At 34.8% G+C, this 144,179-nt stretch overlaps 2 protein-coding genes and 4 non-coding genes across 6 annotated transcripts in view; 4 read left to right on the forward strand and 2 right to left on the reverse strand.

The window, feature by feature from the left end:
- Positions 1 to 32,996: 32,996 nt before the first annotated feature.
- On the forward strand, positions 32,997 to 87,053 carry LOC129223292 (synaptotagmin-15-like). The gene is made up of 9 exons (XM_054857857.1): positions 32,997 to 33,030; positions 48,007 to 48,193; positions 65,762 to 65,898; positions 67,128 to 67,353; positions 73,617 to 73,710; positions 75,584 to 75,763; positions 75,855 to 75,975; positions 79,401 to 79,589; positions 86,929 to 87,053. The coding sequence occupies exons 1-9, from the start codon at positions 32,997 to 32,999 to the stop codon at positions 87,051 to 87,053; spliced, it is 1,293 nt and encodes a 430-aa protein (XP_054713832.1).
- Positions 87,054 to 100,831: 13,778 nt separating this feature from the next.
- Trnaw-cca (transfer RNA tryptophan (anticodon CCA)) lies at positions 100,832 to 100,921 on the forward strand. The gene is given in 2 exon segments: positions 100,832 to 100,867; positions 100,886 to 100,921. It is a non-coding gene; the product is annotated as a tRNA-Trp (tRNA).
- Positions 100,922 to 108,015: 7,094 nt separating this feature from the next.
- Positions 108,016 to 108,105, reverse strand: Trnaw-cca (transfer RNA tryptophan (anticodon CCA)). Its single transcript is given in 2 exon segments — positions 108,016 to 108,051; positions 108,070 to 108,105. It is a non-coding gene; the product is annotated as a tRNA-Trp (tRNA).
- A 3,671-nt stretch (positions 108,106 to 111,776) lies between these two features.
- On the reverse strand, positions 111,777 to 111,866 carry Trnaw-cca (transfer RNA tryptophan (anticodon CCA)). The gene is given in 2 exon segments: positions 111,777 to 111,812; positions 111,831 to 111,866. It is a non-coding gene; the product is annotated as a tRNA-Trp (tRNA).
- A 770-nt stretch (positions 111,867 to 112,636) lies between these two features.
- Trnak-uuu (transfer RNA lysine (anticodon UUU)) lies at positions 112,637 to 112,709 on the forward strand. Its single transcript has one exon. It is a non-coding gene; the product is annotated as a tRNA-Lys (tRNA).
- A 30,348-nt stretch (positions 112,710 to 143,057) lies between these two features.
- LOC129222090 (uncharacterized) overlaps positions 143,058 to 144,179 on the forward strand; it is a 50,919-nt gene continuing 49,797 nt past the window's right edge. The window contains exon 1 of the mRNA XM_054856524.1: positions 143,058 to 143,183. Coding sequence (XP_054712499.1) covers positions 143,123 to 143,183 — 61 coding nt within the window. The 5' untranslated portion in view covers positions 143,058 to 143,122. The remainder of the gene's footprint in view (positions 143,184 to 144,179) is intronic.

The following is a 144,179-nucleotide window of genomic DNA, read 5'->3' on the forward strand; positions in this document are numbered from 1 at the left end:
AACGCGAAATTTTCATAAAAAAGAATTAATATTTCAACCTCTGTTTAGAGTTTTTCCCTTCTTCCCCTGAAGGGAGAAAGGGAATTGAAAAAGTACAATTAAAAAAATAATAAATTAAAAAATCAGGAGTCAGAGTCGGGCGTTTCAAAATCCAGGAGTCGGAGTCGGGGTCGGCCATTTTCCTCCCGACTCGGCAGCCCTAGTCAAAACAATGGAATTTATTTTCTGTCTTTTTTTTTTTCAGACGATGTTTAGGTTTCTTTTTCTGTTTCTTCTTATATGTTTTCCTTTTCGTTTCTCCTTAGCTTTTCTCTGAGCACAAATGAATTGTTAATTGTCCTCACTTGATTGAAGTTGGTGCTCCGGGTTACTTTTAAGGTCCTGTGGCATACACGCGCGGGAATTCTTCCCGGGTCGTGTTGGCCTGATCGGTAAGGTATTGAACTTGTGACCGGAGGGTTCCGGGTTCGATCCTAGCCGGTCAAAGATCCACCGTCTTCATTAATGGTGACTGGGGGACTTTAAATATGTTCGTGGTCACTAAGTCCTCCAAGTGAAACGATACCTCTGGGGGTGCTGGACCAGGGTTTGCTCGGTTTCTGGTCTGGATCAAAAAATCAGAGCTGTCTTCAGGGTCCCATCTGGTTGAACCACAAATAGTGGTAGGTACGGGGGACTCTGGAGTGAAAAGGGAACTCTTTCTGGGCGGTGGCGTCCATGTCCCCCGGAATCAACTTTATTTGTACCCGACCGTCTCGACTTGACACTATCCTCAATAGACAAAAACAGCATCCAGCACACAACATCTAGTATCCTGTCCTTGACATTCATTTGAATTTTCACTTTTTGAATTGAAATTATGTTTTTTTGCAATTATGATTGCGATATGAGTCATTTGTAGAAACAAGAATATCACAATTCGTGATTGCGAAAAAAAATTTGAGTTCAAGATGTCAAAATTAAAATTCATGCTGGATGCTTCGTGTTTTTTTTTTTTTTTTTTTTGAGCAATCACGATTGTTTATTGCTTTTATTTGTCTGTTTTGGCGTCCTATCATTTTATTTTCCCACTAGCACCCTCTGCAGCACCACCGTCGACCGGCCTCACGATGCTGCTCCTATAGCGAAAACCGTCTCCAGGTTGCGCCCATATCCTACACTCACACGCATACATACACACACCTGCAAACACACATACATACACACACACAGACACTCATGCCTGCACACAGGCACAACACACACGCATACATACACACATGCACACACACTCATGCCTGCATACAGATACAAACACACACGCATACATACATACAAATTCCTATACACACACACACATAGCCACACTCATGCCTAGGCACAAACACACACCCCAACAAACACACACACTCGTGATTGTGAAAAACATAATTTGAATTCAAGAAGCCAAAATTTAAATTAATTTATCCTTTTTCTTTCTTTTTTTTTTTTCCTTCTTTCTTTCTCTTTTTTTCGCACAATACAATTAGCTTATTGCACCAAGTTAAACCTTTACTTACTCAATATCCACGTACTTCTCAGCAAATTCTGAAATATTTTCCTCCATCACTTATTTGCTATTTTTTATCATCAAAATCTTACTTGGTGTTAAATGGGGTCGTTCCCGAAACTTTAAAAGTATTTTCTCCTGAAAGAGCATTCTTAAAAAACATTTGACCATTTAAAAAATAATTTGACAAAGTTTAATATTTTTTAGCAATTCCTTTAATCAGTGTGCAAATCTAATTTCATTTTTTACGCTTCTGCACGTGACATCACATGTGATGAAATGCCGTTCACTGATGACATTAGCGCAGAGCGCAATATTTAATTCGCGTCTGAAACGCGGTAGACAACAAGCGTTAACATTCAGCGCGCCAGTGGAGAACGTGTCTAAGTACAATTATTTGTGACGGCATAAAGACCACGCCTTGTTTGAAAAATCGGACATTTAAAAAAAATTATCACACATTAAATGTTGTGAAAATAAAAGTATTTTCTGGGTCAATGTTTTTTTTTTTTTTTTTTGCTCATTCTATCAACTTTAGTGACTAAAAGTAGTACTTTTGACTAAGGGAAACAACCGCATTTTTGGACCGTTTGCATAAAGTTTTAAGAACTTCAGTTTCTTGTCAAAAGTTATGAATGCTTTTTCATCTTTAACCTTGTGTTTTTTTTAAATAAAAGAAAAAAAATTAAAGGGCTCAGACAATCAAAATTGTTATAAAACGAGAAGCAATTCAGAAACTTTAGATCAACTGTCAAACTAACATGTTTTCCGATAACACAAAATATTATTTTATCTTTGATGCTTTTAAATGGAGAACAGCTCTCCCATGAAAACGGCGCCAAAACCAGAACTTCTCCAATTTCGACCTTTCAAGTTTCTTTTCAGAAGAGATGACAAACCAAGCTGAAAAATTTTTGCTTTTTTTCGAAAAGCTAAAAATGACCCCATTACCGGAGCTCAAAAAGGTACTCTGAGATTTATGTGTAGTCGAATTGAATGCCCGAAAAGAAGTAGCCAATAGTTTTCTTTTCATTTTCAAAATCGATGCTTTTTGCTTTAATAAAAGAATGTTTGCTACGCGATAGATTTGAATCGTTTCAAAAGTCTTGCATTCACTTGTGTTGCTAAAAGTGCTTTAAAATTAAAGAGAGAATATGCCGATGAAAAAATTTTTGTGCGGATTACAAATCTGTTTTTACTTTATTTATTTAATAGTGGTACCCGCACGCTTTGCCCGTAATAGAAAATTAAAAGGTCTTTTGGTTCGCCTGTATATTTGCAAATAATGTATGGTGAATTTTCTCGCCAATTGGCTTGTGCCCATGTTACGGTTCCACGTTATGATAATTTCGTAATTTACTCGCCCACCTTATGATATTTTTGTTCCTAAAATTGGAATAGAAAAAAAACCACATCGAATTTTCGAAAAATCGCTTCGAGGTGCACACCCTCATGCTACAAACTAACTTTGTGCCAAATTTCATGAAAATCGGCCGAACGGTCTAGGCGCTATGCGCGTCACAGAGATCCTGACAGACAGAGGGACATTCAGCTTTATTATTAGTAAAGATTTATTTGCAAAATGATAAATGTCAGAAAAATATAAAAAAAAATTTTAATTCAAAAGACTGCATATTTCCATAAGTTTGGATCGCACTAAGAAGTATGAAATAAACTAAGTAGTGTTGTATTCAGTAAGTTACCGCCCTATAGCCAGGGCTAAGGCAGAAATACATGAAATACACAGCCAGCTCAGTCAATTCCAGCCGAGGACTGCAGTTTTGTGCTTATTAGCTACCAGTTTGTTTGGCTCTCTAAGCTTCCTTAAGTGATTTTCCACCTCCAGTTCAGTCAATTCCTATGCCGGACTGATGAGTGCTAATAAGCACGAAACCGCAGTCCTCAACTGGAATTGACTGAGCTGGCGGTGTATTTCATGTAAATAGGGTTGGTTATGTTTTCATAGCTATTCAAAAATAAATGCATATGTTATGCCATGACACGCAAAAACACACTATAAAATCTCGAACAGTTTTAAAAACCACACTTTATGTACACATGTTATTTTAAACCCTTGTTAACCGCTATATCTTCCCCCAAAAGGTGTTATTTATGGCGAGTGTAAAGTGGTATGAGTCACAAAACGCTGCATTTCGTATCTCGGTGAATATTGGTTGTTACTAATGGTCAAACTTTTTGTGTTGGAATTGTTTTTCGATGGAGATTATTTCCCTAAACGTAAGTTAGGGGATCTAGAGCTCGCGTAAAAAGTTATTTTTTTTTTCTTTTTAATGTTTTTTTTTTTTTTGAGCAATCCCGATTGCTTATTGCTTTCATTTGACTGTTTTGATGTGCTATCATTTTATTTTCCCGCCAGCACTCTCTGCAGCACCACCGTCGACCGGCCGCCTCACGATGCTGCTCCTCTAGCGAAAACCATCCCCAGGTTGCGTCAATATCTTACACTTACACTTATACATACACGCACGTACACACACACATATACATACATCTATACATACATACACTAACACACACCCACACACCCACACTCAAACACATACACACACACATACATACAGACACATCATACACATACACACACACCTACACACAACTACCCACACTCATGCCTGCACACACACAAAAACACATTCCTACACACACATACACATACCCCCTACACACAAACACACATACCCCCACACACACATAAACACACACGCCTACATACACACACACACACTCGCGATTGCGAAAAACAATTTGAATTCAAGAGGTCAAAATTCAAATTAATTTTTTTTTTCAAATTTTAAATATTTTAACTCTGCAACGCCGGTTGCTGGCGTGATGGTTAGGCGCTGGCCTTCTACGCCTGGGGATCCAGATTCTGACCTGGGTGGCCAGTCGGTGGATTTTCGAGATGCAGAAAATCTTCAGCGCCCATGTCGTATGATTATGCGGCACGTAAAAGATCCCTTGGGTTTTCGTTTGGCTTAGAATATTCCTCGGCTAAATTAAATTCCTAGTGCAATTTCGAATCAAATGAGAGCCCAGGTGCCTCCATCTGGTGGCGTCAAAATCACTTCTGTGTCATGCATCAGCGCCTTAATGGTGACACACGAAAGACTGATGCATTGTTGGGGAGCGCACTAGGTCTGGTTATGGCCGAGACGCCTCTTGAGGTGGGTCTCTTATACAGCCCCAATGGAAAAAAAAACAAAACCTCCGCATCTGAGTTTGAATATTTTTGCAATTGCAAGTATGCATCTAGAACTAACGGTTGCGAAAATACAGGTTGTGCAGGTTAAACCGGAACACCCTGTATATATATTTTGGCGTTTTTAATCCTAACTGTTTTTTAAATTGAAAAGTGACTTTTTCATCACAAAATGATAAGATGATGCGTGAAAAATCTCTGAGACACGCTACGTCATGTGTAACGGTCAAAAAAATTTGCCTTGCTCCTAAGATCTTACAAGTTTTGGCAGACTATGCACATGTATAACCATTCTATGATTTTGAATTTTCAACACCAACCAAGAAAAAAAAACCCAAGGGTTCAGGCAGGGGTGCCCACAGGGAAGGGGGGATTATGGCGCAAGTTGCGCCATAACAATGGGGGGGGGGGATTTTTAAAATGTATTCATTGATTTATTTTTAATTTAAATTATTTACTTTATTTTATTTTACTGCATTCTGTTTATACTTCATTTCATTTATTTATTTAGTTTGTATGTGTGCAGGTCATTGGCGTTGCACTGGACTTTTCTAATAAAATAATAATAATAATAATAACCATAATAATAACAATAAAAAAAATTAAAAAAATATTTTAAAACGTAAATTTAAAAAAAGAGAGCTAAAAATAAAAAAATAAATAACTAACATTTAAGAAAAGTAAACAAAATTTTTAAAAAAGCTAAAAATAAAAAAGTAAAAAAAGAAAGAGTTTTGAGAAAATGGGGGGGGGGGGTGGATGTGCGCTACTGAACTGGGGGGGGGGAGGGGATGGGCATCCCATGGTTCAGGACCGTTTTGACACTTCTCCCTTCACTCACTAAGCCTCTAAAACAAGTAGGTATTAAATAAATATGAATTAAACATATAACACGTGAGGTAATCCTAAGTCAAATTTCAATGTGTTCCATAGAATTTCAATGCAACGGTCACTGCTTTCTGCCAAAGTCTACAAGAAAATCGGAAGAGGATTATACATGTATTACAATCTTACTCTTCTTCCCACGCCTTCCGTTCTTCGCGCGCGTTCAAACCTAGTTCTTATTCTTTTTTCGAATCTCGAAACTTCTCCAGGATTCTTCTCCAGGCGGAAAAACAAACAGTGAAGCTTCTTTCTTGAATGCACCCATTAAAAATTGAACCCGTAGACAGATCTTCTTAAGGATCTTTCAGAAAATGACTATTTTGGTTCCATTTAATTTTTAATCAGTACTTTCTACTTTTGGAATCGAAGATTTCGCTTCTTTCGGCTTATGGGGAGTTCTGTATGAATTTGGTACTTTAAATTTTAAAGACTGAAAGAGAGAGACAGAGAGAGAGAAAGGAAGAATAGAAGCCAAATAGCAAGTGGATAAAGCAAATAGGTACTTAGCTCTCAGTTCCATCTAATACATCAAGCAACTTAGAGAGAAATAAATAAAAAATACATACAACGTTAAAAACCTTAAATTTGCGAAACATTGCACTCACGTGTTTCGAGTATTAAAACGAACCCTGTTTCCAACTTGAAAACAAGTGATCTGAAGGATGTAAAAACATTCTATAAACCAATGGGGCAGAAAAATGAAGTTTTAATAGTAAAAGTAGGGGCTACCCAAGCTCCAATTAGAAAGTTAAAGTTTCTATTATAAACTTCTTAGTTATAAAAATGCTACTAGTAGAGGATTGAACTACTTTTTAAGAACGCTAGCTACTGAATTTCTGAACTAGTCCCACCCCCCCTTTTTACGGTCCTTAAAATTTGAGCGAAATTTGAAAAAAAAAACTTTTTTTTTAAATTTTTAATTTAAATATTCATGTTTTCCAAACAGACGAAACAAACGAAAAGGACTTCCAGATGAAAATAAAAGTTTTTAAAAAAGTGGAACTATATTTTATTACCTCCAGTACTTTTCTAGGCATTCGGGCATTCCCTACTGAAAGTCTGGCCACCCTAGAATAAAAGCAAGAATAACTGTAATTGGGTGAGGAAAAAACGACAAAAGAGTCTTATAAACGGAAAAACGAAACCAATAATACATCGAAAAGCTCAAGTAGCATCGTTTTGAATTAATTAAGGGATTCTTTTACCTTTAAATATGTATCTGCAATTATTTGAATATTTCTATCTTTTTTAAACGCAGTAGGCGAATGTGGAGCAAAGTGAAATGGGGAAATATTTACTCTGTTTTTAGAACCACCATATCTGGTTTAACTAGTAATACTTGTAGTTCATTTAAGTCAGGATAGCGTTACCTCTGAATATCAAAGTATACGATAATACAAGCAACGTTAAAAAATTGATAGGGGAGACCGGGGCAAGATGACTATGCAAACAATTTTTGTTGCTTATTAATGTATTTTTAAGGATAATAAAATGAACTGTTAGAATAGTCCTTTGTAGTATTAAATGTAATACCATTCAATTTTTCAAATAAAATAGATGAAGAATATTTTTATTTTTTCATAACCTTAACAAATCGTCATCTTGCCCCAGTACTGGGGCAAGATGACTTTGGCCTTGGGGCAAAAGGACAACACTGAAAAAGGTTGAACACATTTTATCCTTTGAATATATTACATAGTTTAACAAGTAATAACTGTATTCAGTAAATTATCGCCCAATTAGCCAGGGCTAAAGCAGAAATACGTGAAATACACCGCCAGCTCAGTCATTTCCAGCCGAGGACTGCAGTTTCGTGCTTATTAGCACTCATCAGCCCGGCATAGGAAAGTAACTGAGCTGGAGATGTAAAACCTCTTAAGGAAGCCAAGAGTGCGAAACAGAAAGTGTTGAACCGAACCATTGCTTCGGTCTCTCGTCTGGTCTGCTAATTCTATATTAGCTACCAGTTTGTTTCGCACTCTATGCTTCCTTAAGAGGTTTTCCATCTCCAGCTCAGTTACTTTCCTATGCCGGGTTGATGAGTGCTAATAAGCACGAAACTGCTGTCCTCGGCTGGAAATGACTGAGCTGGCGGTGTATTTCACGTAAATAATAACTGTTTTTTTTACATCTTACAAAGCATCAAATTAAGCGTAATGAATTGCAACGTAATATCGAAGTGTTTAGTTGTGCAGCTAACAATAGTCACAAATAAAAATGCCATTTTCACAATTAGAATGGCACCACTCTTGTCATTTTGCAGCACTAAACCATCCTTCTCTGTTGAAGGGTCACAATATTCTTCTTCACAAGCAGGACTTGTAAAGAGGAAGTATTGTCATTTTGCCCCGTGTTTCGGCCCGTCATCATGCCCCGGATTGCCTATTTGAAAGAATTCATCTTCATTGCCATCAAGGAAGGCGATTAATTGACGTTTATTCATGGTAATAGGCAGTATATTAACTTAGTTACTCATACATACTAAAAAGAAACGATCTATCATTCCTGTATTTTTAGCAGAGCTTACTTACACTTGCATAAAAGTTATAACTTGGCAGCGGTAAACAATCAGAGCTTCAGAGCTAACACAAATATGACGATTTCAAAGTCTTTATACTATTGCTGAACGAACAGACGATAGGAGAGCCAGTAGTATCCAGTTGATGCTGCTTCCTAGTAGAAAACGGAAAAATTAAGACATTCGTCATCTTGCCCGGCTCGTCATCTTGCCCCGGTCTCCCCTACTCATCTCATATATATATAATAGCCAATGATCGAGTAACGCTGACGTCACTAACAATGAAACTCGCGCCACGCATGATAATTTTATATGTTTTTGGTATTTTTTAACAAGCAGGGAAAGGTTTTATTGTGACAAAGCTGAAATGGAACTTATATTTACTGTTTTACTGGTAAGACTGTCATTTCAGGGGAATGAAGAAACGAAAAAGTGGTTCGGCAATGAAAGCTATGTACTGGAGTTTAGGGTTCATAAACTGGAGTTAGGGTTAAAATTTCAACTATCAAAATATCACCAAACAGGCAATGGCTTCGCTCAAATGGAGAAACAATTTTCACACGTCATACCTTGACGGGCGATTTTCAACTATTGTAATATTCTGTTGTGAATCATAAATTATTTTTGTTATTATAAAGTGATAAAGTTCTTGCTATTAACATTCTTAATATTGATTGAGGCGAACTAACATTCGGTGCAATATTTATTTGTCCACTATTATGCATATTTTTATTTAAAATGTTTTTTATAATTAGTCCAATGCATACAGGGCAAAGTGGATAGGACAGAGTGAAATAGCTTATTTTATTTCCTTATTCAATCATTTATTAAATCACCTACGGATTTATTCATCAATTAATTTATTTACATTCCTTCATTCGTTTGTTTTCTTATTCATTCACTATATTATTCGCTTATTTATTTTGACTCATACATTAATTAATAAGTTTTCTTATTTATTCGTTTATTGTTTCATTCTTTATTCAATTTTTTTATTTACTCATTCGTTTGATCAAAAATAAGAAAAAGTTTTCATTTTTCACTTTGCCCCATGAAAAAAATAAATGAATTTTTTTTGAAGTACAAATTTACTGCCAAAGACAAAAAATATTTTAATGCAAGTTTTTAAATCAAGTGCATTGTTCTTTCTTGATATGCAGTAATTTTCAAAACAATATCTAATTTGTTCATTTTGAAATAGGTACGTAATCATAACTATTTCACTTTGCCCCGTATTCCTCTATAGGGTAACGGCACCAGTAACAGACAAGGGTCCAGTAACAAGCAGTCGTAAGTTCGGATTTAAATAATATGAATTTTAGGCGGGTAAAACGGATGTTGCTGCGACCCATGAATACGGTCCAACCATCTAGTGTGCATTTTATTTCAAAGTGCATTTTATGAGACAGTTGGTACAGTAGGCGCCGCTTAATGTGATGACGGTTAATGTTATCATTCGCTTAATGTTATCAGAGTCACGAAGTCCCGGAACACTTGTATGTTAACACACGTTAAAAAAGTCGGATATTGTAATCAGCGTCTTCGTTTACTGTTATCACTTTTTCATAAACTTTCAATTTTTTCCCCGTTCTTGTTCCTCAATTAACAGAAATACATAGGCAAACCCTGACGAGACAAACTTTCTGTGTATCATTTTGTGGTTCTCAATAGCAGTTCAAACTTTTTCCAGGAATGAAGCTACAGAAAGTTCACCCCCCAGTGACCACAGACTATCCCTAAGAAAACTTTCTTTTGCACCTAAAAAAAATCAGTCGCTGGACATGTTGCAGGCATTGATGTAGGACTTCCATTGTTGCCACTACTTTGTAAACTATTAAAGAATTGTGTCGAGATAGAAAACAAAGCGAAGTTAAATTAAAATTTAAACAACAAGCAAAACCATGCTGGAAAAGATAGAAAAGCGGAATGTGCTTTGAAACTGGTTTACGAAGGTTAGGGAAAACGGTCATATTTTACTTCACCTATCACTATGTGATTAAAAATTGCATAATTTAGCTTTAACTTTTTATAATTCAGATATTTCCAGTCTGTTAACTTAATAACTTATAATTTGAAACTGCGTTCAGTTGAGTCATTGGGATTTTAATTTGGGGTTGCCAAAATAAACGCACCTTAATTGGAAAAAAAAATCATTATTTTGTGTCTCCTGGGTTCTTTTCGGTTATTGTTATCACTCTGTTATTGTTATCAAATTATATTTGTCCCAATGTGATCATATTAAGCGGCGCCAACTGTATTTACAAGGGGGTGGTGGAAAGTCATGAACAGCCACCACGAGGTCTGCCGGTGTTTCATGTTAATTTGAATTTAATAAGGTTTTAGATCTAAAAATAAAGAACTTTTGCACACTTTGAAGGGAAAAGGGGAATTCTGTCCATTACTCATCCTTTCCTCATCCTATCTGTTACTGAGTATCATCAGAATTTTGGGTGTCTGTTACTGGGGATCGGACCTTTTTTCGAAATTGAGCAAATGAAACTAGAATTAACTCATTCAGAGGATCCAGAAGCAGCCAAACGTTAGATGAGATGTAGTTGCACGAGAGATAAATAGTTTTAAAATTCTAAATACTGTTACAAATTCTGTAGATAGTAATTATTTTTGTGATTAATTTGTCGTAATCTAGCTAAATTAAGCGTTTACTAAATTATCTTTCATCTAAAATTATTGCAGTAACGTAACCTGTAAATAGTTTCCTGTAATGAATATACAGCCCCTATACATTCGATTGAAGTATACGGTCCCCCTATTTTTCATTGATAAGATTCGTGAATGAATAAAAAGAAGATATAGAAATGCGTAGAACTTAGTAGTATTTTCTAGAGATTTCTTAGCTCGGTATAAAGCGCCGGGCGCCTTGTGAATTAGTCAGTTTCGATTGAGAATTTGTACTGAGATTGTATTAGCTCTGTTTATTGCGAGGCATTTCGCGGTGTTGTTTTTCGTATCTGGAAGTAAATACGTGTGTAACCGTTGAGTTTACGTTGTTGTGTGATATTTGATTAATTCCTGATGATTAATTTAGCAGTTGTTGACGATCTTTCCTGTACATAGTGTAAATAAATTTCCTGTGTTTTGAATCAAGAACTGTGTCGTCCTTTCAAGAAAGTTGGAAGTCGCACCGGATCCGTTACAATACATTAAAAGGCTCAGAAAATTGAGCTAACCCGAGAGCGATGTCTTAAGCATTTCTGTTACCGGTGCCGTTACCTTATGTATTTTTACCTTTTTTTAGCGTAAACATATTTATTTATTTCTCAACTTTGGAGGGTTACTAACTCCATCTTTTTTAACAGAATAAAATGCTTTTTCCTCGTCTGATACCACTGAAATCCAAACTGGTACATAATTATTCGAAAAACATTTGATTATCAAGATCTGTCATTCAGTTGGGTTATTGGATTTAGAAAAACTTCAATATCGCTTAACTTCGATCGACAATCTTCATTTCCCACAGGACGTTTCGTTCCGAGCGATGGATATGGAAGAACGACAAATATGTAGCAGCATAGAATATCGAAGGTTGAAAAATACATAGCAGTAACTAATTTAATAAAAAAATGTAGAAAATTTGAATGAAAAAAAAAACTTCAACAAACAAAAGAGAGATTAACAAACACATTTATTTGTTTTAAGGATTGAGAAATTTCGACATTTTTTCTTCTTAAGGGGATCCGAGAAACAAAAATCGTCAAATTTTTCATTTTTTTTATCATTTTAAAAACTTCTCCGTTTTGTTCTACTTAAAAGGACTTTTGAATCTTGTTTCTATCTCAGTTAAAACGAAAGACATAATTATTTTTGTTGCATACATTTAACTAATATTACATTTAACTTTAAAACTTCAAACGTGTTTTTCTCCATGATGCAATTTTTTCTGATATTTTTCATTCAAACTCTTATAAGTCAAAAACTGATACAGATAAAGTAATGAAACTTGGAGCATATATTTTTCAAACAGTTTACTTTAATTTTTGTTCGGCAAATTTAAAAAAACGTTTACTGCAAAAAATGTGATTAAAAAAAAGTGTTTTTGAATTTTTCCTTCAAATATTTTCTATTTTCTATTGAATTAATACTTTTTAAATCGCCGAATAAAAATCGAGGCTTTGATATTTATGCATATTTTCTTGAGAAAAATTAAAAATTGAAAAAGAATATTTTGAGTTTTAGTGATTTAAAGCAACATTATTTTTTAAAAAGTTTATTAAATTTAAAATAAAAACCTAAAAAATATATATTTATGTTATGATTTTGCTTATTAAACAGCTAATGAATCTGTGCAAAAAATTTCAAAACTCTAAACTGTTCAATAAATTTCTTTTCAAAATTTGTCCTTGACACCCTTAAAGCACACAATTTTCAATTTGTGACACATTCTCTCAGTTCATGTCAATGAAGAAATTTTGTTGTTATAGCTATGTATGAGACCGTTTACATTGACCAAAAAGGCCACTGCTTTCAGGTACTTTCAAACCGGAATACGAAAATTTCCTATGATTACAAATTTTTCATTTATGTTATGACTACAATTAAAGAAGGGAAAAAATAATAATTATAGCAATTTATGACCGATATGAAATAATTACTACGCAATATTGGTGTGTAATATTTCGATCCCCAAAAAAATCAATAAAAATATTTAAAATTGTTTAAAACTTTTCGTCAAAAATCGAAGATTAGAAAAATAAAGTATTAAATTAGGAGATTACTCAGTCAAATACAATATCAATAAACTAGAAAAACCTCAAACATCATCGTAAAGAAAAACATCTCATTACATCTTTTTCTACCAAATATAAATAAAAATAGAGCGTATGTATCTATGTCCGACTTACTTCTCCCGAACGAACCAGACCAACCGGACCATCGAACCAGGTATCGATAGATTCCTAATTTTCTCGTCTTTATGTTTGGCTATTTAACATAATCGTCCAATACGAATTAGCGGAGATATCAATTAAAAACTATAAATTATTAGAAAATAGAGTTTCATTGTTGAAACTCGCGAGTTACTCGGTCATTGATTATTATATATATGAAGATGCTACTTGGATTTTGGAAACAAAATCCCTATTTTTCGAAGGCTTTTCTGCATTCAAATTATTATTCAGTGTTTTATCTCAACTTTCCCTAAGAATGCTTTTATTAAAATTTGTAGCTTGAAAAAAATCATTGAAAAAAAACAAAACATCTGTTGCCACTTTTTTTTCTCGAATATGAAAAAATAAAATTCTGGCATTTGTTTTGAGGCTGTTCCTGTAATCGGTGGATTTAAAATGTTTCCTTTTTGGTTATTTTTCCGCAATTTGCTGCAAAATTTTACTTTTTTTTTTTTTTAAGTTCAAGCCTAATTGTTGAACACGCGTCATTTGACATAACTTTTATTTTCGAGATGGATCGTGCAAAGCCGGGCGACGCAGCTAGTTTAACGTGAAAACTTTACCAACAGGAGAGCATCATAAGAATCAATATTGGAAAGTTGATTTTCTTGGCGATCGACCGAGATTTGGCTTTCAAATTCAGCGCCAACGAAGTAAGTTCCCATTGTATAAGCTTTCCCTTTATCCCTTATTTAATACTTGCCTGTTGAGTACGCTTCACCGAGAAATTTTTGAAGCGTCAACTGCGAGTCGAGTTATTTTAGAGAACTTTCTCTAAAATCGGAAACTTCTACCACGTATAGAAAGTGTGTGACGGCCTTTCGAAGTGGCAGATGTTAATTGATAAAAATACGAGTATGTAATTATTGCACTCGTGTTTGAAGATATTCGAGCCTGGAAAATTCATAAAATTAAAAGTTGTTAGAATATCAAAAATATCGTCCGAAATTGTACAAGAGTAAAATATCGTAGACGACTTGGAAGTAAGTCGGAAAATAGTAAAATGAGCTTTTTGATAAATGGTTAATAATTTTAAAATATAATATTTTATCATAAAAATTAGTAAAGAGAGATATATGTGCGCCATTCTTCAGTATATAATTTAGGCACTAAGGAAAAACTTTTGCATACTTTTTTTAAATTTCGTATAATTATTTATAAAGAACTAGTAGCATAAACTTTCATTTGTACGTTTCAAACAACGAGCAAACTTCTACATTAGCAACCAAAATTAAAAATCAAGTAGGAAACTATGAAAATTATAAATTAAAACAAAGAAAAGATTTATTGTAGAAAAAGTATTTTTAAAAACCATGGAATATGAGGCCATGTTAGACAGACAAATAGAACTTTATGCAAACGATAAAAATGGTGCACCGTTTACAGAAAACGTGTTTCCGATAGAAAACAATGCTGATAAAAGGGGTAACGCTACTCGTGCCGAATTTTTGAGAGCTGAGGAGACGGCAGAAGCAACATCAACTTCATTCTGGGCTCAACTACAAGGTAAGTGACGAAAATATATTTCTGATCAAATTCCATATCGCTCTTAAACAAATTAGCTTGATCTTTATTGTTGCAACAAAATTATTTTAAGCATACTAGTTGATCCTTGCAAAGCATTCCAAGCTGATTTGTTTACTTTATTGTTGTAAAAATGACTTTAATAACACTATTTGACCCGTCCGAAGTATTCGCGCGGATCGGAAAAAGAGTCCGAGACACATTTTGAAAAAAAAAAAAAAAAAAACAGTTCAGAGTTTTGAAATTTTTTGCACTGATTCACCATTTTTTCAATAGGCAAAATCACAACATAAATATAATTTTTTAAAATTAATTTTTTTTAATGAGGTTGCTTTAAATCTCTAAAACTCAAAATATTCTTAGTCAATTTTCAAATTATTTTCAAAAAATTATGCACAAATGTCTAAGCATTAATTTTTATTCGGCGATTTAAAAAATATTAATTCAATAAAAAATAGAAAATATTTGAAGAAAAAATTCGAAAAATTCGAACATAAAAATCGTATTTTTTTCAGTAGGTAAACTTTTTTTTTTTTTCAAATTTGCCGAATCAGAATTAAAGTTAACTATTTGAAAAAGATATGCTCCAAATTTCATCACTTTATCAGTTTTTGACTTCTAAGAGTTGGAATGCTAAAAATCGGGAAATATTGCATCCTGGAGAAAAAAAGCGTTTTAAGTTTGAAAGTTATATGTAATATTAGTCATAAGTGCATGCAACAAAAGTAATTATATCTTTCGTTCTAATTAATATAGAAATAAGATTTTAAGCAGGAAAAAACAGAGAATGTTTTTAAATGATTTTTAAAAAAATTGCAAAATTTGACGATTTTTGTGTCCCGGACCCCCATATATCCAATTTTTTAAATGGAGATTTTTTGAAATAGGGCAGCAATGTGAATTGTTTGTTTACATTCTGCCAAAAGCAGAGACAAAGAAAATGAAATGCTTTACTTTTGTAGTTTTATGAAGTATTAAGGAAGATTACCCCCCCCCCCAGGGGCGGATCTAGAGGGGGGCCATGGGGGCCATGGCCCCTTCCAAAGCCTTGTGATTGTAGGAATTTTTTTAAGAAAATAAAAGAAAAAAAAATATTATGAGAACATAGCAAAATTTAACACCTATGTTTTACAGTAAAAGAAGTATGGGCCTTAATTGGGAAATAAATTATATCTCTATCCTCAAAACAAAACTTTTATTTCCAAAATTTTTCTCCATCATTTACATAATTTCTTGATTCCAACTACAGACACTTGGACGATCTCTAAATGCTGTTGTTCTCAGGGTATACCTATTGTTCACAAAACCAAAGAGAGTCTACATTTTCGTTTTTATGGCTTTAATTTCGAAACTAGGGGGAGAACCCCCTTTTTCCATGCCCTTTCACAAATGCCTTGATGTGTAGCAAAAAATTGCATTTTAAGTCTTTTTTTTTTTGGAAAAAATGTCAACGGAAACTAACTTATCCAGCCCTTATCACTTAACTTGCTTAAAAGAAACTGAAATGAAATTTTTTGGGACTTCAATTACAAACGATTTTTGATAAGCCTCCTCCCTCCCTAGTTTATATCGTGATGATGGCTTTAAAAGGAGGTTTTTGGAGGAGCTCACGAATCTTCCATCCTTTTCTAAAATATGTATAAATATAGTTAAAAATCGAATTTTTAAAGCCTCAAAGGCAAAATTTTTCCAGGAAGGAAGGATTCTAATCACCTTTACACTTCATTTAATGTAAGCAAACATTACCTAAAGATGCATTTTTAGGCTGGACAGTTGTAGAGCTAGAAGAGCACCTCCCCTCTTCTATACTTCTCAATGTATGACAGAATATTTTGGTTTTTAAGCTTTATTTTCAAAAAGTATTTTGGGGCTAGCGCCCGAAACCTGAACTTTTTCCGTACTTCTTAAAAAATAGACAAAATGGGTTTTTAGTTTCCCAATTTTCAAAAATTACCCGGAAATTTAAGTTTTGAAACATTTTCGAGGGAGATTCCTAAATCCACCAACTCACCTAATGTCTCGATACCCCGAAAATTGAGTTTTTAAAACTTCATTTTAGTAAAATGTCTGGGGAGTTCGGAGTTTGTTCAAAAATTTCTTATGGCCCCTCCCAAAACAATCGGTTGGATCCGCCACTGCCCCCCCCTCCCTCAAAAAAAAAGAAAATTAATTTGAATTCTGAAATTCTGAATTCTAATTATGTTTTTCGCAATCACGAACTGCGACAGGACTCTACTCATTGGCGTTATTGTTTCAAGAAACAGCTTCTGCCCCCCCCCCAAGCCTGCCCCTCCTCCTGGGCGATTACGTGTGCATAGTTGTGTGTGTGTGTGTAGGCTTGGGTGTGTGCGTAGACCTGTGTGTATGCACGTAGGCGTGTGTGTGTACATGTGTGAGTGTGTGTAGGACATGGACGCCTCCGACCAGGAGAAGCGGATAGCTCTGGACCAGAGGAGCTGCGCCGGCAGAGGACGGTGGGCGGTGGTGCTGCTGGTCCAAGCTGAAAAAGGAACCAGACGCCAAAAACGGTCAAGTGAGGACAATAAGCAATCGTGATATCTCAAAAAACTTAAGAAATATTATTCATTATACTGTGGTTTTTGTCCTGATTTTAATGCAACAGTACAACTGCGGTTCAGAATCTTGCAATGACATTTAGATATAGATTCTTGGTAATATGGATCGAAACTACCTATTGCGAGGAAAAAGACATTTAAAAGTGGCAAAACCCATGGTGGGATAGAATCCACAATCTTCTCGTTTTTGCACGATACTCTAAGCAAGTGAGCTATGAGGCTTCACTCGTGGTTCGTTATACATTAAAGCAATGCGTATTTAAAAAAGAACAGGATGATCCTTTTTTTTTTTTTGAAAAATCGAAAATCCTTTCTTTTTCGGTGAAAGCGAAGGAAAAAAAATCTTTAAAATGATGCATTTCTTATGAAACTAGAAAGTCGCCCGTCAAGGTATGACGGGTGAAAATTGCTTCTACATTTGAACGAAGTCATTGTATGTTTGGTGATATTTTGATGGTTGACATTTTAACCCTAACTACAGTGGATTAGCCCTAAAATTCAGAAGGTAGCGTTCACTGTTGACCACTTCTTCGTTTCTTCATTCCCCTGAAATGACACAGTCTTACTAGTAAAACAGTTGAGTGACGGATCGAGTTCAGCCTTGTCACAATAAAGCCTTTCCCTGCATGTTAAACTCTACCAATATTAGCAAATTATCATGCCGTGGCGGGAGTTTCATTGTTGAAACACGCGGGTTACTCGATCATCGGCTATCATTTATATGAGGATTTGACGAATTATTCATGAAGTTACGGCATTGTCATAAAAACACACCTTTACCCATATACATGGTTCATACCCGGGCCCGCCATTTCAAAATTTTCCAGAAGGGGAGGGGGAGGGGCTGCAAAGGATATACACTTAATTTATATTAATATCAAGTAAGAGTCTGTGTCCCCTACTATCTGTGCAGGTTATCTCCATATTTTTAATTTTGCCACTTGCATCCCTTTGCTTCTCACTACCTCATATATATGGGAAATGCATCGATTTCTCAAAGTTAGGTAAGCAATTTCTCCCTCCTGACTACTCTAAATAATGGACCTGTTTATACATTTGTTTGCAGTTCTTATTTTAGTCACTTCGAATATCATGCATAGCAAGGCCATTCCACCGTCGCGTACAGACAATCAGACTCTATAATGGGGTCGTTTCCCAAATTTTAAAAGTATTTTTTTCTGAAAGAGCATGCTTAAAAACATAGCGTCTGACCATTTTTTAAGTAATTTGTTCAAGTTTAATATTTTTAAAAAATTACTTAATGTGTGCGCTTTTATTGTTTACGCTTCTGCCGGTGACATTACACATGATGAAATGCCACTCTGTGTCGCCATTTTCAAAGAGCAAAATATTCCATTCGCATCTTTACTCACGTGTATTGGCAACGATAGGGTTGATAGCAAGCGGAGAGCGCAATTTTAACTCGCTTCTTAATTATCATTACGTGGAAACGCGGTACAAAGATGCGCCAAAGGACTTCATATGTGATGTCATAAAGATCACGCCTTTTTTTTTCAAAATTGGACGTTTTAAAAAACTAATATAAAATCAAGCGTTGGAAAAATGAAAGCGTTGGAAAAGTTTTTTTCCACGCTGCATTTTTTTTTTTTTTTTTTTTGCTTATTCTATCAATTTCAGTGACAAAAAGATAGTACTTTTGACTGAAGACACCATTTTATCAAAATTTTGTTATAGACCGCAGTATTTTAATTTAATCAGGAAGCACTTTTTAAATCTTTACATTTGTCACAGAAAATAGTTTTAACATAGCTATATTTTATTAACTAATTTTGTAATTTAAAATTTAATTCATTTGCATGTGTCAGATGCGAAACATCTAAATCAATCTCTTATCATTTGCTGTATGAATTGGTTAATTGGTTGTAATTGTGCGACCAAGTTCTAGGTTTTGGAAGCTAGGGTTCCAATGTAAAGGAAACTTATCTACAGTTTGCTGAGAAATGATAATTTAAACCGTTGAAAAATATCCCCCCTCCCCCCCAAAAAAAGCCGATAGTTTATTCCGCACGTGACAGCTATCATATATTTCATTACAAAGTAATAGTTTTAAAAGGTAATTAACAACTTGTTTAAAGAAAAGTTTGTGACTTCTTGGATGAAAAAATTCCGTTCATTACCTTTTTAAATTATAATTTTTACTAATTAAATAAGAATATTTCTTAACTTGCATTCTCTATCATAATGCTTGCGTTTTACACCCGGTTGCCAAATTCAACTAAGAATAATAGCTATTATGAAGTGAAAATGCTTTCGCTTTTTAACTGTCGCCAAAAACAATGAAAGAAAATAGTAATTTTAAAAATATTTAAGTTAATAAATTTTACACTTTAATCTCAAGACTAAGCTTAAAGAAGTATATATTTTGATTTTGGGCGTTTTAAACTTTTCAAAATAAGGAGGTTTTTGAGCTTTTTTACTTCTTTTATAAAAAAAAAGGAAGTATTGTATTCGCGAAAAAAAATTCACTCAAAAATCGACCTTAATTTCCATTTTACTCACGCCCGAATGAATGTCGAGTTTTGTTTTCCGACTTGACCACACGTGGATAAGTGCCTAAGAATGTATAGACACGCGAAATAACCATTTTTTGAGTTAATTACAACGAGTTTTCTCGTGACGTCTGTATTTACGTATGTTATGCATGTGCGTATGTATGTCGCATAACTCAAGAGCGGTATGTCCTAGAAAATTGAAATTCGGTACATAGACTCCTAGTGGGGTCTAGTTGTGCACCTCCCCTTTTGGTTGCATTCGGCTGTTTCTAAAGGGGTGTTTTCCTCCTTTTTGGGGGGAAATCATTTTTAATTTCGATGTAAACTCAAGTGGTGTTATAATTTGGCGGACACTTGGCGATATATCGCCATTCATTTATTTATTTATTTTTTAATCTGGTTTCAATTTGGCCACTGTTGTTGATATTTAGAGAGTAAACTATTGAATCACATTCAAATTGCCAATAATGAGAAAAATGACATTAAATTGGAGTAAAAGGAAGTCATGTGATGCACACATCAGCTCGTTTTTTTAATTGAAGTCAAGTAAGTCTTCAGTTTAAATGCGTTTTTAAAAGTTTTCTTTCTTTCTTTTTTTTTTCACTACGCTTCTTCAAATTGCTTTTACATTCGATCAAACGAACTTGAAATCTTTACTAATAATAAAGCAGAAAGTCTCTCTGTCCGGAGGATGTCTGGATGTCTGTAGGATGTCTGTAGGATGTCTGTGACGCGCATAGCGCCTAGACCGTTTGGCCGATTATCATGAAATTTGGCACAAAGTTAGTATGTAGCATGGGGGTGTGCACCTCGAAGCGATTTTTCGAAAATTCGATTTTGTTCTTTTTCTATTCCAATTTTAAGAAAAAAACTATCATAAGATGGACGAATAAATTACGAAATTATCATAACGTGGAACCGTAACATGGGCACAAGCCAATTGGCGAGATACGAAATTATCATAACGTGGAACCGTAACGTGGGCACAAGCCAATTGGCGAGAAAATTCACTACACATCATTTGTAAATATACAGGCGAACCAAAAGACCTTTTAATTTGCTATTACGGGCGAAGCCGTGCGGGTACCACTAGTAAGAAATAAACTAATACCTTTGTGCAGAAAAGTAAAATTTAAAAAAAAAAAAAAAAAAAAAAAAACACATATCTAAAAGTTTCGCGCAATAAAACGTTATTTTAAAATTTCCCAAGCTTGAAATATTTAAAGCAGATAATTGTAAATATAAGTTATACTCTCGTTTTGCGCAATACATTTATGTATAGGAAAACGAAATTCATTTTTTTTTTTTTTTTAATACAGATAGGTAACAGGTTAATGTTCTAAATTTCCAAAAGTTTTACCTCAAATAAGTTTCAAAACGAAAAATCTTAAAATATATATCAAAAAATTATTTTTATATCTAAAGACTATTCCTATAAACTTGGTTCGCACTAAGAACTATGAAATAAAATAAGTAATATGATTTCTTGATTACTGTGCTCAAAAATTGAAGCTGATCTTAATATCTTTGTATTTAGGTAAATTTTAAAGCAGCCAGAAAAAAATTGAATGTAAAGGAACTACTGTAGTTTGCTGCGTTTTTTGACTTTAATACATTTTTTACGGCAAAAATGATCGAAACGACATTATAAGCGCAAACGTATTGCAGACACGTGTTTCGGGGCTGGTAAGGACAGTTTTACCAAAGCATAAAAGTTGTGAATTTCAGAACGAAAAGTATCTGAGTACAGTCAAAGAGTTTCAATTTATTTCCGACAGATATTAATAATAGCCGGATAATTCTTTTGGAACATTTTTAATTCAAAAATTGAGTTTGGAATGAATTATCTCATGTTGTTCACATTATTTCCCCGAGAGCTAAAGTTTTAAGTTAAAAATAAGAAAATGATTACAATCGTTAAAAGATAAATTTTAAAAGCTATTTCCTTAAAAAAATAGAAAAATATTTCCAAACGACAAAATATTAAACGTCACATTCATAATAAATTACAATTTCATTAAAAAACTAATTTTTTTTCAAAATAAAAAAATCGTTTGCAACTCTAAAATTGATCGTTAAATTTCTTTCGAATTTCATGAACTATTTAGGCTTAACGTAATTAAATCGATTTTTTATTAAAAAGTATTTTAGCGGATTTCATCTCTGCAACTTATTCATTAATTTCATGAATCGCCAAGTGCGGAGAAAACTTCTACTGCTTCCATCCAGTTTTCAGCGAATAGAATAACTGGATTAAATAGAATTTGTTCAAAAAAACTGAAACAGGCAATTTGCTTACAGGAAGGAGTTTATGAAGTACCATTAACTAAAGAATTACTTGGAGCTTTCGGTTGCTTTTAAATTGCTTGTAAAGCACAAGCTATTTTCGCATTAGATTCTGCTAACAATTAATCTAAAGTTTTTTTTTTCTTTTTGCTGATCGTGTCAAAAATAAAACTGATTAATGCAAAGAGATCTACGTAGAAAAGTAGTTCATTAACTCAGATAGATTTTATGAATAACATATACGTAAAATATATTCGCTAATATGTGTTTTTAAAAAGCATATTACTGTTCGCACAGAAACTTAACGAGCCAACTTTTCCCGTGTATAACTTTTTAACGTGAGCTAGATCTCTCAACTGGCTTAGGTTCCAAAATAGTTTAAATACACTTTTTTTAGCACTAGAAATAAATACATCTCTTAAGGTGGTCCGGGACACATTTTGAAAAAATTTTAATTAAAAACTTCGGAGTTTTGAAATTTTTTGCACTGATTCACCATTCAAATAGATGAACAAAATCATGTCAAAAATACTTTTAAAAAAAATTAAAATTTAATTTTTTTAATAAGTTTGCTTTAAATCGCTAAAACTCAAAATATTCTTGGTCAGTTTTCAAATTTTTTTCAAAAGAATATGTACAAATATCTAAGTTTTCATTTTTATTCGGCGATTTGAAAAATACTAACTCAATAAAAAATAGAAAATATTTGAAGAAAAACTTCGAAGACATTTTTTTTAATCATATTTTTTGCAGAAAACGTTTTTTTTCCTTCAAATTCACCGAAACATAGAAAATTGGCGAGAAATTCATCATCCATTATTTGTAAATATACAGGCGAACCAAATAACCTTTTAACTTTCTTCTTTCAAATGAAATGGTTTCCAGGTCTTCCTTTTAGATTAAAAAGAAAGTGCTATGAAATCTCAATTAAATCAAAAAATCAATCCCTTACTTTTGTCAATATCAAAACAAGGGAGAAATGTACTTCAAATTTCATTTAAGACGTCATTTTTTTTTTACATTTCTTGGCAGAAGAAAAAAAAATACAGTGGCTGATTTAAAAAAAAAATAATAATAAATAAAATTAAGTTAATTTGAATTTTGTCATCTTGAATTCAAATGATGTTTTTCGCAATCACGAGTGTGTGCGTGTATGTAGGCGTGTGTGTTTGTGTGTGTGTGGGGGGCAGACCCGTGTCCAGGATTTCACAAAGGGAGGGGTTTCAAAGATCTTTTAAAAATCATTTCTCGCAGTGGCATGAAAACACCTCTTGTACCAAATAATTCATTCCTGTTTTACGGTTATAATCAAGCAATGGAGTACTTTAGGGGCCAGAGCCATTGATTTTAAAGCGCATTACTATTCCTAGGAAGAGATAACAAGTATAGTATTATATACATGTAGGGATGTTTGTGACCCCTCCCCTATTTCCCCAAATTCCGGCTGCGCTAGTGGATAGAATGTTGTTTTACAGCTTCTTCAGAAACAAGCCTTTTTATCTGTTAACTACACTGCATATTGCAAAAGGTATTAAAAATTTCGCACAAATATATATATTTTTTAACATGCTGTATACCAAAAAATATTCCCATTGGATGTTTTGTATTGTCAGTCTATTCAGTGGTTCTTTTGCAACTGGTTTTCTAAAATATAATTTCAGTTGGTGAAGAGTGGGCACTCGTAAATTGCTGAAAAAAAATCAAAGAAAATGACTTAAAAAAAGAGCACTGGCATAAACATTAACACTATAACTAAGTTAAATATCATTTTCTTCATATTGCTTTTATCATTATTCTCCCCCAATGGGAGGGGTTTAACCCCTAAAACCCTCCCCTTGGACACGGCCCTGGTGGGGGGTATGTGTTTGTGTGTAGGGGGTATGTGTAGGCATGTGTGCTTATGTCTGTGTGCATGCATGAATGTTGATAGTTGTGTGTATGAGTGTTTGTGTGTGTGTGGGGGGGTATGTGTATGTGTGTGTAGGCATGTGTGTTTGTGTCTGTGTGCAGGCATGAATGTGTGGGTAGTTATGTGTGTGTATGTGGTGGTGTGAATGTGTTTGTGAGTGTATGTGTGTGTAGCTGCGTATGTATGCGCGTGTGTGTAGCACATGGATGCAACCTGGAGACGGCTTTCGCTATAGGAGCAGCATCGTGAGGAGCCGGTTGACGGTGATGCTGCAGAGGGTGATGGCGGGAAAATAAAATGATAGCACGCCAAAACAGTCAATTGAAAGCAATAAGCAATCGTGATTGCTCAAAAACTGCAACACTTATAAAAAGTTACATTTTTACAAATTTCTCGAGAAATAAGAGACTAATTGATCTGTAACTTTTGTCACATTAAAGGCATGCTTTAGATGACAAGTTTGAATAAAAATTCGATCACCCATGCATTTTTAGGGAACACCAACAAATTAAAGAAACGAAAAACATTTTTTAATAACCTTCATCGTTAAGAGCATGGGATAAGCGGGAATTTTTTTGCATTTTGTTTACTTAATAGGGTCTGGTGGGGGAAAGTGGTCAATGGGGTAAAGTGGTCATACTTCAAATAAATGGCTATAGCTTGGAAATAAATGTTCGAATGAATGTGAAAATTTTATTTTACGATAGGGCAGTTAAAAACTACATTTTGAATACAAAATTTCACAACTAGCAAAATTTTATTTGGTAAAATAAAATATTTTGTGTGAATATGAAAAATTTCAAAATCTAAACACCTCTTTTAACTTTCTTGGAAAACTTTGTTTGTTAGAATTATGAACAGATTGACTGCACAGGAAGCTTTCTACATGTCTCAAGAACTCTTACTCATTAGCAGTTAGCTGAATCTATTTTGGTTAATTTTTTAGAACAATTTAAGTAAGATGGGGTAAAGTGGTCATAATATTAGGCTTAACGAATATTGTCCTTTTAACGTCACTTAAACTTTAAGTATGAGGTAGACATAAATGAAATATTAATTTGACTCAATATGTATTGTTTTTACAGTAAACAGGGTTAAATATACGAGTATATGCGTATGCATACTCATATACTCGTGTAGGCTCGTATATATACGTATTAACATAAATGCACCAATAAACGCGTAGTATATGGGTAACTGCAAGTATTTTTTGTCTGTAAAGATATACATTCGACTATCGATACACGTATATACCCGCTTATACTCGTACATATACGAACACTTATATACTCAGGTAGACGTATGTACGCGTACGTACTCGAAACTCGAGCAGACACTTACACACAAGCACATGATATACATGTATATAGGGTGAGTTTAAACTCTTGGGCAAATTCTTAAAAGATGTAAGAGGGGAGTAGAAGAAGCAAAAATCATAAGAAACATATATTCACAAACTCAACGCTGACGCGCTACATGCACACAAAATCAGAACCTAAAGGAAGAAAAACAGGTCACAAATTTATTACACAAAGACAATTTTACACAAAATTTTAGGTCTTAAGAAAGTGTTAAAGTGATTGATGAAATTTGTGGCCGACTGCTGTAATACGAGTACATGCGTCGCAATAACAAAGCATTCTCTGCTGCAATAATGAGACTTTTGAAAATTGTTTCAACAGTCGTTGTGCCTTTGTTGCGATGCGTGTATTAGAGCTACTACGGGCCGTAACTTTAACATCTGCTCTAAATAATTCTTAAAAACTAAAATGTTGGTTAAAATCATCTTTTTTTCCCCAGTGGGGCTGTATAAGAGTCCTACCTGAAGAGGCGTCTGGGCCATAACCAGACCTAGTGCGCTGCCCTACAATGCATCAGTCTTTCATGTGTCACCATTAAGACGCTGATGTATGACACAGTTTTTTTGACGCCCAGTTTCCACCAGGGGGAGGCACCTGGGCTCTCTTTGATGCGAAATTGCAGTAGGAATTTGATTTTGCCAAAGAAATTCTAATCAAAACGAATATCATACAGATCTTTTACATGCCGCATAATCATACTACATGAGAGCTGATGAGTTTCTGCATCTCGAAAATCCACCGACCGGCATCCCCAGGTCAGAACCCGATTCCACAGACGTACAAGGCCAGCGCCTAACCATCACGCCACCAGCTGGTCAGGTAAAATCATCTTTGTGTAACAAATTTGTGACCTGTTTTGCATCCATCAGTTTCTGGCTTAGTGTGCATGTAGCGCGTCAGCGACCATAAGTTCATTATGATTCTTTGCTTCGTATCCTCCCTTCTCACACCCCTTTGATCTTTGCCCCAGAGCTTGGATTCACTCTGTAAGCATACATGTGTATTAGGAGATATACTCGAGTATACTTACATGTACTGATATACACGTAAATGTACGTATATACGTCTATACTGGTACATAATCGTGTTTACACGTAAACATACGTGTATGCTCGTTGCTTCCATATGTATGTACGTGAGTAGGCATGTACAAACACGCACTGGATGTATCCTCGAAATAACTCGTGTATACCCGTATATGTATGTATGTATACCTATATATTCGTATATATGTCTACTGTACACGCATATACTCAGATATGCATGTATATACTCGAGATACAAGTGCATACACGCATATGATGTTCGTTTATACGCGTATATACTCTTGTAGACACGTATACTGTAGGTAATCACGTATGCATTCTTATGTATACCCACATATACTCGTGCATATACTTGTAACTATAAAAATAACCGAAATATTCAAATATTACGGTTATTTGTAACGGTTTTGCATCTATTCTTAACTATGACCACTTTACCCCATGCTATGACCACTTTCCCCCACCCCATGGGGTAAAGTGGTCATAAATACATAGGGAAATGAAACTGTTATAAAACTACTTAAATCAGTATTTTTTTCCCTGAAATTCTATGTATTGTGTTCTTTAATAATGCAATGTAAAATAACAACAAAAATAGTTTAAGTGTTTAAAGAATTTATTTTATTTAATATCCACTTAAGTTGAAAACCTACGATTTTATGACCACTTTACCCCACCAGACCCTATGTAAAATAATTTTAACGATTTTCGTGAAAGTTTCACTTATGTTCACAAAGCTATAAACATTCCTTTCACAAATATCAATGGGGTCGTTTCCAAAATTTTAAAAGTATGTTTTTCTGAAAGAGCATGCTTAAAAACATGAGATTTAACAATTTTTTAAATAACTGTACGAAGTTTAATATTTTAAAAAAATTACTTTAATCGGTGCGATTTCATAGTTTACGCTTCTGACGATGACATCATGATGAACTGCTATTCACTGTTGCCATTCGCAGAGCGCAGTATTTAATTCGCATCTTTACTCACGTGTACTGGCAACGATATGGTTGATAGAAGTTTTGTCACACACTTGGCGACAAAGTTGGCGATTTTTTTTTTAAATCTGATTTTAATATAGCCACTGTTGTTGATATTTAGAGAGTAAACTATGGAATCACATTAAAATTGTCAATAATGGAGAAATGACATGAAATTGGAGTAAAAGGAACTCATGTGAGGCACACATCAGCTCGTTTAGATTGTATTTACCATTTACCTTTTTAAAGCTTTATTTACACCTTGGAAAACATATTGCGTTAAAACTTTTTTTAAGAGCCATTCAATTTAACTTTCACACCAGAAGACGAATACACGGAAGTACGCAACTGCGTAATCCAGTTTCATGTTTTTCTTTTCACTTAAGTAAACCAGAATAGAAATTAATTAACATCACGAATAATTATTTTTTTCACACGGAAAAGCTTTTCAAAACGTGCATCATCTGAAGAATGGCAAAGAAATTTAATAGGAGTTGGAATTACGGAGTTCTTTTTAAAATTCACGCGAAATAAAAAGCGACACCTTTTAAAGAAAAGGTGATTGTTTACATAATGCAATTAGGAAGTAATTAAACGAAGAAGAGCAGTTTTTTGCAAAAGAATTTCCAGTTATGATTTTACTAAAAAAAATCTGCGTTGAAAAATTTTAGTTGTCGTTTTTCTTTTGTTCCAATGTCTTAAATGCGACAGTTGATAGACTTAAAATTTAGACACATTTTTAATTTTACACTTCTATACTTCACACTTCTCGTTGTTCCTCCCATACCAAGTGATGGTGAGTATTACTTCCTTTTACAAAAAATGAAGTATTGTATCCGCGAAAAAAATTTCACTCAAAAATCGACCTTCATTTCCATTTTACTCACCTCACACGTGGATAAGTGCTTAAGAACGTATAGACACGCAAAATATCCATTTTGACGATTGCCGGGTTAATTACAACGAGTTTTCTCGTGACGTCTGTATGTACGTATGTATGTATATATGTGCGGATGTGGGGATGTGCGTATGTATGTCGCATAATTCAAGAACGGTAAGTCCTAGAAAGTTGAAATTTGGTACGTAGACTGCTAGTGGGGTCTAGTTGTGCACCTCTTATTTTGGTTGCGTTCGGGTGTTTCTAAAGGGATCTTTTTCCCCTTTTTGGAGGGACATCATTGTAAATTTCGATGTAAACTCAAGTGGTGTTATAATTTGGCGGACACTTGGCGAATTATCGTCATTCTTTTGGTCGCCAAGTTTTGTCACCGACCTGGCGACAAATTTGGCAATTTTTTTTAAAATCTGGTTTCAATTTGGCCATTGTTGGTGATATTTAGAGAGTTAGCTACTGAATCCCATTAAAATTGCCAGTAATGGAGAAATGACATTAAATTGGAGTAAAAGGAAGTCATGTGATGCACACATCACTTCGTTAATTTTACACTTTTCTACTTCACACTTCTGGTTGTTATTCCCATACCAGTGATGGTGAATAGATTTTTTGAGCTTTTGTTATTAAACCTTTTAGGTACAAGTCAGCGGAAAGAGAGAAGGTACCAATAATTTGGAACACACCGAAACGTTGTTAACAGAAAAACTTGACAGTTGGTTCAATGAAAAAAGCATCGTAAAGAAAGCACAAACTGTCAAGAAAAACTATTTTATTGTGCTTTTATTTTTTTATTTTTTCAATCTATTCTATACTAATAATATAAAGCTGAAGAGTTTGTTTGTTTGAACGCGCCAATCTCAGGAACTACTGGATCGAATTAAAAAATTCTTTTTCCATTTTTCTATTTATTGAGGAAAGCTATATAGGCTATAACTTACATTGATATTTTAATTAGAAAAAATAAGAATGTTATAAAAAAATATTTAATGTTTTATGTGATTTTTAGCAGTTTTTAGTGCTTTTTACCCCACAGACCCCGAACCAATTACACCAGAAAAATATTTTCTGTACTAAAATGTAGGAAAATTATTTTTAAGTATGATGAAAAAGAAGTTTTTGCAGATAGAGTAATTTTTGTGTTCTTTATGAATTTTTGAAAAAAAAAAAACCTTTATTTCGCATTTTTTCCTGGGTTTAATTTTTTCTAAACTCATCCCGCAAAAAGTATAAAGCCCTCTTTTCTGAAATTTAGCTATGTAATAGTAAACTCATTTCACCTTTTTCAGAAGGAAAAATTTTTCAAAAATTCAAAAACAACACAATAATTATTTTTTTACGATTGTTTTAATGCGGAGCACGGCACGACTTCCAAGCATAGCCAAAGTTATTTTCAATCTCCAATTTAGGATGGTCATTACGTCACGAAAATGACGTCATGGTCACGTGATCCAACTTCTGCGCTTGCTTTCGAGCTTCTTCTTTTATTTCAATTTAGGAATTTTATTCATTTCTCCCCCCCGCCCCCTCCGACGTATTACTGTTGTTATTTAACGTTACATACTTGTGTGAATTTGATTCAATAAAAGCAGTAAGTTTTTTTTTTAAATCTTTTGAACACTACGGGGAACAGAGAGGTTTTTTTTTGGGGGGGGGGAGGGAGCTGTTTTAATCAAATAAATAAAACGCGCGGTTTTTAGCATGATTTTTGTTTTATATCCGTAGAAAAAGATTGTTAATTACCATCAAAGGAAGATATGGATAGATCGTATAGATAGAAGGATAGATAAATAGGGGTCGATATAGGTAGATGGTCAGTAAAATAGGCCTGCATTTACGGAACTACAACGGGTGATCAATGCCCCCCCCCCCGACTTAGAGAAAACAATGCATTCACATGAAAGTGGACGTGCTTTTTGTTATTTTCCGACAAAATGGGCATTGAGGGTACACTCCCCCCCCCCCTCCTTTGGAGCAGCTTGCATAGAAAGGCGAACCAGCTGGTCGCCGCAGGCGGCTATCCTTTTATAAGTTATGCCGAACAGTTTTAAATTCCAAAGAGACTTTATGGGGTTTTTTGAAAAGGTGTGTATGCATTTTAGTTGAATCAAAATGAACATTTCACATCAGAGAGGGGCGTGAGGGGGGGCGTGGATTTTTTTTTTTTTTTTTTTTTTTTGTTCAAAGGACTTTTTTTAAATTTTTAGCACGGGCATCGCCGCGCGGGTACTGATACTTACCTCATATTTAACACAAAGCGCATTTTTGATCATTTTTCATTTAGTAGATTCATCTTTTAAAAGTTTAATTAAATTTATTTTCCATTTATTCATGCATTTGATTATTTTTTGCTCTCTCTTTTATGCTTGATATCAGATAAATCGGATGTTTAAAAAACCTTGCACTGAAGAAAATTTATTTTTACAAAAAACCTAAAAGATTTATGCATGATTAGTTTATTTTAATTCTCATTTCATCAAGTTTTTAAGGCATGGTGGTGACGCCAATATCGGAAACTTAAAATGACGTGTGTGAAAAGAAATACCCCTAGGGTTGTCGTAAGAAGGTTTTTGAGGGTCAACCTCCCCCTCCCTCTCACCAAAATAACTTTAGTTTTAACACACAAAACTTTAGTTTTAACACACACACACACACATATATTGCCAATTCTTGTATAATAGTTTTCTCCATATGAGGACTGTAACGACCAAACTCTCAACCCCCTATGTTAAATTCTGACTGCGCTAGTGGAGCGTAATAAACAAATATAGTATATTAAGCTGGCGTGGTATTGTTTTAACCGGTTTTTTTTTTTTTTTTTTTTGAGCAATCACGATTGCTTATTGTTCTCACTTGACCGTCCTTGATGTTCCGGTTCTTTTTTCAGCTTGGACCAGGGCCTCTGCAGCACCACCGCCGGCCGTCCTCCAGGCGCGGCTGTCCCCCGGTCCTGAGCTTTTCCTAGTCGGAGGCGTCCATGTCCTACACACACGCACGCTCACACACAAGCACACGACTTCACACATTCCTACACACACTCATGCCTGCACACAGACACAAACACACATGCCTACATACACACACACACACACGAACGCCTACACACACACACAAACGCCTACACGCACACGCGCGTACACAACACTCACTCACACACATGCATACATACACTTACGCACCCACACACATGCGCCTACACAAACACACACATGCGACTACACAAACACACACGCTCGTGATTGCAAAAAACATAATTTGAATTCCAAGATGCCAAAAATTCAAATTAATTTTTTTTTTTTTTGATCGCTGTCCAATGAAGTAAGGGAAGAAATACTTGATGGGACAAGGATCAAAACAAAAATACATTTTTTTAAAAAAACCTGGAAGTGTTTTGTTTTAAAATGAGTTTTCTTTGTCAGTACTGGACTTTATTTATGAAAACTAACAGTTTTTATGATTTTACTGAAGAGAATCTGCGTCGAAAATGTTTACTATCGGATAACTTTTTTTTTCAAATGTCTTTAATTTGGCAGTTAATGGAGTTAGAGTTTACAAGTTATTAAGTTGATTGTTTCCTCCACAGTCTTGAAGATGTTTTAACGTGAGAATTGCATTTCCTTATATAAATTTCGTTTCTCAAAAATGTTCGTCGTAGTTGCAGTAATAACTCACATTAACAAAATAGTGCAGCAAGAAAGTTGCTTACCTTGCATCGGCGCTTAGGTAGCGGAAAAACAACTTTTACAGAATTGATGAATGTTGATTGAAGTATAACCGCACGAAATGATTGCAGCACTCAAGTTCACAATTTTTTGCACTGATGAAGGAGTTCCATGAGAGCGCAAAACATGTCTGTTATGTTTTTGTGCAGGCATGCATACTTTTACGTCCAATTTCGATTATTTTCTGTTTTATTATTGTTTTTACAAAGATAAACGTCTTATGTAGAAATAACGTTTCCGGCCTTATTGGCCGTCTTTTCCCTTAAGATCACGGCCAATAATACCGGAGACGTTATTTCTTCATATTGACGCCGGCCGTGAAAGCCTCAAGCAATTTTTACAAACGTTTTAGTTACATTTTTCGTCAGTATATGTATATAAAAAAAGAATAGTACAGTTTTTAATTGAAGCGAGATTTTTCTTTGAAACATTGTTTTTTATTTTTGGTAACGTTCTTTTCTTACTTCCTTTTACAAAAAGGGAAGTATTGTATTCGCGAAAAAATTTTCACTCAAAAATCGACCTTCATTTCCATTTTGCTCACCCCCGAATGAATGTTGAGTTTTTTTTTTCGACTCGACAACACCTGGATAAGTGCCTAAGAACGTGTAGACGCTCGAAATATCCATTTTAACGTTTCCCGAGTTAATTACAACGAGTTTTCTCGTGACGTCTGTACGTACGTATGTGCGTATGTGCAGATGAGCGTATGTCGCATAACTCAAGAACGGTATGCCCTAGAAAGTTGAAATTTGGTACGTAGACTCCTAGTGGGGTCTAGTTGTGCACCTTTCTTTTTGGTTGCATTCGGGTGTTTCTGAAGGGGTCTTTTGTCCTTTTTTTTGGGGGGGGGGGGAGAAGCTCCTCCGACCTAGAGACGAAGCTTCTACCATAGAGCCACGGAGGTCCCTGGAGTTCAACTGTACCACTAAATATTTTTCAGTGCAAGCTACAGTCACAGTGAAACTTACCTTCGGCTGTTTTAAGTACAAAGTTCACGGTCCTGGTTTTGGCTCGCAACTGTTCTCCGGTTCCGTCGATCCACACGTACATCACCTGGATCTGGTCGTCGGGCTGGGGTAGGCTCAAGTATTTCTGAGTCGTCTGCTTGTTCAACAGGCAGTTAGAAGACATGGTGGAGTTAGCCATTTCGCGCAGCGTTACCTGTAAATGAACTCCAATTACTATCGATAGATGGCAATACCGAAACCTGAAATTCCAAAACACAGACTAGAGCTACAATCTCTTTAGCCTGTGGTCTCAATTTATGTATGCTAGAAAAATGTAATTTTGATTTGCAAGGTTTTCTAAAGGCGTTGCAAGCACGGAAAAATTAGAAGCACAAATATAATTATTTAGAATCTGACAGGGAGAAGATAGAAAGTCACAAATTTCAAGTTTTTTATTTTTTGTTTTACGGAAAAAAAAAAACAGTAAACGCTCAAGCGAATGACTTGGATTAAACAGTAAGCCAATCGGCAAAATGGTTTAGTTCAGTCGTTCCCAACCTTTTTGATCCCATCGCCCCCTCTAGACGTTGACGGAACCTATCGCTCCTCGCCCCCTTTCTTCCTTTAAAAAAAAAAAAAAAAACATAAGTTGGCGCCAGTGAGTATCGATATTATTGAAAGAAAAAAAAATTACTTTTTAATATTTATTACTTTTACTTATATTATTACACATATTATTGAAAAAAAAAATTACTTTTTAATATTTATTACTTTTACTTATATTATTACACAAATAAGAAAGACATTTTATCTAACCACCTTTAAACTTTAAAAAGAATTAACTAATTAATAAAAATGCATTTTTTACGCCCCCCCCCCCACACATTTCTTTTTCAAAACGAACGAATAGGTATTTGAAGAGAAATACTTAACCAAGATCATTGACGTATTTTCAAAAACAAACGTACATTTTTCATGAAATTCTTTTTTTTTCAATTGTAATCTGGGAGAAAGAAAAACACACTGACACTTAAAATTAAAAAAAAAAAAAAAAGAATACTGGAACATGCATAAACTTGGCGATGAGTGGTGTAATAATGCTTCCTTAAGGTTCAATCGGGGTAAGAGGAGGAAACTCCTGAATTTTTGTTGATTCTTTAACCTTGTAATGTTGTCGTTTCCAAAATTTTAAAAGCATTTTTTTCTGAAAGAACATGCTTAAAGACGTAAGATCTAACTATTTTTAAAATGATTTGTTTTCGTTTAATATTTTAAAAAAATTACTTAAATCGGCGCGCTTTCTATGTTTATGCTTCTGTCCGATGACATCACAAATGATGAAATGCCATTCTGTGTTGCCATTCACAGAGCAAAGTATTTAATTCGCATCTTTTCTCACGTGTAGTGGCAACGATATGGTTGGTAGCAAGCGTAGAGCGTAATTTTAATTCGCTTCTTGATTATCATAGCGTGGAAATGCTGTGGAAAGATGCGCCAAAGAGCATCATTTGTGACGTCATCAAGACCACGCCTTGATAGAAAAAGCGGACATTTAAAAAAATTAATTTAAAAATAACTGTTGGGAAAATAAAAGTATTTTCTTGGTCCATGTTATTTTTTTTCGCTTATTCCATCAATTTCACCGACTAAAAGTATTACTTTTGACTGAAGGAAACAACCCCATTATGCTTAGTACAGGTGTCCCTCGTCTAACACGCTAAATTCGCACCGTGCTATATCGAAACCGTGTTACACGAAACTATTTAATTTATTTATTTACATTATTATTTTATTTATTTTTACGCATTGCACATTACATAAGCTAGGACAATATGTACCGTGTTGTATCGAAACCATGTTTGAAACCGTGTTCTACAAACTTTAAATTATTTTAAATCAAAGAAATGTTATACCGTGTTACATCAACGTCAAGTCTTCGAGGTATAACAATTTTATAATAACTGAAACTTCGTTTCAATTAAAAAAAAAAAAAAAATTACGAAACACGCTACCTACTTTCATGAAAATAAATAACTAAAGGTAAAAGCAACAAGAAAAACTTGATCAACTTCCTTTACAGAGAATAAAACGTAACTGTCAAAAAGGAAATCAGAAATTTTCTTGCAGCAGTAAAAGTAAGTCCGCCTGAGCAACAACAGCGAATATATTGCAATGGGGTTGTTTCCTTTAGTCAAAAGTACTACTTTTAGTCATTAAAATGGATAGAATGAGCAAAAAAAAAAAAAACATGGACCAAGAAAATACTTTTATTTTCCCCAACAATTTTTTTTAATTAATTTTTTTAAATGTCCGATTTTTCAAATAAGGCGTGGTCTTGATGACGTCACAAATGATGCACTTTGCCACTTCTTTCTACTACGTTTCCACATTATGATAATCGAGCAGTGAATTAAAATTGCGCTCTACGCTTGCTATCAACCCTATCGTTGCCAATACACGTGAGTAAAGATGCGAATTAAATATTTTGGTCTGTGAATGGCAACATTGAATGGCATTTCATCATTTGTGATGTCATCGGGCTGAAACATAAACTTTGAAAGCGCACCGATTTAAGTAATTTTTTAAAAATATTAAACTTAAAAAAAATATTTAAAGAATGGTCAGGTCCAATGTTTTTAAGCATGCTCTTTCAGAAAAAATACATTTAAAATTTTGGAAACGACCCCATTTTATTGCTGCATTTTTTTATTTATTGTTTGACAAATTTCATCTTTTAAAAATCACGATGCATCAGAGCCGTGTAGTATTCAATTCATCTTTTATACCTCACCACATCACCGCGTAATTTAGGAAATGTGATGTGCAAGTTCCTTGTTTATACGAGGGATGCCTACATACTTTCTACTAGATGAAGTTCTCGATGCGAATACTTCGGCTATAAATTTGTGCATTTTGAAAGATTAGACTTTCAGTTCCGGAAAAACTCTAGTTAAAAAAGAAAACAACAACCGGGTTTGCAAAAATGGCACCAATACCTCCCATTACTAGCACTATATAGCTTTATACCTTTTAATGAACTTTATTTATGTGGAAAGCGTTCGCAAAAAATGCGTAGGTTGGTTACGCAGAATCGAATATCAAATGCGGACATAACTATAAAACGTAGCTTTAAAACTTAAAACCCTCTTAAGACAGTGAGCTTTAAAATCCGGAATGCAAAAGCACTCTGGGGAAGTCGAATGACGCTCATGCGTGCTAACTGTTGCCACCGTTGCCGTGGAAATAGATTACTTAAAACTCTGTTCGTGAGTTCTGATGAAAGAGCCTCCTGGGATCTTATGCGTGATCCCGAATTTTCTTAATTCATCAACTGTGTTTTAACTTTCTTTGCTTGAGCTGACTTTGAATAAATTTTAAAATGGCATCGAATTATGTTGCAACCGATTTCGGGGGATTTCGTGAATAATCCGCTAATTTTAATTGTTAGTTAATGCGGAAAGATGTAATGGGAGATTCCAGAATGAATGTTTAAAATGACAAATGGATTTTACGAGATGGTGTGCTTGAAGAATGAATATTTCGGTTGCAAGTATTGGGGGGGGGGGATATTTTTGAATCGAGTTTTGAGAGTAAGTCTAATGCATTCTTTCCAGAAAAAGAAATGGTGTTGAATAATTAACAATCAGTTATTTCCAATATGATTTTTGTTAACTTTCTCTCCTTCTATCTCGATAACGGATCCAGCTTCGATGGGGTGGTTCAAAAATAAATGTAAAAAAAAAAAAACGTTTCTCCTAGATAACAGGACACCCCTCAATATTTTTAGACTTGTGGATAGCAATAAACTGGAAGAATTTTAACTTCCTATTTCAACTAAAAGAGGGTGCTCAGCCCCCTCCCCCAAACTTCAAACGTATGGTGAGGGATGTTAAAAAGATACATTGAACTGAAAAACAATGCTACACATTTTATATGTGCGAGTAATAAGCATATACATTGCAATGAAATAATTATTTACAAAGAAACAACTGGAGAAATTAAATGTTTCTAAATTTGTGGCATTTTCTATGCTAAGGGTAATGTTAAATGAAGGGGCCATTGAACGCCCTCTTAAAATTTGAGTACGAAGCTAGACCTTTTACAGCATAATACTAGTAGTAAGTCTAAAAAAAAAATAGGGGGTGTGCTAGACTCTAGCTGAAAAAAGGTTGCTTGGAACAAACTTTAGGTTTTGGAGGGAGTCATTTTCGGAAGAGGGCGGGGATCGAAGAGCAATTTTTGAAATTCTTTGACGATTGTTTCAAAAGGAAGGAAGAAAATCCGAACAATGCAGTTTTATGCTATATTAAGCCACGTAAGGAGGCTCATGAACCTCCCAGGACCTATCCGTCTGGATACACTCCTGTCCTACCGATATTTTAGTTTAATACAATCCGAATATGGTCTAATACAACACGAATATGGTCGGAAAAAGTTCACATTAACCTTTTTTTTTTTATTAGGTACGATTTAATAAATTATATAACTTGACACTTTCTCCTACAATTTCCCACATTCCAGCTTAAAGTATAGGAGTAACCGTGTATAACTACATGCCGTGGGAGAAGTGGTTAAGTACTTCCCATGCTAGGGATCATACTTGGGTTACTTGACTCGATACTTTAATTAAATACAACTCGAATATGGTCGGAAAATTTTCACATTTAACTTTTTACTTCCTTTTACAAAAAAGGAAACATTGTATTCGCGAAAAATTTTCACCCAAAAATCAGCCTTAATTTCCCTTTTACTCACTCCCAAATGAATGTTGAGTTTTTTTTTTTTTTTTTTTTTCAACCACACGTGGATATGTGCCTAGGAACGTACAGACACCCGAAATATCCATTTGGACGATCCCCGAGTTAATTACGTAGACTGTTTTCTCGTGACGTCTGTATGTACGACACGTATGTATGTGTGTATGTATGTCGCATAACTCAAGAACGGAATGTCCTAGAAAGTTGAAATTTGGTACGTGGACTCCTAGTGGGGTCTAGTTGTGCACCTTCTCTTTTGGTTGCGTTCGTATGCTCCAAAGGGGGTCTTTTGCCCCCTTTTGGAGGGGAGGGGAATCATTGTTAATTTCGATGTAAACTCAAGTGGTGCTATAATTTGGCGGATACTTGACAATATATCGCCATTCTTTTGGTCTTGGCGACAAATTTGGCGATTTTTTTTTTTTTAAATTTGGTTTCAATTTGGCCACTTTTGGTGATATTTAGAGTAAACTATTGAATCATATTAAAACTACCAATAATAGGAAAATGACAGTAAATTGGAGTAAAAGGAAGTCATGTGATGCACACATCAGCTCGTTTAAAAAAAAATAGGTACGATTTAATAAATTATAACTTAACACTTTTCCCCCGAATTTCCCATCTTCCAGCTTAAAGTATATTAGTAACCGTGCATAACTACATGCCGCGGGAGAAGTGGTTAAGTACTTCCCATGCTAGGGATCATACTTGGGTTACACGACTGAAAGGCAGCAAGGGATCCCTGAAATAAAGCTTCATACTGCAAGTTAGTTTATTTTGTGAAGCGAAAATCAGGATTTTAGTAATTATCAAAACGAGCTCAATCCATGATTTTTCTAAAACATTACCCATTTCCGTGCCCGCCTTGTCTCGTGGTCAGAGAAGCGATGGTGAGGTCCCGGGTTCGAATCCCAGCTCGGGCAAGGCGTATACTTTCTCTCTATTGTTCTTGTCCTTTCTTTGTGTGCATGTGTTGCTGTTCTATGAATAGTTGCCTACCCTACACTGTAAAAAATCTGGGAAAACTCTGCTGAATATACAAAAATGTTTTCCGTAATACACAGATTCGTACGCCCTCCGCAGTTTTCTGCTATAATCAAAAACGTTTCCCGTTTAGCAAGAAAGTAATAGTCGACGCATGCGCAGCTCACACGGCAATTTTATAGTCCAGCAGCAAATCTAAACTGAAACTTTCGAAAGCACGCAATGAAAACAAGTGCTGACTCATGTATGCGAAGTAACACTTATCAAGGGGATTAGTAGAAGTTTTGTTCCTCGCATGAATTCACTGAAGATAATTTTAAAGTCTTATATTTTCTTGCATATGTATCGTCATGAGATTAAATTTGAAGCTATGTCACTTATTTTTAAGTACGCAGTGCGAATTCTCGACGCATGCTCGCGGAAGGAATACAAACTGAAATTAAAAACCAAATAACTGCCGAGAGGACGCCATCTAAATTCATTGCGTCGCATAACTTGTGTAGGTAATTTACTTTTTTTTGGATACTTTTCTTCTTTCTATACCAAATGGGTAATTTTTGTTGGCAGAATTTTATTCTGTCATAAAAATCACCTTTTTGGTGACCAAAGCCTGCAAAAGACCACCACCGACGAATAGGTAAGTCACTTTGCAACTCTATTACTTTAAAGAGATTTAGTTCATATAAATCTCGTTAAAAAAAAAAAACTATTTTCTTCAGTATCATTTTTTCGTTGTGAACTATTGCAATTTGAAAATATTTTACATTACATAGAACACATATTTAAAGTGCAAGTGTGTCTAGTTTTATTCTGTAAAATTTATGAATTGAAGATTATAAAAAAATTTAAATATGTGTTATTGTGTACTTTGTTTTTATGTGTCAATCTCAGTTAATATTTGGCTGAACATTTATGTATCAAGCATTATGAATTAAATGTTATAATATGCAAATTGTCAGGTTTGATAGTTCGTCTTTAAGGTTGCATGTTTTCATTTTCTTGTAAACAGTGTAGCTAGATTGTATGAAGTAAAAAAAAAAAACTATCTCTTGTAATTAGGAACATAGTGCTTCAGTATTATCTAAATGACGATATCTCTTTAAATATTTGTATTAGCGAAACGCTTTAAATTAGTTAAATGTGTATTAATTTATTTAACAAATAGATACATATATGTATTTAAAAGTGTCTTCATTTTTTTTCGTTTTACGAGCCTCAATTTTACCAAAAGCAAAAAAAAGACTTAATAGAATAATTTTGTATTTTTACACCATATTAAAGTATTTGACTTATAATTTATATGATACTTTGATTTATAATGTATATGATGTTACTTTTTCAAGGGGGGTGGGCGCTTCATAGCATTTTATGGGTGCACCATCACTCTTATGTTGGGGGGGGGGGGTATTCTCGTATATATAAAATGGAATAATCATGTAATAGAGTTCAATGTTTTAATAAATAAAATATATAATGCATTTTGCGCACACTGTAAAAATAAAATCAGTAACCTATTTTGAATAAGTATTTATATTTGTGATGAGCTGGAAAAGGGCAAGAACAGAAGAATCAACCCGAATGGTTCCAGCAGGGGGACTTGGTGTCATATTTAAATTCATCAATTTCTCCGTTGGTACTTTTCGGTACACTTTGTTCGTCAGAGAAATTGACTTGAGGTGAACGAATTTAGAAACGCGAAGGGTAGGTAAGTCCTGTCAAATTTTATCTGAAGATAAAAGCTATCAAGTTTGATACAAGATATGTTTTTAAGTTCTGCATTAAAAATACAATATGTTGATAGTTTTGTCTTGAAAATATTGAGAGAAAAACTGAAGTTTAAGATTGTTTAACAAACAATCCCCACTTTTCAGAAGGTACCCCCCACTCCAATTCCCCGACGATTTTGTGATTAGGAATGAAACTACTAGATTATTTCATAATTTTTCAAAAATTTATAACTGTGCATATGTTATGCTGTTAACCATGCTATTTGTCATTAGAAATTCAAAAAAAAAAAAAAAAAATCCACGAATGATTCTAAAATTGCTTGTATTATTGCTCTTAGATATGAAAGAATTGAAACTGATATGGTATGCAATACTATAATAAAGAATTATATTTTAGAAAAAATCACGGAAAAAGGATTCCGAAATTCTCGGAAACGTTTTTGAAAATTGTTTGGAGAATTCCGAAATACTCGGAAACGTTTTCGAAACTTTCATGAACCACAGCTGCACAGAATACTCAGAAACATTTCTGGAAATTACGGAAAGAGGATTCCGAAATACTCAGAAACGTTTCTGAAAATTACAGAAAGAGGATTCCGAAATACTCAGACACGTTTCTGGACATTACAGAAAGAGGATTCCGAAATACTCAGAAAACGTTTTTGAAACTTTTCATGAACCACAGCTGCACGATATACTCAGAAACGTTTCCGGATTTTTTTTACAGTGTATAAACGGTCCTTATGACACGCGAGTACTGTGGAACTGAAACTTTACACCAAATTACAGTACAGTTGGAAAAGTGAAGGAGTTGTAACCCCAAATTGTAAGCCTACCTGGTACAAGGCGCAGCAACAACAACCTTTTCCCGCAGTTTGATCTTCCTTGATGGATATTATTAAGCTACAAGCCATACCTGATGCGCTACCTGATATTATAAAGACAGATAGGAAGATTGTGTCTTCTACGCATTCTTTTGTTGTCAAATATTATAAAATAAGTGCATGAAAGGGTGTAAAGTTAGGTAGTTCAAAGCATGGCCCCACACTAAATTTCCGCTTACGCTTACGGGTGGGATATCGTGATGAAAGATTATTTTAGCTGTGATATCCTGGTGAAGGACGTAGGTCTTCCACCTCTATAGCCGAACAAAAAACACACCAAAATCACAGACAAAAGTACCTTTTACTAAGACCACAACACACTTTATGCATTTTTTTTACACTACAAAATATGGATTTTTTTTTTTTTTTTTGTGAGCTCGCGAGTAGCACAGCTTGCTACCCTACCGTCACTCACAGTTCTCCTCTCTGCTTTCCCCAAAAAAGACAAGAAAACTCTTCCTTCCACCAAAGACAAAGATCTCATGAATCTCTGTCTTGGCGCCTCAACACGTCTTGAGACGAACCACAGATCATCATTAATTTACGAATCACTGACGGTTAATCTGCCATAAACTAAATCAGTTTCTGTTTTCCATACTGAAAAGTCAAGGTCAAGAGGGGGAAAATAGGATACATTACACGGGCCTTGATAATTTTTGACTTTTCTGTGTTAAACCGATGCAGCTCATGCATCCACCAATCAATGTCAATGTTTCAAAGTTTGTTTATTTTTGATTGGACGTCACCCATTTTGTCTGCAAGAGGCGCCACAGGGAACCCTTTCATCCACCAATCAATGGCAAAGTAATGGAAACAGGGGTGCCCTGTAGCGCCCTCTTTGTTGCCATGGGTTTCAGCGATTGCCACGGCCTATAAGAATTAAGTGGGGACATGTTCAAAGTTACCCAAAGTAAATACCAACAATAGAAAAAAACTATCCATACTATTCGAGAGTCAAAAACTATCGATAAATTGAAAGCGTCATCGAATATTTGACATCGCTAGTCATAACAAGTGAATTAGAACATAATTCTAGCAAACTTCCATCCGATAACGTAACCGACCAAAAACTATTTCGAAACAAAAAGAAAGATTTTCGATTCTAAAATTTCATAGAACTTTCTGGCAAAAGATCTAATCGGCTAGAAAATGGTTCAATTCTTTGAAAGCCTTTTGAATTTCTGGCTTCGACAAAAATTGTTTTCGTGCGATCAGTTGAGAAGTTCTTTTATCGACACTTTTCTCCACCCTTTTATGGTAAAAAGATTTAGACGTTTTTAGAAACTGCTTGACTCAAAAAACATCAAAAGGGTTCAAAAACCGCCCTAAATTTGCGTAATATTTTGAAAGGTTTTCTATTCGAGGCTTAATTTTTATTTTCAATTTTTGATTTAGACAATCTAAAACTATTTTTCCTAAAAAAGCACTAACTATTATTGTATTTTATTTCAAGGGGAATTCAGTTGCAGTAAAATCGTAAATAGATATGGGTTTTCTATACTGGAAGGCTTTTTAATCCTTTAGCTTTCTATCATGGTTTTATTTATGTAGTATTAATACTTTATTCGTCATAGAATAACAAGAAGTAAGCATTCTTAAACGAATTCAGCTCAATAAAACGTATTACCGAAAAAAAAAATCTATTTTTATTAAGACGTTTTTATTAGTTTCACTTGAATGTTTGTAACTCTCCTTTGAGCTAAGAGCTAGTGGCTTATTACTGTTAGTACATTCCACCACTTTATGAGCGTTCGTAGCCGAGCGGTCTAAGGCGCGGGTCTTCGCTGACGGCCTCCTCCGGGAATCATTGAGTGTGCGTTCTAATCCAGTGTACAATGAAATTAAATTTCTAATCTTGTAACTCAATTTTCGCCCACTTTTTGTGATCGGATTCTTTAAAAATTTGGAATGCAACCTCAGACCCGATGACAATGCAATATTCTGTAATCAAATTAATTTATTGACGATAAGTTATTAGTTTATTCTAATTAACACGCTTTTATTAGCTTAACTTGTATGTTTGCGGGTCCAACTTTCCTTTGGACAAATAGCCAGTGGCTTATTAGAATTACTTACAACGTACAAATCAGAGCTGCGGAGTGGAACAATGTTTGCGCATGAATTTACCAGAAAGCATTCAAAATGTCTGATGCAAATAATGCAATAGAAGACTAAGATACATTCCATTATAAAAATCGAACACACGCACAAAGATTTCATTTAAGAGTTACAAGTGTTAGCAATATTTAGTATCTAAATATCGTTTGAAAAAAAAATAATAGTTTAAAAAACTAAAAAAAAACACGCTTTTGTAGCAAAATGAACTAAAAAGTGAAAAATAAAATAATAGTTAAAAAAAAACACGCTTTAGTAGCAAAATAAACTAAAAAGTAAAAAATAATCTTTGGATGACAAGTATATAAAGTAATTGACCAAACACTTAATTTGATGGACTGCCTATTTATATTTTTGCATGGATAACAAGTGGAAGAAAAGTAAGACAACTGATAAGAAGTCCCCCACGTTTTTTTCTATTACAGTAAAATTAAATGTTTTGTCAATTACTTTATGTACTTGTCATCCAAAGATTATTTTTAACTTTTTAGTTCATTTTGCTACTAAAGCGCGTTTATTTAGTTTTTTATAAACTATTATTTCCCATCAGATTAGTGCTGCATTTACAGGTTTGATTTTGAGAGTTTACAAGTTTGATGTTCAGTGAGTAATAGGCTCGTGGTTAGCGGCAACTGAAGAGCTTCAATTTATTTTAATAGTATTGTCGAAGAGAATGCTGAAATCCTGCAGCTGAATTCTGTTCCATGTTCTCGCGGATGTTTTGAAGTTTCGGGGATCCAGGGATGTTTTGTGGCAAAACATTTGTGAAAACGTGACGCAGAATTCAACTGCTGTGTTATGACTAGTGATGTTCCGGATATCCGTATCGGTATCCGTAGATATCCGAGGGAAAATAAAGATCTGTATCCGTATCCGTTACTTTTTTGACGGATCTTAAACGGATCATTTCTATTCTAAAAATTTTTAAATATTTGAATAAAAGACTTAAATTCCGTTTAAATTAGGTTTTATTCCTTATTTTAAATTATAAGGTATCATTTCAGAAGCCAACTTGTTTCCCCCCTCCCTTGTTGCAAAAAGGAAGGGGAAATAAGTTTTAAAAGTGTGTATCAGTGTGTCTTTTTGTGGCATCGTAGCTCCTAAACAGATTTACCGATTTTGATAGTTCATTTTTCGTTCAAAAGGTGACTTGATCGAAAGTGTTCTTAGCTTGGCCTCGTTTTTGTAGAACTTTAATTACCGGTAGATATTAATACAATACCGACTTAACGTTTTTCACAATTATGATAGTAAAAATTTACCCGTACGTTAAAAATGTTCGCCCTAATTGAAAGAACGAAGTTTTCTGCGTTCCAACTTATATACAGTAGGAGCTATTATCTTGTTAAGTAAATTTTAAATGCAATTCTAAGCGTGATTGGTAGCGATTTCATAGTCGGAAGATAAGGAGAAAAAGCTCAATGATTTAAAATTTGTACCTGCTGTCAGTTCATATTTGTTAACAAATGTGTAATCTGACCCGCGAAATTTAACTTAATATGAGGTCGTCTCCCTGGGACGTTTTGTTTTTTAAATTTTTAATTCAATAGTAGTTTTTATTGATTTGGGGTTTCTGTTATTCTTCATTTTTGTTTTTCTTTTCTGTTTCGCTGGCCCATTCCTTCCAACTCTCCCTTAATTTTAACGGAGATTTCTTTAAAGAGTAAATCATAGTCTTGATTTTATTTTTGCCGCAGTTGACATTTTTTGAAGAAACTGCCATTATTCTGACGGGAATACCTTCCGCAACAAATTTTCCACTTGGATAGTTGAATTGGGTAAAAAAACTTTTGAGATCCGTATCCGTATCCGCGGATCTTGGCACTAATGATCCGTATCCGTATCCGCGGATCTACTTTTTTAACGATCCGGCATATCACTAGTTATGACATGGATGACGTTCTACCGACGTTTATGACTCCTATGACTTCAAGGTACGGTGAAACCTGCGTAATTTGACCATTTGCGGTGCAGTACTTTGAGGGCCAACTTAGACAGGTGGAGATACAACTTATAGAGGGTAGTAATGAAAACTTTTTTTTTTGTCATTTCTGGTCCCATGCATTCATTTTTTAACTAATTGGAATACTTTAAACTCACCTTCATTGTTTAACATTACTTTAAAACAATAAAAAAAAATGTTGTTTAAATATTTTCAGAGATTATTTACCAGAATGACGCGTAAAGTATCATACAAATTTAAAATTTCTGTGAATCGATCAAAAAAAAAAAAAAAAAAAAGAAAAAAAATTGCCTTATTGCTTATGAAAAATTACTTACTTGATATTAACAATTCCTAAAAATTCATAACAAGTCAAAAGTGACTCAAATTCTTCATTTTATTTTTTCTTGTACATTTGTAACCATGGTAATCTACTCTTTAACAAAATAACTCCTATTGAAGTTTGGCGCATTTTCTGATACTTAACATGAGCCCAATGTTTTTCGATGGAAACAAACATTAATTGGTTTTTCTAAAATGTCTAGCTACTTATTTGAGGCATAACTGCTGAAACTTTTAGTACTATCTAATGCTTTTGCCTAGTGGTCAACTTACAAAGGGTTTTTATAATACTCCAAACCAAAGCTGGTGTATATTAGTGGTCAAGATATAGAGGTGGTCAAGTTACTGTCCGATAACGAATTGTACGGAAAGACAAACACCCGTTTTATCGCCGAATTGGACGAATCTAATATTTTTTAGCGATGTCAGCTTTTGAAGAAGCAGAGTCTCATTCAAATGAGCGGAATATGCGCATCAAATTTTTACTTTTCCCCCTTATTCATATAGATTCGTCTTATCTGGACGTTTGAAAATTCCATGCAATCCATGGTTGGACAGTACAAAGGTTTTCCTTCATTATATAAGATAGGACTAATTCCGTTTCTGACAAAAGCGGTCAACTTAGACATTTGGTCAACTTACAAAGGTGGTCAACTTTACAGGTTTTACTGTATCTGTTATATCAGCGTTTCTTAAATTGTGCTCCGCGGAACCCCAGGGTTCTATGGAGTTCACTCAAGTGTTCCACGAAACTTGCATTTTTCTTTCTTTCTTTCTTTTTTTTTTTTTTTTTTTGAGCAATCACGATTGCTTATTGTTCTCACTTGTCTGTTTTGAATTCCTATCATTTTATTTTCCCACCAGTACCCTCTGCCAGCACCACCGTCGCATCGGCCGGCCTCACGATGCTGCTCCTCTTTTGAAAACCGTCTCCAGGTTGTGTCCATATCCTACACACACGCATACACACACATACACACACTCATGCTTGCGCACACACACACACATACACACACACACACACTCATGTCTGCACACAGACACAAACACATATGCCTACATACACACACACACACACGAACGCCTACACACACGCGCGTACACACACAGCACTGCATACACAACACGCACATACATGCATACATACACACGCACACACCCACACACATGCGCCTACACAAACACACACGCGCATTCGTACACACACACGCTCGTGATTGCGAAAAACAATTTGAATTCAAGATGCCAAAAATTCAAATTTGTATATATATATATATATATATATATATATATATATATATTAAGCATTCAAACTAGTCACTTCAAATATAAGGATTGAGTGAAGTGTTTAATGAGTATTTTCCAAATGCATGGCTGAGAAAACATCAATAGTGGATTAAAAAGCCATTTATTGTTAATGTATGGGCTTCAATTATGTCAGCTCTAGAATACAACTCTTTTACCGAAATAGCACTTGATCCTTGCACCAGAAATTTGAAATTATGCTGTTCAGTAAAATTCTGGTGTGATTTAAAAGATGAATGTTTCCAATTGTCACGAAATTCTTTGGTGGCGCGTTTACTATATGAAACTAAATTTATGTTCTCAACTTATCGGTCGTCAAAAACTAAATATCACCACCGACTCAGTGCTGAACCTGAACTGAAAATGCTACTTTCATTCATGAAGCCTGATACTAATGATGTATCTGTCATAGTAAAACCTTATATCAGTAAAATTAAAAGTCTAAAATTCTGTCTGAAACGAGCTATAGACGTTTTGAGAAATTTGTGTTGAGTTTCAAATTACTGTTTTAAAATTGAAATATATTTTTTTCGCAGTAAAAAAAATATTTTATTGAAAATAAACCAATTTTAGAATGTTGCATACAAAATATACTATTGAGGAAAAAACAGGGGTTACACCATAAAAGTCGACATTCGAAAGGGTTCCACTTATTAAACAAATTAAGAAACGCTGTGTTATATGATAAACATTAAATTATAACCGACATAATATTGAAAATAAAAGAAAATTTTAGAATGTTGCATACAAACTATTACTATTGAGGAAAAGGCAGGGGTTCCACCATAAAAATCGACATTCGAAAGGGTTCCACTAATTAAACAAATTAAGAAACGCTGTGTTATATAAAAACATTAAATTATAACCGACATAATGTTAAAAACAAAAGAAAATTTTAGAATGTTGCACACAAACTATTACTATTGAGGAAAAAGCAGGGGTTCCACCATAAAAGTCGACTTTCGAAAGGGTTCCACTTATTGAACAAATTAAGAAACGCTGTGTTAAATAATAAACATTAAATTATAACCGACATAATGTTGAAAATAAAAGAGGGACTTTCAGATAGTGACTTGTATTTTAATTAACGCATTCCAATGTGGTATGCTCTTCATAAAATACTTTTTTTCTTTCAGCCCATCGAAACCTCGCCATAGTGTTGCTGGTGTCTGTGGCCATCCTCCTCTTGGTGGCCGTGTCCACCATTTTCCACCACCGGAAGCGCCGTCGCCGCAGCCTCTACCAACCCTTCTTTGGTCCGCAGCAGGCCGTAGTACCCAAAATCAACAAAGCTCTAGATCCCATTGTCTACAATTACGTCTGGTAAGTAAAAACTCTGAACGTTTACGTTTAATTTTCAGCGCCAGCAGTGGCGGCTTGTGCCTTGAAAAAGTGACGGGGCCTGATCATCGGTGCGCTTGCACCCCCCCCCCCCCTCCCGGTTCAAAAAAAAAATTTAATTTTTTTTAATATTTATATTTTTTAAAATAATTATTTCCGCTAGCCTGTAACTTATTAGGTAAAATAATAAAATCGCATACAATTAAAAACTGAGCGTATGTACCTATGTATCTATTTATGTAACTTTGTATCCTATGTCCGAGTTACTTCTCCCGAAAGCCAGTGAACTGACCACCGAACCAGGTATCGATAGATTTGTAATTTTCCCGTCTTTATATTTGAATATTGAACATAATCCTCGAATTATAATTAGCGGAGATATCAATTAAAAACTATTAATTATGACACTTAGATTTCGACATAAAATCCCTATTTTTCGAAGGCTTTCCTCCATTCAGATTATTATTCAGTGCTTCATCTCAACTTTCTGTAACAATGCTTTTATTAAATTTTAGAGCGTGAAGAAAATCATTGAGACCCCAAAGATCTGTTGCCATTTTTTTTCTCGAATATGAACAAGTAAAATTCTTGATTTTGTTTCAGAGAATTTTCCTGTAATCGGGGGATTTAAAATGTTTCCTTTTTGGTTATTTTCTCGGAATCTGCCGCAAAATTTTATTGATTTTTTTTTTTTTTTTGTTCAAGTGTGAATTTTGATCACGCGTCACTTGACATAACTTTTATTTTCGAGGTAGACCGTGCAAAGCCGGGCGACGCAGTTAGTATAGTTATAACCTTATAGCAGGAATTAAAATGGAAAGAGCAAGTCCAATCATTGGCTTAGCGAAAGCTGACTCACATATCCCATGTCAAGTAACTCAAAACCGACGAATGGTTGGCACTTTTTTGCTTGAAACAAGAGAAAGAAACCCGATTTCTTCCATTTCTTTGCTTTAAAATCTGTCACGTGACTTGGGGTCTTGGTTTCATGAATGAAAGTCTTCATTCCCTCCATTTTATCTCTTCTCAATGGTTATAACGTGCTCTGTAGTTCGTCACTTATTGGATGAAGTGTAAAGAATTTGGTGTAGAGAGAGATGGGGCACGCTCGCTTTTCTGCTTTTCATTTTTTATTTCATAAAAAATATAAATGAGCAGTTTGATTTTCTACTATGAGTTTCATTAAATGTTTTCTCATAATCCCCAGATTAATGAATTGAAAACGTTCACAATTCATTTACATTCTTTCTATCAATTTTTTAAAGAATTCTGTGAAATGGACCAACGTGCTCAGAATCATCTACATTTTCTCGAGAATCAGCGCAACTTGGGTCTTCATTAACTTCACTGATGTCATTACTAAAATTTTGCTTTCCTAATTCTTCTAAAATTTTCGTTTTAAGCAGGAATATCTCCCCCCTAAGAGCAAGATCGTACCCCTCCACCCAATACCACGAAGACCTCCCCTCAAATCGGGAGCGCACCCCCACCCCCCCCGCCAAAAAGCAGTAAAATGTCCCTTACCCCCCCCCCCCCTTCTTAAAAATGTCAACAGCGCAGTCTGCGCCTTGAGCCCTCCTAGGTGGGCCCCCTAGGTGTTTAAGTGGTTTTTCTAAAAGTGGACCAACTTACCTCGCATTCGTGGTCTGGAGAAAAATTTTTTCTCTTTTTCTTTATGACCAAAAAAAAAAAAAAAGTAAACTACAAATAATTATGAGCTAAAAAAAAGTAACTTTAGGAGAGAAAGTCAATTTATTAGCGCCATTCTTCATCAAAACCATTTAAAAATGTAAAGCTGCAGACTTATGAAAATTATTCAGCACTGAAAATATAGCGATAAAATTCGTTTCTGAGAGAAAATTTGTTCAATATAACTGTAACATGAGATTTTGTTATAGGAATTTTAGGAATACGGTGGCTATTTGTTGGTCATAAATTAAATTAAAAAATATTAATAGAATTGCAATAACTAAGCTCCAACTCCCCCTACATCATAGAAATCGTATTAAGAGTATTATCCTTTTAGTTAAGATATGTGTGGTGAACACAATAGAGTATGCTGCTTCGATTTTTAAAGAAAAAATAATAATTCGAAAAATCACCCCTTTATTTGGCGTTTCAAGAGGGGGGAGGGTCTTTTGATTGATTTCTTTTTAATTAAAATTATTTATTTTATTATTCTGCTTACATTTTATTTCATTGATTTATTTAGTTTGTGTGTGTGTATGTCATTGGCGTTGCACAGAACTTTTCTAATAAAATAGTAATAATAATGAAAAATAAATAAATAGATAAAAATATTTTTAAAAATGCATAAAATAAAAAAAAGAGAGCTAAAAAATAAAAGAACGGGAAAGAGGGCTGAGAAAAATTCTGGGGGGGGAGGATTTGCTCCATTGGATTTGGGGGGGGGATGGGCACCCCTGATTTCAAGCGTAGTTTGTGTGATACATTCAGGCACAACTGCTTAATAAAAATGCAAATAACAAATTTCTTACATTTACTAAGCACCCTATTCTTACTTACAACCATGGCTCAAAAAACCACTTTTCTGAGACTACACGTATCATCCACTTCTAATCGAGCCAAAAATCTCGAAAAAGAAAATCGATTTGGGCCATAGACTAATAATAAGAGTAGACCGAGCTTTCTCATTCTTGCTGATGAAGAAAATTGGTTCATAGATGTATCATGTGACTAGTGGAAGGGCTTGGCGAAGACTTTGGCAGCATGGTTGCTAGATGGCAGCATTATCTATAGTTTGGCATTCGACATGTATTTTAAGACAATGTGTTTTCATTAAAAAAAACTTCCAGGTGCAGAGATTGAACTGTTTTTCTTTTAGTTTTGCATTATTTTGACATTAGTAATAGTTTTTGATCAGTTTTCGGTAACTTTTATTTCATTTGGAGCTGTCAGCGTTGGCGTGAACGAAATGGCGTAAACGTTTTGCGTTAACGCAAAAATGTACTAATCGGTATCTTAAATTGAAACTGTAGGTAAAAATCTTACCGTTTGCTGATTCTTCTTTGTCGCTTGCATCTTTTATTCCTTAGAGAGTTATTGAAATTGACTAAAGAAAATGCACAATACTATCTAAACGAAAAACTCACTATATTAACAAAATATTTACAACTTAGAATAACAAATTTACAAATCGGACTCCATAAAAGATCATTCTTCCATGTTCCATAAATTCTATTTATTTTATTTCGCGCTGGCGTTGATCGTCTGCTACGATTAACGCCCGCTGTTGCTAGGATATCCACCAGTCACATGGTTTGGTTTATGAGCAGCAAAAGGGTTGCCATAGCTCGGTCTACTCTTATTATTAGTCTATGATTTGGGCATTTTCATCAGCAAGGAGCAATTGCTGTTTGGGAGAGATTCTATAGAGATAAATATTAAAATCTCATGCAATACTTTCCTCACTGATGAAATGTGAGGCATCTGTTAGACGTGATATGCTCGTGTTCCGCACCAAACAAGCGTAACATTCAACGCAAGGAAACACCAGCCACTGCTAAAAAACGAGGCTGTTTTTATATTTATCGTATTACTCAGCCACGTCTAGTTATGCAAATATTTTGCTGAGAAATATAACGGCTTTCTTATTTCACTGAAAGGTGCACATGGGAATTTTTTCTCTCTCTCTCTCTCTCTTTGAGCAATCAGGAATTGCTTATTGCTCTCACTTGACCGTTTTCGACGTCCGTCCTTTGATTTTATTTTTGCCCCCGCCTCCCTCTGCAGCCCCAAGTTCTTTACCTAAAGTTAAATTTTGAGATCATGAATCGGAATTATGTTTTTCGCAATCACGAATTGTGACAGGATCCTACTCGATGGGTGTCTTGTTTCTACTTATGGCTTTTGTCGCAACCATAATTTGAATTCAAGACGTCAACATTCAAAGGAATGCCAAGGACTGCATGCTGGATGTTGGATGTCATGAGCTGAATGCTGGATGTTGTGTGCTGGATACTGTTTTCACATACAGTGAAACCTGTGTAAGTGACCACTTGCGGTACAGTACTTTGTTGGTCAACTTACAGAGGGTAATATTAGAAACTTTTTTTTTGAGCAGTCACGATTGCTTATTGTTCTTACTTGACTGTTTTTGGCGTGCTATGATTTTATTTTCCCGGCAGCACCACCGTCGACCGGTCTCACGATGCTGCTCCTCTAGCGAAAACCGTCTCCAGGTCGCGTCCGTATCCTACACGCACATACATACACGCATGCCTGCACACACACACACACAAACCCACACACTCAGAACTGACCACAGACAAAAACACACGCCTACACACACATACATACACGCCTGCGCACAGACACAAACATACGCCTACACACACTCACACACATACCCACACACACAGACACATGCCTGCACACGCAAAAAAAAAAACAAAAAACACGTGATTGTGAAAAACATAATTTGAATTCAAGATGTCAAAATTCAAATTAATATATATATATATATATATATATTTGTCATTTCTTTTCCCATGCATTCATTTTTAACGAATTGGAATACTTGAAACGCACTTTCATTGTTTAACATTACTTTAAAACAATAAGAGAACATGTTGAAATATTTTTAGAGACTATTTACCAGAATGACGAGTGAAGTATCATACAAATTTAAAATTTGTGTGAATTGATCAAAAAAAAAAAAAAAAAAAGCCTCATTGCTTATGAAAAAACTACTTACTTGATACTAACAATTCCAAAAAATTCATAACAAGTCAAAAGTTACTGAAATTCTTCATTTGATTTTTTCTTGTACATTTGTAACCATGATAATCTACTTTTTAACAAAATAACTCCTTATTAAAGTTTGGCGCATTTTCTGGGACTTAACATTAGTCCAATGTTTTCCGATGGAAACATAAATATTCATAGGTTTTTCTAAAATGTCTGGTTACTTATTTGAGGCATATAACTGATGAAACTTTTAGTACAATCTAATACTTTTGCCTAGCGGTCAACTTACAAAGAGTATTTTACAATACTCCAAACCAAAGCTAGTGTATATTAGTGGTCAAACTGATGAAACTTTTAGTACACTCTAATGCTTTTGCCTAGCGGTCAACTTACAAAGAGTATTTTACAATACTCCAAACCAAAGCTGGTGTATATTAGTGGTCAAACAGATGAAACTTTTAGTACAATCTAATGCTTTTGCCTAGCGGTCAACTTACAAAGAGTATTTTACAATACTCCAAACCAAAGCTGGTGTATATTAGTGGTTAAACTGATGAACTGATGAAACTTTTAGTACAATCTAATGCTTTTGCCTAGCGGTCAACTTACAAAGAGTTTTTTACAATACTCCAAACCAAAGATGGTGTATATTAGTGGTCAAACAGATGAAACTTTTAGTACAATCTAATGCTTTTGCCTAGCGGTCAACTTACAAAGAGTATTTTACAATACTCCAAACCAAAGCTGGTGTATATTAGTGGTTAAACTGATGAACTGATGAAACTTTTAGTACAATCTAATGCTTTTGCCTAGCGGTCAACTTACAAAGAGTTTTTTACAATACTCCAAACCAAAGCTGGTGTATATTAGTGGTCAAACAGATGAAACTTTTAGTACAATCTAATGCTTTTGCCTAGCGGTCAACTTACAAAGAGTATTTTACAATACACCAAACCAAAGCTGGTGTATATTAGTGGTTAAACTGATGAACTGATGAAACTTTTAGTACAATCTAATGCTTTTGCCTAGCGGTCAACTTACAAAGAGTTTTTTACAATACTCCAAACCAAAGCTGGTATATATTAGTGGTCAAGATAGACAGGTGGTCAAGTTACAGAGGTTTTCCTTCATTATAAAAGATAGGACTAATTCCGTTCCTGACAAAAGCGGTCAACTTAGACCGGTGGTCAACTTACAAAGGTGGTCAACTTTGCAGGTTTTACTGTAAAAAGAATTTAGTATAGTCAAGAAGGTCGTTTCTAAATAATTCGATTCCGAGGCACTTGGATGCCTGATTTATAAGTATCCTCACATAAATAAAAGCCAATGATCGAGTAACCCGCGTGTTTCAATAATGAAACTCGCGCCACGGCATGATAGTTTGATAATATGTTTTGGAAATGTTTAACATGCAGGGAAAGGCTTTATTGTGACAAGGCTGAACTCGATCCGGTCACTTGACTGTTTTACTGGTAAGAGTGTGTCATTTCAGGGGAATGAAGAAACGAAAAAGTGGTTAACAATGAACGCAACCTTCTGGAGTTCAAGGTTAATCCAATGGAGTTAGGGTTACAATTTCAAGTATCAAAATATCACCAAAAAGGCAATGACTTCGTTCAAATGCAGAAGAGTAGAAGCAAGTTTCATCCGTCCTATCTTAACCGGCGACTCTCTAGTAGTGATGTGCCGGAACGTTAAAAAAGTAGATCTACGGATACGGATCTCAAAATTTTTTTTTACCCAATTCAATTATCCAAGTGTAAAATTTGTTACAAAAGGTATTCCCGTCAGATAATGGCAGTTTCTTTAAAAAATGTCAACTGCGGCAAAAATATAATCAAGACTATGATTTACTCTTTAAAGAAATCTCCGTTAAAATTGAGGGAGAGTTGGAAGGAATGGGTCAGCGCTACATTAATGCTTGGATGGAATGTGAAAAATTATTTCTAGCTTACTCTGTAAATGTACGATAAAGAAGCAAGAGTGTAAAGCTGCTACTGGACAGGCTAGAAATAGTTTTTCCCATTTTATTTCAGCATAAATGCAGCGCCGACCCATTCCACCGAAATTCTCCGACCAACGAAAGATAGAGCAGGGAATACCTTTACTAACAGTAAATAGAGAATTTAGTCTCACTTTTTTTGAAGGATGCCCAGAAAAACAAAAATGAAGAATAACAGAAACCCCCAAATCAATAACAAAAACTAATATTAAATTAAAAAAAAACAAAACATGTCCCAGAGAGTCGATCTCATTCGCGGGTCAGAACACACATTTGTTAACAAATATTAACTGACAGCAGGTAAAAATTTTAAATCATTGAGCTTTTTCTCCTTATCTTCCGACTATGAAATCGCTACCAATCACGCGTATAAAAGCTTAGAATTGCATTTAAAATTTACTTAACAAGATTATAGCTCCCACTGTATATAAGTTAGAAGTTTCAAATAAATATCAAACGCAGAAAACTTCGTTCTCTCAATTAGGGCCAACATTTTTGACGTGCGGGTACATTTTTACTACCGTAATTGTGAAAACCATTAAATCGGTTTTTAATTAATATCTCCGGTAATTATAAAGTTCTACAAAAACGGAGGCCAAGCTAAGAACACTTTCGATCAAGTCATCTTTTGAACGAAAAATGAACTATCAAAATCGATTCATCTGTTTAGGAGCTACGATGCCACAAAAAGACACACTGATATACACTTTAAAACTTATGTCCCCTTCCTTTTTGCAACAAGGCGGGGGGGGGGGGGGGTACAGATTAGCTTCTGAAATGATACCTTATAATTTAAATAGGGAATAAAACGTAATTTAAACGGAATTTAAGAGTTTTATTCAGATTTGTAAAAAATTTTAGAATAGAAATGATCCGTTTAAGATCCGTCAAAAAAGTAACGGATACGGATACAGATCTTTATTTTCCCTCGGATATCCGCGGATACGGATGCGGATATCCGGAACATCACTACGCTCTAGTAGTAAAATAATAATCAGAAGACGGAGACGTCATTCAACGGCAAAGTGAAAACAATAAGCAATCCTTGATTGCTCAAAAGAAAAGGTGACCGCTTAGTTAGGAAAAAAAGAGAATTTTGTTTTCTTGTTACTTATATTACTTAAATGCCGCGTTGCTTTACTACAATGGCCCAGATATATATATACGTAACATTTTCATAATTTAATTTTGACAATTGATGGTGAAAGTAGTGTGTAAAGCTGCCAAAAAAAAAAATAAAAAAAGAAAAGAAAAGAAAAGAAAAAAGGAATCACATAGCCGGAAGCTTTCCAAACTCTAATCTTCGAAGTTTCATTACAACATCGAAATCAAACAGAAACCGATGCTCTAAGAAGACTGATGCTCTTAATTTATTCGATACTTCAAGATCTTTTGTTCCTTTTTATCTCCGAAGAACAGAAGAAAAAAAATGAAATTTCCACGTTGTCAATAACGGACGAAAGAATAGCTTAAGATGGAGGAGGATAGAAAACATTTACTTTTGCCCCGAAGACTGTCCGAAGAGTAAAAAAGAACTGAAGGGAAAAAATAGCAAGAGTGATCCAAATGGAAGCTTTTCATCGTCACGCAGCTTCGAAAAATTTGAGTTGGAGTTTTCTCTTTTGAGAATTTGTTGGAGAATGTCACATTTCTGGCGTAGTGCCAAAAAAATGAATAATAATTGAAAAAAAAAAAAAAAAACTTGATGGTTAGTTCAAAAAATTATCAAAATGAAAAATTCGAATTCAGAAATTTGCACCGGAAAAGATAACTAAACATTTAACTATCCGAACTGAGCAATTTCTTTTTTTCACGAAGCTTGTGACGTTAAGAGTAATATGATTGGTTTAGAGGGAAAAAAATCATTAGGTTTTGTTTTGCTTTGTTCTGTTTACAAAAAAGCAAGAAATTAGACGAAATCTTTGCAAAAAAAAAAAAAAAAAAAAGAAATTTTGCGTGGCTGTTAGTTAAGTTCAAAAAAAGTGAGTGAAATCGATTTTTTTTAATTGATTCTTAGTTTCATGTGATTTTATGAATCATTTTTCTGCCAACTTCAGAAAAAAGAAAAGAAAAGAAAAAAGAAAGAAATAAAGAAAAAGTTTAAAAATAATAACGATGTAGATTGAAGAACGAATTTATTTTACCCTTTTCAGCAAAATTAGCAGTTATATGAATGGTAGGTTGCTTCTTTTTTATGCTGTTTTAAGTTGGCTCATTTTTTTCCTCCCCCCCCCCCCCTCATTTTTTCAATCAAAACTTTCAATACTATAATAACTTACGTAACAAATTTTGTTTTACTATTTCATTGTGAAATGTTGTAAATAATGAAGATTTAGGTAACAAATTTCGCTTTACGCATTTTAGTTTGAAACAATGTGAATAATGATAATATTTACAATGTTTAGCAATGCACAGCAAAATGCAATATGTATAGCAATATGCAATGTATAGCAATATGTTTCAAAGTTCGCTGCGCATATTTTAGTTTAAAATGTTGTGAATAACGATATTGATTCAAGTAGCAAATTTTGCTTTTTATACTTTTGTTGGGATGGAAGATGATGTTTGTCATCATATGTCAATTTCAAATTCTCAAATACAGTACTAGTAAAAAAAAAATTGCATCACCCTCGCATTTTCACAACAATGGGATTATGTGAGAAGTTTCGGTCGACCGATTAACGATGAATGTATGCGAAGTTCTGCAAAACTTATGAAATAAACGTTTAACTGCATGAATCCGATAATTGTTTACGTAGATCGGGGATGTTTCCGGGCCAAGGCAAACTGCTGACCCTATGCTCATTTTTCCGTTTCTGAACCTGCGTGTGAGTTTAGAGAAACAAAATATGATTTACTCCATGTCAATTTAAGTCTAATGGCAGGATAAAGGTTTTTAAATGGTTACTTACTAGTTTTGCACTATGGCACGGAGCAGAATCATCCTGGAAAATGACGTTTGGAACTGAAGTAAAGTGATCCCAGATAGTAGGAAGCAATTTCTCCTCCAAAATGCCCATATACACCACAGCATTTACTGTTCCTGGCACAAAGTGAAGCCCACCAACTCCTTGATCAGAAATACATCCCCAAATCATCTGGGATACGGGTCGAGGGCCATTCTACGAAAAAGTCAACCCTTTGTCCCGCACGTGACGAGTCATATATTTCATTAAAAAGTAATGATTTGAAAGGTAATGAAGAAATTTTTTGCCTAAGAAATCACACATAAGTTTGTAATATGTTAAGCAGAAAAAATTACTTCATTAATATTTTAAAATATTTTTAATGAAATATATGAAGCGTCACGTGCGGGACAAATTGATTGTTTTCCGTGGAATGGCCCTTGACTGTGTGTTGAATGCAGTCGGGATGATATTCCTCTACTTAGTGGCGCTGGTGATGCAATTTTTTCTTACCACCGCTGTATATAATAGTGAATGATCAAGTAACGCTCCTGACGTCATCAACCCTGAAACTCACGCCACGTCATGAGAATTTGGTAGGGTCAGGTGGGGGTGGAATGGTTATAAAAACAGGTATTTTTGAAATGATTGTCAAACTATTCAAATTTGATATCCAACAATTAAAAAACCTTAACTGAATTTTTACATTTCAGCAAAACACTTCAAATACCCATAGTTATATTATTACTAAAACAATTTTATTATTTAGTGAAAAAGCTATTATTTTTAAGTCTGTTTTCATAGCCATTCAACCCCATGGTGTGGGGTGAAATGGGTAGTATTGTTTTAAATTAAATTTTAGAGTGAAAACATGAATTTATTTATTATTTTTTCGCAAAAATAAATTACAATAATATGTATTGAACAGCATAGTCTGTAATTTCACTGCAATTAAATGTATAATGTCCACGATTATTGAGGATTGGCTGACTTAGATTTTGTGATGATCTGTTCTTCAATCTCCATTTTCGCATTATTGGGAAAGGTGAAAAAAATTCCCATCAAAGACTTCTTAAAGAATTTTTACAACATAAGTCCAAGTATATAAAAATTCTAGAACTTGAGCAATAAAATACTTTTGAAATTTCTGAACAATGTATTCAATTATCATTCAAACACCTGTGGATATTTTTCCTGGTACATAAGCTTAGTGAAAAATGGAGAAGTTTGATCAGCCTGGTTTTCAATTTATTTAGTCAGTTCTGGCGTTGTCTAGCGGTTGCATGTTATGACTCGTATTAGGCGGTAGGCAAATGATAATTTCATTATCGATAGCATGTTTTGCAGTTTGTCTTTTCATGCCTTGCGAAAAGTTTGAACCATTCTTTATAGATTGCGTCTTCCATCCAACCAGATTTAGTACAACCATAACATAAGGATTTTTCGTAGTAAGTTACCGCCCTAAGCCAGGGCTAAGGCAGAAATATATTATTATTATGTATTTCTGCCTTAGCCCCTGGCTTAGGGCGGTAACTTACTACAAAATACCATGCTTTGCCATCAATCTTTGAGTTGAACCGCACCATTGCTGCTGTCACTCATCTGGTGTGCTAATTCTACATTAGCTACCAGTTTGTTTGACTCTCTTGGCTCCCTTAAGAGGTTTTTCGCCTCCAGCTCATGTGATTCCTATTCCGGGCTGATGAGTGCTAAAAAGCACGAAACTGTAGTCCTCGGATGGAACAACTGAGCTGGTGGAGTATAACATAAGGATTTCAGAATATAAAAGTTTTGATAAAATGAACAACTCACTTCAGAGAATAATTTTTAATGAGAAAAAATGTTAATTCCACAGCCTAGGTCATTAAGCCTAATATTATACCCATTCCACCCCACTTACAAATTTTTAACATATTTCTTAAAGTCTATGGAATTTTTCTTTTCTGTTTTTTTTCAGTTGACAAAGGAGACTTCCTTTAAGGAAAATAACAGCAAAAAAAAATGCTATCTAAATTCAAACAAAATTCCGAAAACAAAGTTTCAACGATATCAATTAGTTTTGATTTTTACAATATAACTTACAAGAAGGCTGACTAAACTGACTGTTTCCATTCAGTTTCTTATTGAACAAAAATAAAGTCAAACTATTGTAAATAACATGAGAGTTTTTATTTAAAAAAAAAATTCTTTTCTGTAACTTGAAAGAATAATAAACTACCCATACCCCACACACCCATTCCACCTCACCTGAACCTAATATGTTTTTGGTAATGTTTGACATGCAGGGAAACATGGGCGCCCATATGCAACATTCTAAGTTGAGAGGGCTCAGAAATTTTCCCAATGGTTTAGCAGAGCATTTTCCCTATGGAAATCGATTTCAGTGCAGATTACAGATATTAAAATTTGACATTTTTAATAACTTATTCAGTGATGGATAGAAAAGAAATTTTTTGACATTTTTGCTAAGAAAAAAGCAATAAAAGCAAGAAAGTTCTCATCTCAAAAGGGGGGGCTTGAGCCCCCTTGCCCCCCTATATGGGCGCCCCTACTTGCAGGGAAATGCTTTATTTTGACATATCTGAACTGGATCCGGTAACTTAACTGTTTTACTAAGACGGTGACATTTCAGGGGAATAAAGAAACGAAAAAATGGTCAACAATGAACACTATTTACTGGAGTTTGGATTAAAATGTCCACTATCAAAATGTCACCAAACAGGCAATGGTTCACACGTTGAAGCAATTTTCATCCGTCATACCTTGTCGGGTGACTTTCTAGTTTTAATGATAAATAACTGTGCAGTAAGGGGGCATTCGCAACTGCGACATTTGCGACACCATAAATGTGTCACTCTCCTGTATTGATCATTTTAGAATTTCATCATTTGAGGATTTTTCGTGAAGAAACTTTGCGAAATGATTTCCTACTTTTTTTCTTAAGCAATGAAATTTATCTAACGAAAAGATTGCGCAGAAAAGAAGAAAAAACTGTTTTACGCAGCATTCGCATTGTACAACACCGAGAGAAAATTTCTTACAATTACATTACAGCTTAAAAATAGGTTGACAACTTTTTTAGAATAGTTAAATGTATTTTCCTATCGACATAGTTCTTAAACTTCATCTCAAAAGTTCTTGGAGACTTCAGAAAGTTATTTTCGGTTTTGTATTTGATTAGAAGCTTTAATCAGTTTTTCATTCTCATAGAGAAAACACTGCCGTCTCGAATTAAAAATATGAGTAAAAATTACGCTCGACAGAAGTTAAACTCAAATAATATGAGAAAATAAAATAAAAACTCTTTTAAAATATTTTTTAAAAAATTCCTTTTTTCTTTTTAATTGTAAAGGTAGGGAAAACGTTTGAATGTGGTCGTTTCTAAAATTTTAAAAGTATTTTTTTTCTGAAAGAGCATGCTTAAAAACATAGGATCTGACCATTTTTTAAATAATTTATTTAAGTTTAATATTTTTAAAAAATCACTTAAATCGGTACGTTTTCATTGTTTACACTTCAATCGTGTGACATCACAAATGATGAGTTGCCATTCAATGTTGCCATCCACAGAACAAAATATTTAATTCGCATCTTTACTCACGTGCATTGGCAACGATATGGTTGATAGCAAGCGTAGAGCGCAATTTTAATTCGCGGCTTGATTATCATAACGTGGAAACGTAGTAGAAAGATGCGGCAAAGTGCATCATTTGTGACGTCCTCAAGACCAACGCCTTGTTTGAAAAATCGGACATTTTAAAAAATTAATTAAAAGAAAACTTGGGAAAATGAAAGTATTTTCTGGGTCCATGTAAGTTTTTTTTTGCTCATTCTATCCATTTCAATGACTAAAAGTAGTACTTTTGACTGAAGGAAACCACCCCATTTTCAATGGCGAATTCGGGAAATATTTGGGGTTAACCAGTTAGTGTGATGTAGAATAAATAATTTAAATAAAATTAATTTCACTTGAACCAGGGGAAAAAAATTCTGAGCAAAAACTCTCCATTTTTCCGCGTTCTATGATTAATCATTTTGTACAAAAATTTTATAATATAGGATGAAAGATTCCAACAACTTTTTTTTCAAATCAGAATTTGAGATCAGCAACCAAACAGTAGTTTCAGAATTATCGAATGAACAATGAGCTGTACATAGTGTTGCCAACTTGCTTTGTGAAATAAAAAACCTAAAACTAATATAACTATCAAATATGTCCTTGGCAGCTGAGAGAAACATAGATTTTTTACTTCTGCAGTTTTTTTTTTTTTTTTTGAAGTCAAAAATTCTAAAAACATGAAGGGGTGTACATTTAACTGCGATGATTCAAAGTTACCCTAAATGGTTGTATTAGTTACATTAATTGTCAAAACAAAAGGCAGCGAAACGTTAAAAACCTGAACTCACTCCTATTCGCAACTGCAATGAACTATAGGGGGCGTTGCAGCCACTGCCTGATGGCGGATGAAAAAGGTAAAACAAACAAATGCCATAACTAATAACTTGCTATAACGCTTAGTTAATGACAGTAATTTTTCATCGTGTTTGCGGGAAGTTTTCTCTTCTACTCTTCTGAAATTACATTCCACCACAAACTGTCTGAAGCCTGTAATTTACCCCGAAGAAAACACGTGGAATGGAATGTTTCACCTTTTTCTGTAGTGTTGTTAATCACCGCAAGGTAGCGTAATCGAGCTCTGGAGTGTAGCGAATGAAGCGTTAGTAAACTTTTCGACAATTGCTAAGGAACAGATCCACTTCGTGAAATAAATAAAAGCGTACAATGATTAAAGAAATTAAGCTATGTACACATGCAATTCATTCAATATGGGTCATTCTCCAAAAAATGTAACTTTTCTCGCACACATATTTCACAGTAAAACCTTTAAGGAACAATTCATGTGACATTGTTTTTTAATTTCATAAAAAATATACTATTTAAACCTGCCAACATTTTTTTAGTAATAATTTTTATTTGAATATATGTTTGGTTCACAGCATGTGAATTCTCACCTCCGTGGCAAGTCACACACCTATTGTGACTGTTTATATTGCTTAATAACTTGTTTAATTAAAAGAATATATTTATTTATTTATTGTTTCTTTCACGAGTGTCTCAAATACTAATTGTTTAAGTATGTATATCTAATTTTTTTTTAATATTGTGTTTTTGTTTATTTGAAGAGGATAAAGAATTACGTCACACAAAAAATTCTCACCTCCGTTACCCAAACACAAAATGACATTTCTAATTAACAGATGGCTGTAATGACATCACATTTTATTTCCCATAATACAAAGGAGCATCCTTGTTGATTTTCAGTCATAAAGAAGCTGCAAGATTTTTGTTGAAAAACAAGTAGATTTTGTTTTAAAAACCTAATTAGGGTTATTGGGAATTCTAACCTCCATGAACTTGAACTTCAGGGATTTAAATTAATGTAAAAAAATAAGTGCACATGTTTTTATATGCAATTCTTCACCACCGGGACAGACCTTATCAATGTCATTATTTCTGTGGTGATAATAAATGATGAAGGAGAACTACATCAATTTTAGATAGTCTACCAAAATTGGAAATTATCAGTATATTCTCCAATTTACTAATTTGGAATGTACTATTTTAACACAAGTTTAAATTAAAAGGATAACTAAAATTTAAGCCATACTTTAATTAAGATAACGAAAAATTAGATTCACACTAATTATTAAAATAGCTCATTGTTTGCACAATTAACAAAATTACTTCTTTGATATTAAATTTCCCTCTATTTTTAAATACTAAAAGTTGTTTCTTTTTTTTTTATTTCTGTGAACAATGTATTTTATTACTTTTCTATTTATGGGTAAAATAATTGGAATTTAGCTGGGCCATTGTTTATGGTTACTTCTAGTAGGTAACACTATCATACAAGGATGAAGAAAAAAAAAAAAGAAAACAAAACAAAAGGTTTTCAAAATGAAAAATATTTTCGTTCACAGGTCATCCTGAAGGACCCATATAATTTCACTCAATTTTCTCCGTTTTATTATTATTACAGTGGTACCCGCACGGCTTTGCCCGTAATAGAAAATTAAAAGGTCTTTTGGTTCGCCTGTATATTTACAAATAATGTATGGTGAATTTTCTCGCCAATTGGCTTGTGCCCATGTTACGGTTCCACGTTATGAAAATTTCGTAATTTACTTATCCATCTTATGAGAATTTCGTTCTTAAAATTGGAATAGAAAAAAGAACCACATCGAATTTTCAAAAAATCGCTTCGAGGTGCACAGTCCCATGCTACAAACTAACTTTGTGCCAAATTTCATGAAAATCGGCCGAACGGTCTAGGCGCTACACGCGTCGCAGAGATCCTGACAGACAGAGGGACTTTCAGCTTTATTATTAGTAAAGATAGTAGTTAGACACAGAATACATACAGTACTGTAAACATTTTTCTTTATATTCAATAAACAATTAGAGCTATTTTTTTTCGTCAAACTTTGTTAAAAAATTTAGAGGAATGTGGAACAAAAATAGTGAAATAGTTAAGATAACTTTCTTTCTTCAAAATTAACGAATTAGAAACTTGTTCTGAAAATGACGATACATAAAGAAAGAACAATATAATTTATAGTAAAACTTGCATTGAAACAATTTTTTATATTTTTAGCAGCAATTTTGTATCTCAAAAAAAAAAGAAAGAAAGAAAAAAAGGTGGAAAATTTTCAATTTATTTTTATGGGGCAAAGTGAAAAATAAAATTTTTTTTTCTAATAAAATTCTTTATATTCGATTATTAAAGATCTTTTTGATCAAATAAATGAGTAAATTAAAGGATTAATGAATAAATGAAAAGAAAATGAAACGATAAACAATTAACTAAATAAATAAGTTAATATATGAGAAAAATAAATGAGAGGATAAAGCAGTGAATGAATAAGAAAATAAGTAAATGAATGAATAAAGCAGGTAATTGTTAAATGAAGAAATGTAAATGAAACTACCAATAAATAAATACGTAAATGAAGTTAAAAAGGATTGGATAAGTAAATGAAACGAACTATTTGACTTTACCCCATCCGCTTTGTCCCGCATGCACTTGACTAATTGTACAAAATAGTTAAAACACAAACAAGCTTAATATAAACAAGTAAATACTGCACCAAATGTTAAGTTGGTCTCAATTAATATGTAAAATGTTAATAACAAGAACTTCCTCATTTAATAATGACAAAAGTAATTTTTGACTTACAACAAAATAATACAACAGGAGTATCAATTTTTGAACATTGCTAGTATTATAATATTCTGGGATTTTTAGAGGTGTTCTTTTCTTGACTGGAATAGACTACATGTGTTACTACACAGTTAAAATATTAATACACTGTTTTTTAAAAAAAATCCTGAAATTTTACGATTGGATAAACGAGAGTAAAAAAAAATGCGAGCAGCAGGAGCTTGATCTCGAGATCTTCGTATTGGCAGGCGGCTTTGCTCACCACCATACAAGTTGGGACACATCAAGTGAGAGGAAATACGGTGTTTGGTGATTCTCACTGTAAGTCACTTGGCGTATCATTGGCGCTGCAACTGTGTTTTTTTTTTGGGGGGGGGGGGGGGGTAGAATTTACTGTATTTTTTTTCCTGTACTTTAAACATTCCATTTTGCACTGATTTTTACCGTAAGAGTTTCCTGAATTTTTAACAGCGTAGGTAGGTGGCACTAAAAGCAAAGTAAATATTTCACCATTTCACTTTACTCCGCTATTTCACTTTGCCCTACATTCCCCTATTACTGTAATGTAAACTACTTTGATTGTTTAAATGGCATATTGTTTTCCTGAACAGTATTTTCTTGGTTACTTTCGAAAATTCGAAGAATTGAAAACCAAAACCACCTGTGGTCTCATTTAGTTCTGATTTTTGACGTTCTCTTTTCTTTGTAGCGCTCAACAACCGGTGGATTTCGTCGTACCGAGTACACCAGCGACGAATGCCCCTCCAAGTCCAGTGGAACCCCCAGCAGCTTCTTCTATTGAAAACGCAGGGGCGCTGTGCAAGAGGCTGTCTCTTCTACAAGCAGGTCAGAGCAAACTGTACATTTACAGTTGATTCTACACGAGGTTGTATGTCATGATGCAGTTTAATGATGGGGAGCAATTTTATTTAAGTAGTTTTATCATAGGAAGTAATTTTATTTTAGCAATTTTACCATGCGAAGGAATTTTATTTAAACAGTTCCTTAATGTGAATTATTTAAGCAGTTTTATCATAGAAAACAAGTGTTATAATAAGCCTGTCTTTCCTATAAAATTAAATCATTTAATAGAAAACTCCATAAGTTTGAATAAATGACTTCCTAAATGTCTAGAAAATTAATATAAATATAAAATAGTGTTAAACTTTTAACCCATGACTAACTGAAATGCAAGTTACTAACAGTTTTATTTTTACTTTAACGAGAACCGTGTTATCGCTTATTCTGCCAATAAAAGTTATTTGCACCCAAAGGACCAAGATGTAGAGCCGCTATTTATACAGGCTAAACTTAAGCTGATGCGTCGACCTGTCAGGTCGACGCACCAGCTTAAACGCAAGTCTTAAAACGCGAAGCGATCATGTTATCATAACCCCGCTCATCATTACATCGCTGTATCCCATAATTCTGGCTTCAATTTCGTCTCCTTTTTACCAAAGACGGGGCCTCTCTATGTATATTTCTTTACTCTATAATCGCAGTGAACAATCACCAAACGCGATAATTTGCCAGAAAAGAACCACTCAAACAAGTTCTCCGATCTAAAATGACTGATCTTAATCTGATGCGTCGGTTCGTATATATATATAGGGGCCTTACCATGATCTAAAGCCGATACATACGAGCCGACGCATCAGCTTAAGATTAGCCTTTTTGGATCGGAGCGCGTGTTTGAGTGGTTGTCTTTTCTGGCGAGTTACCGCGTTGGTGATTGTTCACTGTAAGCAATTATTAGCGGCACGTGAATTGTTTATAAAATAAAATATTATGTTCTGCAAATTTGGCGAAATCCGAAACTTTGCTGTGGTAACCCAAGCAGTGCAACAATGAAAAATCCGATCCAAAATGGCTAAACTTGAGCTCCATGCGTCGGCCTGTCTATATAGCGGCTCTACCATGATCTAATGATTTCACTCTGACGTCATTTGGAGTCATAGCTGTTCGTGTTAAACGGCAACAACAGAGAAGAGCACAATGTATTTTGTGGCTGGCGCAGCAAATGTGAAACCACAAACTGTGCTTGTGGATTTTCATTGGGTTCCTTTCTTATATAGGTCCAACTTTACTAGGAGGCTTAAACCCTGAGCTGTATCGCAGCGTACCAGACGTATCCGGTTCTGAAAAGGACGAAGAAGAATACCCGGAAGGTCACCAGGGCCGGCTCTGGTTTTGCTTGGAGTACGAATCAACTTTAGAACGCCTCATCGTCAGAGTACTTAAAGCCCGAAACCTGCCCTCCAGAGTGTACGGACAGCCAAACTGCTGCGATCCATTTGTCAGGTATGTAATAGGGTGGTTCAAAAATACATATTTAAAAAAAAGTTTCTCGTAGATGACGGGACACCCTTCAATATTTTTAGACTTGTGGATAGTAATATACTCGAAGAATTTTAGCTTCCTATTTCAACTGAAAGAGGGTGCTCAACCCCCTCCCATAAACTTCAAACGTATAGGGAGGGGGGTTAAAAAAACATTGAATTTTAAAAACAATGCTACATATTCATGAAATACACCGCCAGCTCAGTCAATTCCAGCCGAGGACTGCAGTTTCGTGCTTGCTACCAGTTTGTTTGGCACTCTTGGCTTCCTTTAGAGGTTTTCCACCTTGTATTTCATGTATTTCTGCCTTAACCCTGGCTGTAGGGTGTAACTTACTGAATATACCTGTCTTGCCTTCAATATTCGAGTAACCGAACCATTGTTTCGGTCACTCGTCTGGTCAGTGCTAATTCTGTATTAGCTACCAGTTTGTTTGGCACTCTTGGCTTCCTTAAGAGGTTTTCCACCTCCAGCGCAGTCACTCCTATGCCGGGCTGATGAGTGCTAATAAGCACGAAACTGCAGTCCTCGGCTGCAATTGACTGAGCTGGCGGTGTATTTCATGTATTTCTTAACCCTGGCTGTAGGGTGTAACTTACTGAATAATGCTACATATTGTTACCAGTTCCGTGCAGCTTCAAACTTTCTAGAAATGACGACACAGTTCTTGAGAATAGCGCGGGAGATTTATTTACAGCTATTTACAGGAAATGTAGTTACAACTGCTAAATCAACCATAGCAATTAAGCAAATATCAATTAGCACCGTAAACTCAACGGTTACACACGTATTTACATCTAAATACGCAAAAATACAGCTTAAAGGCTTCACAAAACTGAGCAAATGCTCTCCAGCGCACCGCTGACACGATTCACAAGCAAAAACTAACTCGAGACTGTCTCCCGCTGTCGGCCGTGTCTGTTTATAAATCTCGAAAGAGACCGCTCAAATATTCCACAAGATTCCTGAAGTTTCCTTCCTTTTTCTTTCTTTCTTTTTTTTTTTTAATTCATTCACAACCCAAATTCACTTAGGCACATGTTCAACTCGATTGTGTGTATTCGAACGAATTCTACCTACCAGTAGCGTAGCGAGAAATTTTCTACTGGGTGAGGCAAAGGAAATTCCAGACTGCGCTATTTGTACATAGAATTCAATCAAATCGAATACGATCCATAAGTAATTGAATAAATACCTTTATGCATGAAAAGTAAAATAAGATACAACAACGTTTAACTGTACAAAATTGCAGACTTCTGCAGATACGTGTTTTAGCTTTACAAAGAACGCTTTATTCAGTGCAAAGGAAGTGAGCTTATGGATGGAAAGCACTTTTCATACACAAAGGCTTTTTTCAGGCTTTTGTCGATGTCTTTTCATTCATAAGCTCACTTCCTTTGCAATGAAAAAGACTTTCCTTGGAACGCCAAAACATGTGTCTTAATCTTAAATTTTGCACAATTAAACTTTGTTATGTCTGATTTTACGATCAATAGTGTTAGAGTTAAATGTGTCTCTTAATTTACAATAGGACGGATTTCAGCTGAATATGTTTTGCGTTACAAAATAAATAAAGTGTCGGAAGTAAAAAAGCCAAATCGAAAAACTGTCTACCGTCGGATTTAACCCCCAAAATGCAAATTCAAAACATAAAACGATTTACGGTTGAGAAAAAAAAATGCATCAACTCTGGGGTTGTTTCCTTCAGTCAAGAGTAGTACTTTTAGTCACTGAAATTGATAGAATAAGCAAAAAAAAAATAATAATAATAACATGGACCCAAAAAATACTTTCATTTTCCCAACTTCTATTTCTTTATTATTTTTTTAAATATCCGATTTTTCAAACAAGGCGTGTTCTTGATGACGTCCCAAATGTTGCTCTTGGGGCATCTTTCTATCACTTTTCCATGTTATGATAATCAAGAAGCGAATTATAATTGCGCTCAACGCTTGCTATCAACCATATCGTTGCCAATACACGTGAGTAGAGATGCAAATTAAAGATTTTGCGATAAAAATATTAAACTTAAACAAATTATTTAAAAATGGTCAGATCCTATGTTTTTAAGCATGCTCTTGGTGCATCTTTCTATCACTTTTCCACGTTATCACAATCAAGAAGCGAATTAAAATTGCGCTCAACGCTTGCTATCAACCATATCGTTGCCAATACACGTGAGTAAAGATGCGAATTAAATATTTTGGGATAAAAATATTAAACTTAAACAAATTATTTAAAAATGGTCAGATCCTATGTTTTTAAACATGCTCTTTCAGAAAAAAATACTTTTAAAATTTTGGAAACGACCCCATTCATTTTCGTTTATTGAAAACTACTAAAATCACGGCATTTCAATTATCTCCGAAAAGCTGAAATTGAGATATTTATTTCCTCACATTGCAAAATCAGAGATTAATACCACAGATTGAGCCTCAATTCTATAGAATTTATTGCAAATAAAATCTTTTTGAAGAACTTTCGTACCGCATAATTTTCCATCGCTGCCTCCACAGCTCATTGTGGCAATACAAAATGAATACTTTGACGTTTGAGAATAAGTTTACAGAAACTTTAGTTTTGTCAACTGTTTACAGAAAATATATTGGAAATTTATGTTTCGTTTAAACCGGGGGAAATAACTGAGTCGTGCATTCAACAAAAATTCTCTTAGAGTTTGTGCGATATATTACGCCGTTTCAAATATTGTGAAAGTTTCGATTCTAAGACAAAACAGAACTTCAAATAAAACCTGTGACAAGAAAGAAAAATGTACCAGCTCTACACGTAAAGTAAGAGGCAAGTATTAAGGAGAATTAATAAATCTCTAAACATTGTCGAAATGAATATAAAATCGCTTATTAGTTCGGTTAAATCTAAAAAGCAAATGTTTTTAGTTACCTATTAATTGTATATCGTACTCAAAAATGGTGACAGAACGAGAGCTATTTGAAAAGTATACGTCCGATCTTATTATTTTCTTTTCAAAACCTAATGAATATAACTCATACGCGCTTTCGTGAGTTGGTTTTGAACTTCTGTGCACATGCTTGAATTTTCTCCCGTCTGTCAACAGTGTCAGTCGCTGTCAAACAGAGTTTAACTGACGTAGTGTGTAAGGTTCTTGTCGGAGTTTTCAGCTTGGAAGAATAATGACGAAACAACTTAACAGTGCTACAGCATCACATTTTGCCAGAAACGGGGGGCGACAGTCAAACCATACAGGAAACCATACAGGAGATGCATTAAGTTTTCGGTGTCGATTTTAAAGCAAATTTGTCGCACTTGATTTCAACGTTTTTGGCCAAAAGCCAAAACCCTGCGGTTCAATAGGCATCTTACTCTCCTGATATGGCACCTTGAGACTTCTGGCTGTTCCTCAAACGCAAGACGAGAGTAAAAGGTTCAATATTTCAGACAAGAAAGGACTACGGCTGCAATGACTGCTGACTTACAGTCCATTTCGAAACAGACCTTCTCGGAATGCTTCCAACAACGACAGCACCGTTGGGAGAAGAGTATAGAGTTCCAAAGAGACTATTCCGAGGGTGATCAGGTTTACAACGCTCCAGGTTTGCCAGTTTTTATTTTTTCAGCCAAAGATCGGATACTTTTCTAATAGCCTCGTACGCCTAATTAGTCTACATTGGCACTTAGCAACCTTGACGAAAACAGAAAAATATAGTTTTTGCCGCAACCATGTCTGCTTCTGAAGCTTTAAGTTTACATTTTAATAGGACTTTAATTTTTTTAATGAAATAAAATACGACGCTTTTTATGGCGCTTACGAATTTGAAGACATTCGATTCGTCGGATGTCTTTTCATCCATTAGTTCATATCTCTTTGCATTGAAAAATGGGTAATGTTCCGGTTACAGCGAAACACGTGTTGGTAATTTTTGCAAATTTATGTGTGGGTTTTTTTTTTTTTTTTTTTTTTTTTTTTTTTTTAACTTCATTGTACTTCTACTTTTAACAAAGGTACATTGATTTACACCCAAATTTTAAGGTTTTTTTTTTTCTTTTTATTGCTTTATGAATCCAGAGGTAAACTAGCCTCTGAAAATTATGATGCTCTGTTTGTGAATGCCTTTCATTCTAATGGACAGAGTGCAATCAAATTTGGTACTTTACGTTAAGTTGAGAACTCTGAATTTTGGTTTGCCTTCAAAAGTAGGGCATTCTAGCCAAGATTGTGAATTTAGTGTTCGACTTAGTATAAATATGGCCCCCCATGAACAAAATGTTATTTCAAAAATGAAAAAGACTTTACTCGATGTGCACAGGAGCGTGGACAGGGGGGGGGGGGGGGCTCCTGTTGGCCCGTGCCCGAGCCAATAGGGGGAAGCGAGATTTTTAAAATGAGGAGTGAAATACAGGTAGGGAAGTATAGGAGTAAACAGCATGGAGGAGGGGGACCCACAAAAGCCATTTGTGACGGGTCCCAAAATTTCCGTGCACGCCCCTGGATGTACATTTTACTTATTTTGACAGTGTGTGTATGGCGGTTGATTGATTAGGACTCTTTCTATTGATGTACATGTTATTTAAAACATAGTTATTCCACGTTATTGCATCTAGCATTTATGTGTTACTAGCAGTACCCGCAAGGCGATGTCTGTGCTAAAAATGTAAAGAAAATCCGTTGAATTAAAGAAAAACAAATTACATCAAAATTACATTTGCAATGGCTTTCAAATGTAAAAAAACTCCATAATTCATCGCCAAATTCGCCAAGCGACTTTCTAATTAAAAAGGAAATCAATTAACATGCGCACAATGAATTTAAAATAAAGTAATACAGTCGACGCTCGATATAACGACAATCTCCGTCCCAGAGAAAAAGGTCTTTATAACGAGTGGTCGTTATAAGAAGTATAATTTTAAAAAATATACACAGTCATCATGCATGCCCCGTTGTTCCATAAAGAAATGATACTTTTCAAACATTCAAGTTAAATGCCCAAATTATTTTTATCATAGGAATTTTTAGAAAAATCGTGTGCAAAATACTATGACAGGATATTAAAGAACTTTTAAAGTAGAAAATATAGAAAGGAAAATGTTACACACTTACAAATCTGCTACCACTACACTTTATGAAGATAAAACCAGAAACAGACGTTTGCCTTTTTAGCAGACGTGATTTTTGCAAAACATTATTTTCCGTTTCAGATATAGGTGATAAATTGTGTTTTTTTTTTTTTTTTTGCTTTTCAACGAAACATTTAGGAATCTGGAAATTTCTCGATTTTTCCTCCCATTATTTTTTCTTTGCTAGTTGTGGTGAATGGTAATCTCCCCCCCCCCCCCTCTCAAAGTTGGATTTGACATACATTGAAAACTTCAGGCAGATGTCCGTAAACAATAAACAAGGTCATTTCAAGCTACAAATTTGTTTTATTGGAAAGAACACCAGACATAGCGTCCGCTGAATTCGGTCGTTGTATTGGATTAGACGATACAGAACGGTCGTTATAACGAAGGCGAATTAACGTAGGGTTCATAGGAACAAAGTTGGGACTTTTACCACTGGTCGTTATAATGGGACGGTCTTTATAATGTGTGGTCGTTATACTGAGCGTCGACTGTAATAGTAAAATATTCATGAGCAATAAAGGCAACTTCTTCCAAAATGTTTAAAAAGAAAGTAATTGAAAAAATGTGTGGAAAGTGGAGCTAGTGTTATAGCTTTTGCTCGAAAGAGAAGCCTTGAAAATTGGCTCAATTCGAATCGCTTATATCTCCTGTTCTAATTCATTGAGAAAAATGGAACAAACATCATCTTGTTTGGGAAGGAAAACCCTTTCCAACGATGTATAAATGTTTGGGGGTTGGGGGATTTTTTACCCCTAATTAGCCGAAATTAAATTTAATTAGTTAATTAGAAAAAAAACTTATTGAAATTTAGAATTCCGGCTTCGAGGTGCAAGGGCCCGGGTTACGTTCGAATTTTTGTGCCAAGTTTCAGGGCTGTAGGTGCTATGGGGTCTTCTAGCCATCGGGTACAAACAAAGAAAGAAACAAAAAAAAAAAAAAGAACACCGTCACCTTTATGTATATATAGATTGCATACAGAAAAGCGTCTTGATTTCTGTTTTGATTGTTCGAGTTCCCTACTTCATGCTACTGCTAGAAAAACAGAATTTTGGTTGTGAGATTACTACAGTTTGGTGGAAAAGTGCAATGATGAGCATAAATCTGTATCACTTCTTCCTTTGCAGAATTTATTTGATGCCAGACGAACGTCGGTATTTGCAGTCAAAACCGAAGAAAAAGACATGCAACCCAACATTCGACGAAACATTCTTATTCCAGGTACGTATAAGTATAATTGTTTTTAAGAGTAGTGTCAGTACAGTAGACCCTTGTTTTACGCGGGTTTATTTTACGCGGTTTCGGTTATACGCGGTTTAAGATTTAACACTTTTATTTTATTTTACGCGGATGAGTTTTGATTTTACGCGGATGCGGCATTGAAAACAGATACAATTTTCTCTTCTTTCAAAATCCTAACTTCTCAGGTTGCAGATAACCTTTTGGAGTGCAAACAAGCGATGGGTCACTGGAGACATTTTTGGCGATTGATTAGAGAGCTCTTTCCAGAAAGAAAGGTTTCAACTCACACAATTTAGAGCTCACTGATAACTTTTAGAAGTGATTAAAGAGAACGAAACCAACGAGGATACCAACATCGATGATACACAACCAAAAGCTTTCATACTGAAAATTTTGAGTCATTCCTTGACAATGGTAAATGATCTTTCAGATTTATTAGCGAAGGAAGATCCTGTCATGGAAGTAAAGCGACTGATCATGGAAGCGTTAATGCCCAACAAAAAACTACATAGGAAAACTTTTTTTATTGAATGCCGAAAGAATAACATAAGCAACTCTTTTTTATAAACACGAAGTTGATTCATGTTTTCTTTATACACGTTGTGCATATGTATTGGAATAAGTACACATTAAATTTAGTACATACAGTCGCTCCCAAAAGTGTTCGTACACCTTGAAATTTTGTAGTAAAACAATAATAACGCAAAACTAAATTCGAATATGAAGTCCAATTTTTTTTCACACTTCCCCCCCCCCCAAAAAACACACACCTTAAACATCATTCATCTTATATCTTGTAGTAATCCACAAATACTTCTTTATTGCACATCAGGATTGTCGAATTCATTGAAGAAAGAGGAAGTGCGCGATCCTTTGGAGTCGGTTTTGAAATTTGTAAATGGCAAGTGTTCCTTTTTTTGCCATGAAAGTGCGTGTTTGAAATTCTGTAACTTTTGATTGGTTGAACAAAATATAGCAAAATAGCATATCAAATTGAAGGAAATTTAAAGCTCTACAACTTTATCATTGACAATTTTCATGAATACTGATCCTGGGAGGCACTAGGAACAAATGTTCGACAAAAAGAGAGAATTTTTCCGAAAATCATCGATTTTTCATAACATATACCCAGAAAATTATTGGAAATTTGACAAATGTGTGTAGAAACAGTTTCATAGTAACTTTATTTAGCTTGAATTTTTATTTTGAACGCATTTTTCCACCGTTTCCGACATATTCTCGAAAAACCCAACATTTTCTTCCCTCCTCCCTCCCACCTTTAGCTCACCCCCCAGGGTCGGGGACATTTAGTATGTTTACTTACTAACTACCCCTAACAATATTTGGAAGTCAAAAATTATCGCATATTCCAGAAAATGCGCCAAATTTCAATAAGGAGTTATTTTGTTGAAAAGTAGATTACCATTGTTACAAATGTACAAGAAAAAATAAAATGAAGAATATAAGTAACTTTTGACTTGTTATGAATTTTTAGGAATTGTTAATGTCAAGTAAGTAGTTTTCCATAAGCAATGAGGCTTTTTTTTTCTTCGATCGACTTACAGAAATTTTAAATTTGTATGATAATTTACGCGTCATTCTGGTAAATAATCTCTGAAAATATTTGAAAACATTTTTACTTATTGTTTTAAAGGAATGTTAAACAATGAAAGTGAGTTTAAAGTATTCCAATTAGTTAAAAAATGAATGCATGGGACAATAAATGGCAAAAAAAAAAAGTTTTCGTTACTACCCTCTATAAGTTGACCACCTGTCTAACTTGACCACCAAAGTACTGCACCGCAAGTGGTCAACTTACACAGGTTTCACTGTATGTGTTTTCCAATTCCAGTTGCCAAGTCGTTGTTTGGAAGAGCGTTCCTTGAAGTTCAGCATACTGGACAACGACAGGGGCAAAAGGCACCTACCCCTTGGCAATGTCCTGGTGCCCCTGGCAGACTTCTTTGACGAACAGGGTACTAAGGATCCGGCTGAAGTTCACTGGCGCGATCTCGAAAAGAAAGACAACCAAGTAAGTAGGTTCATACCTAAAACCGACACTCTGGAATGTGTTGTGCTGTTGGATGGTGTTCTATAGTACCATCTTTTCGTCCTTCCGACAGGTGTCAACCGAATCTGGGGAGCTGATGATCAGTCTCTGCTACAACCAAAACTTAGAACGTCTCATTGTCACCGTGTGCGAGGCTAAGTCGTTGAGGTTGCCTGATGGAGGCAAAGTCAATGGTGAGTCTCATCGTTTATGAGGTCTGGATTCAGGACCGCTTTTTAAGGGGGTCCAAGACACAAAAATGGTCAAATTTTCCAATTTTTCTTTTCGTATTAAAATTTTTGTCCAGTATTTTCTGCTTAAAATGCCGTTTGAATCTTGCTCCTATCTTAATTAAAACGGAAAAATGTAATTACTGTTGTTGCATGCATTTAACTAATATTAATTTAACTTTAAAATTTTAAACGCGTTTTTCTCAATGATGCAATTTTTCCCAATTTTTTGCATTCCAACTCTTATAAGTCAAGAACTGATAAAATAATGAAATTTGGAGCATATGTTATTCAAACATTTAACTTGAATTTTTATTTGGCAACTTTGAAAAAAAATGTTTACTTCAAAAAATGTGATTTTTTGACAAAAAAAAATCTTAGAATTTTTAGAAATTTTCATTTAAATATTTTTTATTGAATCAATATTTTATCAAGTGCCGAATAAAAGTTAAAGCTTAGGTATTTGTGTTTAGATTTATGAATAAAAATTGAAAATTTAACTAGTATATTTTGAATTTTAGCGATTTAAAGCGACCCCATTTTTTTTTCTTAATATTAATTAAATTGAAATATTTTTTCCTTTATTTATGTTATGATTTTGCTTATTTAATAGATGGTGAATCAGTGCAAAAAATGTCAAAACTTTAAACTGTTTAATAAATTTATTTCCAAAATGTGTGACGGACCCCCTTAAGAGGGTCAGGAGGGGCAAGTGTCCCCTGGCTTTGCGAAACTAATATATTTACATATGTGTAGGTGTAGTTTTTGTTTTGTTTCCATATAGTAAGCATTGAGTATTATATACGTTTTGTCCTCCTCCCCTGAAAATTTTTTAAATGACTTGTCTGTATGGAGTGTGCACTCTTACTAATGTGGCCAAAGATATTGCTAGTTTTCTTTTTTCCAAGGCTTGAAAACACTTTTTAGCATTTCTCAAAGGAGTGAAATTAATTTTGGAGAAGTGAAATATGTATTGTATACAAAAACAAGGTAAAGACCGTAATGTATGGTGACAATACCATGAAAACAAAGATGGGATGGAAGACGATAGATAAAGAAAGGATATATCTTTATTTTTTTTAACCTTTAGAACTTTTGAATTTGAATTACAAAAAATTACAAAACATTGAAACGCTTTCGATTTTAAAAATTCAAGTTGCTTCCCCCCCCCCATATTCTATGATCTTAAAATCTTATTTGAAATGCATTTGAGGCAGTGAGAAGCAGAGGGATGCAAGTGGCAAAATTAAAAATTTGGAGATAACCTGCACAAATAGTAGGTGAACCTCTCCGCTGTCTTGGGGTAAGACGTAGTACCAGTAGCCCTGGTAGGTGCTGCTGTGCAGTATGATTTAGAAAAAGAATTCAATGAAAGCCTACCTAGGACGTTATCTTTATACGCCTTTTACTCAAAACTTGAAAATGTCCACTTACATCCCTTTGCTTCTCACTGCTTCATTTGTGAAAATATGCTTCACTAAATTTCTGAGGGGCATTTTTGATTATCAATGCATGAAATACGCTTATAGCGGTAGCGTCAAAAATGTCTTGAAAATATGTTTTTCTTGTATAATATTGGTTTAAAATATTTTATAACTATTTTGTGTTGACTACGCCTATCTGCAGATACTAAACTTTACTTTCCCAAAGCAGAATACTAGTTGTAAGTTATTTTCGACTTGAAGCTTTTAAAAAATAATAACTTGATTTGATCGTAAAATTTCCTATCTTTGGTCTTACTTTTCGATCGTATTATCAGAGGTAAAAACTGGTTGCTATAATGGGATTGTTTCCTTCACTCAAAAGTACTACTTTTAGCCATTGAAATTGATAGAATAAGCAATAATAATAATAATATGGAACGAGAAAAAACTTTCATTTTCCCGACGCTTAATTTTTAGTTATTTTTTTTTAATGTCTGATTTTGAAAAAAAGGCGTGATCTTTATGACGTCACAAATGATGTCCTTTGGCGCATCCGTCTGCTGCGTTTCCACGTTATGCTAATTAAGAAGCGAATTAAATATTGCGTTCTACGCTTGCTATCAACCCTATCGTTGCCGGTACATGTGAGTACAGAAGCGAATTAAATATTGTGCTCTGTGAATGGCATCAGTGAATGGCATTTCATCATTTGTGATGTCATCGGCAGAAGCGTAAACAATGAAAGCGCAACGATTAAAGTAACTTTTTAAAAATATTAAACTTAGTCAAATTATTTAAAAAATGGTCAGATACTATGTTTTTAAGCATGCTATTTCAGAAAAAAATACTTTTTAAAATTTTGGAAACGACCCCTTCAATACTCTCAATACCCGCTAAATTATTTATTTTCACTGTCTATTTGTCGAGCGAAAAGTTTTTTCTCTTAATTTCCTGGAAATTTTCTCAAGGGAATTTCTCTGTGTTTGCAATTTCTCTGTGTTTGCTTGAGTCCATGGGCGCCCATATGCAAAATTGTAAGGGAGGGGGGGGGGGGGCTCAGATATTTTAACCATGGTTTAGCAGGATATTTTCCCCATGGAGGCAGATTTCAGGACAGCTTAGAGTCATTAAAATTTGACATTTTTAATTACTTATTCATTAATGGCTGAAGAAGAAATATTTTTATATTTTTGGGGAAAAAAGTACTAAAAGCAAGGAAGTTCTCATTTCTAAGGGGGGGCTCGAGCCCCCCCCCCTTGCCCCCCTATATGGGCACCCTTGCTTTGGAGATAGAAGCTCAGTTTTTTCGACCAAAGGTTGAGATAGATCTGGAGTAAAAAATGTCCATCTTTCCAATGGTGTCAAAAGGAAATCTGTGGGACTATTCCTTCATCTTTTATTGATAGATGTTATGAAGAAAGTAGTACCTAAATTTCAGCTAAGCCTAAAAGAATTCGAAGTAAAAACGCTGATAACTCCCGCCGTAATTTAGTTAAAGCGTTGAAACAAATTGCGTAAACGAGAAAAATTCTACTCTTTCCAACGATATGTAATGTTACTATGTACAAGTAATTTTTCACCCCCATCATCGGGAATTTATGAGAAAATTGGGCCTAGATCGGAATAAAAAAAGAACTATTCATCGCATTTTTTTCGAAGTGGTCTGCAAACCTTTTCAGGACTTAAAGGAACAAACTGTGAAAAATTCACCAAAATCGGCCGGGTAGGTCTCGAATTTTGCGGGTTCAAACACACAGACGTTTTTTAGGGACTTCATTTTACACTACGTAGAGATACTATACAGGGTGCCCATCCTAAAAGTGGACCAATAGTTAATTCCTAAACCAGAGATAAGCGTATAGTTCCATTTTGAAAAAATCTTTAAATTGCGCGAGTGACTCGAAATTTATGGGCTTTGATAGGTTGAAGCTTGAAATCACTATACTGAATTTTTCTTTTGCCCAGGCACTTTCGTGCGGCTGGTGTGGATGCGGGAGAGCAAGCTGCTGAAGAGCAAGAAGACCCAGACGTGCCGGGGCGCCGGGGACAACCCCAAGTACAACGAGTCCTTCCACTTCCGGATGGCCAGTGGTCAAGCCCACCTACACTCCGTCACCCTCCAAGTCGCCATGCCGCAGCAGCACAAGCAGAAGGGTGAGGAGCTCTTCCAGTTTTACTGACCCGAATACAGGCCCGACGAGCGGCCATGTCAGCCTTGTCGGAAACTAGGGAACGGGCATTGGGGGAGGGGGGGGGGGGGCGGCGACACTGACGCAAAAAAAAAAAAAAGAAAGACGAAAGAATGAAAAAAAAAATAATTTGAATTTTGACATTTTGAATTCAAATTATGTTTTTCGCAATCAAGAGTTTTTTTGCGTGCGTATAGGCGTGTGTGTGGGTATGTGTGTGAGTGTGTACGTGTAGGTGTGTGTTTGTGTCTGTGTGCAGGCATGAGTGTGTGGGTATGTGTGTTTGTGTATATGTGTGTGTATATGTGTGTGCGTGGGAGTATGTGTGTGTGGTGTGTGTGTTTGTGTATATGTGTGTGCGTGGGAGTATGTGTGTGTGAGTGTATATTCATGCGTGTGTGTATGTATGCGTGTAGGATATGGACGCAACCTGGAGACGGTTTTCGCTAGAGGAGCAACATCGTGAGGTGCGACACCCGGTCGACGGGTGGTGCTGGCAGAGGGAGGCGGGGAGGAAATAAAATGATAGGATGCCAAAAACAGTCAAATGAGAACAATAAGCAATTGTGATTGCTCAAAAGAAGGGGGGGGGGGGCTCCGAATATGAGAAAACGTAAATATTAAGTAAAATTTACTCTTTTGGTATTTTATGTTGTGGCACAGAGAAAAAAGTTCTTTCTTTTCTAGTAAGCAGTTTTGATCCCCCCCCCCCAACTCCTTTCCTTCTTTTCCCTTTTTCTTCCTTTTCCCCCTTTTTTCTCCCCCCCCTTCTTTTTCATATTTTTTTCTTCTTTGTCTGGTGGACGGGTGAATGGGTGATTGGGACTTGTAAGTGTGTGGGGGTGGGGGGCCATAAAAAAAAGACAACTTGAAGACATGGGACTTTTAGTGGTAGAAAAAAGAAAGAAAAAACAAGGGTACAAAATTTTGTTTGGGCTAGTTTTGAAAATATTAAAGGAGATAAATTTGAAATAGATGCAATTACTTAACTGACGTTTTTCTTAATAATTTTAATAAGTTTTGTACTGAATAACTTTTCCAGAAGAAACACTTAGACATAGAAGTTTTTCAATGGAAATAAACCATTGAAAAGCTTCGAACGTTCGTTTTTCGAGCAATCACGATTGCTTATTGCTCTCACTTGACTGTTTTTGGCATCCTATCATTTTATTTTCCCACCGCCACCCTCCGCACCATCACCGTCGACCGGCTCCTCACGATGCTGCTTCTCTAGCGAAAGCCGTCTCCAGGTTGCATCCATGTCCTACACACACGCGCATACATACACAACTACACACACACGCACACGCACACATACACACACGCATACATACAGATACCTACACATACACACATACACCTACACACACATTCATACCTGCACACAGACACAAACACTTATGCCCACATACATACCCCCCCCCACACACATTCATACACACAACTACCCACACACTTATGCCAGCACACAGACACAAACACACATGCCTACACACACATACCTCCCTACACACAAACACACATACCCCCCCCCACACACACACAAACACACACGCCTTCATACACACACTCGTGATTGTGAAAAACATAATTTGAATGCAAGATGTCAAAATTCAAATTTTTTTTTTTTTTTTTTTTGTTATGGAGCTTCTGGTTATCTCTATTTTTCACTGTCACACAGTTGGTCAAAGAGGAGCAGTATATAATATCTACTTTTTTTGGAGACGCCTGTGTATGGAGAGGACAACATTTGCTGATTTTAGATCAAGCAGAAACATTTTGGAGATTACCGGTACACATGGTAGGGGTGAACCTCTGCTCTGTCTTGGGGTAAGAGAGAGTACTAGTAGTAGTCCTGGTAGGTGCTGTTATACAGCATGAATTAAAAAAACTTTTCAATGAAAGCCTACCAAGGACCTTTTTTTTTTAAACGCGTTTTTCTCAAAACTTGAAAATGTCCACTTACATTCCTTTGCTTCTCACTGCCTCATAAATAGTAGTAAAATAAAATATTTAATAAACTTATTTGTCGACTTGTTTTGAAAATCATAAAATACACTCTGTCCCTTAGCGAGAACTGGGGCAGCATCTCTCTCATCACCGAATAATGGGAGTCTTTTATGTGCTATTCTCACGTGATAGCAACTCAAAACCTCATTATTTCATGTTGCCCAATTATACGATGATACCCTCCTATCATCTACATAAAAAAGTAGGCTCGTTTAATTCTAGACGGAACTTCTAGTTATTCGTTTCAAATTCGATGTTTCAATTTTAATATGTTTTCTATCATTTTATGAGTAAAAGTTGTTTTAACATTTTTACAACACCTAGATAACTAATCCATTCGTTTTTAGCCTACTTTCACAGTAAAAGTCAGAAAAAGAAGAAAAAAGCATGAAAGAAGGCTTAATGCATCTTAAAAATATCGCGAAAAACGAAAAAAAGTCAAAAATAAATAAAATAATTAAATAAATATCGAAAAATTAAAAATTGGAAAGTAGGGTATTGAGATGGGGGAAAATGTCTGTCGGTCTGTCTGTCTGTCTGTCCCCCCCCCCTAATAACTTTTGAATGAATAGTCCGATTCGAACAAACTTCTTTTTGTTCGAAAGATCTCGGCGAGGACACCTCATTCCCATATTTCACTTTTTGATTTGAACTATTTTTTGTTTAATTTTGAACAGTTCAAAAAAACTTAACATTAGCTCCTATGGGGAAATTCAAGGCAATTCCAAACTGCGAGGCGAATTTGCTTCAAACAAACTTTGTAGGAAAAAGCTTTTGATGAAAAACTTGTATGTATATAAAATATCTTTTTGATTGGAACAATTTTCCGTTCAATTTTGAACGGTCCAAATCCCTTAACATTAGCGCCTACGGGGAAACTGAAAGGCAATGTAGATTCCGTACTTGAAGGCGGATTTATTTCAAACAAATTTTGTTGGAAACAGCTCTTGACACCAAACTCCAGACTCCGACTCCGAGAATTTAGAGACACCTGACTCCGAATCTGACTCCTGTGCCCGATAATTAATCGGACTCCGACTCCCCGACTTCGACTCTGACTTCATAGCTTTGGCAAAAATTTATACACGGAGAACAAATGACTGATTCCGATTCTTGGATATTTGTCTCCGACTCCTTTATCCCAAAATGAGATTGACTCCGACTCCGTCTCCGTAGCTATGGTTTTAACTGTGAAATAATTAATGCTGAAATGATTTGTTTTAATTTTCACGCTAAAGTTTTAATTTAGGTATTCAGTTTTCGGCGAATAAACTCGAAGTCATTTGTGTTTCTACATAAAGCTATGCGCAGACGATTTCTTTTTTTTTTTTTTTTGACAATGAAAAGTATTTCTTTAAGTTGACATTTTATTGTTTTTATTTATTTTCGTAAAAGCATTAATTCATTTAAAAATTATTTTTAGCAACAGGGGAAAAAGAAAAGATTTTTTTTTTTTGATATGATGTATTTGTTTTAATGAGCTTATTAATTTTAACTATTATTTTTTCGTTTTGAAAGCTGTTAAAGAATTTTTTAATGGAAAAAAGTGTATTAGCTGCTTTGTTTTAATTTTTTTAGATGGGTGAGGAATATTTTATTCCTAGAAATTAGCTTAAAATATCTAAAAAATATGTTGCGATTTTAGCTATTTTTAAGAATATTGATCAGGTACTAGAAAGTAGTATGGGTATACGGGAAAGTAGGCTCGTATAGTTTTAGACGGAACTTCTTGTTGCCTTTTATTGTTGTACATATTTTGCATATAATTATTTTAAAGCCAATTTGGCCAATAGAACAAGCAAGTAAAAAAATAATAAACAAATAAAAGTTGAATTACTTTACGTTTTAAAGTTGCAGACGATTTTCGCAATAAAACATTTATTCTTTCATTGCTTTAATAACTTGAATGTGATGCAGTAAATCGATGAATAAATCGCTTTCGCCACACAATTCATGTGGATTTATGAATCTCGTCCATTTTGCCTCGTCTCACAAGAAAGGAATTAAATTGTTCTGCAGAAATTACAACAAAAGGATCCTTCAACTGCGCCATCTGGAAACTCATTACTGGAAGGATTTAATGAAGCTCCTGACAACAATTCTCGCAGAGAATAATTCTTTGTCCTCTTGCAAAATGTTTACAAATGAACGCGAGCCATCTTTGTCCATAGATATGAATGAGTAAAATGTGAATTTTTTTATGTATATAAGCGCGGCTTAGTCATTTAAATGTTTATCGAAAAAGAAATGAAAAGATAACATGTAATATCTATTGCTTTAGGTAACTATAATTGCTTAGATGGTATCGTTTTTATTGACGCTTTCATATTAGAGACAAAAGTAATTCGCAATTCCGGTAAACTATAGGGGGCGCTGCATCCACTGTCTAATGGCGGATGAAAAAGGTAAAATAAACGAATGCCGTAAGTTATAACTTGCTTTGACGCTTAGTAAATGACAGTAATTTAACATCGCGTTTGTGGGAAGCTTTCTTTTCTATTCTTCTGAAATTACATTACACCATTAACTGCCTGAAGCCTGTAATTATAATAATAAAGAAAACACGTATAATAATAATAATAATAAAGAAAACACGTATAATAATAATAATAATAAAGAAAACACGTGGAATGGAATGTTTTACCTTTTTCTGTTGCATTGTTAATCACCGCAAGGTAGCGTATTCGAGCTCTGGAGTTGCGAATCATGTTTCCATCAAGTTTGGAGAGTATATTGGCGATAAAACACTTGAGACAGCAGCGATACAACGAACTACAAAATGAATAAAGTGAGCAAAATTAATAAGATTACGGCAATCATCACCTAATTTGTCAAAGCCATTTCTATCGTAAAATCTCAGTTTTGTGAATCTATTTTTTTTTTTTTTTAATTTTATTCTGCAAACAGACAATCAGAGAATTAAAACAACTGTGATTGGTTGATTACTTGAAATTAGAGACGTACCGAGTACTCGGTAACTACTCGGTACTCGGCCTACTCGGCCAATTCACCGAGTACTCGGTACTCGGCCAAGTTCTGATCAGATACTCGGCCAATACCGAGTAGTTGCAAAAAATTGAATATTGTCCAAGACAGATACTAAAATTTATAAAAAAAAGAGCAAGCATTATATTCTGCAATCATTTACAATTAAAATTTATAAGTCAAATTTAAATTTTGAGAATAATGAAGTTTGTAATGCTTCAATGGAATAAATCTTTATTTTAATGTCCCCAAAGTTAATAAAACTTATTTATTAAAAATTACGCAAAAAATGTAAGTATAGAAAATATGGAATTTTTATATTAAAAATGGATTTTTGCTACAAACAAAAATTAGTTATAAAAAATGTAAAAATACCTTTGCTTAAAAAATAAAACAACCTTAAAAGTACAGTGCAGGAACTCTGCAGACACGTGTTTTGGCATTACAAGGAATTCCTTTTTCAATGCACAAAATGGGGTCTCGTAGATTTAAAGGCATCCGACAAAAGTCGTATTTTTTTGTTGAATGTCTTTACATTCTTTAGTTCGCATGTTATGCACTGAAAAAGACGTTCCTTGTAATGGGGGGGGGGGGGCAGAAACACGTGTCTGGAGTGTTCCTGCACATTTGTTTTATCTGCTTTTAAAAATTATTTATGTTTGGCAGATTAGAACTATAATTGATTGGTATACAGTGAAACCCCTCCTAACGGACACCCCTCTTATGCGGACAATTTTTAATTCCCCAGTTCCAATGCAAATAACATTATTAAACCCCTGTCCTGCGGACACCTCTGTATTGCAGAAAAAAAAATTGTCCTGTTAGTGTCCGCATTAGAGGGATTTTACTGTAATTTGTTTTAATTCCAACTTGATTAATCATACCTTTTATTTATTTATTTTTTATTTAAAAAATTATTTTTTTTTTGTAAAATTTTTGACACAAACAAAATTGTATATATATAATGCGTAATTAAATTTAAGCAGGAATTTAGTTTTAAAAACTATTATATGGACAAGGAGGTTTATACTACTATTCCAATAAGTTCAAAATTCATCACATTGTGTCTGTGGTTCTTCTTAAAACATAATTGGTACTTGGAACTCGGCCGAGTAGTGAAAGGCCGAGTACTCGGTAACTCGGTACTCAGCCGAGTAATAAAAGGCCGAGTACTCGGTACTCGGCTACTCGGCCAAAGTGCTACTCGGTACGTCTCTACTTGAAATGAGAAAAAAAGTACTAGTAACTCCGTAGCACTCTAGTCACACGCACTACTACAAAGTTTTCAGATTGCGGGAGGACAAAGGAATCCTTAAGGGGCACAAGAAATTTAAAAAAAAAATTATATTAATTTGAATTTTTGGCATCTTGAATTCAAATTATGTTTTTCGCAATCACGAGCGTGTGTGTGTATGAATGCGCGTGTGTGTTTGTGTAGGCGCATGTATGTGAGTGCGTGTATATGTGTGTATGTATGCATTTATGTGCGTGTTGTGTATGCAGTGCTGTGTGTGTACGCGCGCATATGTGTAGGCGTTCGTGCGTGTGTATGGTGTGTATGTAGGCATATGTGTTTGTGTCTGTGTGCAGGCATGAGTGTGTGTATGTGTATGTGTGTAGGATATGGACGCAAACCTGGAGACGTTGCTCGCTAGAGGAGCAGCATCGTGAGGCCGGTCGACGCGACGGTGGTGCTGGCAGAGGGTGCTGGTGGGAAAATTAAATCAGCGTAACATCAAAAACAGTCAAGTGAGAACAATAAGCAATCATGATTGCTCAAAAAAACTTATTGACAAAGACTTATTGACGTTGCAAATACACTGCTGGCCTCTGGAGAGGGAGCTTTACAGATTTTGATGTAGGGGGGGGGGGGGCAAAATTTGTTGATCCGGACCTGAGCATGTGTTTTGTTTTTTCTACTCGCTAGTTTTGACTGATTGGTGTTAAATTTGTCGAAGTCACTAAGTCCTTCAGGCTTTCATCACAAACCAGTTCTTTGGAGGGTGCTGAGTAAGGGACTGCTAGGATAAAAATCATCGAAATATTGATAGTTGATGTGGCTCCCATCTATCCTGCGTTCTCGTTTTTAAACTTAAAATACAATCCTTGTGATGCTGTTTTTTAACCGAAGCTGCACAGTTTGCATTATTAAATCGGGAATATTCTTTTCGTGCTTGGTTTTCCGAGTGGTATGAGGAACAACAGTAACAACATAATACAAATAGTTTTGCTAGCAGTGGAAAAATCTTTCGCTTTCATGCAATTGTATTTATATGCTCTACTACAAAAGCTTTATTCTTTCTTTTCAGAGCGCATTCTGGGTCGCGTAGTGCTGGGCCCTTACATGTTTTCCAGAGGATCTGGCCTGGAACACTGGGAAGAAGCAATGGCTGCCGGTCACAAACAAATCCGGAAATGGCACAAACTGGTGTGAGACAGACTTAATGCAAGATGTTTAAGTTCTCATCCGAGTACTATTTGCAAATTACAGTGATAACCACTTATAGTAGCATAGGGAAAGGAGTGCTCCCCGCGACCGGACCCCTTACTTGAAGTTCAATGTCTGATTACTATAATGAAAACTAAAGTTATTCTCTTCTGTTTAGTTTTGTTTCATCGTCTAAAAAATTCTGTTTTTGAATCACAATAAATGCTCACCCGACATTTAGGTCTCCTCATTCCCTACAGCGAGATAAAAGTGTCTTTTCCGAAACTTTAAAATTATTTTTTTCTGAAAGAGCATTCTTAAAAACATAGGATTTGAACATTTTCAAAATAATTTGACAAAGTTTACTATTTTTAAAACATTATTTTTTATCAGTGCGCAGACTCAATTTCATTTTTTACGCCTCGGCGCATAGCACAAATTATGAACTGCTATTCACTGTTGCCATCTGCGCAGAGTACAATGTTTAATGCACTTCTTTATTCTATTGTACTGGCAACGATGCGGTTGATAGCAAGCGTAGAGCACAATATTTAATTCGCTTCTGAATTATCATATCGTGAAAGACGGTAGACAGCAAGCGTAAATATTCAGTGCGTCATTGGAATGCGCGCCTAAGTTCATCAATTTGTGTTGTCATAAAGACCATGCCTTGTTTGAAAAATCGGACATTTTAAAAAAATTATTAAGAAATAACTGTTGGAAAAATTAAAGTATTTTCTGGGTCCATGTTTTTTTTTTTTTTTTTTTCATTCTATCAACTTTAGTGACTAAAAGTAGCATTTTTGACTGGAGGAAACAACCCCATTCATTATTGGTCGCTCATTTTGGCTTAATTGCAGAAGTTTGGGTTGCACAAACCATTTCGCACCAAAAAAGGTGGTAAACAGCATCCCAACATCATTGAAAGTTTGGCAAATCCACATTGACATGTTTGATTCTCACATCGAATTTTGATTTCTTCAATTTAAGTCTATCTGTTATTTATTATTTTTCCAAGTACTTTTGGTTGTAATTACTTTCTTGTTTTTTTTTTTCGTGAGTTTGAGTTCATTAACTTTTATGTAGCACGCATGCTTCTTCTTTTCGTTTGTACCATTAGAAATAACAGATTTTTTTTTCCTTTGAAGAAAAGCTTTCTTCTTTGAGTGGCGTTCTTTGGTGTTCTTTGAGTTAGGGATGAAAAAAATTACCTTGAAATACAGCTTATCGTTCACGACAACAGCTCGTTTTACAATAAATAAATAACGGATGATGACTGTCGTGGAAACCGGTTTATAGTAATTTTAAAACTATTATTATTTAAAATTGGTTTTTTATTCTTCTTTTGACAGTTAGTTAGAAAATCAAATAACAGAGGAACAAAAAAACACATCAGTGTATCAGTCTGTTTTCAGAACAAGATATTTTTCTGTTTCTGTCACTCTTAATTTGCAAACTAACTTTTTAAAATAATAAAAAAACTACTTAGGACTGATAGTTGTAAAATTACTATAGACCGGTTTCCATGGCAATCATTACCCTTCATACATTGTAGAACTTTTCTTGTAATCGAGAAGCAGTATTCAATCTTATCTCAAAGAACACCATCGACATAAAAATAAACCAAAAATAAAATCGTCTATCTTTAAAGGAAATAGTGTTCTTTCTAATGGTCCTAACAAAAAAAAAAAAAAAAAAGTGGAAGGTGACGCATTTGGGCTACAATGCTTTGAAAATAGGCTATTTTTCACTCGAACGATTTTGATAGCCACTTTGGATGACAATGCCTTATTAAAATTAGACATTTAAGCTCTGCAACTGTAACCCATTAAAAACAGGCATTTTGACGATAGAATCAAGAAGTATGAGCCTTTAAATTATGTTTGTTCAGATTTATGACAACCTAAATCCAGGAAAAAAATTCACCACCGAGCTTTTTCACAATGTAATAAGCTCAAACTCACGAAAATACTTGAATGTATGCACAGCCGAGTGTACTTGAAGCTCCAGAAATTTCAAGCTTTCAGCGTGATAAAAGTTTCAGCAACCTTTGCCTAAATATGGCAATTTGTCGCAAAAAGCTGATCCGCCGTTTAAAAACTCTTTAGGGGCCGTGGTAGCCCGATTGGTAGAGTGTCGGATTCGGGGCTAGAGGGTCCTGAGTTCGAACCTCGATGGTCGAAGATCCACCGTCGTCATTAAAGGGGACTAGGCGACGTTAAATATGCTCGTGGTCTCAATGTCCTCCAAGTGAAACGATACTTCTGGGGGTGCTAGCACCAGGTAGCTATTAACTCCTGGACTAGTTCTAAATTCTCATTAACTGTTCGATCCGGTGATGGTGCTGCCATCTATCGGTATAAAAAAATAATGGAGGCAAGGCACTTAATATGCAGTCCTCGACATAAATACAGTTGAAGTCAGTTGTGACTCAGAATCGGAAAAGCTCTTTATTCGGAGACCCTGTATCTCCGGATTTGATTCTTGGAAGTTATAAATTTGATTTCATCCCATTCGGATGAAGTCACTTGACATGAAATGACTTTTTGACTCAAAAGTATTTTGAAGAACGTAGATTTTAACCAACGCAACTTTCCTGTAAACACTGAAAAATTGCATAGGGGGACGAAGATATTTTTCTTTGAGATCCGATATAACTTGAAGGTCACAAACAAATTCTGTAAGCGGTTATCACTGTAAGTAAAGTGATAAAAAAAATAATGTATTCTGTAACATGGAGTTGTTTATACGTAAAATGTAGAATATTGCATAAAGCCAATAAATCTGAAATTAAAATCTGAAATTGAAAAAATTATTTAACTTTTTTTACAGAGCAGCTTGAAGCCGCTTGTTTAAATATATCATTACATAATTATAATATACTATTGTATGTGTTAATTGGACTGTTTTTGCTCATTGTGTGTGTGTGTGTGTTTCCTTTAAATAACAGAAAAATAAAAATGTACCGATATTTATAGACTTATTATTATCATTATTATTTTAAATCTTCTCCTTTGTTATCCTTTTATGGAATAGGTGTAAACTCTAATACAACTTTTAAACTTTATTTGCCTTGAGCTTATTTTAAATGTCGCGTAAGGCTAGTTTACTACTGCTGAACGCTGCGGTCTACATTTACGTAATTCGAATTTCTTTTCTTTAAGTTTATTAATTCCCTTTTTAGCCTAATCTCCCAGTAAAAGTCAGAGAAAGAAGAAAAACGCATGAAAGAAGACTTGTTAATGCGTGTTTAAAATATCGCGAGAAACGAAAATAAATGTAAAAAAAAAATTAATAAATAAAAATAATAATAATAATAAAATAATTAAATAAATATCAAAATATTAAAAATTGGAAAGTAGGGCAGTGAAAGGGGGAAAATGCCCGTCGGTCTGTCTGTCCCCCCCCCCCCCCAATAACTTTTGAATGAGCAGTCCGCTTTGAACACATTTTTTTATTCGAAGGATCTCGCGAGGATACCTTATTCCCATACTTCATTTTTTGATCTGAACATATTTTTGTTCAATTTATGAACAGTTCAAAAAAAAAAACTTTACATTAATGCCTGCGGGAAAATTTAAGGCAAATTTAAATCCCGAACTTAGAGACGAATTTGCTTCAAAAAACTTCGTAGGAAAAAGGTTTTTTTGATGAAGAACATGGATAGAAAATATCTTTTTGATTTGAAGAATCTTCCGTTCAAATTTGAACAGATCAAATCCAAATCCTTTAACATTAGCGCCTACGGGGAAACTAAAAGTCAATATAGATCACGAACTTAAAGGCGAATTTACTTCAAACAAATATTGTTGGAAATAGCTCTTGATGACCTTCAAACAAATTTTGTTGGAAACAGCTCTTGATGACCAACTCGCAACTCCGAATCCTAGAGTTTTACAGAAGTCGACTCCGAATCCGTCGACGGTACCCGAAAATTAGTCGGACTCCCAACTCCATGACTCTGACTTCGTAGCTTTGGCAACAATTTAGACAAGGAGAGGAAATGAATGACTCCGACTCTCGAAAATTTAAAGCCTTCGACTCCAACTCCGACTCCTTTATGCCAAGATAAGTCCGACTCCGCAATTCTACTGAGTATCGAGTATCAAAAATAATTATCGATGATATCTTCTCCACAAAAAACCTTAAAACTGAACGCGAAAGTTGTTTTATCTCCTAAGAAAGAAGACGTAAACTTGCAACAGAAAATTTACAAATACAATCAGAAGCTACAATGAGGGAATGAGTGTTAGCTTAAAATAGTGTTACAAATTCTGTAAGTAGTAATAATTTTCATGATTAATTTGTTGTAATCTGGCTAAATTTGGCGTTTGTTTCATTAATTTTTATCTAAAATTATCGTAGTAACTTAACCTGCAAGTAGTTTTTTATAATAACATACAACCCTCCTACATTCGAATGACGTATATGGTCCCCTGATAAGATTTGTGAATGGAATAAAAATATATAGTCCAGTCATTTAAGTTTAAATTAGGTAAGAATCTCGGAATTCGAGATACCCAGCTGTAAGTCTGTAAATACTTGTATATTGACACTCTAAAAGTTGTCTCAAAGCCTACATATGGTAGGGTGTACGCAACTATTAAATTTCAAGGTCAAAGTTCACAAAATCTTTTTTTTTTTGCGCTTTTTTTTTTTGTAAATATCTCATTTTCTATGGGTTTTTTGTTATTTGTATTTATTATCAATATTATAGAATACAAAATTCTCTACAAATTTTGTTAAAAAGAATTTTTTTTTTTCGGTGAAACGTTTTCGAGATAGAGGGCGGAGAACGCGCGGTCACAGACTCACTTCAGGTGAACCGGTGCCTCCGGTCGGAAACGCGCCATATATAGTTGATGAACTATCGATAAATCAATGGTTGTAAATATTTGTCAATTTCCATTAACTATTATATTATATTTTATCATTTTCTTCATGCATTAAATCTATATCTATTCAATAATACTGACAACCGTTTCCTAAAATTATAAAATAATTAAAGGAAAAACTTAAATCATAATATAATTATATTCCCATTTACACTAATGACATTTCAAATAGGAAATAATTAAGTGCATCTTCTTTAAAACCTGCAAATTTTATAAAATTGTATTGTATTGTTATATGTTCCACCAACAAGTGCAGCTGCTCATCAACATTTCAAACGTGTAAATTATCAAGTTTAAACTTGGTTAGAGCATGATTTGGAACCCCAGCTATGGGGTTGGGCAATGCGAAACGATTTTCTGGAGTCTATCATGACAATTTACCACTTGCTCTAGAACATTCGCTAAATACAATTTTCTGCAACTGCAAGAGTGGTTGTGGTTCGCGATGCGGATGCAGGAAAGCGGGCTTGCAATTCTCTTCAGCTTGTGGCCAATGTAATGGGCAAGCTTGTCTCAATGCTCTACCATATCAGAGCGACATTAACGAAGATGGAACCTTTGATCCCGGAATCATGGAAGAACTTGAGACAAATGTCGTTGAAGACGATAATGAAGACCAGTTTGAAATTTACCAGCAGCCGGAAGACGACGATGAAGAGGAAGAAGATGATTAAAATTATGAATTGTAGTTTTTGTACCCTTTATTCCATTTTTTTACTTTTAGAAAAAACAAATGTATTGAATGATATTTTTTAATAAAAATATTAATTCATAATTTATTTGTTTGTTTTTTTCATCATGTAAGAAGTTATTAATATTAATTAGGTTAAAATTCAAATATAATTCCTATATTTTCATTAACAATTCTGCAATTACATGGGCAGGTAAGTGTTGTTAAGTAAATTAATACTGAATAAAAAGTGGATAGGTTAGGAAAAAAATGATAAAATATTATATAATAGTTAATAAAAATTGACAAAAATTTATAATCATTGATTTATCGATAGTTTATCAACTGTATATGGCGCGTTTTCGACCAGAGGCACCGGTTGACCTGAAGTGATCCTGTGACCGCGCGCTCTCCGCCCTCTATCTCGAAAACGGTTCACCGTATAAAAAGTTTTTTTAAAACAAAATTTGTAGAGAATTTGGTATTCTACAATATTGATAATAAATACAAATAGCAAAAAACCCATAGCAAATGAAATATTTAAAAAAAAAAAAAACGATTTTTGTGACCTTTGACCTTGAAATTTAATAGTTGTGTTTAGGGTGTCAATATGCAAGTATTTACAGACTTACAGCTGGGTATCTCGAATTCCGAGGTGAACTTACTATAATGACTGGACTAATAGTGTTTGAGACTGAAGACATTCAGAAAGAAATAGAATTTTGTCGAACTTCCCAAAGCGGCATAAAACGCCGTGTATCCTGTGAATGGGGGAGAGAGTTAGTTTGCTTTCTAACTGTTTCGTCTCGTTTTTCACTGCTGTCTGTGACTGTATTAACGCTTACGCTGTGATTTTCGAATTAATGTTCTTTTCACGTATTTTGGATTTAAATGCGTGATGTGATGTACTGAGTAATGCACAGTGTTTAACGATATCCGATTAATTTCTGGATGTTTGCAATTGTTACCTGCTCTATTGTTAATATTTGTAAATATTGTGTTTTTATCAAGATGGAAATCGTCATTTCGAATAAAGTTTGAAGTTGTATCGACCGCGTAACAATAGCGTTCAGCCCTAGGAATTAGATCGAATAGACTTCACAGATCGTTAACAACAGTCTAACAGTGACATCATCAGGAAGATGATCCTTCTAGATCATTTAATTATAGATGTTCTTCTGGAACCTTCTCTCTACACTGAACCACCAACAAAAGTCAAGACTCACTTAAATCTACTTCAGCATTCCTCAAAGCAGGAACAGGCTCAATTTCTATTACAGAACGACTCGGACATAATCAGTTGACTCTCCAAAGATAACTAAGTAATTATGATTACAGATGATAATTTGGTGCAGGTATTCTTCTCTCCCCCCCCCCCCCCTACTGAAACTAAAACTGAACAGAAAATTCCTATTCGTCATCTCACTTCGAATTTTAGTAGCGAAAACATCGTAATTAAAGAATCCTTCAGTATCCTAACTATTCAACGAAGAACGAAGGGACTGGTCATCTTCACGGACCCAAGATCTGCTCTTGGAGGCCATTAATGAATGGAAATACAAACCTAATACAAGTCATAAACATCCTTCTTAGTCAAATAAACAAATCATGTTGCCCCGAATCCCTCGCCTCCACAAGCGCGCTGCGAAATGGGAAGATTGGGTGCCGAACACTTTGAGCGCCGAGAACTTAGGGCGCCGAGCATTTTGAGCGCCGGGAACATAGAGCGCCGAGCACTTTGGGCACCGGGAACATTGGGCCCAATATGCTCGGCACCCAATATGCCCTGCGCCCAAAGTTCCCGGGGTCCAATGTTCCCGGTGCCCAAAATGCTCGGCGCCCAATGTTCCCGGCGCCCAATCTTCCTAGACCGAGCGCGCTGACATAATTGCCGAAGAAGTTCGTGATCTGGATCAGTCTCCAAAAATTGGAGGAAGCCAACGCAGCAGCGAAGAGTAGAATCCTCACCCACGCAGCACACTCGTCTATAAAACGACTATTTCTCGTCGAAACTCATCTAAAACTCATCTATACTCTTCTACATCTAAAGATGATATCTATTCAACGACTAATAAACGTTATTTCTAGATGTTCTATTAAGCGTCTATAATTGGACGGACGTCTATTAGTTATCCTTTACAGACGTAAATTAGATAATCCACTTGGGTCGTCTACTAAGCGTCGAATAGAAGTGTCCAGTAGAATCAACACAAACAGTGATGGGTGAGAGCGTATTGTGGTGGTGCTAATTGCTGCAAAAAGTGAATTAAAAATAGTTCAAAGAATAACGGTTAAAGGGCTTTAGAACTTTATTTTAAAAAAAATTAATGACAATGATGATATTTATAATTAATTGACATGTTTGGCAACACTTTTGTTGCTATGGTATTAGTGTTGAAGCACGTGCTTCAACGTACGTTGAGCAGCACCGCTTATTACTTCTGATATTTTAGCGTCTGTTTTATAGCGCCTTGATTTCGGTAAGCTTATTCATCTTGTTGATTTCTGTTTCAAAATGATGTATGGAAATAAGACTATTGGATAAAAAGATAAGCTTGCTCACATGAAAAATTGAAAATAAGGTTTTAAGTTTAGTAATTGCAATAAGTACTAAAAAATTGAACTGGCAGATTAGACAAAAATGTATGAATGTTAAAAGGTTAAGGAAAATGTAATGTGTCGTATAAACATTACAATTAAGAGTCCAGAATTTAAAAAAAAAAAAGGTGTGCTGAGTTAATAATCGCACCTAAAAGACGTTTTTTAGATTATCTATAACTGTGTTTGGTAACGTTACCTAGCGCTATGGATATCGTCCATTATTGATCTAATTCCACCATTTTTACTTTCTTCTATATCTAATATATAGAAGAAAGTATTGGATTCGTGCAAATTTTCGAATTTCGAATGATTCGAACGTTTTGAGGTGTGCTGAGACCATTTCGACTATTTTTGGAAAATGTCTGTCTGTGTGTGTGTGTGTGTGTGTGTGTGTGTGTGTGTGTGTGTGTGTGTGTGTGTGTGTGTGTGTGTGTATGTGTGTCACGTCTGTGTGTGACCAGTTTTTTGTGGCCGCTCTACAGCAAAAACTACCGCATGAAATTGAACGAAATTTGGTATACATATGTGCCCGTATGTGAACTTGTGCCCATTGGTTTTTGGCGTGAATTCCTCCAAGGGGGGTGGAGCAATGGGACGTTTTTTGAGTTACGCGTGCTTGCTATTCCACAGGAAGTAACCGGCAGAATCAAACAAAATTTGGTCCATATGTTGCCCCTAACAGGAGCAGGTGCTGATTCAATTTTGGTGTCAATAGCTCAAACGGGGGTTGAGTTATAGAACGTTTTTTGTCGTCAATTGTGACTGCTGTATCTCAAGAAATAACGAACGGAATCAAACAAAATTTTTTTGACAAGTAGCCCTTAGTGGGTATAAGAGCTGATTTTATTTTGGTGTCAACAGCTAACTAGTATGTTGTGGCCATCACGAAACTTTCTTCTATATTTTTCTTTTTTTTTCTGATCCCTCCCCATGCTTGACGAGGAAGCAATATTTTCAACAAAAACAAAATTACACATGCAAAAACTTGACTACCATCCCAATGTCTGAATTATTTTAAAAGCAAAGCAAAAGAGCGAAAATTGAAAGTTATTTTAAAAGCCTTGCTTGAATTAATTACAAATATTTTATGTGTTAACAAACATAAGATGGCAACAGTTAAAAATTTTAAATCATTGAGATAATATTTCCGATCATTTCCATACAATTAAAATCACGAGAAATACGCAGACGACAATCTATTACGATTTATCTTTCTTATTGTTGCATTAATAAAGCTATTTTTATTCAAAAAAAAAAAAAAAAAAATCAACACCTCTTGGAGCGATTGGCGTCAAAATTGAACCAATGCCTGTTTACGTATGGATTCACATATATTCCAAATTTCAACCAGAACGCAGCATTACTTCTTGAGATAGGGCACTCACAGTGGAAAAAAAGAACGGGCGATTGCGCTACCCCCTTTTTAGCTGTTGACACCAAAATAAAATCAGCTCTTATACCCACTAAGGACTACTTGCCGATAAATTTTTCTTTCATTCTGTTCATTATTTCTTGAGATACAGCAGTCACAATCGACGACAAAAAACGTTCCATAGCTCAACTCCCGTTTGAGTTATTGACACCAAAATTGAATCAGCACCTGTTCCTGTTAATGACAACATATGGACCAAATTTTGTCTGATTCCGCCAGTTACTTCCTGAGGAATAGCAAGCACGCGTAACTCAAAAAACGTCCCATTGCTCCACCCCCCTTGGAGGAATTCGCGCCAAAAACCAATGGGCACAAGTTCACATAAGGGCACATATGTGTACCAAATTTCGTTCGATTTCATGCGGTAGTTTTTGCTGTAGAGCGGCCACAAAAAACTGGTCACACACAGACGTGACACACACACATACACACATACATACACACACACATACATACACACACACAGACAGACAGACATTTTCCAAAAATAGTCGAAATGGACTCAGCACACCTCAAAACGTTCGAATCCGTCAAAATTCGAAATTCGAAAATTTGCACGAATCCAATACTTTTTTCTATGTATTAGATATAGAAGAAAGTAAAAAGGGGGGTAGCGCAATCGCCCGTTCTTTTTTTCCATTGTGAGTGCCCTATCTCAAGAAGTAATGCTACGTTCTGGTTGAAATTTGGAATATATGTGAATCCATACGTAAACAGGCTTTGGTTCAATTTCGACTCCAATCGCTCTAAGAGGTGTTGATTTATTTATTTTTTTTTTTTTTTTTTGAATAAAAATAGTTTTATTAATGCAACAATAAGAAAGATAAATCGTAATAGATTGTCGTCTGCGTATTTCTCGTGATTTTAATTGAATGGAAATGATCGGAAATATTATCTCAATGATTTAAAATTTTTAACTGTTGCCATCTTATGTTTGTTAATAAATAAAATATTTGTAATTAATTCAAGTAAGGCTTTTAAAGTAACTTTCAATTTTCGCTCTTTGTTTTGTTTTTACAATAATTCAGACATTGGGATGGTCGTCAAGTTTTTGCATGTGTCATTTTGTTTTTGTTAGGAATATTGCTTCCTCGTCAAGCATGGGGAGGGATCAGAAAAAGGTAAAATATAGAAGAAAGTTTCGTGATGGCCACAACATACTAGTTCATCCATTGTAGTCGTCTTTTCGACTTGTATAAGAGGACTTTCGACTGTTCTGAGGGGACATTTCGACGAGTTAGGGACTGTTTTTAGATCAGTTGTAGACGAGTGTTTCGACCAGATTCGGCCATTTTTCAACGTCTATTCCACCAGTTTATGTTGTGTGGGTATATGAATAATAGCCGATGATCGAGTAACCCTCGTGTTTCAACAATGAAACTCGCACCACGGCATGATCATTTGATAATGTGTTTTGGTAATGTTTAACATGCAGGAAAAGGCTTTATTGTGACAAGGTTGAACTGGATCCGGTAACTTAACCGTTTTACTGGTAAGACTGCGTCATTTCAGGGGAATGAAGAAACGAAAAAGGGGTCAACAATGAACGCTGTCCATTGGAGTTAGGGTTACAATTTCAACTATCACCAAACAGGCAATTGCTTTGTTCAAATATAAGAAGAGTAGAAGAAATTTTCACCCTTCGTACTTTGACGGGTGACTTTCTAGTTTTAAATAAACATTTTGCAAAACCTGTCATCCCAGATGTCTCCAAGAGCTCTAGAAATCTATCGCGCGACATTCATTTGACTGCCAAGCCATTTTGGCTTCTCCTTTTAAACATAGAGCACCTGTATAGGAACTTTTCTACAATAGACCTAGTGCTCCAGAACTGATTTGAAGAACCGATTCCTACTCTGATTCTGATTTTCAACGCTGTTGGTTCTATATCTAGCTTCCATATAGACACGACAACAACAACATTAAGAGTAATTTAGCTAAAAATGAAATTGCCAAAAAGACGAGGATTTGAACGAAATTAACAAGAGTGAACGAAAGCAATGACAGAAAATTTGATCGCCAGCCCGTTCTTAACCCCAAAAGCATCGCGGAATATTTTTTGCAGCGGATTTTTCAACTTTCGATTCTGTGCATATAAAATTCGTGAAATTTTCAGTTTAAGAAATTTTCAGCTCACGAAATCACCGATATTTTTATTTTCTCGAAAGTTACAGTTCGCAAAAATAAGTTCCTTTGCTGTTTTTAGAAAAGAAATTATATATATATATATATATATATGCAGAAAAATGCGGTTTTTGAAAAAAAAATTGCTCACAATTTTTAATAATAAACTGTAAAATGTCATTTTGAATAGATAATGCAAAAAAATCGTATCCGTATATTGCATAAAAATGCATAATAATTTCATAGACGTGTTGATGCATATTAAAAGAAAAATGTGTTTTTCATCACTTCGCTGTTCCTACGCAAGCGATACTGCTGCCATCTCTTAGCTCATTTTTCTTTTAATTGAGAAAATTAAAACCAATTATTCCTGGATCATAAGCATTATTTTTCTTATTATTTTTTTTTAACTAAAAAACTTTGCATTGCTTTAGTTACACGAGGCAAGCGTAATTTTTTTCTTATAATTTAAATTTATTTAACTTTAAAATTAGCATTACAGCAATGACTAAATTCTTACTTGCAGTTATTAAGTTTGAACTGAGTACTACTAAAAAGTAAAAAAAAAAGTCTTCACTACGAATAATCTTAACTTAAATATTTTTAATGAGAAAGTGAGTTTGTTTGTACATTTTTTTGTTTGTTTATTTCTTTTTCTTTTCTTTCCTTTTTTTTTTTTTTTTGCAATTCTTTCACGTCTTACTTAATCGATCATCGAAAAATTTTGCATGCACAATTAATGCACATTGTCAGGGGTGTTTTTTTTTGGGGGGGGGGGGGTGTAGGGGATGTAAAAAAGAAAAAAGCTCTGATTTATTAGAGCAGCCGAAAAATGGGATGGAAAAAATTACAGAAATGGTGTGTATTTGGTATTATGAACATAGGCTACCTTTTCATTGTTGCAAAGGTGCATCCAAAAAAAAAGAAAAAGAAAGAAAGAAAGTGTTCCAGGATTTTTATTCTAAATTTACACAGAAACCATTGATTTGCGAGTAATCCGAGAGAAAAAAAAATCATATTCAATTGATTTTTGCGGCATTTTAAGACCTCAAAAAGCTTTACAATATGTTCTTTGCCCATAGGTTTTATGGGATAACTATAGAACATCCCCTAATTCTTCCTTTTAAGTTGATTTCATACATTAAAACGAGGCTTATCTTTATTTTTGAAGTATCGTCTGCGATTTTGGATTACGTAATTGAAATTAAATGTAAAGTTAAATTTCTAATTCGCGCGTGGCAGATATTTTCGTGAAGGAAAGTTATACAAAACTAAGAATGAATATATATGACAATTTGTGGAAAAAGGAGAGAAAATTTTAAATTTATAAGCTCGTTTTCTAGTCGGTGAAAAATCAATTTTATTTGAATTCAATTCAACATTGTAACGTTGCTCTGAAAACTAATTTTACATTTCCCTCCTCTCTCTAAACTAAAATATTTTTTAGAAATTGATGTAGCGATTATCTTTGAACGTGAAATCACACGTCATGTTGCAATGGCGTCATTTCCAAAATTTTAAAAGTATTTTTCTCTGAAAGAGCATGCTTAAAAACCTAGGATCTGACCATTTTTTAAATTATTTGTTTAACTTTAGTATTTTTAAAAAATTACTTAAATCGGTGCGCTTTTATTGTTTATGCTTCTGTCCAAAGACATCACAAATCATGGAATGTCATTCAGTGTTGCCATTCACAGAGCAAAATATTTAATTCGTGTGTTTACTCACGCGTGTTGGCAACGATATGGTTGATAGCAAGCGTAGAGCGCAATTTTAACTCGCTTCTTGATTATCATAACGTGGAAACGTGGTGGAAAAATGAAAGTATTTCCTGGCCCCACGTTTTTTTTTTTTTTTTTTTTTTTTGCTTAATTCTATTAATTTCAGTGACAAAAATAAAGTACTACTTTTAACTGAGGAAAACTACTCCATTGTTGAGGAATACGCTTACTTTTAAACAAAATTGGTCTCATCATATTTGTAATTGTAAATAGTGCTTTGAAAATTTCTGTCATTTTTAAGGTACTATTGATTCCTCACGTCTAATTCCCCCGCCTAATAAGACTCGGTGGCGCAACGGTAGCGCGTCTGACTCCAGCAGTTTAAAATTGGTGTAATCAGAAGGTTGCGTGTTCAAATCACGTCCGGATCAAAATTTTTAATTATTCTATAATAGTGTTCGATAGCTGTTTTTTTATATTTTGTACTGGATTGTGTGCTTTTGGTTGAATAAAAACTTTACGAAGTCTCAAAACTAGAATGACTCTTTTTGAAAATATTCTTCAGTGCGTGTTCAAATCCCTTTCGGGTCGGCAGTATTTTGATTTTTACTTTCTTCTATATCTAATACATCGAAGAAAGTATTGGATTCGTGCAAATTTTCGAATTTCGAATTTTGACGGATTCGAACGTTTTGAGGTGTGCTGAGTCCATTTCGACCATTTTTGGAAAATGTCTGTCTGTCTGTGTGTGTGTGTGTGTGTGTGTATGTGTGTCACGTCTGTATGTGACCAGTTTTTTGTGGCCGCTCTACAACAAAAACTACCGCATGAAATCGAACGAAATTTAGAACACATATGTGCCCCCATGCGAACTTGTGCCCATTGGTTTTTGGCGCGAATTCCTCCAAGGGGGGTGGAGCAATGGGACGTTTTTCGAGTTACGCGTGCTTGCTATTCCTCAGGAAGTAACTGGCGGAATCAAACAAAATTTGGTCCATATGTTGGTATTAACAGGAACAGGTGCTGATTCAATTTTGGTGTCAATAACTCAAACGGGGGTTGAGCTATAGAACGTTTTTTGTCGTCGATTGTGACTGCTGTATCTCAAGAAATAATGAACAGAATGAAAGAAAAATTTATCGGCAAGTAGCCCTTAGTGGGTATAAGAACTGATTTTATTTTGGTGTCAACAGCTAAAAAGGGGGGTAGCGCAATCACCCGTTCTTTTTTTCCATTTTGAGTGCCCTATCTCAAGAAGTAATGCTACGTTCTGGTTGAAATTTGGAATAGATGTGAATCCATACGCAAACAGGCTTTGGTTCAACTTTGACGCCAATCGCTCCAAGATGTGTTGATTTTTTTTTTTTTTTTTTGCGAATAAAAATAGCTTTATTAATGCAACAATAAGAAAGATAAATCGTAATAGATTATCGTCTGCGTATTTCTCGTGATTTTAATTGTATGGAAATGATAGGAAATATTATCTCAATGATTTAAAATTTTTAACTGTTGCCATCTTATGTTTGTTAACAAATAAAATATTTGTAATTAATTCAAGCAAGGCTTTTAAAATAACTTTCAATTTTCGCTCTTTGCTTTGCTTTTGCAATAATTCAGACATTGGGATGGTCGTCAAGTTTTTGCATGTGTAATTTTGTTGTTGTTGGGAATATTGCTTCCTCGTCAAGCATGGGGAGGGATCAGAAAAAAAAAAGAAAAATATAGAAGAAAGTTTCGTGATGGCCACAACATACTAGTTTTAATGTAATTTACTATCCTTACTAATATTATGAATGCGAAAGTGAGTTTGTTTGAAAATTTGTTTGTTTGTTATCATTGGTGCAAAAAAGAACGCAGGCTAACTTTTGTCAAAAAAAAAAAAAAAAAAAGAAAGAAAAAAACGAGATTCTGTTTCTAATTTAATAAAAAATCATTAATTTGCGAGTAACTCCTCGAAAAAAAAAGTCATTTTTGTTTGATTTTTGCGGAATTTTAAAGCCCTTAAAAAGCGGCACGATTTCAACTTTACCCGCAGTTTGAGGCGACGATATTTTCGTGAAGAAAGGTAACAAAAATCAAGCATGAATTTGAAAAAAAAAAAAAAAACTTCCTTAGTAAAATATCGTATGTTTCGCAATCATCGTTTAATGTGGAAAAATGAGTGAAAACTTTTTTTACTTAAGAATACGGATTTAGTTCGTTTTTTTTTTTTTTTTTTCTTTTTTAATTTTAAACATCGACTGCATTTTCTGCCATTTTTAATAGCTCTTGTGGAACACAATACATTGGCAAATTCTAGCACAAAATTCTGTTAAATTGATTTACGTTAGTTTTAGAATTACTTTTAATCTATGTATGATTCTTGAAATTTTCAGAACACAATTCAGTAACACGTGCGAATTCATGTAACCAACAATCATTACTCTAACGACCATGTCAACGTGGATATCCAATGAGGTCTAAATTTAGATTTCGAGTCCAGAAAATCGCTCTTTTCTGCACATTAAAGGGAAATTTAGCATTTTTTTTTTCTTTTTCTTTTGCCTGATTGCTGCCCTTGACGCAACTTCTATTTTTGAGGAATAGAGGAATACCCAGTAACCCCCCGGCAATGCAGCTAGTCTTCATATCGGTCTTCTTCATATTCAGTCGACGTTCGTTATAAAGACCATTGTCGTTCAAACAATATCGGTCGCTATAACGAGAGGTCACTATAATGTTTATGTAGAAGAAACAGAAAAATTGTTTAGCCATATTTTAGACATACTGGAGTAACTTTTACCAGTTATGCTTCATTTTAAAAGATAACTAAGAAAATAATAAATGATAACACTTAAAACTGCTTTTGAATATTTAATATTTGAATGCTATCTTTACATTTGGGCATATAAATGAGCGAAATGTAGACTAAAAATTATTGACGGAAATTTGTTACATTTTAAATAATAGACCACGGTTTGCTTCGCCTTGTTTGAGATTGTTTTCAAAAATATAGTTAATTTTTTTTTTTTTTTTTTTTTTTTTTTTTTTTTTTAAGATAGTATGCAGTGTTCCGTTTTTGGACTTTTTCAAAAAAAAGTTTCATACCGTGCATATTCGTTTCTGTGTAATGGGGTTGTTTCCTTCAGTCAAAAGTAGTAATTTTTGTCACTGAAATTGATAGAATAAGCAAAAAAAAAAAAAAAAAAATAACATGGACCCAGAAAACACTTTTATTTTCTCAGCAGTTATTTTTTAATTATTTTTTTAAAAATGTTCGATTTTTGAAACAAGGCGTGGTCTTGATGGCGACACAAATAATGCTCTTTGCCGCATCTTTCTACTGCGATTCCACTTTATGATAAGCAAGAAGCGAATTAAAATGGCGCTCTATGCTTGCTATTAAACCCTATTGTTGCCAATACACGTGAGTAAAGATGCGAATTAAATATTTTGCACTGTGAATAGAAACACAGAATGGCATTTCATCATTTGTGATGTCATCGGACAGAAGCATAAACATTGAACGCCGACTTAAGTAATTTTTTTTAAATATTAAACTTGAGCAAATTATTTAAAACATGGTCAGATCCTATGTTTTTAAGCATGCTCTTTCAGAAAAAAATACCTTTAAAATTTTGGAAACGACCCCATTCTCATTAATTCTTTGAACCCTTCACCACCAATTAACCCCTTTCAACCGAAATATTTACTCTCTAGAAATATAAAATTGTCAATTGGCGGTTTTCAATTTGATAATCTTGAGAATCACAAAAAGTCGAACTTAATTTTAGACGTTATATTGGAATGAGCGATTCAGTTTGGATGTTCTAACGTACATTAAAATAACATTATGTGTATGGAATAGCAAACGGGACTTCAATGAATCGGTCTTTGTACCTGAAGGGTCGCAGTATTGGGAGATCATTCTAAAGAGCGCTGACTGCATTAACCAGCAACAGACGTGATCTTTCCGCGTTGACATTGACATTGACATGGCGTGAGAATGTTGATTGTTGGTTACATGAATTCACACGTGTTAATAAATTATGTTCTGAAAATTTCAGGCTGAGGTTGAAATACATAGTAGATCAAAAGTAATTCTAAACATAACGTACATCAATTCAACAGAATTTTGCCAATCTATTGTGTTCCACAAGAGCTATTAAAAATAGCAGAAAGTGCAGTCGATGTTTAAAATTAATAATTAAAAAAAAAAAAAAAAAAAACATATGAAAACTAAATCCGTTATTCTATTTCAATATGTAAAAAAAATTTTACTCATTTCTCCACAAATAACTATGATTGCTAAACAGACGATATTTTTTACTAAGAAAGAATTTATTATTTTTTTTTTTCAAATTCATGCTTGTTTTTTATTATTTTTCTTCACGAAAATAGCGTCGCCTCAAACTCCGGACCTGATTACTGAAAAGGCGAACTAGGCCGTGGCCTAGGGCCCCCGATATTTAGGGGCCCCCAAATGGCTGACATTACTTCAGTCTATGGCAGGGGTGCCCACGGGGGGGAGGAGGTGGCGCAAGTTGCGCCATCTAAATTGGAGGGGGGATTTTTGAATTTATTTATTGATTTATTTTTAATTTGAATCGTTAATGTTTTATTTTATTTCATTTTTTATTGAGTTTGTGTGTGTGTGTGTGTGTGTATGTCATTGGCGTAGCACAGAATTTCTCTTATAAATTAGTAATATTAATTAAAAATAAACAAATAATAAAAAGATTTTTAAAAAAGAAATTAAAAAAAAAAGAGAGAGCTAAAAATAAAAGAAAAAGGAAAAAGGTTTGAGAAAATGGGGGGAGGAGGGGTGGGCACCCCTAGTCTATGGCTAAAATTGTTTCAGCCAATGGCTAAAGCGATAAAGTTTAGATATAGGGAGCCCCCCAAAAATATATGACCTATAGCCCCTCGATATCTTAATCGGGCACTGCTCAAACTGCGGGTTTGACAAAAAACAAAGAAAATGCCCTTGGTGTCTTTGAACGCTGCATTTCATGGGCCATCTTTAGAGGAAAGGAGGTTGATGATATTTCCATCAGGCACTCAAATTTAGAGCATTAAGCTTTTAAATAACCTTATGTGGTCAAATTCATAAAAATTCAAAGATTTAAAATGGGTCCCCAAATTATAAAATTAAATAAAGAACGATCAACAAAGAAATTTTTTTTGTTTAAACGTACAGGAGGGTGATTCTCGAAAAAACGCTAAGCATTTTACTTTTTCTAGCTAACCAAAGCCTTCAAAAAAAAAAAAAAAAAAAAAAAATGCTGTTGGGGAATAATACATGCTTTAATGTATCAAAGCATAACAGTTAATCCCATATTTAATGAATTGTTACTTGAATAAACTAAAAAACTTAGCGTTACGCAAGGGACATTTTTTCGAGAATCGCCCTAGAACAAGGGGTCGACCTAACCTCAGATGGGTTGATTGCCTTGATAAGGATTTTTCTACAAGTAAAGGGAAAAATTGGCAAGCCATAACCAAAAAAAAAAAAAAAGAGAGAGAGATAGAGAGGCATGGAAGAAAATTGTTGAGAAGGCCAGGACCCACCCAGGGCTAAGGCCCCTATACAGTGAAACCTGTGTAAGTTGACCACTTGCGGTGCAGTCCTTTGGTGGTCAACTTAGACAGGTGGTCAACTTATGGAGGGAGTAATGTTTTTTTTTTTTGTCATTTCTTGCACCATGTATTCATTTTTTTAATGATTGACACTTACTCTTTCTGTTTAACTCACTTTCATTGTTTAGCATTACTTTGAAACAATATTTTAAAATGTTATTCAAATATTTTTAGAGATTATTTTCCCAGAATGACGTATAATGTGTCATGCAAATTTAAAATTTCAGTAAATTGATCAAAAAAAAAAAATCTTATTGTTTATGAAAAGTTACTCATTTGATAGTAATAGTTCCTAAAAATTCATAGCTTCTCAAATTGCAAATTTTTCTCATATACATTTATAACTCCATGATGATCTACTTTTCAACAAAATAACTCGTTATTGAATTTGGCGCACTTACCAGACACTAGTTTTAGAAATTACATATGTGTCAGCTAATTTTCTCTAGCTTTCTCCCTTTTCAATTAGTTTCAATATTTCATACTTTTTATCAATCTCAAGTTCAACTAACTTTCTTTTTGAAACCATTTTATGTAAAACTATAACACAAAAAGCAACAAGCTGGACTCTCATAGTTTAAAAAAGCAGTTGAGAATGAAAATGTCGTATCTCTTAATCCCTTGCACCAGAAATACTGCAATGCAAGTAACTTTACTCTTTAGCACAATTCCATTGTTGTCACAAAATTTTACAACTGGAAAAAAATACTTTGTACTTTTCTATTGACACATGTTTTCATAAAGAAAAACAAGTTTGGGGAATAAAAGGTTTCTTAATAGTTTTCCCATGTGGTTAAACTCAAAAGGAGGTTTAGTTATGCTACTGTTTCATTTAGTTAGTAAAACGCTGGTCTGGTATCAAAAATGTTCTTGGAAATCTATAAAAAAAAATAATAAAATAAAACAATTTCCAAAGTAAAATTTAAAAAAATAAACCAAGTGGTCAACTTACAAAGGGTTTTTTACAATGCTCCAAACCAAATTTGGTGTTCATTAGTGGTCAAGATAGACAGGTGGTCAAGATAGAGAGGTGGTCAAGTTACAGAGGTTTTCCTTCATTATATAACATAGGACTAATTCCGTTCCTGACAAAAGCGGTCAACATAGACAGGTGGTCAACTTACAAAGGTGGTCAACTTTACAGGTTTTACTGTATATACGAGCCGGCGCATCAGCTTAAAATCAGCCATTTCGGATCGGAGCGCGTTCATGAGTGGTTGTCTTTTCTGGCGAGTTATCGCGTTTGATGATTAATCACTGCTAGCGATTATTAGTGGCACAAAAATTGTTTATTGAATAAAGTATTATTTTCGGCAAAGTTAGGCGAAACCGGAAACTTTGCTGTGGTAACCCTAGCAGCACAACAATGAAAAATCCGATTCAAAATGGCTAAACTTTAAGCTATTGCGTCGGCCTGTACATTGTACATATAGCAGTTTTTAGAGCTGTCGTGCCACTGAGGAAGGAAGGCAACTGCAGTTAAAGTTGATTTTGTGCGGCTTTTTAAGGGCATTAAAATGTCACAAAAATCAAACAAATATGACTTATTTTTCGAAGAGATACTCGAAAATTAATGGTTTTCTATAAAGTTAGAAGCAAAATCTTAGATTTTTTTTTGATGAAAGGTAGCCTACGTTCTATTTTGCATCAATGATGAAAAACAAACAAATTTTCAAACAAACTCGCTTTTGCATTCATAATATTAGTAATGATAGTAAATTATATTGAAAAAATCAAAATACTTCCGACCCGGAAGTAATTTGAATGCGCATGAAGAATATTTTTTAAAAGCGTCGTTCTAGTTTTGTGATATTGTAAAAAAAAATTATTCCATCAAAACGCAGATAATAAAGTACCAATTATGAAAAACAGATATCGAACACTATGTTGAAGCGATTAAAAAGTTTGACCCGGACGTGATTTGAACACGCAACCTTCTGATCACACCAATTTTAAACTGCTGGAGTCAGACGCGCTACCTTTGCGCCACCGAGTCCTCTCCGGCAGAAGAATTTGTGATATAAAATCAATGGGGTTGTTTCCTTCAGTCAAAAGTAGTACTTTTTGTCACTGAAATTCATAGAATAAGCAAAAAAAAACATGGACCCAGAAAATACTTTCATTTTCCCAACAGTTGCTTTTTAATTAAATTTTTTTAAATGTCCGATTTTCCAAACAAGGCGTGGTCTTGATGACGTCACAAATGATACTCTTTGGCGCATCTTTCTATCGCGTTTCCACGTTATGGTAATCAAGAAGCGAATTAAAATTGCGCTCTACGCTTGCTATCAACCCTATCGTTGCCAATACACGTGAGTAAAGATGCGAATTAAATATTTTGCTCTGTGAATGTCAACACGGAAAGGCATTTCATCATTTGTGATGTCATCGGCAGAAGCTTAAACAAATGAAAGCGCACCGGTATTTTTTAAAAAAATCTTAAACAAATTACTTAAAAAATGGTCAGATCCTATGTTCTTAATCATGCTCTTTCAGAAAAAAATACTTTTAAAATTTTGGAAACGACCCTATTGTACGTAGAAATTACAAACATTTTCAAAGTACTATTTACAATTACAAATATTTTGAGAATAAATTTGTTCAAAAATAAGCGTATTCCTCTGTTTTAGAATTCTAATTGAATAGTGGATGAATGAATCAGCATTTGCAACATGACGCATCATTTCTCGTTCAAAGATAATCGCTAGATGAATTTCCAAAAAATATTTTGGCTTAGGGAGAGAAGGGAAGCGTAAATTAGTTCTCAGAGCCACATTGCAATGTTAAATTGAATTCAAATAAAATGGATTTTTTACCTACTAGATAACAAACTTATAAATTTAAAATTTTCACTTGTTTTTCCACAAAAAATTAGTGTTATTTATACGACACAGACAATATTTTATTTCGAATAAAGGCATAACTTGGTCGCATGAGTGGAAGGGGGGGGGGGCAAACCTTTTTTTCAAGGGATATTTATTTGATTCATATTCTGCCATCCAACTAAAATAATGCAAAACAATTGTGCTTATGTTTTGTGATCTTTAAGTACAGATTTCTTTTTCCAAGTTGCGTTGGTTTTTATTCGCGAATAACTTCATGGACTAATTAGAAAGTTCAAGGAATTCTAAGTACTTTTGAAATGAGTTTTTTTTTTCTTCCGGAGTTGTTTTCCAGGATCCCAGGAATGAGGAATCTTGTACACACCCTGTTATTAGTGACCTATGCCCAAACCTGTAACCAAAGTGATGTTCTATTTCAGTTTCACAATCAGAAAAAAGTTTTTAGGAAAGTGGGGAGCACATCGAAAACGAGAAGAAAAATATAAATCTGATAGGAAAGGGGGGTTCGGGGGCTCTATCCCGGAAAATTTTTGAAATTTGAGCTTTAAAACGCAATTTTAGACTTTCTTCGCTGATGCTAGTGAGACAAAAGGTACAGGGCTCTCCAAGGAATATCTAGAAATTGAAGCTTTAAAAACGCGATTATAGGCCATATTTATCGACGTTAAGGTAACGGGTGGAGCTCAAGGATTGTCCCCGGTCGAATTTTTTTATAGGTCGAAATCAATTCCTCCTCCCCCCTGCGTTTGTATTGAAGTTTCAAAAACACAATTTTAGACAAATGTTGAAGATCTTAATCGAAGCAGGTTCTGAAGCTTTTACCTGGCAAAATTTTTAAAATTATGGTGCTAAAATCTAAAGCGGTTTTTTTTTTAAATTCTGGGGCTATCATTTAAATTTTTTGTAAGTGTTTGAAAAACTTAATTGCCACTGATATTGGAAAAAAAAACAGTATAGGCACCCTTGCCCGAATATTTTTTGAAGTTCAAGTCTTAAAAACGCAATTGTAAGGCCCTATATTGTAATAATAGGGCTAGTAAATGTTCGAATTTAAAGCTCTTAAACGCAATTTTAGGCGATTTTCGATGTTGTTCGGTAATTTTGGGCTTTCCCCCTGCAAAATTAGCAAAATTGAAGACCTGAAAATTTAATTTCAGATGCTCCGTAATGCTTCCGATGTGTGTATGTGTGTGTTGGTTGGGCTTTGGAGGAGCAACATTTTGAACACGTTTTTATTTTCAGACGAGCTAGAAAAAAACGAGAAGACATGATGTGGTGCAGTTTAAAAACATCGTTTTAATCGTTTTTTCATTATGATTGTTTGAAAATAAGGAATAGATAGGCTTGCCAGACGTCCCGTTTTGACCGGGACAGTCCCGGTTTTCAAACAAAATCCCGGTGTCCCGGCCGATTTACTTCACGTCCCGGAAAAAGATAAATTTGATTACAAATTACCAAAAATGTCGAAAAACAGTTAAGTGTGAATGATTTTTTAGGATAATTACTTTATCATGTGTATCATTGACTTGTAAATTAATACCGGATTAGCTTGTGAGGATTTTTGACCAAAAAAAGACTCTAAAAAAAAGTCCTACAAAATTAAAAGTATATCTAAATATTGTTCAACTTTTTATTCCTCATTTTTTGAGCAATCACGATTGCTTATTGTTCTCATTTGACGATACTTGGCGTTGTGGTTCTTTTTTCAGCTTGAACCAGGAGCCTCTGCAGCATCACCCCCCACTGGCTCCTTTGGTCCGGTTCTGAGCACTGTCCGCTTCTCTTGGTCAGTGGCGTCCATGTCCTCCACACACGCACGCTCATACACACACACACACACACACACACACACACACACACACACACACACACACTCATACACACAAGCCTTTACACACATACACACACGCGGCCTATGTGCATGCACACAGGTCTACTCACACACACAAGCCTAAACATGCACGTACACACACACAACTATACACATGTAACAACCGCCCAGGAGGAGGGGTAAGCTTGGGGGAACAGGAGCTGTTTCTAGAAACAATAGCCCTCAATGAGTAGGGCCCTATCGCAACTCGTGATTGCGAAAAACATAAGTTGAATTCAATGTATCAAAGTTCAAATTAATTTTTTTTTCTTAATTTAAATAAATTGTAAATGTCTGAAGAGGAATGGAAGTGAAATGTTAAAATTTTATCTGCTTATGTCATTTTGTATTACCTCTGTTTTAGGTTCATTATTGGTAACAATTTATTCATATCATTGAGAACTTCCCCGTTAACTCGATTTCAACTGTTTAAATCAAGAAGTACCTTTTTTAATGTCAAAAAAGGAATTCTGACGAAAAAAGCTCACTAACCGATGCTTTAAGGCAGCAATTTGATGTTATTAAAATTAAACTGCCCTATAAAACGCTCGAAAAATCAGCCAGTGGTGTGTACCCCTTTGAATGTTAGTGACGCGGGGGGGGGGCATTCTGGTGTCCCGGTTTAACATTTCAGAAATCTGGCAAGCATAGGTATAGATCATTTGACAAACAATTCTTAAAAAAATCCTTTGCTTAAAAACTAGGGGGTCAAAATAATAGCTCTGCCCATAGCTCAAAAAAGGGGGGGGGGGGCACTTGCCCCCTATGCCCCCCCTAGTTTACGCCAATGGTTTCGAAAGAAATAGAAGAAAATAAATTATATTGAAAAAAATCAAAATACTGCGTCTTTCTAGTTTGAGACTTTGCAAAGTTTTTATTCAACAAAAAGCAAACAATCAAGTACCAAATATAAAAAACAAGTATCGAACACTATTATTGAATGATTAAAAATTTTGACCCGGACGTGATTTGAACACGCAACCTTCTGATCACACCAATTTTTAACTGCTGGAGTCAGACGCGCTACCGTTGCGCCACCGAGTCTTGCACATAGGTAGATTTTAATGTATCTTTGACATAGGTTGATTTTGTTGTATGAAGTACGTAGAAATAACTAGCATTTTCAAAGTATTATTTAAAATTACAAATATGCTGAGAACAATTTTGTTTAAAAGTATTCCTCTGTTTCAAAATTCTAATTGAGCGGTGAATAAATCAACAACTACAACATACACACGTCATTTCGCATTCAAAGACAATCGATAGAAGAATTTCTAAAAAATAGTTTAGGCGGAGGAGAGAAGCGTAAATTAGTTCTCAGAGCAACGTTGCAATGTTGAATCACATTCAAATATAATTCCCCTTTAATTGATTTTATACCTACTAGCTAACCAGCTTATAAATTTATAATTTTCTTCAGCAATACAAGCGGATACTTCAAATTTTGTCTCAGATATTGTTTATCGATGTATGTTTCTAAATGAAGATGAAGAAATAAAAATGAAAATAAAGTTGAGCTTTGAACAAAAGCTTTTGATGCTTCAGAATAAAATCTCTACGTATGATTTGCTTTCATAAAATAATCTCAAAATTTGAAACTTTACTGGATAGGCGCAGTGTAGTTTTACTTTATACTCATTGTCATAGCGAACAACAATGGCATGAATTTATTCAATGACACACAGAAATATCAACCAAGAAAACTTTGAATTCTAATGAAACTAAGTTCAAAACAACTAAGCAAAATAACTTAAAAATGACCAATGATATGTGGGAGAATTTATTTTTACTTACTTGATTCCTCCCACTAACGAGCCCGGATAGCTCAGTCGGTAGAGCGTTAGGCTTTTAACCTAACGGTCCAGGGTTCGAGTCCCTGTTCGGGCGGTCCAAATTTTTTGCTGCATCTTTCGTTCGTCCTGCAATTTAAAAAAAAAAAAAAGTAAAATCTTTTCCTTTCATTCGATACGTTGACCCTTCTTTTTAAAATTTGTACAGCTTTCGGATTTGAATTTCAAAAAGATTCGTTTCGTTTACTGAACTGCTGCATTTTTGGTCAGTGAAATTTAAAAAACCGTCCTGACAAATAGATTTTTTTTCGTGTTAAACGATGCGTTGACAATTTATTTCTTTAAATTAAATTTGTGAATGTCAAAAAGTTGGGTTTCTTTATTGAATTTAAATTTATTAGAACAGCTTGATTAACTTTTTATTGCATTTTTGGTCAAACAAATGTATAAAACCGTCATGAAATTAAAAAGAATAATTAGAGATTGTCCATAAAATACGTAAATGCGTGAATTTTTAAAGACTTTTTTTTTTTCGTGTTATTTGATGCGCCGATTCTATATTTATTAACTTAGTAAAAACTTTGTAAGTTTATTGAATTTAAATTCATTAGAACAGTTCGATTTCAAAAATATCAAGATCTGTCAAGGTTGATGAAAGAAATTTTGCTAGTAGGGAAGAAGTATTTTATTTGATATTAATAAAATTCCAACTAATAATAAATCAAGCACCAAACAGTGAACTAAAAAGGGGAAGTGGGGCACGTTGGTCCACTTTTTTACTTATTTTTTATCTCATCAAAAAATTTAATGATCAGTTCGATTTTCTACAATGAGTTTCACTAAACACTTCTTAACCCCACAGATTCTTTTCGGAAGTGCTGAATAGATAAAGTTTTTTTTAATTAATTTTTTAACAGAACCTAGTACAGTGGACCAACCTGCCCCACGGATGGGGTACGTTGGACCGCATAACTCAAACACCATTTGTTAGAATTTTAGTAATAAATACTATTAAACTTTGTAACTACCTTATTCTCTGTTGTATGTAGAGTGAAAAATATAAAGTTTAAAGATAAATATAACACATTAAACTGATTTTTTTGATACATCATCTTTATTTAAAAACTGCCATAAACATTCACCATTAGTACACAATTATTTTTTAAAAATCAAGAGAAAAATCATGGAATTTTTTACAATTATTGAGATTTAAGGACAAAAAAATGTTTTTAAATTATGTGTGTTAGGTTGGTTATGTCCAACGTGTCCCACAAAGAGTGGACCAACCTACCCCACCTTATTGGCCTAAAAAAATGATGTCATAAATTTTTTCCTTTTGACAAAAAAATGAAAAACATTGCCAATTATATCGAACTAAAAAAACTTACTTTAAGAAAGGAGTTCAATTTTTCCCCCGCAATCTTGATGAAAGTCATTAAAAAAAAAAAAAAAAAAAAAATTACAGTTCTCCGAAAATTACTCAAGACTTCTAAAATAACACTTTCTGGAATAAAATTTGTTCAATATAACGGTACCATGTGATTTCATTATAGGATTTGTAGGATCATAGGTGCTATTTGTTGGTCATAAAATAAAAAATATTAATAGTAACTGAGACCGATCCAACGTGCTCCACGGTCCATCATATGCCCACAGCCCGATCATTCTGATATTGTACATGAGACAATTCTATTTCAGGGCCACTCTAGAACCCAACGAAGATTTTTGAAGACACTGATGGGCACAAAATTAATCACCCTTCCCCCCTCCCTATTGCCGCTTATACTACATGATGAAACACTAAAATATTTGGATACTTTCGTATTAACACAGCCATGCTAAATTTGATAGTACCTCATATCACAATATAGTATATACATTTAAAAAGTAGAAGAGATATAGTATGCGATAATTATATAAGGTGTGGTTAAACTTTACCCGCTGCAGTTTTAAACCGTAAATATCAAAATTATCTACGATATAATTTTAATAGTAAATACAAACTAAACTTGGAGTGGTTTTGAGATTAGCAAAAGAGATAAATTTTTTAAGGGGAATATTTTTATGAACAAATAAGAGATTTTCCCCTTGTCTCGGCATTTGCAAAAATATCAATGATATTATTGTATTCTAGATTCTAAGTGAAATCATTATTTAAGCATAATAATGCCAAGGATGGTAGTTTTCCTTGCTGCAAAAAAGATCACAAAGGAGATTTCATTCTTTTTAAGAATGAAAATGATTGCTATGCAGTGCAATTGGATATTGACATTGTTAAAAAAATGCCTGTAATAGTCTCAACATTTGGAAACTCAGAAGAGAGGTATGTATTAATGGCATGTAAGAGGATTTTGGCCCCCCCCCCCTGAAATCTAAGAGTAGGGGTCTGCGCCCCGCGTGCCCCTGCGGTATTCAGGCTCTGCGTGCGCCACCTACCCCTAAACTTTAAACGATGGACAAAGTGAACATTTAGTGGGGCCATGATTAATGTAAACTAAAATGTAATTCTCTTAATACTTTTTTTTGTTCATTTATAAAGCATTTTTTAGCGATGTTGAATGAATACTTTCATTAGTTGAGGTTACTTTAACTTTTATGTTTAGTGGATTAATTTTACATCCTCCAAATGTAACAAATACCAATTCTCAAGAAAGTACAATATTTGTTATTTGTTTTGTGTAATAATTAATTACTCTTTTCATAAATCGTAGCTCTTGCATATCTTAAGTCCTTAAGTCTATTTCAAGTGAATGCGCAATGTATTTAGTCAGAAGTACCCAAATGAAAAAAAAAAACAAAACAAAAAAAAAAAAGTTTAATAATGCTACCTCATTCTTGTGTCTTTGAGTAATTTTATTTTTCTTATTCTTGTCTCCTTGAATAATTTTATTTTTGTAACAACAGGCAATTTGCATTTTATCATATTTATATATTACTGAATTTGAAAGCTTATTTAATCATTCATTTATACTAAGTCTGTAGGTACACTATTTTTCCTTTAGATTAGTTCACTTATAAAGAAGAGAGATACGTATTAACATTCACCAGTTCATATGTCTTTATTAACTTTAGCACATTCAATCACAATCACATTAAAATCTAAACTTCTAAGATCAACAACAACTCAGCGTTGCCAGATGCAGAAACACACAATTGAAAATAAGTTAGCTCTTGACAGATTGATTGATTGGCTCCCCCCCCCCCCCACGTCTAACGAAAAATAATGCATTCCTCTTCCCTTTCTTTTATAAAATTGCGCTCTCAATTTACATTTTATCACATTTATATCTTACTAAATTTGAATGTTTATTTATTTGTCCATTTATACTTAGTCTTAACAAAAATAATACATTTTTCTTCTGTTTCCTTTATAAGACTGCGCTATCAAATGTGAGATCATGCATGTAAATGAGAGAAAAAGTCTTTCTTTTTTTTTCCCACCGTGAGCAATAAATTTAACTTTTTTATTTTTGGAAATTTTGCAAAAAATTGCTAATTATAAATATTAACTGAATACGAAAAAAAGAGAACCTTCGTCAAGAGGACAAGATGTCTCTGCAACCGTACTTTTATATTTATTATTGAGTAATACTCGTAAAACTATCCACTAGATGGCAGCATGAACGATAAGAAAATCAAGCAGAAAAAAAAAGACATTGCACTATTTCACTGTAGATCTATGTTCGGTCCCTAACCGAACGTAGGGGAACGTCAGGGGTGCCCACCTCGAGGGTCATGGCGCATGAAATTTTTAAGGGGGGGAGGTGACAATTTTTTTCTAATTTCGGGGGGGGGGCTTTTGTTTTATTTGCTGGGTCTTTGTGATATTTAGGGGGAGGAGTGCACTCTTGCTCTTAAGAGGAGTGGGTACCCCTGCAGAAATTTAAGACAAAAGAAAAAGTAAAAATTTTGTTGTTTACAGAACCCAGCAAGAAGCCTTGCTAAAGTTTCAGTTCTTTTCTGGCTTACAAACCAAAGTGATACATTTCCCGAAATTTAACATTTTAGAAAGAGTATTGCAAATGCGTTTATTAAGCATGCTTTATTTTATTTTATTATTTTTTTTCTTGATTTACTGAACATAATCAAATTATTAAAATTGAGGGGGGTGGGAATCAGACGACTTTTATTCAACAGTAGTGAAAATACTTCAAATTATTCTTCTGACTTTTTTTCGCTCCTCTTCTTCATTTTAGTTATGTTTGTCTTTTATCAATTTGTCAAGTTGTCTGCCATTTGATACTAATAAATAAATAAATACATTCACTTTTAATAATACACAAACACACACACACACACACACACACACAAAAAGCTTATAGAGCAAGAGCCCGTGTGAGAGCCTGCCCTACGACGTAGTATAAAGGTCCAAAAGTTTTTGCGTAAGCACATTACAGCAGGCGAAAAGTTTCGCTATTATTTTAGCTGAGACGCACTGGCTTTGACACGAAACAGGTGACAAAAGTTCGTAAAATTGCTGGAAAAGCTAAACATCATAGGTTCATTCCAGGTCACGTGAACTCTCAGTTTTATACACTCTTTTGTAATGTTTGTCGGAGGAGAATATATTTATGTTATTTTAAAAATGTTTCAAAATCTTTATTTTCCCATCAAGGATTAAAATGTCACCCCTCCCCCCTCCCCCCCAAAGAAACGGGATTATTTGTTGAGGAAAGCTGTCCCGCACCCCTCCCAGATACGCCACTGTTGCATAGATGCTTAAACTGGCACAATGCCCAATGCTCCATACATGCTAACTTCTTTTCATTTTTTGAACATAAGGTATTGTTTTTTTTTTTCCTTCAAACTCTATTCTCACTAATGTTTTCTACAAAAAGGTCCAGTAAAGTAGATTACTTAAATATACTAATTTTCTGTGGAATAAACTTGGCAAATTGCCGCCCCTCTTGCTGTTGCGCCAGTGGCGGCGCGAGAACAAAAGTAGAAGTCGGCGATGCAGTTTTGCGAGGCCCTTTTAATCATAAAATATTCTCAGACAAATAATTGAACTCATGGAATTAATTTTTGTACTAACTATTGGCACTTAGGGTTCCCAATTCACTTAATTGCTAGGACAAAAACATTTCGTGATTAGTAGCGCAGTCAAAAAGAAGTTTTTTTGGTGGTGGGTGGAGGAGGCGGCACATTGACGTGGGAAAAAATTACCTGATAAAAAGGGGGGGTCCGGGGGTTCTCCCCCGTAAAAATTTTGAAATTTATAGTTGAAAAACGCCATTTTAGGCTTTTTTTGCTGATGTTAAGGGAAAAAAGGTACAGGGGGTCTCGGTAGTAATTTCTAGAAATTGAAGCCTTAAAAACGCAATTATAGGCCATATTTATTGAATTTAGGGTCAGAGACTGTCCTAGATCGATTCTTAAAAAAATAAAAAAAAAAAGATCAAAATCAATCTAATACAAATTCTCGAAATTGAAGTTTCAAAAACGCAATTTTAGACAAACTTTGAAGATTTTGCGGGAAGGAAGGGAGCTCTTCCCTCGAAAAATTTTGAAAGTTATGGTACTAAAAACTTTCGCAATATTTTATATTCAGGAGCCATTCCACTTAAACTTTTTGTTAATGTAGTTTAAAAAGCCTAATTGCTTATGATATAAAAAAAAAGGCGGTATGGGGATCCTTGCACGAATATTTTTTGAAATTCAAGCCCTAAAGATGCGATTGTAAGGCCATTTTTTTATAATACTAGGCTCGGTAATTTTTTAAATTCAAGCTAAAAAAACGCAAGTTTAAGAGCCATTGTTTGTAAGGATCAGGCCGGTTGAGATTGTTGGGATTTTTAATTTTCTTTATTTTCACATAGGTTGTTCCTCATCATGAATGTAACGTAAATCCGAAATTTGAGATTTGTCTGACTCACCGTTTTTGAGAAAACAAATTTTTTTATTTAGGGGGCGTGGCACATTTTTGCTGGTTTTTCAAATTTGCAGATTTTAATGTGTTTGTTGCTTGAAGCGCCCTTATAATGACATGGATTTTTAAATTCCATATTACTATATGGTCTTGTTAGATACTGTTACAGCTGTCAAATCGGTGACACTACGAGGGCGACGCCCACAAACTCCGTTTAAAAATGACCGAAAATGAATTTTTTTCTATATCAAGGCTAATTTTCTCAAAGCGCCTTCATGATGACACCAAAATTTTTAGATCATTTTCTAGCCACACTTACATACATCAAAAATATGTATCAAAATCGGTGTCACTATAAGGGCGCCAGAAGATATTGGAACTTTTATTCGATAAACTTCACAAAAACACAAATATTTAGAATCTAACTACAACTGTCGCCCTCATAGCAGATATCTGACACTAAATTAGGATGATAACCAACATGTTTGTCTAACATTTGCACAAAAAAAATCGGTGTCACTCAGGACCGCGCCAAGCCTGATCGGCGCCGTCGTGCAAATGCCCTTTGAATGCCTTTATACTCTGGCGTTCGAGGAAAATATAGTTAATACCTGGAGGAATATTTTGTAGACGAACATAAAATTAAAAAAAAAAGTTTGGCATTCAATTTATACAAAAAATAATGTGTGAATATTCCATTTCGCAACATGGTGTACGTTTTTAATACATATTTCGAAGTTGTTCCGAGTTCAGCAGCTCCTCTGATATGCTAATAATGGGTTTTGGAAGAAGAAAATATTTTAATATCTGTTATATAAAGCCGCTTTGAATATCTATCTAATCTCTAAGTGATGAACAGTTAATGAAACTTTTATGAATGTCAAAACATGACGACAGGAGCAGTGGCGCAACTAGAAAATAATTTTAATGGGCACAGATTGAAAAAAAAAAAAAAAAAAAAAAAAAATTTTTAATAAGAGGGGTCCGGGGGTTCTCCCCGGAAAATATTTGAAACTTTTATTTCGAAAAACGCAATTTTAGACGGTCTTTGATGGTGTTATTGGAAAAAATGGTACAAGGTGCTCTGCGGGAACTTATAGAAGTTGAAGCCTTAAAATGTGATTATAGGCCATATTTATTGACGTTAGAATAAGGGATTAAACTAGGGGATTTTACCCGATCTTCTTCTTCTTCTTCTTTTTTTTTTTTGAAAAATAAATAGAAATCAATTTCCCTTTTCTCCTCTTCAATTTTTCGAAATTGAACTTCCATAAAGCAATTGTAGACAACTTTGAAGATTTTTACAAGAAGGAGATTCTGGAGCTCTCCTCTAGAAAATTTTTCAAAATTGAAGTCCAAAAAACCTAAGCAGTGTTCTAGGATATTAGGAGAAGTGGTTCGGAGGCTATTCTAACTTAATTTTTTCGAACTAGAAAAAATAAAAACAATAATGAAAAAAGAAAAGAAATAGGACGGAGGGGGAATAGCTGACCAATTAGCTAAAAAGAAATTCAAGTTTTACCGCAACATCATTATTTTTTCCAAATTAAAATCACTTTGTTTTCCAAAGACGCGTCCCCCCCCCCCCTTTCAATAGTAAATATTTTTAATTCATCTTAGTTGAAAAACATTCAACTAAGCCTTGGGTTTAGGCCACGGGCTGGTGCGACCAGAGGGGTGCCCTGTAGACCCCTACCGCTCTCTGGTTGAGCCACGGAACAGGAGGGGTTATGTTTATAAATTGAAGGATAATATTGTAGAAAATATCCACCTTAAAATCTGAAAATGAAACTTGCGGGTAAAACGAATAATTCTAAAATACGAAATCGTTAAAAAGGCATTGAATTTAATATCTAAAACAAACACGTTGTACAAAGCTATGTCTTCAATTTAATCTGGATGTCTGGATCTCCCTCTGTCAGGATCTCTGTGAGGTGCATAGCGCCTAGACCGTTCCGCCGATTTTCATGAGGGGTGCACTTCGAAGCGATTTTTTGAAAATTCGACTTTGTTCTTTTTCTTTTCCAATTTTAAGAACATTTTACCGAGCAAATTATCACAACGTGGACGAATAAATTACGAAAGTATCATAACGTGGAACCGTAACAGGGGCAAGCAAATGAATATAGCAAATTGGCAAGAAATTCATCATCCATTATTTGTAAATATTTAAGCGAATCAAAATACCTTTTAATTTTCTACTACGGGCAAAACCGTGCGAGTACCACTAGTACACGAATAGCTGAAGAAAGGGGGGGGGGGGTGGAGGAATTGAGTAATTAATGTCAAGTCGTTACTTTTCGGAACTAAAAACTTAATCTAAATTATTGTCTACAATATATGTATATTACGCACAAATAAATAATATGTAAATGTGCTTACCGTAGTTTTTAATGTATGATAACATGCTGCAGTGAAATTACCACGAACAATATTTAAAAATCACAAAAAGACATATTCCACAAATTATAATATAGCATATTCACCGCAAGAATCAAAATAGGGAATAGCAAATTTCTTGCGCTGCTTCGTATGCTCAACCTTATGAAAGTATAGAAATACCGAAATAGCATTCATGGCTCCACATATGAAGAAAAAAGCTAATGAACGGATTAATTAACATCATGTGTTTTCAGTGTAAAATATTACGCTTTTGAATAGCATATTTAGACGGAAAAAAAAAGGATTAACTTTTTCCTTATAGATAGGCAGCAAGGAGGATTGCTTGCTTTAATGAGCAATATAATTTCACCGCTACTTTTATAGATATAATGAAAATTTCAATTTATTTATTTATTTATTTGGGGGGGGGGGGTTGGAAACTTTTCCCTCCCATTTGGAACATTTTTCATTGGTAGAGCTTGACGCCTTTTTGACTATGGTGCCGTCGTGCTCCGCACGACCTTGCACATAGGGACGGCGCGGCCCTGGTGTCACTCCTATTATTTTTGGAAATATAATCGTTCGAAGTTAGTACGTCATGGCGTTTTTTTTTAATATTTATTTATTTAATCTTTTCACACCCAAATAGTTTTTTTTTTTTGTATTTATTTATTTTTAATTTAATTTAATACAAAGAAGTGTACCTTATAACATAAACAGTTTTGGGCAGTAAGAGTGTCTTTTTCTTGAATAGAAAATGACCGTTTTGATATAGGTACAGGCGGATCTATTGTGCATAATATGTCTAGATTACCATACCAATACTCATCTTGTTTTTTCGGCCCAAACAAATTTATTTATTCCAATTGTTCTTGACATACATTTGACCTCATTTTGCAAATGGATTTTATACGAAAGATGTATAGTGAGAAGCTCTTACAAACATCTTATATAAATGCTTCAAATTGTTCAACTATTAAATACCCCTGCATTGCCACAAGTTCAATTTAATGAAATTGGATGGGCTCTATCTTTACGAGCTCAGTTCAAGTTCACTTCAAAGCAGAGAAGCAGTATTGATAAGAACAATTTACGATTGGTGAAAATACTGGGAAAAAACAACATCCCAGACAAGTTGCACACTTGATGAGAAATGCAGTTCGTAACGGGGGAAAAACTGTTCGTTGCTCCAGAGTATTGTACTGTGAACCAAATCCTATCCTCTTTTTTTTTCGATACAAGAAACAAGAAAAACGAATGCATTCTCAAAACATCAAATGAGAATATTGAAGAAAGCGAACATTCAGAATCTGAAACTGAATTTGAGGATAACGTAGACCAAAACGAAGAAAACATTAAGAATCAAATCAACCAATTTCAGAAAGACGGTCATCTCTTATTGAAAACTGCTAATTTTGGAGCACTAAAGTATGGGAAAACATGGCATCCCAGAAAAATAGTAGAAGTTGACCATTTGCAAGTTTAGGTCAAATGCATGTCAAGAACAATTGGAATACATAAATTTGTTTGGCCGGAAAAACAAGACGAATATTGGTACGATAATCCAGACATATTATGCAAAATAGATCTACCTGTACCTATATCAAAACGGGAATTTTCTATTCAAGAAAAAGACTCTCTTACTGCCCAAAGCTATTTACATTAAAAGGTACACTTCTTTGCATTAAATTAAAAATAAATATGTTTGAAAAACTATCTGGGTTTGAAAAGATTAAATAAATAAATATATAGAAAAAAAACCCATAACGTACTAACTTCGAATGATTATATTTGCAAAAATAATAGGAGTGACACCGATTTTTTTTTTTTTTTTTTTTTTTTTTTTTTTTTTGTGCAAATGTTAGACAAACATGTTGGTTATCAAACTTATTTAGTATCAGATCTCTGCTATGAGGGCGACAGTTGAAGTTAGATTATAAATATTTGTGTTTTTGTAAAATTTATCAAATAAAAGTTCCAATATCTTCTGGCGCCCTTATAATAACACCGATTTTATTACATATTTTTGATGTATGTAAGTGTGGCTAAAAAATGATCTAAAAACGTTGGCGTTATCATGAAGGCGCTTTGAGAAAATTAGCCTTGAATATAGAAAAAAATTCATTTTCGGTCATTTTTAAACGGAGTTTGTGGGCGTCGCCCTCGTAGTGTCACCGATTTGACAGCTGTAACAGTATCTAACAAGACCATATAGTAATATGGAATTTAAAAATCCATGTCATTATAAGGGCGCTTCAAGCAACAAACACATTAAAATCTGCAAATTTGAAAAACCAGCAAAAATGTGCCACTAAACAAAAAAATTTGTTTTCTCAAAAACGGTGAGTCAGACAAATCTCAAATTTCGGATTTACATTACATTCATGATAAGGAACAGCATATGTGAAAATAAAAAAAAATTAAAAATGTCAAAAATCACAAATTCTTTAAACTGCCTGATTCTTACAGACAGTGGGGTCATTCCATGTCAAGTGATCCAAAATTTGGGAAATTTTTTCCCTCACCCTTTTGTATTTCTTTGAAATTTGGCTCATGGATTATACCCTTCGAGGTAATCAAAAGTCCAAATTTTTAGATTTTTATCTCTATTATTTTTTTATTTATGACACTTTGCTTTTTCGAAAAACCCTCTTTTTTTCATGGATGCTTGAACATAAAATGGACGATAACTCAGCACCAAATATAGATAGAAAGATTTGGTAAAAAGCATTTTAAAGTACATTAGTTGCTGTTTAATTGGATATGCAACATGACCAATTTCAGAAAATTTTTGATGTTTAAAAAATATAATTTAAATTTTAAATTTAAACTTCTCAGAAAAGGTATAATGAATTTTTTTTGAAAAATTCTCAAAAATTTGTGTGTATTTTATCTTTATTTGTGCAAAGTTTCATGTTGGGATCTCAATGGGATCATATTTTTATGAATTTTAAAATAAAGTTTGACTTGTGAAATAATGATTTTTCAGATTCTAACTAGTTAAATACGGGGTTTTCTTACTGGGGATGGTCTAGTAAGTAGTAATTGATCGTGATTATGCTTGAAATGAGCTGACATGAATTTGTAGATTGGTGAGCTCCCCCCCCCCCCCATCACTTTTAATTTTTTTTTCAAAACTTTTCAAAATTCAAAATAAATAAATAAATAAATAAAACAAAATAAATAGTAAACTTATTAAAAGTTGGTAAATAATCTTCTTTAAAGCAAGAAAAAGCCCCCTCCCCAGCACCACCACTTTTATTATTTTTTTTTTCAAAACTATTTTCAAAACGCAAAAAATAAATTAATTAATAAAATAAAACAAAATGAATAGAAAGCATATTAAAAGCTGGTAAATGTTCTTCTTTAAAGCAAGACGAAGTACATTACACCCCCCCCCACCCACCCACACATACGATTAACACTATACTAGTATCACGCCTCACCTGACGCTTTTTTTTTCGGACCAAGTGTTTCTTTTTCAATTCGAACTTCACAAAATGTACTTGATTAATTTACTATCTGATAAGGAAAGTTATGATTCATTTCATCCCCTACCCCTGCGCAAACTTTCAATTTTGGAGGGAGGAAAGAAATAGTTTGCCCCTAGATCATAGCAAAATAGGAGTGTTTCCCCCCATGTTGTTTCATTCTTTTCACACTAAACTAAAAATCAATCTAAGTATCAGATCATATGCATCTCCGCATAAAACTGTCTTTCAACAACATTTGGAGTGCAGTGGTCTTTTCTTTAATGCTAGTTTTCTTTTTAATTTCAGTTGTAAAGGAGAGCAATGCAGCGAGATCTATTTATAAATATATTAAAAGCAGTTATAGATCAAACAAATTTTGCTAGTTTGAGCATAATCTTCCATGTTGTTAAGCTTCATTCCAGATTGCTCTTCCCAATCCCTTTCTCCCTTCCCCTATCGTCCCACTTTCCGAAAGAAAAAAAAAAAAGCTGCAAATGAGGGGTTCTATTTGTCTGTTAAAGTTTTTCTGACTTTTAGTTTTTATGACACCTCCCCCCCATTTATAAGCCTTTGTCACTACTGATGTTTAGCAGCGTGCATCCCAGTTTATTATGATTATAACTCTTACGTGCCAGTTTTTTTTTAAATACAGTTTTGAAAAAAAAAAAAAAAGATAAAAAGTGGTTGTGTGGCAGAGGGGGGGGGGGGGGGGGGTACCAATCTACAAATTCATGTCAGCTCATTTCAAGCATAGCCATGATCAATTACTACTTACTAGACCATCCTTAGTAAGAGAACCCTATATTTAACTAGTTAGAATCTGAAAAATGTCATTATTTCATAAGTCAAATTTTATTTAAAAATTCATAAAAATATGATCCCATTGAGATCCCAACTTGAAACTTTGCACAAATAAAGATAAAATACACACAAATTTTTGTGAATTTTTAAAAAAAAATTCATTATACCTTTTTTGAGAAATTTAAATTTAAAATTTAAATTCATTTTTTTAAATTTAAAATTTTTTTGAAATTAGTCATGTTGCATATCCAATTAAGCAGCAACTCATGTACTTTAAAATTCTTTTACCAAATCTTTTTATCTATATTTGGTGCTGAGTTATCGTCCATTTTGTGTTCAAACATCCATGAAAAAAAAGCGGATTTTTCGAAAAATCAAAGTGTCATAAATAAAAAAATAATTGAGATAAAAATCTAAAAATTTGGACTTTTGATTACCTCAAAGGGTACAATTGATGAGCCAAATTTCAAAGAAATACAAAAAGGTGAGGGAAAAAACTTTGGATCACTTGACATGGAATGACCCAGTGGCTCTTAAGCGATTTTCGATGTTGTTGAGAATTTGGGGGCTTTAAGCTGGAAATATCGCGAAATTTAAGATCTGGAAACAAATTTTCAGTTGCTCCATAATGCTTTCGGTGTGTGTGTGTGTGTGTGGAGGGGGGGGGGAATTCGGAGGAGCAGCATTTTGAACATTTTCTTACTTTTTAATGAACTTAGGAAACAAGAGAAAAAAAGAAAAGAACTGAAAAGAAGAGCAAAAAAAAGGGGGTAAGGGGGAATAGAGTTAGCTGATCAATAAGCTGTTGCTATTGAATATTTTTAACTCAGGCCCCGACAGATTTGGACCAAACATTTGCTAAGGTTGGGCTATGTGCAGTCTCCCCTGCACACACTATTTTGATTACTTTTGCGTCTGTTATATTTAATAAGATCTTCAATTCGCAACTCCAGCGCTCGAATACGCTACCTTGCGGAGATTTTCAAAACTGCCGACAAAACTAAAACATTGCGTTCCATGTTTTCATTTTGGGCAAAACAAATAGTTTGTTATGTGTATTTTTTTTATTTGCGTAATTCATCATTTGGAATCGTCATCCGCAACAGCGTAACATCAAAAATATCTGATATAAACTGTGAGTACACATTTTATTTATCTTGTTCTGAGTGAATTTGAATAAATATTAGTTTTTCAATTCGATGAAAAAAAACGAACTTAACAACATTGACTGGACACTTTTCCTTAACCTAATTCCACATAAATGATTTAAATAACCTTTGTTACTACAGTATCCTACTGAAATAGACAGTATGCAAATAAATTGTCTTGAAAATATTTATCGCAGAACAGATTGAAAAATCCAGAAAGAACGCTAAGAATTTGAACAATAAAAAATAAAAGTTCGCCAAAAATCTGTTTATAGGGTCATGGTTTTAAAATTGTGTGAAAGAATAATGTATCTTGACAAGATTTCACATATCAGGTAAATCATTCCCATGACGAATGAATTAAATGCATGATTTCTTTTGATGTCCAATCATATAGTCATAGAAATAAATTATCTAGTGTTAAACGTTACTCTTGACAGTCTGCCACGTATGTGCACTATGTGACAAAAATGTCAACAAATGCCGGAAATGTCACGAAACTGAACTTAATATGTACTAATGTATAGAAAAAACGGTACAAAATGAAAATGCCGTTCGAAGCGAACCAAAAATTTATGAATTCCGAATTCAACATCGTGAAAATGGCTGCTTCAGAACAACTTACTGTGTGTTCTGCATAATTTTTTACTTTCGTAATACTTTTTGATTTCTAATCTCTTTCTACATGGGTCAGAATAACCAAAAGACTTTGAAAAATCTTTTCAAATGAATAAAGAACAAAAAATCATACATGCGAACAAAAATATCTATCATTTCCTAAGTTTAGAAGCAATTTATATGTTACAGCGTGCGTTTGTTTTAGTTTTTTCATCGGCCATTAGACAGTGGCTGCAGCGCCCCCTATAGTTTGTTGGAGTTGCGAATCAAAAACATGGAAATATCTTAAAACTTCTGAGAATTTACTTCTGAGAATTTTGCGAGGCCCTATCTGCGCGAGGCCGTCGGCAGTTGCCGACGTCGCCGCCGCCTAGCGCCGCCACTGTGTTGCGCCCCTGGCGAGAGCCACTCCTGCCAACCTCTACGTCCGCTACTACGCACCTCTTTTGAGCACTCATTGATATATATCACGAGTGAGGAATTTTCTTAAGGAACGTCTAAGTTGTAAATACTGGATAATCTTGTCGTAATGTCCCTCAACGTCATTCTAAGCAATCATAGGCACACTGTTGCTCCCCGTAGAGGCCTTTTATTTTGTGAGGTCATTACTTACAATTTACTCACAGCTAAGTAGGACTAAATTGAAGAAAATTGCGGTTTCTTCCTCTTCTTTCTTCTCTCCTTTTTTTTTTTTTTGTACTGCATGTCACTCTTTTAGAAGAACGGAAAGGATCAGAAGAAATAAAAATACATTTTTTTTTTCAAATCTAAAGACTATTTCTATAATCAGTAAATTACCGCCCATTAGCCAGGGCTAAAGCAGAAATACGTGAAATACACCGCCAACTCAGTCATTTCCAGCCAAGGACTGCAGTTTCGTACTTATTAGCACTCATCAGCCCGGCATAGGAAAGTGACTAAGCTGGAGATGGAAAACCTCTTAAGGCAGCCAAGAGTGCGAAACAAACTGGTAGCTAATATAGAATTAGCAGACCAGACGAGTGACCGAAGCAATGGTTCGGTTCAACTCGAAGATTGAACGCAAGCCTGAAGCTTGAATATACCTTGCCTTGCGTTCAATCTTCGAGTTGAACCGAACCATTGCTTCGGTCACTCGTCTGGTCTGCTAATTCTATATTAGCTACCAGTTCGGCTGGAAATGACTGAGTTGGCGGTGTATTTCACGCAGGGCTGTGGAGTCGGAGTCGGAGTCGGAGTCGAAGAGTCGGAGTCGGACTAATTTTGGGGTAAAGGAGTCGGAGTCGGAGTCGTTAGAAAACATGTCGACTCCGACTCCGGGCTTCTTTTTGTCTTTCATTTTTACTGACTCTCATTGCATTTTTTAAAAACTGACTACTAGCAATTGGTTCGATTACATGTATAAAAAGTTACTAATGAAAAAAAATAACTGCTACAATGGCAATCAGCTAGCTTGAGTGCTTATCGAACTTTCTGTAGCCGTCCCCTAGTTTGCTTGCTTTTTAACTTAACTAATATATAGCAACTGTCAGCAAACAGTTTTATCGCCTAACATTTTCAAGTAATAAATTTCAAATAAAAATAAAAATATAGTGTTTTGTTCGATCTCAGTTATAAAATAGTAAAAGGGACGTAACAATTTAGTAAGTCGGGGCCCGTACCTCAGGTGGAAACTTTTGAGAGTGATCGACAAATTCAAATAAGTTCTTGCGCGAAAACACGAATACAAAAGATCCGATGAAATAATCTAATGTTTTTTTTTTTCTTTATTAAGACTATTTCTATAAGTTTGGTTCTCACTAAAAAATTTGGAGCAAAATAAGTATAAATGATTTCTTGATTACAATACTAAATAATTGCAGTTAATCTTAAAATCTTCACATTAAGGTTAATTCTAAAGCAGCCAATAAAATTGAAATTAAACATTTAGCGAAGAAGAAATATAGGTATAGTAAAAACTATTCGTATAAATCTGTATACCGCCGCATTTTGTGTAAAATTTGCTCCTGACGTATATGTGCCCTATTTTCGTTGAAATTTTATTGATGAAATATAATTTAAAATATAATCGGGAGAATTTTCAGAATTAAAGTATTTATACCTTTTATAAACTCTGAAATTAACTTTAGGTGTCACCTACCACATGGGTGTCACCCGGGGCAAACCACACCCTCTCAAGAACTTGGACTTAGAAAAAAAAAAGCTTTTTTCCTCTCAAATTACAGCTTTCAAAAATTGAAAACACACGATTTGATCAATATCTATTTGTTAAATATTAAAGGGGGCAAGGTAATCCTTTTCAATTTTTTTAAAGGAATTTTTAAGTCATTTCATTTTTAAACTCGTAACTGTTCGAAAATTTGATTTTTAAATTGAATTTCTAACGTTGTATGCATCTTGGGTTTACAAAAAAAATGCGAAATTTTCATAAAAAGGAATTAATATTTTAATCTCTGTTTAAAGGTTTCCCCCCTTCTCCTGAAAGGAGAGAGGGAATTGAAAAATACAATTAAAAAAATCCGGAGTCGGAGTCGGAGTTGGAGTCGGAGTCGGGCGTTTCAAAATCCAAGAGTCGGAGTCGGGGTCGGAGTCGGCCATTTTCCTTCCGACTCCGCAGCCCTGATTTCACGTACTATTTCTATAAGCTTGATCACGCTAAAACTCTATTGATGTAACATATACAATGTACAGTCTAACCGCGAATTATACAGGGGTGACCCCCCCCCACAAGAGCAAGGGCGCACCCCCTAAAGATCGCAACCCCCCCCCCCCCAAGAGCAAGAGCCCCCCTAAAAAGGAAAATACCCCTAAAGACACCCCCTTAAAAATTTCAATGGCGTAGTCTGCTCCATGACCCCCCCTCCCAGGTGGGCACACCTGAATTATATGTAATTTGGCAATTGGCCAAGTTAAAGTAATTCCATCTGAATGGATCTAGCAGGGGAGAAACCAAAATAGCGATGGGACTTTGATGTATTCGTTTTATAATGTCAATAGCGCCTTATTAATTTATTGCATTATCTAAAATAAAATCAAGTGAAACAAAAAGAATTTCCTAGGAAACAACAAATAGAAAATAAAATGCTCTCACTTCGTCCGGAAATGTAAAAGCAAAATGGCAAAATTAAAATTATGATGTAAAATTATAATATATGATGTAAAATTAGAATAGTTTTTGTCGTGAGAATAAAAATTGAATATAGTTTAAATTAAAAAAAGTATTGTCGCTGTGGCATCCTCAGATATGTGCCCGTTTTGAATGCCGCGAGTCCACTTCGTGAAAACAATCTCTTCAGGCAGCCAACTGAGCTCTGTGTTGACGAGACATAGACAGCCATTTCTTCTACGCCTTTGTGCCTTTGTTGGAATACCGCTTCTAAATAAAGGACTAGACTGTCTGGCACCACTTCGGACAGTTTTAAAACCAGGTGTGACGAGTTTGCCTGACAGCCCTGGACGGTGTCCGACTTTGTCGTTGCCGAAAAACCGCAGACGGGGAGGTGTGCTCCATGTTAATGAGGCGCCGGTCGACCAACGAATCCGGGCCTTGGTTTCTTCTACAAAAACAACGTAGCAGTGTTCGTCACCAAGTTTCCACCAATGGGATATTTTAAGGGGGCTTAGTGGACAAGCCCCGTTTCTTCGAAAAAGACCTCGATCCACACTTTTGGAAAGCAGATTGCTCTAGGACTTGAGAGAAACAGGTGCCCTTAGGCATTCTCCGGTTTTCGTTGGAAACCGTGATTTTTTTTGTGACCACCACGGAGGCAACTGTGTTTGCCTGAATTTGTAACCCCATCAATGTAACGATTTTTATTTTTTTTTCTGTAAATAAATTTTTTTTTCGTTAATTTTAAAAAGGGGTTTAGTCCTCCCTTGTTCGTGGTGTGACTTGATTTAGTGAAATGAATGGAATTGTTAATCTTTACATCGGTGACTCACGACGTCGCAGCTTATTTGGTGGCAGCGGGTGCGATTATGTTTCAGAGAAATTGAAACAGACCCATGTTACTTTTGGTCTTTCTATTTTTATGCAATTTTGAAAGATAATTCTTTTTAAAACTTTAAGTACTTTTTACATAAAGTAGTCCTAGAGCTGATCGAAACCTATAAGATTTTGTGTGTGCCATTCCCCCAAATTGGATTTGGATTACTCTGATGTTAAAGACGGACGCAGAAAAGGGTGAGTCCGGTCTTTGTTTCTTGGTTACCGATGAGGCAGTTTTAGTGGGTTTGTTTTGAGAAAATTTAAGCGGAGTAAAATTGTTTGTAAAAATTTTCAATGTTTTCGAAAATAGAATTTGACTAAAGGTTTCTTGTGAGAATTAAATTCTGAGTTAGACTGCAAAAGAATTGTTTTGCAGATCTTTGCTATTTCAGTTTGGAAAGGAAAGTCATATAAATTAATGATTTATTTTGACGATATAGATTTCAGGTTAAGTAAATCTATTGAAATTGATCTGTAGAAGATATTTATGTGCATGCTGTTTTTGTGATTAGTTGGATTTTGCATGAAATAAATAGAGTTTTGCTTGTGAAAAAAAAAAAGGGAACGCTCTAAAAATCTCATTTAAGCAAAATGGGTTCTTTTCTTTTTGAAATCGAAAAAGATAATCTGAGAAAGATAGCCTCGGAGTTTGGCGTGGAAACGTCTGACTCAGACACGCGTCGGTTCATAGTTAAAGCGATTGTAGGGGCTACAGATTATGACGAAGATTTTGCAAAATCGACTTGGAGACTTTTGAAAGAAGAGATAGAAAGGGAGAGAGAGCGGGAAAGAGACAAACTAGAGAGAGAATGTCGAGAAAGAGACAAAGAAAGACAATTTGAGCTAGATAAACTGAAACTAACTACCGCAGCAGAAACGGTTAGTTTGAGTTCAAATGGGTCAGCGGTTCCTGAGATTATTTCTAGGAGATCAAATTTAAAGCACCTGGTCCCAAAGTTTGACCCGAAGCAATTAGATGTCTCGTTATTTTTTGAAATCTTTGAGAGACAGGCTAAGAAAGAGGAGATAGAGGAAGAAAGGTGGGTTTCCCAGCTTATCCCTTTGTTGCCCCCGGAAGTAGCAGAGTTAATTGTGAAGGAACCCCTTGAGAAAAGCGACGATTTTCCTCACATGAAGCGCCTGTTAATGAAGAGGTTCAAACTAAATTCTGTGGAATTGCGGATTAGGTTTGAAGAACATAATCGGAAATTTGGTTCCTCCTGGGCAGATCTCACCTTCGAATTAAGAAGTTATCTAGACAATTGGCTAGAAACGGCGGAGGTAAATACTTTCGAGGAGTTAAAGGAGTTATTGCTCACGGAGCAGTTAAAAAAGAGAACCCCTGCTGAGGTGAGGGAACACTTTTTGGACTCCTGGGAAGAATTCCGTACAGCGTCAGACCTCGCTGAAAAGTTAGATCACTACGAGAGCCTTCGGCGTACGTTCAAAAAATCGGAGGGAAAACAAAACGACCCCAAAACGCACAAAAAAGAAAAATGGGTGAAAGGGGGGGGAGGAAATGATCCGGCAAAAACTAGCAATACTAAATCGGAAAGTGCTAATAAGAAAGAGCCCCCCAAATGGGAAAAAAACAGTAATTTCGAAAAAAGAAAAGAAATTGTTTGTTATTTTTGTTCACAAAAGGGACATATAAAACCCAATTGCCCTGAATTCAAGAGAGCGCAAGGGGAGCAAATTAATCACATTGGTGACACTAAAGAATTAAGTGAGTGTTTTGCCCCTTACCTGAGTACGGGGAAAATAAATGGGGAGGTTCGGAGAATTCTCCGAGACAGTGGGGCTTCCATTGACGTCTGTCCCCGCAGTTGGATCGACACAAAAGATTTTACGGGAGAGTATGTCTATGTAAAACAACCGCTGGACGAAGAATGCAAATGTTTGCCATTGGCCAAAGTTTGCATAGAAACAGAAGAAGGTTGCTTGATATCTAAAGCGGCAGTTAAGACCACTGATGGTGACTCAAAAGTTTATCTGTTGGGCAACAGGACAGCGGAATTGTTTTTCCAGTTGAAAGCAACTCCCCACGAATTTGTAAACATGGTAGAGACTCGGAGCGCCTTACGTCAGCGTATGCGTGAGGAGAACTTGGACCCTGGGACTGGGACTCTAGGGAATTCGGAGATAGCGAGCGCGTTTTCCTCCTGCGAAGAAGAAGGGAAGGAAATTTGCGGTTTACCCCCCATAGAGCCTTTTGAGGGATTAGCGTTAGCTGAAATAGATTCGGAATCGTTCGAGAAAGAGCAGAAATTGTGTTCGGTTCTAAAGCCCTTGTGGGAAGAGGTTTCGAAAGGGGAGGGAAAGGATTTTAAATGCATGAAAGGAAAACTGGTCCGTCTGAGTAGATCGAAGCTGGGAGAGGAAAGGGTGCAGCTTTGTATACCATCGAGGTTGACAGAAAAAATTATGAAATTTTGTCATGATGGCGCGTCAGGCCATTTGGGTGCTACAAAGATGAAGGATAAAGTGTTGCGTCATTTTTTTTGGCCGAATTGTTATGCGGAAATTGAGTCGTATGTGAGGGCGTGTGATGCTTGTCAACGCGTAGGAAAGAAAGGTGATCGGAAGAAAGCACCATTGAAACTTGTGCCGATAATTTCGGAACCTTTTTCCTGTGTAAATATTGACGCAGTTGGACCACTTCCCGTATCCACAAATGGGAATAAATACCTAATAACGTCCATTTGCATGGCCTCGAAGTATCCCGAAGCTATACCGGTGGCCGATATTAAGTCTCCCAATGTGATAGATGCTCTGTTGAGCACGTTTTCGAGGACAGGGTTTTTCCGGGAGGTACAAAGTGACCTAGGGCGGTCGTTCACTAGTGTTTTAACGACAGAGTTTTTCGAAAGATTCGGAATAAAAGTTAGGCACTCCTCCATTTACCACCCTTCTAGCAACCCAGTGGAGAGATTTCATTCATCCATTAAACGAATAATAAAAGCATTATGCGTGGAGTCGGGAGAAGATTGGGAGAAGAATTTGTCGTTGGCTTTGTTTGCCCTTCGGACGGTAAATCATGAGAGTACGGGATTTAGCCCCGCCGAGCTCGTTCATGGAAAAAATTTGAGGACATCCCAAACCTTGCTCTACGAGAATTGGATGGTGCCAGAAGAATCTGACCCAAATGTGGTAGAATACATACTAAATTTGACCAACCGTTTAAAGAGATGTCAGGATTTGACAGTAAAAAAAAATGAGTGAAATGCAGTTACGAAGAAAAGCTTGGTATGACAAGAACGCTGTGAAGAGGCAATTTAAGGTGGGCGAGCAGGTGTTAGTATTGTCGACGAATAAAGCTAACAAAATGGCAGTGAACTGGATAGGTACAGGAGTGGTTACGAGCAAAATCTCGGAAACTAACTATGTGGTCGACGTCCCTGAGAGGAGGGACAAATGCACCATTTATCACGTAAATTTACTTAAACCTTATCATAAGCGCCCCGAACGAGTAAATTTAATAATAGAGGAGGAGGGGGAAGATGTCGAGCAAGAAGCTGAGATTCCTTTTCCCTTGCCTGACCCTACATATTTTGATTTACACGAGATGTTGCGGGCTAGCAATTTGGAAAAACGTGTGTCGGAAAAACAAATAGATCAATTAGGGAAAGTACTTCAGAAACATAAAAGAGTGTTTTCTTCAGACCCTGGGTGTACTAAATTGGTCACGATGGACATTGAGCTGACCAGCGCCGACCCCGTGAGATCGCGACCCTATAGAATGTCCCCACGGCAAACTGAAATAGTGCGTGAGGAAATAAAAAGACTTTTAGATCTGGGAATTGTAGAAATCGGGCAGTCCGACTATACTAGCCCCCTAATTTTAGTGGAGGTGCCTGGGAAAGACCCCCGCCCTTGCGTAGATTATCGTAAGTTGAATGCAATTACGCGCACTGAGTTTTTCCCCTTACCAAACATTGAGGAAGTAGTTGAGCGGGTGAGCGCAGCGCCTTACATAACGCTGATGGATTTAACAAAGGGATATTTTCAGATACCCCTGACCGAAAGAGCAAGCCGTTACGCGGCTTTTGTCACGCCCTTTGGGACGTATCGCCCAAAGAATATGATGTTCGGACTACTCAACGCTCCGTATTATTTTGTAAAACTTTTAGCGCAAGTTTTGAATGGCTTTGAACATTTTACGGCACCCTACATTGATGATATAGCCATATATTCGCAAAGTTGGGAACAGCATGTGATCGATGTGGACAAAGTGCTAGAGCGATTGGGTGACGCAAAATTAACAGTAAAACCATCTAAGTGTTGTTTCGCACAAGATAGTGTCCGGTTTTTGGGGCATGATGTCGGTTCTGGGAAGAGATCTCCGAGCGAGGCGAAGTTAAAAGCCGTGCAAGATTTTCCAACCCCCACGACTAAAACGTTGATACGGTCATTCTTAGGATTGGTAGGGTATTACGGCAGATACATTCCGAACTTTTCCGAGGTAGCAGCCCCCCTAACAAGCGCATTGAAAGGAAGGATCAGAAAAGAAAAGGTAGTGTGGACGGATGAATGCGAGGAGGCGTTCCGTGCTTTAAAGGGAAGTTTACTAAAGAGCCCTATTCTTTATGCTCCTGACTTTTCGAAAGAGTTCATTCTCCAAACTGATGCAAGTGAGAGTGGAATGGGGATTGTACTAGCTCAGATGCATAATGGGGAAGAACATCCAGTTCTATATCTCAGTAAAAAGTTCTCGAAAGCTGAAAAAAATTACAGTGTTATCGAAAAGGAGTTAGCCGCTATAGTTTATGGGTTAAAGAAACTAGCTCACTATTTAAACGGCCAATTTTTCCGTATACAAACCGATCATTCCCCTATCACATACCTTAAAAAAATGATGGGAACGAATGCCAGACTTACTCGTTGGGCGTTATGTCTACAACAGTTCAATTTCGAAATTGAACACAAATCGGGGAAAAGAAATGGTAACGCCGACGGTTTGAGCAGACAGGAACCATAACGGGCCCCGAGGCTATTTGTAAAAAAAATTCTGGTAAATTAACATACCTTTTTGGGATTATTTAATTTCCATTTATCGCAATTTATTTGGATTTGGTATTTATATATGTATTTTTTTGTTTTGGTCGAAGAAGTACTTGATCAATTATTTGTGTTAAATATTTTTGGGGATTTTATGCTCGAGAGTTTGTGTTACTTAATTTTTCGGATGACTATTAAGAACTTTAAAAGTTTTGGACGTCATGAAAATCATAAAGGAGTATGGTGCATTTCCAAACTGATTAATGTGGCGCAGGTTAGTTTTGAAAATTTTGGCAATGACGAACAAAATAGGAAAGAATTTTAGGTCATGAGAACCTGATGTTGGTTCACGGGTAGGGTGTCTTTGTTTTTTTCTGAATGTGTTCGGTTAAACTGAGGCTGCCTTTTCGGGAGTTTAGTTCACTGACCTGGGACACCCTCGTTTTCCTAAATGTGTTTTGGACGACAATGTCACCTGAAATTTGATGTGGTTGCACAACGAAATTTCCTTCCTAAGGGGGGAGGAGCTGTGGCATCCTCAGATATGTGCCCGTTTTGAATGCCGCGAGTCCACTTCGTGAAAACAATATCTTCAGGCAGCCGACTGAGCTCTGTGTTGACGAGACATAGACAGCCATTTCTTCTACGCCTTTGTGCCTTTGTTGGAATACCGCTTCTAAATAAAGGACTAGACTGTCTGGCACCACTTCGGACAGTTTTAAAACCAGGTGTGACGAGTTTGCCTGACAGCCTTGGACGGTGTCCGACTTTGTCGTTGCCGAAAAACCGCAGACGGGGAGGTGTGCTCCATGTTAATGAGGCGCCGGTCGACCAACGAATCCGGGCCTTGGTTTCTTCTACAAAAACAACGTAGCAGTGTTCGTCACCAAGTTTCCACCAATGGGATATTTTAAGGGGGCTTAGTGGACAAGCCCCGTTTCTTCGAAAAAGACCTCGATCCACACTTTTGGAAAGCAGATTGCTCTAGGACTTGAGAGAAACAGGTGCCCTTAGGCATTCTCCGGTTTTCGTTGGAAACCGTGATTTTTTTTGTGACCACCACGGAGGCAACTGTGTTTGCCTGAATTTGTAACCCCATCAATGTAACGATTTTTTTTTTTTCTGTAAATAAATTTTTTTTCGTTAATTTTAAAAAGGGGTTTAGTCCTTCCTTGTTCGTGGTGTGACTTGATTTAGTGAAATGAATGGAATTGTTAATCTTTACATCGGTGACTCACGACGTCACATCGCGAACAAATTGTCCTTTTCACAAAACTGCGTCTAAATAATTAAGAGTCAAAATCGCACATCCTTGATCACGCCCCTTAGTTTACATTTTGCAGCTCGTATACACTGCAGTCACAATGTACATAAAAATATGAACTTAAAATGTTCCATGCACCACAATATTCATCGGATCATCATGAAGCTTCAGAAACACACTCGGATAATATCTACTAGTTATAGTTGTATGCATGAATTTCAGTAATGACGGTTATGTAAAATTAGAAGTTCAACTCTTTTGTTGTTAAAACCACCGTATTTGCTGAACATTTCACATAAATTTTTATTTTCAGCCATTTTTTATAAACTGTCTCATAAAAAATTACATTTAATGTGTAAATTAATGTAATTAGGCCTAATGACTGAAAAACGAGTGGAAATTCAAAATTTGAAAGAAAAATTGTGGTGCTTGGAGCAATTTGAAACTTGTGAATTTTTTTAAAATTTTTCTTTAATTTTAAATTTTTGAAAAAGTATTCCTTTTTTTGCACCAATTTTTTTTAATTGTTTTAGATGTAATAAATCTACAAGCATACAAAGTTTTAGGCATCTGGATCAATTATTGAAGGTTTTTTTTTTGTGTGTGTGTGTGTGTCCACTGCAACCTTGATGCTTAGGAATTTACAAAGAAATTTTTCGCCCACCAGTAGCGGGGGGGGGGGGGGGGGGTCCGCCAAACAATCCATGAAACGGAATGCTTTAAGTCAATTAATAACGATAACTGCATTTCAGGAATTTAAAAAACAGAAAAAAAAAAAGAAATCTAAAATTCATTTTGAGTCATAAAATTACTCACGTTGTCGGGAAATTTTACGCTAATCTTATTTCTTTTATTTTTACTTGATTGTTGAACGTGTTTAACTTGACACAACTTCTACTTTCGAGGTAAACCGTACAACGCCGTTCAACGTAGCTAGTTATCATCCATGGAGGTTAGTTATCATATTTGAGGCAGCGAGAAGCAAAAAGATGTAAGTGAACATGTTCAAGTTTTGAGTAAAACGCATTTAAAATAACTTCCAAGCTAGGCTTTCATTGAATTTTTGTTTTCTAACTCATAGCTTAGGGCCCCCACTATGTTAGGGGTCCCCAACTCCCAGAAATTAGCATGATTTGTACCCCCTCCAAAAAAAAAAAGAATTTGAAAAAAGAACTTTCATTTTCTAGTGCTTGAAAACCTTGAAAATTTGGAAAAGTGTGGCTACACACCACAAATGGGAGGGGGTAGGAATGGCAATATATGTCAAATTCAGCTCCAAAAATGTAAAGACCATGGTTTTCACGTTTCTGAAACATATTACAAATTTTTGTGACTCACATGTTTCTTATCTTGCTAGTTATATAATTCCGAATGCAGTATTTTGTAAATTCTTTTGTTATTGCTTGCTTTTATCTTACTTCTTGTGAATATTGTCAATCTGTTTAGCACGGAAAAAAATACACTGCCTATATTCCTTTTTGTTTTCTGCCCCAACAGAAGAAAACTGTTGCAACTGAACAAAAGTTGTTGTCTTGAGAAATCTATAGTTTCTTTTTTCTTTTAAATTTGAAATAGTTGTTTCTTACAAAGTTAGAACAGGGCAGTAAAAATTTACAATCAAGTACTAAAGTATCAGAGACTGGAAAGCAAAATTGAAGTGCGTTAAATAATTTTAATTGTTCTAGAGTCCTTGAAAATGATTAGATAAGTCTTTGAAATTCCAAGCAGAGTGGGCTCCGATTTTATTTCTTATCAAGTGTTTAAATTATGAATTGTTCAAATGGGCAGTAGGTTACTCTCTTGTTACCTATTTTCTAAATCTGTACACCATTTCTTTTAAATCATTTTTTTAATATTGATCATTTAATCCATTCTTGTATTTGTCGGTGAGTTGAAGGGGTGATTAAAAACTAATTGTACCGAAAGCCAATGTGAGCCAGTAATAATGCATTGTCTTTTCTCTTCCCGCGCTCTTTGTCATTGATCTGTCGAATCAAAAATGTTTACTGTGTATTATCTTAATTTGAGAAAGAGTATACAGCTTTAAAAAAAGTTTTGTTTGTCAATTTCTGTCCTAATATTTTTGTAGTTCAAACTATATCTTATAAGAGCTCAAAATAAAGACAACTTACTGAAAATAAAGACTCATCTTACAAGACTTCAAATAAGACTTCAGAATTTTACATCTATTTTTCGAAATTTCCTCTGGGTTAGAAACCCCTGGGCCCCCTACAGTTGGGGATATTCTATACTCTACTTAAAGGGGAGTCCTGGGGTTACTCTCTTGGTACCATTCTTCCTCTTAAGGTCAATTCAAAAAGAACATCTGGGAAAACACATTAAAACACGATCAAAAAAGTAAAAGTATTGCGGTATGTAGCCAGAGGAAAAAGACTAACATAGTAAAGAGGGGGGGGGGATTAAAAAATGCTTTTTACACCACCTAGAGAAACTTTGTACAAACTGCGAAACGGGCCCCATACCTGAAATAGCTTAGGGTCCCGTTAAGTCTAAATCCGGCCCTGCGTACACCTAAGTCAATGTACGCCACTAAAAGAGCACATACAGTGAAATCACATTACAACGAATACCAATACAACGAAATACTCGTTTCAGCGACAGAACTTTTCAGTCCCGATTTCATTTCCATTGCGCTACAGGAATTCCATTACAACGAAATTCCCGTTACAACGAACAAATTTTGCGATTCCTTGAAGCTCGTTATAACGGGATTTCACTGTATTAACTAATTTTTGTCTCATCATTTTTCAAAAATTCCGTCTAAGCGAGAAAGAGATTTAAAGTAATTAGCTGCATAGAAAAGCATGCAAAAGTTTCTCTCAATCTTTGAACTAGAAACAGGGAGCTATCTGGGAAAACTTGCCACGCTACACGAATTCTGATAGCGTGCTACACGCAAGTGGATTCAGCAAACGTAGTTTTATGGCACAGAAAATAATTTGAGAAATGATCTTTAATTGAAAAATGTAGCATACATAGCTATAATCTATTTCTTACCACATTTACTGACGAGATGTAGGTATTTAAAGTGGAATGACAACCCAAATCGGAATGATTTTGAATTAGGAATTCGAAAAGGAAAAAAAATGCTGTGTAAAAATATTTTAAAGATATTTAAAAAGTAAATCGATCAATTATCACATATTATGTAACCTGTGAATAACTCGGAGAGTTGCAATACTTAAAGGCACATAATATCAGAGGCCTGACAAAAAAAAAAAAAAAAGCAACCAAAATTTGCTATAAAATGAATGGAAATTAGAAACATACATTAGGACGAGTAGTTTTGGCTACATTAAATGATGATCGTGACACCAAAGACCTAAGACTCATATTATAGCCCTCTACTAAACATAAAGTAAAGAAGCAAATAATAAAGAAAAACAAAATTAAAAAGAAAAAAAAAAGAAAGAATGAGCAAAAAATAATAATAACAATATGGACCCAAAAGCTTTCATTTTTCCAACATTTAATTTTTCAAAATGCCCGATTTTTCAAACAAGGTGTGATCTTGATGACGTCACAAATGGTGTGCTTTGGCTCGCTGAATGTTTACGCTTGCTGTCTACCGCATTTCCAGGTTATGATAATTCAGAAGCAAATTAAATATTGCGCTCTGTGCTAATGGCATCAGTGAATGGCATTTCATCACTTGTGATTTCATGTGCAGAAGCGTAAAAAATGAAATTGAACCTGTGCACCGGCTTAAACAATTTTTAAAAAGTATAAAATTTTGTCAAATAATTTTAAAAATGGTCAAATCCTATGTTCTTAAGCATGCTCTTTCAGAAAAAAAAAATAATTTCAAAATTTCGGAAACGACCCCATTGTTATAAAAATAAAAAAATAATTTTATTCTTGGAACATCATCGATACTACTTTTAAGCATAGTTTTTTGAAGTCTGCTATATAAATATAAAAGGGGGGGGGGATGAGGGCTATTTGGGTGTAATTTATATTTTATTAAATAATTTTAAAACTAATCATTTGATAAACATACAAAGATTCAATAAGTTCAGCTTATTGGATGGCAATGCAAAGCAAACCAACTATGTATACTTCCAAATAGTGCTGCTAATTAACCTGTCAATCTATGATTTTTTTAATTTAGGTACGTAAACACTACAGTCTACATACAGAACTTAAAATAACTAAGCAAAATGTATAATTAAATACGTGAGTACTATGTTACATACTTTTTTGTGATCTTTTAGTTACTAATATCTGCTGTAGACCCTCATTGTACGCGGGGGTTACATTCCACGGCAATGCCGCTTAAACCAAAACCGCGTAAATTAAGACTTAAAAGTAGTGTTGAAATAGGGGTCAGGTTCCGTGGATTAAAAAGAGCTAAGGTGGATCTATCTGACCACTACCAGTTGGAGCTATTCGCAACTCCAATAAACTATAGGGGGCGCTACAGTTACTGTCTAATGGCGGATGAAAAAGGTAAAACAAATAAATTCCGTAACTTATAAATTGCTTTGACGCTTTGTGAATGCTAGTAATTTTTCATCGTGTTTGTGGGAACCTTTTTTCCTATTCTTCTGAAATAACATTACACCACAAACTGTTTGAAGCCTGTAATTTACCCCAAAGAAAACACGTGGAATGGAACGTTTTGCCTTTTTCGGTAGTAGTGTTAATCACCGCAAGGTAGCGTATTCGAGATCTGGAGTTGCGAATTGCTACCAAATAGGAGTTTAGGGTTAATTCGCAACTACAGAGCTCGAGTACGCTATCTTGCGGTGCTTAACAATACTAAAGAAAAAGGTAAAACATTCCATTCCACGTTTTTTCTTTGGGGTAAGTTACAGGCTTCAGACAGGATGTGATGTAATGTAATTTCAGAGGAATAGAAAAGAAAGCTTCCCGCAAACACGATGAAAAAGTACTGTCATTAAGCGTCAAAGCAAGTTATAAGTTACGTCATTTGTTTTACCTTTTTCATCCGCCATTATACAGTGGCTTCAGCGCTCCCTATAGTTTACTGGAGTTGCGAATTGCTACCAACTGGAGTTTAGGGTTAATCCATTGGAGTTAATGCTAAAATTTCAACTATCAAAATATCACCCACAGGCAATTGTTTCGTTAAAATGTAGAAAAGAAGCAATTTTCACCTTCATATCTTGACGGGCGACTTTCTAGTAATTACATAAATTATCAGGAATGCTAATTTTTAAATTTCTACTACTCTTCGCAACTCTAATAAACTATAGGGGGAGCTGCAGCCACTGTCTAATGGCGGATGAAAAAGGTAAAACAAACAAATGCCGTAACTTATAACTTGCTTTGACGCTAAGTGAATGACAGAAATTTTTCATGGTGTTCGTGAGAAGCGTTTTTTTCTATTCTTCTGAAATTACATTACACCATAAACTGTCTGAAGCCTGTAATTTACCCCAAAGAAAACACGTGGATTGGAATGTTTCACCTTTTTCGGTAGTAGTGTCAATCACCGCAAGGTAGCGTATTCGAGCTCTAGAGTTGCGAATTACATGAATGTTATAGCTCAAATTTCGCATCTAAAGGAATGCTAAGAATTTTTAAACAGAAATTTCATATCTTGATGGCATCACAGATTGCTTTTGAAAGCAAAAGCATTTTAAAGACCAATTTCTAAAATGTATTGCCCATTTTGGCGAATGCAATTTCAAAAACGTTTTGAAGTGGTCGTTATGTGTTATCTTCTTCTTATTATTTTTTTCCAATTAAACAAATTTTTGTCAAAAATTCGTCACAAAAACTTCAAGCAACACGAAACTCTATAAGAGACATCTCTGTAGATTTTGGAATAACAACCCAGCGGAGAAATAAATCGCCCTCTTTGGCGACAATTCTGCTAAAAGCAACCCTTTCTCGCAAGATCATGGTTTTCGACTATCGCATGTCGGCTTGATTTTAGCAGAGATCATTCGCTCGAATTAGTTTCCCTGAGCTTTTTTTCTTCGCTTTAACTGCATCCAGCCATGAACGTGAAAGTAACTGTTGCGAGTGTTTTCTTATTTATAGCTTTAAAAATTAATTCTGGTAAGTTCTTAAAATGTTTTATTCACACAGAAAAATATGTTTTGAATATTTTTAAACGCTATTTACTGATATTTTTCCAAAAATTCAATTCTTTCGTTCGACTTTCGTTTTTAAATACAGAATGTGTGTAAAAAATGGCAGAATTTTAAATTTATCTGAACTAACAAAAATAAAAGCTTTTTTTTTTGGTACTATTTTGATTAAATGTATAAGAAAGAATAAAGCGAATTGATCCATATGGTTTATGATTATCAATAAAAATGATAATTCTGGCGAAAAAATTTAATTAAAGTAATTTTTCATTGAGAATAAAAATTGTTTAATTGTTACAGTATGTGAGAAACTAAAGACGATATTTTTGGCGACCGTTTGAAAATTAGTTCGTAATTTATAAACAACTAGCATTCCCGTACCCGGCATTGCTCGGGTAATGGAATTAGCAGGGGTTAACAGTGCTTGGTGCACCTAGTTTCGAAAATCCCCTATAATAATTACTTATTACCTATAACTTTTTCTAATTTGGGGAGGATCCCGTGGCCCCTGAACTCCTTACATATATGCCTTTGTCCTTAACCGATCTTTAACTGTTATTAACGATCCTTTTAAAGTATTGATTATCTTTGCAAACACAGGCCATCCACATTTTATTGATATACCTATGTTTAAGCAAGAACTTCTTTGTATACAACATTTTTAGTTTTTTTTTCTGGTGCTAAAATTATTAAGCTGCTTGATGAACTGACTTTGGAGAAAGCTACATAACATTGGCCATGTGAAAAAAAGTCTTCTCTTAAATTGGTCCCTGCTACTTTTAATGTCTGTCCTTGTGATTTATTAATGGTTATTGCAAAGCAAACTTTAACAGGAAACTGTACTCTTCTAAATTCAAAAGGATAACCCGCCTGTGATGATGTTCTTAAAAACTTCGTTTCTAGTTTTGAAAAAATGAAAGCAAAAGACAGAAACATTATGATTTGACTTGAGAAAAGCCTCGAA

The sequence above is a fragment of the Uloborus diversus genome, chromosome 5 (genome assembly GCF_026930045.1).
Source record: "Uloborus diversus isolate 005 chromosome 5, Udiv.v.3.1, whole genome shotgun sequence".
Taxonomy (NCBI): Eukaryota; Metazoa; Arthropoda; class Arachnida; order Araneae; family Uloboridae; genus Uloborus; species Uloborus diversus.

Bases quoted from the DNA above. Each gene is read 5' to 3' on its own strand.
- LOC129223292 (XM_054857857.1), top strand. From the start codon at position 32,997: ATGGTGGAGTTAGCCATTTCGCGCAGCGTTACCT. The intron at 65,899-67,127 runs GTCAGAGCAAAC...TTTCTTATATAG, and splicing joins GCTGTCTCTTCTACAAGCAG to GTCCAACTTTACTAGGAGGC. The intron at 73,711-75,583 runs GTACGTATAAGT...TTCCAATTCCAG, and splicing joins ACGAAACATTCTTATTCCAG to TTGCCAAGTCGTTGTTTGGA.